The sequence below is a fragment of the Mauremys reevesii genome, linkage group 10 (assembly GCF_016161935.1).
Source record: "Mauremys reevesii isolate NIE-2019 linkage group 10, ASM1616193v1, whole genome shotgun sequence".
Taxonomy (NCBI): domain Eukaryota; kingdom Metazoa; phylum Chordata; order Testudines; family Geoemydidae; genus Mauremys; species Mauremys reevesii.
In genome coordinates, this window is record NC_052632.1 from 14,635,324 (window position 1) to 14,753,191 (window position 117,868).

Here is a 117,868-nt window from a genome sequence, read left to right on the forward strand (position 1 = left end):
TTTTAAGGGAGAGGCAGTGAAGAACTGGGGGTGGGGGGCAAATGGAGGCAGGAGGACCCAGGTCCTCAAAGATATTCCAAGCTTGCATTGGTCTCGGTGGAAGGTAGGCGCCTAAATACCTGTGTGGATCTGGGCCAAGGTAACTACCCAACAGGGCTGTAGCAAGACACCAGGCTACTGGTGGGGATAACCCTGTGAGAGCCTGACCCTTGGTATGGGACCAGGGCCAGGAAAATTCAGTCTCCAGACAGTGCCCCTGTGTGTCACACCCATGTTATAAACAGCCTGCCTCTTGGGGAGCAGCTTCCTCAAATGTGCAACGGAACCTTTAACAGCCCAAAGCAGCCAGGCTTTTAATATCTGCGCTGGAAAATGACACCTCCCAAAGCACCCCTGGGCACTATGCTGAGTGTCAGCACTGATTTAGAGGGGGGAGCAACCCCAGCTGAGGCATCCCACCATCTCCTGCAGATTGGCATCCACTAGCAATGTACTGGGAGTACCAGGGTCAGCACTGACTCAGAAGGGAGAGTGTCGGTCCCTATGGAATCTCCCAGCCATGTGGCCCAGCCCGTGCTGTGTAGGTCCTGAGATGGGGTGGCTACAGTATCTTCAGGGAGGGAAAAAATGCTTTGGGGCTGGCGGGAAGCTGCCTTGGGTCAGTGAGTGACCCTGTCCAGGCTGCCAAAGCTCTGCCAGCCCTGGAATTAGTTACAAAGATAGAGAAACCCATTTCCCATCCCGCAGCACCCTAGAAATCTGGTCATGTGTAGGGAGGGAGGGGCAGATGGGCTTGGATAGATGAGACACTGGCCTGAACCTTTATCCATTATCGAATCCCCTTTCCTGAACCATCGCTGAGGTGGCTCGGGAGGCTAGGTTCTCCCCACACCCCAAGTCATGGGAGCCATGCTCTTGTGGGCAGAGTCAGCAGCCCTAGAGCCTGAGCCAGGGAGCAGAAGGGGAAACGTTTCAAGTGCATCCCTGAGCAGGACTGGTCAGAATTCTCCCATCACTGGATTTGGGGCAGGGCATGATTCCACCCCCACCAAGAAATGGCCCCTTCTCATCCCCCTCCAGACGATTTGCAGCACACTGTGACTGGAAAGCTTGGGGGGGGGGGCTCTTAGCCCAGGTTTTACTTAGGCTCCTGCTGCTCCATCAGCTCTTGCCATGTTACTCCCCTCACCCACCCCGTGCTGCCCTATCCCAGTCCAGCCAGGTCCTGTTACCCTCCTGCCAGCTCCCAGCTCTGCAGGCAGAACCAGACCCTCCTGGGCCTCTGAGTTTATGGCTTTTCCTGGCTCCTGATGCCGCCCCAGAGCAGAGGAATTTTCCTCTTAAGCGGCTGCTTTGCGGCAGACCTTTCGTCCCAGGAGCAGCCGTCACCGCGGCTCCTCTCTGGGCAAGGAGGCTGCAGCTGGAGTGAATCCGACTCTAATCCCAGGCCCCAGAGCATTCACGGAGATAAAAGGGAGCTGGGCAAGCAGAGGGAGTTCCCAGGCTGCAGCGAGACAGCGGATGCTCTCGGAGCACAAGGGCTGAGCTGAGTGAATTGGGTGATTATGGTGATAGATTGAAGGGGGCACTCAGGGAACTGACAAGAGTTCCAGGCCAGGACCCAGCTCCAGACAGCGGCCCGGCCTCCAGCTCAGTGCTGCTGCTGGCTGCGTAAGCAGAGCCCAGGAGATGCGCCATGGAGGGAAGCGGCGGAGGCCGTGCTACACTGGCAGGCTGTGTGGGGGCAGTGGGTTTGAAGCGGTGGGGACATGAATCCCAGGGCTCAGATGCATGGGGCATCCCCTATCCTCCATGGACTTCCCTGGGCTCTTTCCAAGGAGACACAGGCTTGGGAAGTGCCAAAGGGAGTGATGTCGGGTGCAGCCGCAGGCAGAGGAGCAGCAGGGCAGAATCCTGTTCCATGTTCAGCACGGCACCAGGTGAGACCCGAGTCACAGACCCAAATAAGCAGGTGGACACTCATGAGTTTCAGCTGGTTTTAATACTGTCAGACACTCCTACAGGGTGCGCTGCCTTCCCATCCAAGACTCACTTACACCAAAGGACCCATCTCCCTCCCAAACACACGTGAAGACGGTCCAGCTCTGTATTGCGCTTCAAGTCCCTGCCAACGGGGACTTATCCCAAATCTAGAGCCTCTGCTCAGCCAGGTGCCAAGCCGTTGCCATGCTGTGAGGTCAGTGAGGGGCCCGCCCTCTGGGGAAGTTGCTGTGCCCATCTGTCCCCACTCTCTCTTGTGGGTAGCGTGCATGGATGGACCCACGTTGCCATCCCGAAGCACTCAAGTATCATGAGACAGGCCCCCTAAAATACAAGATTAGCTTAAAAATCCTGAGATTTAAAAAAGACTCAAAATTTGGCTTAAAATTTTTGAGATTTAAAAAAGAATCAATGTTGGGTTCTTCTGGGTTTGGAGCATTTAATGGTCATGTTTTCAAGCTTTTCTCTGCAGCCAATAGGACCAGAATCTACTTTTTGTTTTTCTTTAAATGAGAGCTGAGATTCTCCTGTAAATCACCTGACCCCAGGAGCTGGGGCTTTGAGAAAATACCAAATAGCATGAGACTCACAATAAAATCAGGAGAACTGGTAACTGAACCAGAAGGTCAGGGGCAGGCACCCAGGACTGCGTGTTGACAGGCTGCGATGGGCACTAACCCCGTTGAAGGCAACCTCTGCCCAATGATGGGGGAAGAGTTATAAAGACCCCGCTGAGCTTGGGCCCCTCTTTCCCAGAATTAACATCCTGGGACTGTCCCATGGGAAAGCAAGGGGAGTTACTATGCAAGCTGAGCAGCCTCAGTGGGAGGTGGCCAGGGGCCTTGGCAGATCAGCAGCGTAGAGTAAACTAAGTGTCCTCCCAGACACACACTCTGGACAGACCAGATGCTCTAAGGACCCTGGAGCGCTCCGGCAGAAGTTTGGTTCAGAACCAGCACAGAACACCCTGAATCCCCATCCCAGGCTCTTTCATGTGTCATGCAACTTGCCAGTTGCCTCTGTGCCAAGGATCGTACCATGGGGTTTGCTGTCTGCTAGGGAGTTCCCTGCACCTGAGCAAGGTTGGAGGAGGGTTTCAGAGCTCCATACCACAAGCCCAGTTTGCGCTGTGTGCCACTCCTGCCTTGCACTGCTCTGCCCTGTCCTTAGATGATGGAATTGAGGAAACATCAGAAAACATGGCAGGAGAATCTCTAGGTTCTCCTTTAGCTGGGCACCATGATGGGACTCAGTACTGCGAAACACCATGGACAAACTGTGTTTGCTGGGGCTGGCCTTTTGGCCTACAGGAGGGTTTGGGCTGTGGACTTCACCATAATGCACTACAATGGCTGGAGCCCAGGAACAATGGCTGCCTGGGCAGGGGCACGAGGCTTCACTTCTGGGTGGCAGTGGGGGATGAGAACCTCGTGGTGACTGGCAGGTTGGCTGGGCTCTCCCGTATGAATTCCTGGCCAGTTGGGTGATCAGAAGTGATGCTCATGGGACCACAAGTAAGTGGGAAGGCAGATAGCACTTGCCCTGTCCTCGTGCCCGCAGTGTTTGTGAGCGGCATGTGTACCGGTGTCCGCCCTGGAGCATTATTGGCAGGTGCTGGACATTGGGTCAGTCACTGTTGGCCACATTCCCAGCCCCACCAAGATTTTACAACAGAAATTACACACGTTCCCCCCCTTTGTGCCCATGCGCCCTGCAGGAGAAGGGCAGTTTCTGCAGTGCAAAGCCAGAGGCCCTGTGGGTACAGATTCCCAGCTGCCAGCTTCTCCCCGCCTGGAGCCCTGTGACTTCTGACTTGATCTTTGCCCCCGCCTCTTCTCATCACTCCCTTGGCACTATGCTGAACTGACAGGACCCACAGCAACATTGCTGCGAGCAGCGGCCTGCAAGGAGGCGGTGATCGGTGCACTCAGGGGCAACAGATTCTTTCCGAGGGCCCCTCTGAATTACTTTAGGAGCCAAAGAACTGGAAGCTCCCTCTCCCCTTGACACACACGTCATGGGGAAGCCAGCTACCTGCCTATGCTTGAGAGACAGAGGCCATGAGTGGAGGGGCCTGCCCCGTCTCCAGGGCATCTCACTCAAAGGCTCCCCTGAACGCTGAAAGTGATGGAGACAGAAGAGCTCTCGATTGCTAAGGGCCCTTCAGTGGAAGCGGAGCTAAAAGGGGGAGTAGTTTTCAGGATCTGATGGAGGTTGCTAGGGCCTCTGTTTGCAGGGAGCCCCGTAAGGGCCTGGATGGGAAACATCTGGACCAACATGAGGGGCTCAGAGGGAAGAGCCCCTCATCTGGGACAGCCCCCTAAAGTGCAGAGCTGTGGGCCCACAGAGCTCCAGGGGCCTCTGTGTGTTAGTGCAAGTATGGTAGCCCCACCAATGTGGGGCCATCACATGCTCTTCTAAAGCAAAGGCGAGGGGGACCCAGAGCCCTCCCATGAGATTTCTATCAGCTTCAGCTACAGTCATGCACACACTGCCCCTCTCCAACCCTCCCCACTGCCAGACCAGGAACCAGACACAGACATCGTAATGGGACAGCGTGGGTCAGACACAGAGAGGGGGATGTTACAGCAGCAGGCGTGCAGGGGAAAGGCCAGGAGTGGGAGGCTGGGGGGGAGGGGGCGGCAGCCCAGTCCTTGCCTTCCACGCCGCCGTCCCCAGCAGACTACTCATCACAGCCCAGCAGCTCCATGCGTAGCGTGATGCGGTTGTGCCACGCCACAGGCAGGATGCGCACAAAGCGGGCGTAGAAGGGCACGTCGAACACGTTCTTCTTGTGAGAGGTGTTGTCATAGTTTCCTTGGAAGATCTGCAGAGGGAGGGGAGGAGCCATTAGAACGAGGAACTGGCCCTGTCAGGGGAGAGGGAGCAATGCCGGGTTGCAGGCACTGTGGGAGAGGACACACTACAGGATCACAGGCCTATGGGGAGCTGCCCAAGTGCCCTGCTGAGCAGTTTCCCCCCCCCCACCTCGCCCCCATACGCAGCAAGGATGGTCAGTATGAGGGTCCTGCCACATCTACCTCATTAAACCCCAGGTACAGCTGCTCTTGTCTCCTGCCCTTCCTTGCTGATGACCTAAGTACTGTGGTATCACCAGCAGCTCCCTGGTTAGTGAAACCACTCCTCTGACCCTTTGTCATCACCGTCTAGGTGCCTTCTCACTCCAGCCCCTTGGGAATGCTGGGATTTGTAGTTTCCCCCCTGTGCTACCGAAGCCCCTATCCTGCACCCACCTTGCTGCTGTTTGTCCTGTTGTCCTTGTAAACGGTCCAGGACGTCCCATCATCACTGTAAGCCACTTTGTAGGCCGCCACATACTGAATGTGCCCAAAATCCCGAGCCCCTTGGGTGACGACGCCGGTCACCTTCTTCTGAGTAAGCAAGTCGATCTGCCAGAGATATGGGCTTTTTCAAAGGACGTCCGCTCGCTTTGCCCCAAAAAGCAAGGTGGGTCCCAAGCAAGCTGAGAGAGTCAGGAGCTATGCAAGCCTCGCCCATGCAGCTCTGCTGATGGCCCTCAAGCCTGACAGCAGCCCCTGTGCTATTCCAGTTCTGGGCTCTGCATGTACCCACTCCAGCTCTGTGCATCTTTGCTAAGTGAAGCTCCACCACTGCCGAGGACAGCCCACTGCAAGCATCACATAGCCGACCTGGCAGACTGGGAACATGGGCAGATTCTGCCCCCACTCCAGCCCAGTGCATTGAGGGGGTGGAAAAGTCACCTGAGGAATACCCCATGCAGGGATGGCATAGAGCCAACACAGGCCACCCTACACTCCTGCCTGGTATACAGGTGTGCTGGGGCGTGGCCAGAGGCAGGAGAGGGCAGCTCAGGGTTAGGAGAAGGAGTGGCTAGGGCTCTTTGTGCTCCAGCTATTCTGGGCTGCAGAGCAGTCACACAAGTCATGCAATGTGCACCAGGCCCCAAAGCAGCCCCCAATTCGGCATGCAAAGCTTCCTTTGCCTTCCCCCAGCCTGGGTGCCATGGCTGGTGCTGAGCCTCCTCACAGGTGGGCAGGGAACAAGGAGGGAGAGAACAAGGCTGGCCTGGAGCCAGGCAGGAGCCAAGGGAACAGCAGCCAGGTTACATAAGAGTCTGAGCCAAAAGATCTCATATAGGGCCAGGGACACCCCAGCAAAGGGAGGAGCTGGTAAAGGGACCTGTCTGGGATGCTACAGCATTACAAGGAAGATCAGATAAAGGCAAATGCTGGGGAAAGGTTTGTTCTGGAGGGCCCTGCCTGGGTCCCAAGGGCAGGACTGACTGCTCAGCTCCCTAGAGACTCTCTGGCTTGGAGGGATGGCACCTCGCTGTCCCTGCCCGAGCTGCACCCACAGAGGATTCTGAAATCACCTGAGGAAGGAGCTGGGGGCTGGGGTAATGACAGGAAACCTGACAGATTCCTGCACTGCAGGAGTCTCCGGCCCCTCCTGTAGCCCACCCCGGGCCAGCAACCAAACTATAGGCAGGCTTTGGAGTAACCACACTGGCTTCAGGAGGGGATGAGAGCGCCTCCCCTGTGGTTCACTCTGCTGGCTGGAAAACCAGCACAGAGCAGGAAACTGAGGCCAAGTGGCAGCCAATTCTGAGCTGGAGGGTCAGGCATGTGGCAGAGGAGCTAAGCCAAGCTTCCATAGGCTGATCCACGCAGAATGGGGATGCCGATCTTGAGGGAGGAAGGGTGCTGTGGGGGGATGCCACAGGAGATAGGTGGTGGGGCTGACAAGGGTTTCTGCTGCCCACTCCAAGCAGCTTCCAGCCACTCATACAAATGGTTAGATCTAGGGGTGCAGCAGGGACCCCTGGAAAATAGGGAGGGAAAGAAAGAGGGTGAGAATGGGAAGAGGGAAAGTTGGGGGGAGGGGAGTCCAAAGGGTCTATGAATCCCTGGCTGAGATTCCTTTGCCATCCCAGATGCACAGAAAGAACACAGCAAACACATGGCTTTTCTGAAACAATAAGGCTCCAGCCACTGCTTGTATTCTGCCCAGTATCCAAGCTCCCCTCCCTGGAACCTGGTAACCCCAAAAGCATCCAGCCCTTCACAATAGGAATATGTGACCGCTCAGGCAACTGTAATGGACTATTAGCCCCATTTTACAGATGGAGAAACTGAGGCTGAGAACTCAGGTGCCTTGCCCAAGGCCACTGAGTGAATCAGAATGAGTTTTGCTATTGGAGCTCATGTACTCCTGGCCCAAGGGCCTATGCTCACATCACCAGACTTCCCTACCTCCCTGCTGGGAGAGCCACTGTGGCGTGATGGAGACACACCTGCAGCCACTCAGACTGGTCGTTGCTGAGTGCAGTCCAGGCATTGGTCTTGCCTGTCTTATCCAGGCGGGCATAATGTGGGTACCAGGTGAAGCCATCGATGCCCCATGTCTTGTAAACGCTGGAGGCTGTGATCTGCTGGTCAGAGATCAAGCGGGATTTCATGCCCAGTGGCTCCGAACAACCTGCCATGTTGAAATACACTGTAACACAATGGTTTATAGAAACAGTGAAAGGGAGGAGTCCAGCAGCACAGTCATCCCAAACAAACAAAGAGCAGGACCCAGGATTCCCAGACAGACACTGAGCAGGGTCCCAGGAATCCCAGATAAACACAGAGCAGGGACACCAAAGACACAAAGAGCAGAGACCACAAAGGTAGAGGCATAAAAAGCACTGAGCCATGAGCACAGAGCAGGAACCCCAAATATACACAGAGCTGGGACCTCAAAACTCCCTGGCCCTCTCGAGAAGGCAATAGAGGTCATTGGATTGGGTGGGTTTACGTTTTTCCCAGTTCTGCATTTTATCCTCTGCCTAATTTCCCCTGAGAAGACCATTCACTGTGTGGCAGCGCCCTCTGCTGCAGGAGGGCTATAGGGACAACATTGTCAGTACTGCCTCTCCAGAAATGTGGTTGAAGCCTGAGCCCCCATGTCCAGTCCTTTCCGAGGGCCACTCCTCTCTAAGCACAGCACGCAGCTCCCAGGCTATATGTGCAGAGTCCACTCCAGGGGCAAGCCCCTTTTCCTTCTGGGCCCAGTAGAAATCCCCAGCTTAGAGAAGCCCACTGCCATAGGGAAGCAAGCCCCAGGCTGGAGTGTGGAGGCTACCTGAGGCAGGGGAGGGATAGCTCAGTGGTTTGAGCATTGGCCTGCTAAACCCAGGATTGTGAGTTCAATCCTTGAGGGGGCCATTTAGGGAACTGGGGTAAAAATCTGTCTGGGGATTGGTCCTGCTTTGAGCAGGGGGTTGGACTAGATGACCTCCTGAGGTCCCTTCCAACTCTAATCTTCTATGATTCTTGCGAGCCCCCCAAGTAGGGAAGGTGGAGCAGCACCTAGCTGGATTGTTCCACAGGCCAGTTCACACTGTAACCTTGCAGCCAGGAAGATGTGACCAGCCCTGCAATTCTCATCATTACCAGTGGGTGTCACTGTGGTCACTGATGCAGACGAAGAGAAGATTGGTGCGGAGGGGATGGAAAATCAAAGCACAGACACTACTGGAATTAGACTTGAGCTCCCAATGCCAAAGTAGCTGGGCCCAGACTTGCCAGCCAGCGTCTGGCCCCAGGGCCACGTCCAACCCCCACCACGAGCATTGGCCACTTTCCCTGAAAGGCTCCAGATGCACTCCAGATCCTGTGTCCATATAGGCTAATTCCAATTGCTTGCCCTTGGTGTTCCCAGGGATTGGACCCCTGTTCCGGTATTCCTGCGGGGGGCTCTCTCCCAGGTTCCTCACCCCTCCTTGTGAGGGACAGGGCCCTAGCAGAGTCCAGGGTCATGGCAGGGCTCCGAGAGCATGAAACATAAGGTGAATTTAGAAAATTCATAGCGCTAGAGACGGAGGCCTCTATCCCTGGGACCAGTTCCAGCATGGGCCATGGCAGGACAAACTTAACACCCCCTCCACCCTGCTCTTGGCCCTTCGCCCCTAAGAGGAGGCTGGTGTCCATGCCCCATTTGATCCTTGCCCTCTGCTGAAGTCCCCAGCTGTGACACGGACACAGCAATACACTGGGGCTACCAAACAGCCAGGCAACAGAGGCTCATTCCCAGCCTCCCCAACAGCACTGACCAGACAAACACACAACGTACAACATTTCACCCAGAATAGCAATCCTGGAGCAATGCAGAGACTCGGAACTGGGCCCATTATGCCAAGCACATGTGTCTTGTTAGGAATGCTGAGCTAGCGAGAGAAATCTGATTGGCTGAGCCTACTGCTAAGTTACATTTTCTAGGAGACTTTGATCCTAAAGAATTTTGAAAACTCTACAGAAGCCGTTTCAGCCAGCAGGGAAATGATCTCAGCAGCTGTTCAACAGCCGCACAGCAGCGCTACTCAGGGATTTGGGACTGAGTGCAGAAAGATCCTAATTGAGACTGCCTGGGAAGGATTTAGGGAGTAGAAGGTCGTTATCTAGGATGTGATTTGGCTGAGACCCTGGAGTTAACACCCTCGTTCTCACAAAAAGAGCCAACGGATCTTTCACAACTCGGGGTCGTCAGGTGTCGTCAGAAAGGCAACACCTCCAGTAGCACAAAATCCCATAGCACTGCACTGGGATCAGTAATGACTCCGAGGTGACAGCACGTCTCCTACCAAGTCCCCTGCACCACTCCCTGCAGCACAGCGCCTTCTAGTGCCACATTGGGACACTAAGGTTAGCACTGACAGAGAGAAGAACACCCCCTACTGAGTCTCCATAGCCAATTCCTACATCAGGGATATCTTTAGAGGTCACCCATCCAAGCACTGACCCAGCCCAGCATGTGTGATCTGATGAGATCCCAGCCCGTGCTGTGGACATGCACATCCACCCGCCTCAAGAGATCCAACAGACAGGCGTGAGTGCCCCAGAGCAGAAGGCTATATCCTTGGCCCAGTAGACATTTACCATTCAATTCGCAGCCAACCAGCTCAAAGCGCAGCGTGCAGGCCCTGTGACACATCACAGGGTAGATGCGGATGTACTGGGCTGTGATCGGAGGATTGAACATGTTGGACTTCATGCCGTCATTATTCATGTTCCCTGGGAAAACCTGCAAAGGCACAGGCCAAGATGAGTGTGTTTAGTGGCCAGGAATGGGGGCCAGTATCAAATCCTCTACCCCATATTATTGTCCATAGTAATCCCTGACCCACCGGTCCATTTTTTACCTTGTAGACTCAATAACAAAAGCCATGCGACAGAACAACTCACCACCAACACTGAAGAATGCTTTGGACTCAGTGTTGCCAAACCAAAATGTTACAAGATCATGAGTCAAGGCCCAAAAAACATGAGATTGGCTTAAAAATCATGAGATTGTTTTAAAATAAGAAATGTTGGATTTTTTTTATCCACTTGTCTCGTGTTTGTTTTGTTGTTGTTTTTTGTTTTGTTTTTACCCTTAGAGTACACTGGGGTCACATTTACATGCTTTTCTCTGCAACCATGAGGGTTATAATTTTTTTTTTTTTTGATGAAGGCTGAGATTCTCATATAGTCACAGGATCACAGCAGCTGGGGTTTTAAGAAGTACTCCAATTATCACAAGATGTGTGATAAAATCCTGAGAGTTAGTAACTGCTGTCAATTAGTAGGTCAGCTTATACATCAGGTGACTTATAGAGCAGTAGATACAGTATAGATGTGCTATTGGTTCTGTAAATATACACATATTCAGTATTGTACACTGTAGTATATAGTAGAGACGCTTGATTTATTTGTTACCCGTTCAGCCTCTCTAGCAAATTGTTTGAAGACCAGTCCTGTTTCCCACAAATGTATCTGCTGTCAAGACTAGGTCTGTTGGGGCTGAACAAATCATCGACGGCTTTAGGGAGTTGATGTACTCTTCACTTTGCCTGGTCACTGTCTGCTCTTCTTCTTGTGTGGCTGGTCACCCAAGAAACGGGGCATGAGCCTGCTCCCTGATAGGTTGACAAACATTTTGAAAGGAGACGTACTACCCGGAGGCTGCCCAGAAGCTTGTGAATCAGAGCAAAGCAAACTTGGGGGGTTAGTCACAAATCAGGGATTCTCTGAATGTTGTTGACTAGTTGCTGTGCTCTGTGTAGGCAGGTGTAGTGTGTGTCATTTATATTATTATGAAACCGCTGGTATTTATTGCTCTCAATACCTTTCTGAGAACCCCCCGATCCTGTTTGCAGCCTCTGCAATGACACAGCATCTCCTCTGAGCAGACGCCACCCCCACGAAGTGACACAAGGCCCCGCCAGGGCCATAATTTCACAGTGGTAACATGCCCATGTGCCAACACCCCCAGTGCATCGATCTCCTTTCCCCACACTGACCCCCCCCCACACACACCTGTTTCCCTCCCGCGTTTGGAGGCAGCAGGTCCATTAGTGCAGTACCCACCTTGTCTCGATCCTGGTTCTCGTCCCTGTAGAACACAAACACACGTCCATCCAGGCTGTGCGCTACTTTGAAGGTGTGAACATACTCGGCCCAGCCCGCACGGCTGGCACCCTGCGTGATGATCCCTATCAGCCGCATCTTCCTCAGCAGGTTTACCTGTCGCATGACATAGGGTTACTTGGATGGGACGGGGAACATGCTACCGAGCCTAACACAGAGTATGGTCTGCGCTATGCCCCTGGCCTCCCAGGTCTCCCATAGAGTATTAGTCCAGCTCACAGGGACTCCTGGGAATCAACTCAGCCTCAGCACCCTTGAAAGGGGCTGTCCTGTGGTGGGTGCTCTGTCCATCTGCAGGTTGCCCCATTGTTCCTGTGCTAGAACTCCCCATCCCCACAGCCTCACACCATGATCCCAGCCCTCTGATCAAGAAGGAAAGGATGCCCATCTGTACCACCAGAGAGAGCATTGCTCCAGAGCAACGCAAGGTGTTTCCTGACTGCCTCCTCCCAGGAGATTGAGCATCCTGCATCAAGAAGTGCCAGCTGCCCCCAAAGGGATGGTGCCCCGGGACACCCCCTTCTTATAGTCATGTTAACATTAGGAGGCTTCCCATCTGAAACCGCTACTTCTCCAAGGTGGAGATTTCAGCAAGGAATAGGACAATGGGTTCACATTCCCATTGGCCAACAGAATTCAGAGCAGTCCTCCAGTCCCAGCCCTGGAGCATGGGGAAGTGCTGGTAGGAATTGCCACATGAGAACAAACCAGTGTTCTAACAAGCCCAGCATACTGTGTCCAACATTGGCCAGTGCTTGGTGCTTCAGAGGAAGCCTGTTCTGCAATGAGCTCATGACCCACCCAAGGGAAAGTTTGTGTGTTCCAGCCAGCTGGTACCTGAATCCAGGGGTTCTTGTCATAGTTGCTGGAGGTCCAGGCATTGACAATTCCTTTGTTGTTGAGTCGGGCCAGCTCAGGACCCCAGCGCTGCAGGCCTAGGAACCCATAGTACACAGATGAAGCCGAGAGTTGGGCATCTGCAATGGCCCTTCCCTCCATGCCCAGCAAAACAGCACAGCCTGGAGGGGAGAAGGGGAAACGGGGAAAGAAAAGGGAGGGAGATTGGGAATGAAAAGGAAGAGGGGCAGGTCACCGGTAAAGGAAGAAGGAGAACAGAGAGGAAGAGGAGAACAAGAGAGAAAGAGAAGGTGACACTCTGACCATCACATTCCTGGTTCTCTGGAGAGACCTCTTGTCTCATGGGCATGAAATGGAAACTAGACCAGAGCAGGGACCTTCACTGACCACTTGGGGCACTGGTTTGGTGTCTCATTAAAATGAGAAGGTGGCTGGTATTTCCTGCTCCCCAGCCACATCTGGCTTTACCCTAACCCCTCAACACAGCCATGCCCTCAGCACTTCCCGGACCAAGATTGTTCAGGCCCAGTTGGTCAGCAACTGTCTTGAACACTCTCAGAGAAGATGTCCAAGTGTGTGCAGAGCTCTCCATGCAGGTTTTCACCACCATCACAGGCTTGGACAGCCTGAAGAGGGAACGCTCCTTGTATGAACCTCCCTTCTCCACAATCCAGGCACCACAGCTGTCCCATCACAGCAACAAGATGTAAAGAGATCTGAAAAGGGAAAGCCCCCTCTGTGATGGGTTATGATCCAGTCTCTGGGACTATCCCAGAGTCATGAGATGTGAGAAGAGCAGGAGATCCTCCATAAGGGATTCAATGCTCTCTCCGGGTTGCCTCCTCCAGCACTAATTTCATTAGCACTGGGCTCTCCAGTGTCATAGGGCTCATGGACAACAACGGAGCTGACTTCAAAAGCCATCAACCTCCGTTTTTCCTAATGCCAACCAACAAGGCCTCCTTTGTGCTTGCGGGTACTGCTGAGAGCAGAGCGGGGCAACGGGAAGTTTTCGGGGGGGCGGGGGCAGGATCTGTAGCTGCTTGTCACGGTCAGGGACTTACGGACATGGCAGGTCTTCCCCAAGAATGGAGAGGGGCATTTGCAGGCATAGTCACCATTCAGGTCTAGGCAGGTGCCTCCATTTTTGCATGGCTGTGAGGAGCACTCATTCACGTCTAGGGGAGACAGGAGTGAAGATGATGAGAGAGAGACTCTGCCCCCCAGTCTCAAACCCAGCACCACATGGTGGGACAGGGAGTCCCGTCACCCATGCAGAGAATTATCAGCAGGCAGCTGCTCTGCCAAGCTAAGTGAGCATTTTAATCCAAACTGCATTCATACCAGCCCTCAGGTGCATGCCGGGCGGCTTGTAGAAGTGGGGTTCTACCTGAGATGCCCAGCTATGCCACTGTGGGAGGGAGCCTCTCCTACCGGAGTGGACTGGGCTTAGGGGCACTGGTTCTTCTATGAATCTGTGTGAAGCTCTGGGGAGGGTCCCACTCTACACTGCAGATGATGCACAAATTCCCCTCTGGAGCAGGCAGAGCCCCAGGTGTCCTAAAAGCAGAACTGCCATTGACCAGGCTATGGTTAAGATGCAGAGGCCAGACACACCCATTGCACAGCCTTCTCCCTCAGTATCTTTCTCATTTCTATAGTTCTCTCAGTGCACTCAGTGCTGAACCCTGCATCCCACCTGGTGCCAGCCCCTGCATGCCACCTGGTTCTGGTCCGACATTGTACTCATCACCTGGCCCCACATCCTACCAAGAGTTGGCAATCGCATCCTACCTAGTACCTCCATCTCTTCTGGCACCTCCCCACATCCCACCCAAGACCAGACCCTGCATCTCACTTGGTGCTGGCCTGCTTATCCCAAGTGGCACCAGCTCCCACACCCCACCTCATGCTGGTCCCTAGGTCTCCCCTTCCACTCCAGCTCCTAGATTTCCAGGGGCGGCTTCAGGACCAGCGATCCAGAGCAGATCTTGACAGCTGGGCTGCTGCAGAACGGATGGAATCACATAACCCCTGCCAGCAGGCACCAGAGCCAGAAAGTCATTTCAGAGGCACGTGAGGGGAGAGTCATCATGCGAGGCTGCCCAGTGCATTCCCAGCAGCTCAGGGTGAGAAACATCTGATGAGTTGGTGGAAACAACCCCAGTGGGGTATTTTGCTGGATTAGTCACTTACACACAGTCCAACAATATGTGGAAGGTAACTGGGTTACATACACAACACAATCCACCCCATGGACACCTGGTCTCCATGCTCCCCTCCCACCTTGGCAGCTCCTCCTGCAGGGAGGTCTTTTGTCGTGTCCCCATCTCCCCCAGAGCCAGTGCTTGGTGCCACCCTCGCAGAAGCAGCCCTTACTCACTCTTTTGGCAGTGGGTGCCTGCATACCCCGCAGGGCACTTGCAGACATATTCCAAAAAGACATCGCCCCGGTTGGGCACTAGCTGGCACTCGCCATTGTTATGGCAGGGATTAGGGTGGCAGGGGCCTGGGGAAAGAAACAGAGGAAGCAAACAGTTGTCAAATGGGACCAGGGAAAGGAAGAATCCACACGGTTCCAGGGCTGCAGGGCTCTGGCACAAGCATGTCTGTTACTGTGACTTGGTGACCCTGTAGGCTAAAAGCCTAATGGGAAGAAATTGTCTGAAGTAAAATTGCACTCCTCTCAAGTAAAACTGTACTCCATTTTGCTTATTTTGCCTTATACTCCATTTTGCTGGTTTTGAATTAGTAAGAAGAAATTGTAGCCTTGAATTCGTAAATTGTTCTGAGTTTATTCTTTGTTGATTGTGTTAACATTCGCTCTTAGAAGGATAGAAGTTTTATGGCTGTAATTGCCTTATTTACGGTTTGGTGTGAATGAAGAATGTATGGTGATTGACTGAGACAGGACAGCTGGGCCGGATGGTCAAGAAAGGGAGTGGAGGAGTCGAGAGGCACCAACTTTATTACGGGATAGCAGATTGACAACCCTAAAGCAAAGGCATACACCCCAAGGACGAGATAAGGAGCTGAGCCAAAGGGACAGATAAGAAACAGCTGCGGATCCTCCCGGGAACAAATCAAAATAATGCTGAACAGCAACCTTGAATACCTCATGATTGACAGCTCCAGTGTGACACAGGAAGGTCCACAGACTTGTATGGGAACTTATCACCATGAAAGAAGGGTGTATTGCCATGGGACTTTGGGTTCGTTCTGAATCAGCATCGGAGCTTCGAACGTGTTCGACAGAGCCCAGCTCCCCCCTCCCTCGTGTGCAGTTTCAGCTGGCCACTGGAACTGACCGAGCAACACTAAGGACTGGTAACTATAAGATCCAGCTGCAGAACTTTTTTGGAGGGTGGGTGTGAGAGTAAGTGAATGAATAGAAGCACATGCTGATTTCAATGCTCAAACTGTACTCTCAATAAAGGCAGCGTATTGCCTTATCCCCTTTTAAAAGATTCCGTTTGCATCTTATAAGCCTAACAACCCCAAGTCCTGCATGGATCTGACATAACTGCATTTGGCTCTGGGTTAGTGCTCCTGTGGTGTGTGTGAATCTGGTACAAGCCTGCACTGGTTTGTCATCAGTGTTTGAAACTGGGACCTTCAGCTCCATAACAGAGATCTCTACCACTCCATTGCCAGGTAGCAGTAGTACGATGTTATCCTGCAGTAGACCAATCACTAGAGAAATGCATGACACGTACTTTGACAGTCTGTTAGTTATTTCCCCATGAGAAGAAGCTCATCCTAAGAGTCTAAGATCTACCTGCATTCATGTCCTTGTTATAGGCACCAGTTTTATAACACCACCCTGCACAGACCATCAGCAGGGTTGGAACTTGGAAGCAGCCAGTGGACAGGGTCATGACATGGGAACTTTGCTATGTGCTAGTGCCCCCAAGGCACACGTGGATCCAACAGATCCATGCACTTTGCTGTGTCATTGCTGATGCATCACAATCACATTCAGATGAGATTCCAGTTTTGGAGCATCTGGACCCGCCTCCCGCATGGGCTGTACCTTTCTCTGTGTCATTGCAGTCAATCCCAGTGAAACCTTCAGGGCAGATACAGAAGAACGGAGTCTCATTGCTACCAGTCAGGCAGGTACCCCCATTCTCACAGTGGTTCACATCACAGACGTCACCTGTAACCAAGACCACAAGTCATTACAAACACTAACTGCCAGGGAAACCACACATGAGCCAGCTACAGACCCAGGTTTTTGACTGAAATCTGATCTTGCAGGAAAATTCAAACGCAGACACCCTGCCTTTACGGAGCTCATCCATGTTACTTTGGGTGCAGCACAGTCTGAAGTGCAGTGGCACAGCGGAATGGGGGGCCCCAGGCTGGGTTCACACACGATGCTGCAGGGCAGGATCGAGACGCTCAGGCAGAGCAATGTATGGGGTTCCAGGAGTGGAAGAGCAGTCAGGACAGAGGGCACCGGCAGAGCTGGGAGGAGAGAACTTGCCCAGCTCCCACCCTCACAGTGCCCATGGCCCGACCTACATTCCCAGTGCAGTTCCACAGCGTCTGCCCAGGAGACCAAAGTCCCTCGTAAGTTCCCCAAGGAGTTTCCAGCTCTCCTCTTGTGCCTGAATGTCTCACCCTCCTCCAGCACTGCAGGGTAATGCCCAAGGTGAGGCGTGCTAGGCGCAGGAGGATGTGGGAGGCTCAGGGAGAGGGGAACCATCAGTGCCCACTGTTCTGCAACTGGGCCTTTGCTTTGACTCCAGTTGCGCTAGTCAGCCACCAATCTTCCCAGCACGTCACCCCACATCTTGCCGTTTGACAGCGTCAGTCCCCCATCTCCCATGTCCTGCCCCCTCCGCACCACAACCCCTCCACACCTTGACCATCCTGCACTGGGGGCCAGGGCAGCTGGTTCCTCAGTCTGTGCCCCACGGCTTTGTCCCTAGGCAATCTGTTTTCCATCACGCAGATCTCACTCTTTGGGACCATCCCTATTATTCAGCCTAAATGTGCTTTGCTCCAACCCATTCCTCCTAGTTCACTGGGCCAGGGGCAGCTGTGAAATGACCACAAACTTCCTAGGAGGAAGGGGTGGACTCATAGCCAACATTGCCCTCCTTGGGGAGTAAGTGGAGGAGCGAACATTCCTCCTTCCACCCCCTAGACCTGTATCCAAGCAGTGCAGGGAGCAGAGCGGAGTGGGGCAAGCTGAATTGGGCGCCATGCACTCACCCCAGGAATCAGATGGGCCAAGCATCTGATATTTCAGTTAAGACGGTTTATATTTGTGAAAGACTGAAAAACCGGCATCTCCTAATGAACAAACACTCTGGAAGCCCAGGAGAGGCTGAGTGGAGCAGAAGGGGTTCAGGCCAGTGGCCTATCACTGCCTGGAGACAGGGCCAGCTGCTGCTCCTCCACACAGCAAGCGAGCACAAGAGGGGTCAGCCCCCCCAGGCGGCTCAGACCTGCCCCAAGAAAATGCATCTTACCCAGAGGGCACTTCCTGTCTGTGTCCATTTCCTGGGTGCAGGGAGAGGCCCCCAGGGTCCATCAGGGCATCTGCCCCAAGTAGTGCCCAGCAGAAGTCTTCCCACCTGCTTCCACATGCTACCCACCTGCAGATGGCTCTGTGCAGCAGACCAGCATTTGCCCAGGACCCCCCGCTCTGTGAGAGACTCCCTTGGAGATGGAAAATCTCCATTCCTAAGACAGGTGTAGTTCACACAGTACAGGCCAGTGAGGCCTCCACACCCTCATGAGGGAAACTCCTCTATGGCCATTCGGCCCCTGGTTTTGCTACGACACTGCCAGCCAAGAAGCCAATTGTGAAAGTGATTTTGGCTGTGCCCGGGATCTGGGGCTGAAACCCACCAATTCATTTCACACAGTGGGGGAGGGGGCTGACAAACAGCTGGCAGCTGAGTATAACTTCTAGGGCCCTCCATGCCGACCTGGGCGGAATCAAATGGGTGACCCCTGGGTGAAAGGTTGCGTCTCTCATTAGCAAACACTGGGGCAGCTTGTCTCCTGACACCAAGCTTCTCTCTGCCACATCGGCTCATACCGCAGGCGTTAGAGCAGGGGGTTAGCTCAGGTGGAGACCCCAGGGACAACCTCCCCCCACCACACACACACACACACACACTACCTGTGTGGGTAGTTAATGAGCCGAGAGCTCACTGCCCAGAGCTGCACTGAACAGCACGGCTCTCATTAGCCTAAGCCACTGCTCAGGGAGTTATTACTAATTAGTCTTTTAATAGCAAGGGTCCTCAGAACTAATCCCACATCCCAACCCTCCACATCCGCAGGGTGTGCTCGTGGCAGATGGAGCAGGCCAGCCTGGGTTAACTGGAGGCTGCAGAAAAGCTGCTGCTGCTCCTTCAGCCCAGCCTGAGAAAGCGGAAGAGCTTGGGCACCAGGTCAAATTGCTGCCTGTGCCGCCCAGCCTGGCTCTGCATGACCTCATCTTCCATCAATGCACTGCCATGAGCTACAACAGAGGAGGAGGAGGGAGATGCTGAAGGGCCAATGGGGCATGGGGATGTCTTTGCCCATTTCATTCATCAAGGAGTGGGGCTATTTACTTGCCCCATGCTCCTCAAGTCTCCTGGGCACCCGGAAACTCAGTATTAAGGACCCTTATAGCCAGCTGGCCAAGGCTCTACACACAGCGCTGGGTCTGTTCACAGAGAGGCACTGGCTACTTAGAGAGACACATGGGTGACAAGTGTGTGTCCACCAAGCATCTGCTGTGCCAGCTGCCTCCACTACAGGAGCATCTGGTTCACACTGCGGCCAGGACAGGGCAAGGCAGAGGAGACTAGGCAGAGGAGACTGGGCTGGAAAGACCACTCTACCGCATTCCTCCCCAGGGCAGGGGCAGAATGGGCCCCAATAAGTTATGCACATTTTAAATATAGCAAGTAACTGAGCTTCCCCCTCCCTCTGGGGATGACTCCTCCTCCTATTTCCAGCAGATCTCCTTGGCCACACCCCATTGTTAGCAGGCACTGGGAAGGGCCACATTTTCAAAAGCCCCCAGTGATTTGGAGTGTCTCAGTGTCTGGGACAGCTAGGGACAGATTTTCAGAGCCATGCAGCACCTCCTACTCCCACTGCCTTTGACTGGAGCTGTGAGTGCCCTGAGAATCAGACCCCAACTGTCCCACATTGGGCTCCCAACTGAGACACCCAAAATCACCAGCCACCTTTGGAAATGTTTGCTTATGTGGCCCCAAGAACTGGCAGGGAGGCAAAAATAATGTCCTGTGAGGCTCTGGGCTCCGTATCCCAGCCCTAGCCCGGGTCAGTCCAAGACACTGTCTTGGGAGAGGAAAATGGGTGCCCCTCCCACCAAAACTGACAACACAACCTGCAGGCCCCCCACTGCCCCTGTGCCAGCCTCAGTCCCTTACTGCCCCAGGGTCCCTCACTGCTCCAGCGAGCGCCCCTGTCTTTTCCCTCTACTCCCCGTGTTTCATCCCAAACAAGGCAGGGTGTTTTGTTATATAGGAGGGAAGTGTGGTCTAATAGTTAGAGCAGGGGTCTATCAGCCGGAACTCCTGAGATCTCTTCCCAGCTCTGGGAGAGACGATTGGGGCCTGGGATGCCAGTCAGGGCTATTGGCTTGTGTAGCGAGTGGCTAGAAGCTGGGAGCCAAACTTCCTAGGTTCTATTTACAGCCGCTGGAAGTGAGTCCAGAGCTGTACCCGCAGCCTCTCCCTGCCCTGTGCCTCACCTCCCCCTCTGTAAAATGGGGACAGCGATCCTGACTCCAGGACCTGTGCACTCACGCCAGTGCAGCACTCCTGAGGAACGGTGCTGAGAGCTAGGTGTTAGTGGGGGTCTTAGTGCAGAAATGCTGAGCGTCCGCCCTGCAGCGCCGTACCCCTCCTGCTGTCACCCCCGGGGCCCATTCTCCCAGCTCTCAACAACATCAGCCAGAAGTAGAAGGGGATTTAGCAACTGCTACTTGGCCCTCTCCACCCCCACACCCGGGGACGAGGCGAATCCCACAGCCAGAGGATCCCAGACTTTGAGTTGCAGCGGCAGGCGGGCCAGGCTGGGTATGCCCCCCCCCCCCCCATTCCAGCGCGGATTTTCAGCCTGAGTGTGAGACACCCGGGAGATCCTGAAGCAGGACAGACGGTGGGAGGAGGGAGAGGCCAATGATCCAAACCACAGGCGTAGTGAGGGGGCAGGAGGGGGTGCTGCCCCACAAACGACAAGTCTCAGACAGGTACAGAATTGGCCCCCACGCACAGCCCCACGGGCCAGACTGGAGCTGCCCCCGACCCCCAAATACAGAAGTTAAACTGAGCCTATGAGCCCAACTCACCCGTCACAGCGAAAACCACCGAGACAGCGAGGATGGCACCGAACAGCGTCCGCAAAGGGCTCGATTCCTTCATCTCCCTCCCTTCGGGCTCGGGCTCGCCACTCCGGCTCTACGCCGCTCCCTGGCCCGTCCGGCTGGACTCGCTCCTCAAGTCCGTTTGTGTCCCGACTTCTCCTCCAGAGGGATTAGAGCCAGCGAGTGAGTGAGTCAGACGGGCGCCCTCCCCTCCGAGGCTGAGCCTGCAGATTGCACCCAGCCCCACGTGCTCCAGCCGGCTGGCCAATGACACGCGGCACCCACCCCAAACAGCAGCGGGGAGCTGCTCCTGGAGCTGGGTGGATGGGTGTGCAGGGGACGGGCCCACGCCTGGGGCAATGCACTCGGAGGCAACGCGAAGGACATGGAAACTCCCTTCAGAAGGAAGTGGAGTGAAAGTCCCTCGCTGTTTGGAGGCAGCGCAAGGAGCAAAATGCAAGCCCAGTGCCAAGGAGTTGTGCAAGAGACATGACTGCATGTGCCCTCACCAGTGCTTACCCCTGGCACCTGTCGGTTTGGCAGTCCATAGCCCCAGCACCTCTGAGCTTGCTGCATCAGTTATGAATGTAAAAAAAAATGTTTGAGTCAGGCCACTTCTTTCATTACAAATTAAGCATTGGTGTTCACCCCATGCACCTCACTCCTGCTCCGCAATATTGCCTGCTATTCCAGTCCTCGGCTCTACGCACAGCCCTGCCAATGCCCCTCAAGGCCTGACCTGCAGCACCCTACTGTTCAAATCCGGGCCCTCCATACAGCTCTGTCCATGCAGTTCATTCCTGACACGCAGCCCTCAAGCATTTGTGGAAACTGCACTCAGCTTGAAGCGTTGTCAGCTGAATGCTGTGGGGCTGGTGCATCTCTTTGTTCTGTGTTTGTACCGCACCTAGCACAGCAGGCTGGGCCCTCTAGGCACTGTTGCAACACAATAATAAGCAAACCGGCCTTGGATTAAGTTGGACACTTGCCAATGTTTCTTTTAGTTCCTAACTAACTGCTGCTTGTTATAGAGCAAGGGGGAAAGTACATTGGCTTGCACAGACCTATGTTTGACAAAGCCCTGGCTGGGATGATTTAGTTGAGGATTGGTGCTGCTTTGAGTAGGGGGTTGGACTAGATGACCTCCTGAAGTCCCTTCCAACCCTGATATTCTATGATTCTGTGTTTAATTAGCCAACATTCATCATCATCATCATCATCATCATCTACACATAGACTGCTAAGGACCCTTGTGCCCGTCAGAGTGACCAAGGTTGAAGGCTTTGCACCAGGCATTGTGTAGTGAAGTTCCCTGATCTGGCACAGTTCTGTGGATCCACACATCTCTGGGGCAGTCCCAGGTAGGACAGAGCATGTACCCCTTCGCACGTCAATGGAGAGTTTGAAAGCACGGTGCACTGAGATGGTTTTGTCCATTGTAATGATGTGGCCAAAGAGCATGCAACACTGCTTTCGAATATAATGAGTGAGTGAAGAAAGGCCAGATCTTTGGGAGACTGTGACATTCGCACAAAGCCAAACCACTTGATGCTCAGGATTTGGTGCTGACAATGCATAGGGAATGCCACTAGCCATTCCAAGTCTGCCTGTAAGAACATCCAGATTTCTGACCCGTATAGCAATATGGGTAGTCAACGTTCAGTCACCGAGAATGTTTTCAATATAGCTTCCATTTTTGTAGGACCTACAAAAACTATGCTTTCTACTCTTCCTGTGCAGCAGCAAACCAATTTACCCTCTTCCTGGAGTTGTGCTGGCATCATCTGGGAAGTGGAGGCACAGGGGAAGGTTTGTCTTTGCCTTGAGAGGGTGCTAGATAGAAAGTCTGTGTTTATAAATCTATGACTGACAAATAAATAACGGGCCAAATGGATAGGAGACAATATTTCCCAGTGAATGGGAATAGCATCTCACTTCATCCAATTATCTCCTTGGCACTGCACTGCATGCCTGGGCACACTGCATGCCCACATGCAGAGGGAATCACTGCCACAGCAGATCCCTCTCCCTCAGCCCTTCCTAACGTCTGCTTCAATCACATTGTCTCTTGGTGGCACCCCAGTTCACAAAGCTCTTAGACCCCAGGATGGGTCTAGACAAGAAGGGAGAATCGGGGTAGGTGCCAGGGTTGCCAGGTGAGATGCTAACGATCAACCCAAAGCAGATAACAACAAGCCACATCTCTACCCCTTCCAGCCCATCATATGTCTCTTTTCATTAGCTCTTGCAGTCAATGGGAGTCCGTGGACCAAGACAGCAAGATCTGTTATTGGTTGTGGGGAGCTACAAAAGGGTTGCTGATTGGTTATATAAAATCTGGGGATGGGCTATGCTCCTGGGATTCAGTCCCAGCCTCTGTAGCCCGCAACTACTGGCCAGATTTGAGGTCTCCCACGTTTAGGCTGCTGCAGCTCCAAAAGCTTGGGTCTCCTGCAGCACAGTACTAAGGCCCAGGCAGAGCAGTGACCAGGACCCCAGCCCCAGCCTCAGGGAGCAACAGACCAAGACTTGACTGGATGCTCTGCAGGGCAGTGCAAGGCCCTAGCCAGGAGGGCCCTGCTGCTGGTTTGGGAAATGAGAGAGCAGGCCAGAAATAGCACATGGGTCTCACCTGGAGCAGCGCCCAGCCACTGGGCCTGCTCCACAGTCAGAGCCGTTAGTAACGAAGGTGAGAAATAAAGGGTTACGAGTCTGGCATTGTAGACAAAGTTGCTTAATTAGCAGCCTTGAGGAGTACTGAGCTGGCCTAGCATGTGCTGTTTGCAAGGCTCCAGCCTGCATGGCCCCTTTCAGCCCCTGTGTTGGGGCACAGTTTTTCCACTGAGAGCCCCTGTTCCTTGGCATGGTGGTGGAAGCTCATCAGATATGAGAGCCAGCAGGGCACTTCCTGACCGTGGCAGCTGTCTGCAGCACGTGTCCCCCTCCTGGCAGGAATATGGGGACAGGGGGCTGGGTAGGGCAGTGCCAGCTGGATGGGTCTAGCTTCACTGCTGCCAAGGCTCAGCAGGAGGAGTGGCCTTTGTGCAGCACAATCCCCCCTTTCTTGTCCCGTGTCAGGCAGGAGAGAGCAGAGGGGAAGGACATCATGGCTTCTGCCACTTCTGGGGAATGGTGGAAATGAACTTCTCAGTGCAGCAAACACGCTGGGTGGGCAGCCTCTGTCTGTGCAGTCTGCGTGGGCCGCCACATCTTCCCAGCCCCCTCTACCCCCCATTAGTTGTGCTCCTCCACCTTTCCCCTGCTCTTCCTGCATCTCCAGGGGCTCTTCACCCCCCTTTCCCAGGGCTGGGGGGGCTGCAGCAGGGTCCCTGCTCCCTCCTCCAGGCTAGGGGTGCAGCTCCAAAGATTCTCCCCCCATGCCTGGAGGGGAGAGGAGGAGCTGAGGATCTGCCCTGCACTGCTAGCCTCTTTCTGCTCCCTCCTCTCCACCTATGAAGAAGGTGTCAGGCTGCTGAGGGGAGGAGGAGAGAGCTCTGCCTACCTTCTGCAGCAGCCCTGATTGGCTGCTCCTCCCCAGGAGGCAGGCAAGTGGGGCAGGCAGCCAATCAGAGGGGCTTTCCTGCAGGCAGGGTCTGGAGCTTTGGGAGATTGGCTGTCTGGTGCCTCAGCATTACCATTAATTTTACTGCTGTTTATAGTGCTGCTGTTGTCATTGTGGTTTCTCAGTCAATCATCTGATCATCAGCCATGCAAACTTTATTTAGTATTATAAGCAACAATCCTTCCTGAATGGCCCGTTTCCTTATGTGCCGGCCTTCTCCCCCATCATATATGCAGAGCAGTTCAGAGTAACAGAAATTGCCCAAGGCACTATGACAGGAGGTACCAGGCATTTGCTGCTCATTACTGGAGGCCCCGCCACCTTGGCTCAGCCCTTTGAAGCTGAAGAGAAGAGCAGTGAGTTTGGATTTCTGGAGTTGCCTAGATAGGGTGACCAGACGTCCCGATTTTATCGGGACTGTCCCGATATTTGCTTATTTGTCCCGTGTCCCGACCTACCTTCGGTCGGGACACAAATTGTCCCAATATTTTGCCTCCACTCACAGGCGGAGCGGAGCCTGGAGGGGGCTCATGCCCCCCTGCCCCGACTCCATCTCTTCCTTCCCCCATTGGATCCCTCCCCAAATCCCCACCCTGGCCCTGCCTCTTCCCCAAGCACCCTGCATTCCTCCTCCTCCCCCCTCCCTCCCAGGCTTGCGCTGATCAGCTGTATGGCGGCGCAAGCACTGGAGGGAGGGGGGAGGTGGAGACGGAGTGAAGGCAAGCTGGTGGGGGGGTGGGGCGTGGAGCTCCGGCGGCCGTTTTTGTTTTTTTTTCTCTCCCCCCTCCAGGGGCGGCTCTAGGAATTTGGCCGCCCCAAGCACGCCGGTCCCGCGGCTCCGGGGGACCTCGTGCAGACGTGCCTGCGGAGGGTCCGCTGGTCCCGCAGCTCCAGTGGAGCATCCGCAGGCACACCTGTAGGAGGTCCACCGGAGCCGCGGGACCGGCGGACCCTCTGCAGTCATGCCTGCGGGAGGTCCGCTGGTCCCGCAGCTCCGGTGGACCTCCCGCAGGCATGACTGCGGAAGGTCCGCCGGAGCCGCCTGCCGCCCTCCCGGCAAAATGCCACCCCTAGCGCGCGCTTGGCGTGCTGGGGTCTGGAGCCGGCCCTGCCCCCACTCCCACCCCCCCGCACGTCCCGATATTTCACCTGTGTGATCTGGTCACCCTATGCCTAGATATGTCTCCAAGGATCATGTGCTGGAAGAACCAGTGAGACTTGTCCCCCAGTAGTCAGAAGGGCTAGGAGCAGTCAGAGGCCAATCAAGGCCCAGCAGGCCAACTAAAAAGGGCTGGCTGTTTATCAAAGGCCAGTTCAGGGTGAAGCTGTGGCAGGGACCTAAGAAACCTACCCTGGTCAGGGGCCTACTGCTCACAGTACATTTGATTGGATCGGCGAAGGACTGTTGGTTTACATTATGGCCTTTCATGGCCAGGTGGCCATTTGGAGTTAAGGGATAGGCCCACACCAGTTAAATAAATCCCAGGAGCACAGCCCTATGTCACCCATGCCCAGGAAACATAGGGACCTATTAGCCACCTATTCCCCTCCTAGCATCTCCATCTTCTGCTGGTGACATCACAATCAATGACTGCTGTCATGAAGATGACTCCACAAAGAGAGGAGGTCACTTCAGTTGGAGGAGAAGCTGTAGGAGGAAGTGGAGCAAAGAACCTGCTTTTTGTAGAAGCACCCAGTACTGGGGTAATTGTTGTTGTGTTCAGAGCACGCTAGGCAGCTGGGAGCCTGAGAGAAAAGAGGCCAGAAAGGAGAACCCAGAAGTGGGTGGGGTGAGGCTCCCGGAATCGTGAGTCACTGTACAAAGGTGTTTACCCTGTAACTCAGCCACAGAGGCAGCTCTAGGGAGATGGATGGTCTCTTAAAAGAATAAAAAGCAGCATCTTTTCCTTCAGTCCCTAAGGACATAAATGCCACTCTGTTCCTGGCAATAAACAGGGGAATGAGTATTTTTTAAAATGCCATGGGGAAGCCAGATTGTCCCTAACTAAGATAGAGTTCAAAATGTTCCAGGAAGCAACAGTGGCTTGTTAACAGAAGACCTGTGAAAGGGAGTGACAGACTCCAAGGAATCATAGAAGTTAGGTTTGCCCATCACCTTCCAGCTTTATCTCCCTGAGCCCAGTGAATGAATACACATCCCATGCACCAGGAATTAAATAGGAGAGTAACTGACCTGTCACATAAAAGATTAAATCAGCTATGGATGGAGGCAGCTTCTATGTACTCTAAACCAAAACCAGGTTTCCCAGAGCAGCCAAGCCACCTGCAGGGGATGGGTTATTTAAAAGATTTTTGAGGGGAAAGGTCAATTGCACTGCATCCTACTGCAACAATCCAAGCTCCATCATGGAAGGCTTTATTGCTAGGTTTAGTTTCTTTTGCATCTGCTTCCACCAGGTCAAAGTATACTCTTACCCCTTTCGACCCAAGCGGTTATCCAAAATCCAGGGCTTGAGGATTGTTTCAGTTAGGAGGAGAAATTGATGATGGAGCCATGTAGTTCTTTGATGCAATCCTATTTAATTACCAAGAATATACAAAGTCAGGTTTCTGTTTCTCTGAACTCAGGAGGACTGGAACAACAGTTTGCTCACAGTTTTTTTTTTTTTTTTCCAGTCCTGGAGGCACTGCAATACCAGGTCAATGCATGGGGTGGACAGAGCAGGCTCCTATTCCAGCCCCCTGTTTCAAAAATCAATTTAATATACAGTCCTCAAATAAAGGACATATCAAATATTAAACTGATAAGAACAGATCCAAGACCCCTTCAGCCAGCACTCAGGCCCAAAAGCTCTCTAGGCTTTTACTCAGGGCCACAGCCTCCATTCTTTTTCTGCTCTCTTCTTGGCTTTCTTCTCCTTCTCTCTCTCTCTGTTTCTCTGCTGTTTCCCTGCTTCTTCCATCTCATACATACAGACACACTGCTCCAATCCAATCAGTCCCCTTCCCCTTTGTTTATCAGATCATAGTTGACCTCTCCTTGGGCCACATGGCTAACGTCTACTCCAACCTTGCACGAGGCTTTCAGCTTTGTTTTGCGTGGAGGTCCTTGTAGTTTCAGCCATTTATTCCATCAAGGAGCTCCAGTGCTTGTACACTTATCCTGAGTGAAAAGCGGCTGTTACACCCACCAGTTTCAATGAAGTTTAATCCAACTCATAACAATACCATAAACTTCCCCCACTTAAGGTTCTGAAACACCAGCCCCCATACCCTGATGCTTTTGCCTGGAAGGGCTTTCCTCTCCCACTCCCAGAACTGAGTGGGGTCTCTTCTTGATAAAAACAAAGTTCCTCTAGAAAGGAACGGAGCCAAGGCATCCAGACATGATCTGGAATATTTCAATGGCCTCTTTCAGTATGTAGTAAAGCCCAGTGCATTGTGGATTCTTCTCTTCCCAGAGGTGGCCCAGTACCAGCTTTCTAGGCATTTTGGTTCTAGGCACTCCTACTCTACTCAGTGCTGGTTACTCCTCAGCTGGAGTAGTGTGTCCAGTTTTGGTCACCAGTGTATAGCAAGGATGGAGAGAAACTGGAAAGGATCCAGAGGTGAGCAACAAAGATGATCAAAGGGATAGAATTCAAGCCATATAAGCAAAGGCTGAAGGGATTGAGAATGTTTAGTTTGGAAAAGAGCAGATTAAGGAGGGATGTGATCGCAGTCTTCAGATACCTGAAATGCTGCCATAAAAAGATGGAGAAAAGTTGTTCTCTTTTGCCACAGAGAGCAGGACAAGAGGCAATGGGTACAATCTACAGCACAGCAGATTTAGAATAAATCTCAGGAAAAACTTCCTAACTGTAAGAACAGTAGGACAATGGAACAGACTGCCTAGGGAGTTTGTGGAAGCCCCTTTGCTGGAGGTTTTCGAAAGGAGGCTGGAGCCATCTGTCTTGGATGGCTTAGACACAACAAATCCTGCATCTTGGCAGGGGGTTAGACTAGATGACCCTTGCAGTCCCTTCTAATGCAATGGTTCTATGTTTCTGTGGTTGTCATTTAGGCCAGCACCAGGTACTGAAATCCCTCCTGACACTACACGGTTGGTGTTTGAATTCACACCATGGCACTTGGCATTAGGATCAGCTTGCTTGGCATTTGCATCCACTTTTTCCCTTAAAGTAGACCAATGTTAAACTTGATAGATTTGCTTCCAGCCTAGAGGCCAACCCCACTCCCATATCTTCTGCGTCTTAGGAAACCTTTTTATACATCGCCCCCAAGTCACTTCAGCATTCAGGCCCCAAGGCCGCCTCTCTGCTCACTATGTGTCAGCAGCAGGTTCCCTCCCTTCGGCTCCACACACAGAAGAGTAGGTCACAGCAGCACAATACGGGCTGTATTTTATATCTCAATATCTGGGTCCTGGAGAGATTTCCTAGTGCTATGAAATTAAGCTTTCTATAACAACACACGTGCTTGTTACTTTGAGGGGGAGGAAGGTGCAATCTATAATGCAGTCTCAAGAGGATTAATCCCTAGCCTGTTCCTAATCCTTCTGACAGGGCAACCAGGCACTCGCTGCTGGGATCTGCACCCAGAATCACCTGCTTCAACTGCTTCATCTGCCCTGACCTAGCCACTGGCCAATCTGCATCCCAAATCCTGGCGACTGATGGCCAGAAAAGACATCTGGGATTTTTCACAGTCTCTGCATGAGACTTGACCTTCTTTCCTTATTCTCCCCACATAAAAGAGCTTCCTAGATTTTTACCTCCCTTACTGATAAAGGGCCATTATTTGTAGGAACCCAGAGTATTTGGCTGTGCTAAAATTTAGGTAACTAATAACTCAGGAACATCTAAATAAACCCACATACTGCAGGATAATAATGTATAGCTCATATCGCTTTACAGCCATTTCTTGTCCAGTTCCCCTGGGAGGGAGGGAGAGCATTATTGTTCCCGGGTTATAATGAGGAAAGTGCAGTGCAGTGACATGATTTTACCCAGTTTACCGTGCAAATCTGTTTCAGAGCTGAGACAAGAACCCAGGCGGCTTGACTTCATGGCCTCTGCTCCAGGCTCAATAAAACAAGATTATATTCAGATGAATATTAGTGTCTCCAAAGTACTTTTATATAACCCCGCATTACCATTGTATCTGAGTGCCTCCCAGTCTTTAATAGGCTTATCCTCACAATGCCCTGGGGATTGTGGGGATTTCCCCATTTCCATCTGGGGAAATGAGGCTCCAACTGGTGAAGTATCCTTCTTCTAATAGCACATATCAACATTCCTTTCAGACTGGCCTAGATGAGCTACAGAACAATGGAACCATTGTCATGATTAGCAAGGATGAGTGGACTGAATCTGCTCAAATACAAAGCAGATACTTGCAGGCAGATAAGCACTAAATAGTCCTTTTTTGGAAACCTATTGCCACACACTCCTACATCCTAAATTGTGCTCTCTCCTAACTTTACTCTTGCTATTTCATTTGATAACTGATTCCGAGCCAAGGGATAAATGCTGGTCTTGATTTGACAATGGCCTATTCAGATGAGTAATGTTTACTCAGGCAATTTGTCCCATTGATGGGATTAGTGTGTGGGTAAAACCTTGCAGGACTGGGCCATGAGTTATATGCTGTTGCACTCCCATTTAGTTAGGAACCACACCCTCCCCTGGCAGATGTGGATGCTTTGTTGCAGAGCTTCCCAACGTCAGCTGCACTTATTGCTCTAATCACCCTTCTGGGTGATCTTCACTCACTCAACATGCAGAATTGCCACAGCTCTGGCACAAGAAAAAAAAAAGGACAGAGTGACACCAGGAAGCAGCCCCCTTTAACCTGTGAGGAGAGTCCCCATGTCAGGCAGCTGGATCAGCACCTTCTGCCACCACATCTTGGGTCCATGTAGTGACGCCCTCTCATCCTGATAGAACATCCGGGTTCTTTTCATGTCCTGCAGGAAATGAGACCTGCTCCCCACATGGGGACTTTCCCATAATTAAATTATGCTGGGGAAGACCTTCCCAGGAGGGGGGGGATATTCTCCTAGATCAGTGGTTCCCAAACTGGGGTTTGTGAACCCCTGGGGGTTCGCGAAATGTTACAGGAGGTTCTTGGGGAAAAATTCCCTAATGGCAGACAGAGCTGTCCCTAGTGACCCCCAGGCAGCATGGGGCCAGCAGCCTGGAGCCCCTGGACTTCCAAGAGCTAAGCAGACAGGGCCGACCCACAACATTTTGGCACCTGAGGTGGGGAGCTCAAATGACGCCCCCATGCCCCCTCGCTTGGGCCAAAACTTTGAAAAGTCTCAATTCTGCCTTCTTCCTGTTCTACTCCTCTCATGGTACTGCTCTGCTACCAACCCCAATAAAGGAGAACTAACAACTTAAAATGCCTTGTTCAAAAATGTTAAGTAACACTTAACTTTCAAATGCCTGAACAGCAAATGTAACTTTTCTTGTCTGCATAGTAAACACTGGCATTTTTATCTGTTTGAATAATCAAAGTGGTGCTTTCCGTGCCTTCTTGGTTGCAAAGATTTGAACTTGTTCTGTGCCAGCTATAGTGGCTGTCAACACTCAGTTGAAGGGGACAAATAAGCAGGCTGGTAGCAGGGCCTGAGTCAGGGAAGGTATCAGCATCTTAAGGGCCTAACTGGCTCCTACTACTTCAGTTAACTGCCTGTTCTCCTCAAGTGGGTTCAAGGGAGCAGCAGGAAACAGGAAGCTCTCCGAGAAGCTGGTGTTAATCAGTCCAGGCTCCGGGGGGTGCCAGAGAGGTACATAGAGGCTCCTCCTCCTCTCTCTCCCTGCAGCTCCTGCTGCTTTCTGTTATTCCCTCTCCCCTTTTCTCCTGCTCACCTGTTATGTCTCTTGTGCCCTCCTTCCTCCAGCACAGCACTCCACCATCTCCGTGCATCTAGAGCAGTGCTTCTCAAAGCCGGTCCGCCACTTGTTCAGGGAAAGCCCCTGGTGGTCCAGGCCGGTTTGTTTACCTGCCGCGTCCGCAGGTTTGGCTGATCGCAGCTTCCACTGGCTGCGGTTTGCTGCACCAGGCCAATGGGGGCTGTGGGAAGGGTGGCCAGCACGTCCCTCAGCCTGTGCCACTTCCTCAGGGCCGCCCAGAGGGGGGGGCAAGAGGGGCAATTTGCCCCAGGCCCCGAGCCCCACGGGGGCCCCCACCAGAGTTTTTCGGGGCCCCTGGAGCGGGGTCCCTCACTCGCTCCGGGGGGCCCAGCAAACTCTTGTGCGGCCGGGCGCAGGAGCTTCTGCCGCTCCCGGTCTTCGCCGGCGGGGGGTCCTTCCGCTCCGGGGCGGAAGGACCCCCCGCTGGCGAATTACCGCCGAAGACGGAGCGGGACCCGCCGCCGAAGTTCAGCTCGGTCTTCGGCGGTAATTCGGCGGCGGGGGGCCCTTCCGTTCCGGGACCCGCTGCCGAAGTGCCCCGAAGACCCGCGGCGGAGCCCCCCTCCGCCGAATTATCGCCGAAGACCTGGCTGCACTTCGGCGGCGGGTCCCGCTTCGGCGGCAATTCGGCGGCGGGGGGGGGGGCCCGCCGTGGGTCTTTGGGGCACTTCGGCGGCGGGTCCAGGAACGGAAGGGCCCCCCGCCGCCGAAGACCCCGGGCCCCCGGAATCCTCTCGGCGGCCCTGCACTTCCTGCAGCCCCCACTGGTCTGGAGCGATGGACTGCGGCCAGTGGGAGCCACAATCGGCCAAACCTGTGGACGTGGCAGGTAAACAAACTGGCCTGGACCGCCAGGGGTTTTCCCTGAACAAACGGCAGCCCTAGTTTGAGAAGCACTGATCTAGAGCAGAGAGAATATATATGCACCAGCAGCAGACACAATGTTCTACACTCTGGGTCTAGTGGCACCCCCGTCCCCCCCAGTCTGGCACCTGAGGCAGCCGCCTTAGTTCGCCTCATGGTAAGGCCAAGCCTGTGCAGATCAAAGCAAGCATCTGTATCACACTGAGGAGATTTAAACTTTTAAGAAATGGAAAGGAGGTGGATATTTTTTGCTGTTTTTAAAATTTAAATAGGCAGCTCATATAGTTTTTAAAATTACTATGAAGAACAAGTTTAAGCTTTGTTGTAATGTGCATTGTTTGCCTGGACTGCTCAAGACCTGACCGCTTGTGTAGGAGGAACTCTTTGAGGTGGTTTCTTAAATACTTTCATGCTGTTTCACATCTGATACTCCAAGGAGCCTTGTCTTATAACAGGCTTATTCAAAGTGATACAAGCTACAAAAGTGAGATCTTGGAAGAGTATTGCCATTTTCATAATGTAATAAAAATACTGTACTGATAAATAATAATAGATAATAAATTGTGTGTAATAAGCATAAAAACAAATTCTATATTTCCAAGAGCACTGCTTTTATAATTTATACTCAGGTAAAGGAGAAAATTCCTGGAAATATTCACTTTTAGGAGGGGGTTTGCGAGACTTGACATTTTAGTGAAAGGGGTTCACAGGTTGTTAAAGTTTGTCCTAGAGAGACCCTTCCGAGTCAGATTTAACTGGGAGTTTCAACCTGCTCCTGGAAATGGTTGATACCAAACTCTTAGGAGCCCAGATTGTCTCTTGCTCTGTATTTGTCCAGAGGGGCCATGTTCTCCGTTGCGGCCTCGTAGTGCTACCATATAGAAATAAATAATAACAACAATGAACAGAGACGACATAGTCTTCCAAGGAATTTACAGAAACCTGTTCTGTCAGCTAGTTAAGAGAGGCAATTTCTTAAAGCATATTCCCCTTTTGCTTTTCCCTCCCCAACCCTCCTCTTTTCTCCTCCCCCTTCCTGAGCTTCATATCTATGTAAACAAAGGAGAGAGATTCCTTCCCATGCCTGGCCCTGATTATTTCACTATGTTTCCCTTTGATCTCTTGATTTCTGAGTTTAATTAGAATGTCTAAATTCATGCCCCAGCCGTTCTGCCTACATGCCTCCCCCACCCCGCTCAGATCCCCCCCCAGGGCCTGGTAAGCAGAGTAGGATTTGCCATAGCTCAGGGACTCGTTTATTCAAACAGTAGTACTTAAAAGATACATTGGGTGCCCTTTTAAGAAGCCTTTCAGTTGCCATTTCTGAGACTGTCTGAGGCCAGATAGCTTTCTACTGGAGAACACAAGCCTGTCCGGATCCCATCCTCTCTCACCCACCCACCCACAACTTGGTGCAGGATTTTCCAGGCTGACTATGCTTGACTTGGTTGCAAGTCTTACCCATTCCTTCCTTTCCCCCTGCAGTCCCTAGGGCTAAAGGCACCTTTGGCTACTTGGGGCCCATTGTGTTCCCATGGCTTTGACTCAGGTCGGTGCAGATCTTTGATGCAGGCCCAGAAGGGGACAGTGCTTTACAGGTGAGGCAATCACTATAAATCTGTTCCTGTCTCAGCCAGGTTGTCTCAGATGCCAGGAGACTCCTATAAACCATAGGGCTGACTCTCAGGGTGCCTCAATTGAAGCTCAGTGGGAGCTCAACACAGGACTGGTGGTGTCTCTGGGTACGTCTACACAGCAAAAAAGGATCCATGGCAGTGAGTCTCAGAGCCAGGTCAACTGACTGGATTTATGGGGCTTGCTCTACAGAGCTAAAAATAGCAGTGTAGATGTTCGGATTTGGGTTGGAGCCCAGGCTCTGAAACCCAGCGAGGAGGGACAGTCTTGGAGCCCAGGCTCCCTCCTCAGCCTGAATGACTACACTGCTAATTTTAGCCCTGTACAGCAAGCCTGAGTCAATTCACCTGGGTTCGGAGACCTGTGTAGATGTGCCCTCTGAAGCCTACAGGGGCAGGGAGATATGTAAGAATGGATGAGGCCCTCTGTTCTGAATACAGATTGCATTTAGGTAGATTACAGATAGGTTCTTCTCTCTGGCTCATGAATTCAGCCTCCTACTCTGCAGCTTCCTGCCTCCTTGGCTGCAGCTTCCCAAAACCACATGTTTGCAGGGAATGGAAACAACAGCAGGAGATGGTCTGGCATCCCCACCACAATGTCAAGGTCCCACATCCAGAAGAGTGGCTCCAATCACTCATTTTCTGTTCCCATATGACTACTTCTTTCCTCAAAAGGAAAACAAAAACCCAAACTCTAAGCCAGGCATGTGTCCCAACAGCAATCCGTGTGGGAGCGTCAGCGGCAGAAGTCACCCGCCAGGGCTCAGCTCAGGGTCATCAGCCGCTTACTATGCAGGGACAGAACTTGTGGCACACTGTGGAGGCGAACAGGAAGGGAAATGTGCATGGTGGATCCCACATGTTTGTAAAGTATATCAAAATGTATAACGTGCTCTGTAAGCACTGAGGGGTTTTATTACATCCAGAGCGCTCAGTTTATAAATCAGAAGAGAATTTTTGTAGCTGCTGCCACTGCAGATTCCACCTGGCTTCCACTACCTCTTCTATCACCTCCAAGGATAGAGACTCCCCAGTGGGAATTCAGTTGGCAGCTCGGTTGGGATGTGGGCAGCCAGCTCACAATCCTGAGGATGTCTCAGCTCCGCAGAGCTAGTTTTGTAGAAGTGAAAAAGCCCTTTTAGTCCCAACTGGCTCATCTCTGGGGGACTGCTGCAGAATTTTCCCTATGGGACATTTTCTAGACTTCGCTTTTGCCCTATCTAGTTTTAAGTGTCCCAAGTGATGGGGCTTCCATCCAGGGGCGGCTCTAGGAATTGCGCTGCCCCAAGCAGGGTGGCACACCGCGGGGGGCACTCTGGCGGTTGCCGGTCCCGCGGCTCCAGTGGACCTCCTGCAGACGTGCCTGCGGGAGGTCCACCGGAGCCACCTGCCGCCCTCCCGCGGCACGCCGCCCCAAGCACGCGCTTGGCGCGCTGGGGTCTGGAGCCGGCCCTGCTTCCATCTCTGGAGAGACTATGCCACCAGGAAATCTATGTCACTGCCAGGAAGTTTATCTTGACATTCAGACTAAATTTTGTTTTCTTAATTCCATTCCATTTCTCTTAGTCATACCCCATCAGCCCCCTGAAATCATTCCTCTTTCTTCTCAAGACAGTTCACTTGTCCCAACTCAGGCCTTCTCGACCTGAGGAAACCTAGGAACTCTAACTCCTCATTGGTGCAGCTCCACTAGTGGTAGCAAGGATGACAGTGACACAAGAGTGAAAATGCTCACGTCTCATCTATGCTACAGCTTCCCTCCCAAAGCAGGGGGAAAGAATTGGCACAGGGGGAATCATTCTGAAGAGCAGCCTGTTCTGGGAAGCTTCCATTTTCATTAGAAAGATTATTTCTCTCTTTCTTATTCTCCATACCATAGTTACAGGCTATATTGTAATATCCTGATTGAAACATTTCCCCATATTTCTGAAGGGAACTATTGACCAAGACATTAAGAGATTCCCATTTTCCCATCACAGCCGTCTAGAAGCCTTTGTATTATTGCACTGCCCTCACTTGTGTCTCCAACTCCCCCCAGTTCAATATCTGCTGCAAATTCCATGCATTCCTTGTCTTCCCAATTGCTGATTGAAGTGAAATGGACCCAGCTGTAGCACTGACTCCCTGGTGAACCCTCTTGACAATTCAGTAATGGCTATTTATCCAGACAGTCCTTCTCTAGTAAAGTCAGCATGACTGACCTGGAGCCATACAGGAAACAGATATTGGGAATGAGATGGTGTTGGTTTCACAGTTACTTTTCAGGCCTTCACAGCACTTGATATGAATAGCTTTGTTGATCATTTGCTCAGTGGCTTTTTTTTTTTTTTTTTTGGAAAATACCTGGACAGGATTTGTTTCTTCTTTTGCCCTTTAATGACATGGGGCCAATGTTAAAACACGGGAAGCAGCGTTCCCTCTAGGGGTACGTCCAGACTACCTGCCGGATCGATTTATCGGGGATCGATATATCGCGTCTCATCTAGACGCGATATATTGATCCCCGAACACGCTCCCGTCGACTCCGGAACTCAACCAGGGTGAGCGGCGGTAGCGGAGTCGACAGAGGGAGCCGCAGCCGTCGATCCCGCGCCATGAGGACGGGAGGTAAGTCGAAATAAGATACATCGACTTCAGCTATGCTATTCCTGTAGCTGAAGTTGCATATCTTACATCAAACACCACCACCCCCAGTGTAGACCAGGCCTTGGTGTCTTCTGGGAATGTGAGAGCCGCAAGGAAGTGTCTTAGGCACCGGTGGAACTCCCCCTGGACATTTACTTATTTAGCCCCACCACATTCCAAAACATTTCAGAGCACTTAGCAGGGGAAAGAACCTGATTCATTACAGGGGAGTCTAGTAAGCTAGGAACATACACATTTCGGTTGCTTGCGTCCAGGGTTTGGCATCCCACCTATTTTTTTAGTGGAAAAAATGCTGTCGGTCACCTCCATCTGGACCTATTATGATTCAAATCAATTCAATAAGACTTCATTGGCATGACAAGCTACATGAGTGCTCCTAAGTCTAAGGCGAGGACAGAGCTCTCAGATATCCATCAGCGGTGAACATGACCCACCCTGGACACGGTTACATATTGTAGTTATGGTTTGATCCCCTCTGTCCATACCTGATCTGCTGTCAGATTCCTACTTAGCATGATGCCATCTGAGCTGTCTCTCTGCTTCCTGACACAGTCTCCCCTCATCACTTTTAGCCAAGACATCTTTTATGATGCCTAATCACTGGAAGAACTATCTTTTTTGCACATTCCTTGTATTACAGACATTTCTGTTCTCTCTGTCTCTCATCCTGCACCCCGTGGCTTTGTCTGTGTCAGTCTCTCATCTATCCTTCTCTCTGCTAGGCCTGGCTGACTCCAAAACTAGCCACCTCTGATATTGGGTAAACGGGAATGGAGTCAATTAAGTGCATTGTGGAAATTGACTATTCAGACTCACCAAGGATAGGAGGGCAGCGTTCAGAAAGGAAGGGCAGACCAGCAAGAGGGCCTTGCCATTTGCAGCTGTGAATCGTTTAACATGGCTGCAGCCCTTAATTGCTGTACAACAGCTAATGCAACCTTCTTCATTCCTAGGGTGACCGGACAGCAAATGTAAAAAATCAGGACGGGGGGAGGGGAGTAATAGGAGCCTATATAAGAAAAAGACCCAAAAATCAGGACTGTCCCTATAAAATTGGGACATCTGGTCACCCTATTCATTTCTGTCTTTTCTTTTTTCTTTATTCTCTATTTTCTCTCCTCTCTTATCTTCTTCTCTCTGTTTTCCTTTCTACACTCTCTTTCCCCTTGTTTTGCTTCCTGCCTCCCCTTTTTATGTCTTTCCACGTCTTTTTTGCTAGTTTTTTTTTCTCTTTTGCTTCTCCCTCTGCTGTTTCCTGTCTCCCCTGCTAATCCCTGGTTGCTTCCTCTCACTTTTCCTGAAGTTCCTTCCCACTCCATGTGCAAGAGAGAGCAGGAAAGTGACAGTAACACACTCCAATCCCTGAACTGTGGGCATCACTTTGGACATCTTAATAATTTTGCTTTGCTGCTCTGCTTACACCTGGAGCAGAGCAGAGAAAATGTCTCTAGCATGCTGTGCTATTATCTGTATCACTGTACCTTTCATGCACCTCAACTAGGGTGACCAGATGTCCTGATTTTATCAGGACAGTTCTGATTTTGGGGTCTTTTTCTTCTATAGGCTCCTATAACCCCCACCCCCATCCCGATTTTTCACATTTGCTGTCTGATCACCCTAACCTCAACAGTACCTACCGCTCTCCTAGTAGAGGCTGCCCTGTGAGCAGTCCAGCATTGTAGGTGGTAACAAAAAAGCAGGATAAGATTGGTTGGGGCTCACAATATGTAAGGATTACAGAATTTGGCCTGGATACTGGGATTAACATCCCCACTCTTGTAAAAGGTGCCAGGAGATCTTTAATGACTACAGTTGGCTAAAACCTTGGTTTTCCATCTCATCTCAAAGACAGCATCTCCAGAAGCCCATTATTACTACCTTGGAGCCTTAGCTCATGTCTCAAGAGAGGAGTCACCATCACCATTTCCTGCAGCATAGCACCCCCTAGCACTTGCTCTTTGCTAACTCAGAAGAGCACCACCTATTTAGCCACTAATTCTGATATTTCCTGCAGTACTTTGCTTTTCCCTGCAGGGCTCTTTTCCAAGTACCAATGTGGTCAACCCTGCTTAGCTTATAAACTCTCTCATAATCAAAGTGAAACCTGGGGCATGAATTCCACATAGATCAAAAACGAGGAAAATGTTCCCATACTTCTTCTGAGGTGGTAATTTCACATGGACTTTTGTGCTTGAACTGCCAAGTTTTTCAGACTCCTCAGTTTCATACAGACCTTTGCATGAGAATTGCCAAATTTCACAAGGACCCCTGTATGTGAACTAAGTTTCACACAGACTCTTGCATGTGAACTATTGAGTTTTACATTACTGCAATAATTATTATTTTGATATTATTCTAATAGGAATGTCTACGGTGCCCATACTCATGATATCTGGGCATGTTACACGCATTAAGACGCATGTCAGTTCCATCCTGGAACAGGAACAAAGTCCTCCTTCCTCACAGAATGAAGTTGCTTAATAAGAGGAATTAGTAGGTGATTAATCTCCTTGTGCATCTCATCTTTTAGGAGAAGGATCCTCAAAGATGATGAGGCTGGCATCATGTCCTACATACAGTGAAAGTAGGGCTCAGGTTCATGTCTGCTAGGAATAAATTCCAAACCTGATGTCCCTCCACTAAGAAGATCCTGTTTGTAGGGTCAGGATCTTGAAAAGAGCTTGGTATTGTTCTGGGCAGCTTAGGGTGACCAGATGTCCTGATTTTATAGGGACAATCCCGATTTTTGGTCTTTTTCTTATATAGGATCCTATTACCCTGCACCCCCATCCCGATTTTTCACGCTTACTGTCCAGTCACCCTAGGGCAGCTGTATGTTAAATCAGCTGTAATTTCCAAATGGTTTTCAGGGTTAGCCTTGCAAAGGGGAGCATAACCCTGGCAGAGTCAGGTTCCCACTGAAATCAGTTTGCTACGGAGTCAACTCCATTACTTATTTCTCCTGATTGTTGTATTAATTTGGCCCAATGGCAACATAGGCATCTGACAGAGTTTGCAAAAGGGTAACTATTACTCATGCAAATACAGGTAGGGCTAGCTCCAGTCCTGCTGCATATTTCTACAGCTACTGCACGGTATAGAGTGTGGTGTGATTTCCTGGGATGATTGTTCTGCCCCCTGCTGTGATTTTGTGGAATTGCTTCAGTGAAAGAACAGGAAAGTTCCCTGATATATTTATTATGGAAGATTTGGTAACACCTCCATAGCTGAGGCTGCATTGAGCTTTTCACTTAAGCAGGATTGAAACCCCTGTTTCACTCTCCACATTTACCATTATTCATACAGCAACTTTTACAGAGACAATATTGACAAAATCAATCAATTCCAAAATTTGGGACTGACAGTCTCGCTCGTTTGGCTTCCTGTAGCTAGACAATCATAGTCATCCCAAACTCCCAACTTCACAGAAACTCAGAACAATGCCAGCTAGGCCACTCAGAACTAGGCAGAAGATAAATGGTGTGAGCAGTCTGGTTCCATTTTGGTTTAGGTGGAGCCTATCCCTCCTGTAAAGGCCAATCCTTTCCCGGTTCCTAATAAACCTAAATCCCTCCTTGCTACACTATTGACTCATCCATGCATTGAGACCTTGCAGTTCTGCCTGTCTTACTGGCCCTGCACATGGAACCAGAAGCATTGTAGAAAATGCCACCATGGCTCGACTACATACTTCTTTTTTCCACCCACAGTCCTATCTATGAACACAGACTGTCTCACATACAAATAGCACATTATATACTTTGCACCCATGCCTGTGTCTACGGGGCACACATCTTTCTCTCTCTGAGTAAGGATGTGCAGTGCTTGTGAAGAACTAGCCATGTGCGTTGCGGGTGGTTCTGTGTTGGAATGGAAAATGAGGCTGCCGAGGAATCTGGTGTGTGTGTCTGGGTGGGAGGGCCCACGAGCTGAGGTCGATGTGGAGAGAAGCGTTGGCTGAACGGATGTTTTCCTGGCTGTTGCAGTGGTTGCATTGCTAGGAAGTACACCTGAGCCGGATGCTTGCTAGGTCAATGCTGGTTTTGGTGTGGCTTATCTCAGGGAAGGGCTGGGACCAAACACTTCTTTTATTGGCAATGAAGGAGAGTCCTGGAAAATAAACCAAAGACTGTCACCCCAACGCATTTGACTTATTTGTTCCACAGAGGCACCAGGCAGTAGTAGTTATTATGATGGATTTGTTAGGCTGCCAGGAGCACCAGAAAGCAGAAGCCAAGTGCACCACAGAGACAGGAATTTGGGGGCTCCTGGCCCCATGCGTGCCCATCTCTCCCACCCAGAAACACTGCTGAAGGCCACAGCACATCCAGGGTAGGACTAGCCCTTTAAGAAGCTCATGCACGCCCACCCACATACCTTCCCTCCCACCTCCTCTACTTCCAGCAGAAAGGATTCAGCAGCAGTTGCTGCCAGGAGGACCTGGGAGTTGTGTCTTTACTGGCCTGGGAGTCAGGAATCTGTGTGGGGCTGGGAGAGTAGGGGAAAGAAACTGATTTGCTGGCTCAGTCAGCAAGGTCTGGCACTCAACTGGACGGCATTTCTGTCTGTCTGTAACAGTAACTTTTGAACATAGCAGCCAATTAATTCTTAAATGTCAAGGAACAGTCTGTGCCTCAGTGAGCAGAACCCTATTAATTCTGGGCTAAATCAGAAAAACTGAATGGGAGAAATGGGGAGCACAGGGAGCCGTTGGCATCTGGTTAGCAGAGGCAGCAGCTTCAAATGTCTCTGGCATGGTGAGGAGAAGGGAGATCCTGGTCTGTGGGGCAGGAGGGATTGGGGGGCAAACAGGGTCCCGGCACAGGTAAGGAAACTGAGGAATGTGGAGTGTCACACTGTCTGGAGTTGGTTCTCAACCGAGAGTGTCAACCTCAGGACAGACTGTCGAGAAGCTGCGCAGAGACCCCAAATTGGTTGTGTTTGTGTGTTCCATAATTAGATCTCACCCACCCCCAAACAAGTGTGATTTCCTAAAGCACTCTGACAGTCTTACCATGGAGCCACAGACAGTCCCCTTGGCCATTCCAGTCTGTCTTGCCACCCCGGGCATAATGGACTTAGTGTTAGTCGGTTATACACCCGGGGTAGGCAACCTATGGCACGCGTGCCGAAGGCAGCACGCAAGCTGATTTTCAGTGGCACTCACACTGCCCGGGTCCTGGCCACCGGTTAGGGAGGCTCTGCATTTTAATTTAATTTTAAATTAAGCTTCTTAAACATTTTAAAAACCTTATTTACTTTACATACAACAATAGTTTAGTTATATATTATAGACTTATAGAAAGAGACCTTCTAAAAATGTTAAAATGTATTACTGGCACGTGAAACCTTAAATTAGAGTGAATAAATGAAGACTCGGCACACCACTTCTGAAAGGTTGCCGACCCCTGCTATACACCAAAGATCACAAAATAATCAGGTTGCTTCCAGTCCCAGGAGACCAGTCACTTACCCTGGGTTAATTTGTACCTCAGATCGCACACCAAAGACAATGCTTGTAATCACTCCTGTAATAAACTAACTCAAGATTTATTAACTAAGAAAAAGAAATGAGCGAGTTATTACAAGGTTAACGCAGGCAGACCTATATACACAAATGAGTTACCGTCTCTGGTTTGAAAAGGTAATAGTAATCTGTCAGCGCTGAATGACTTTCAGGGCTAATCCAGGTTGACTCTGGGGATCTCTGCTTCTGTTTCCTAGCTCCAGCCCTATGAGAATCCACAGGTCTTCTTGATGGTTAGAAGATGAGCCCTCCTGACTGGCTTTACTGTTTCAGAGCAAACATTTTTACAGTCATAAAGCAAAAACTTAAATGTCACCTTCTAGCATGTGATAACGATATTATAAGTGAGATTAATGCATGCAGCAATTTACAACCATTTCATATAGACTAAACACATTGTTGTAAGTTCAATACCTGTCTTAACCATCCTAACACACAGGGGAAACAGACTGGTTTCCAGCAATGAATTTGTCAGTGCTGATATGAGGTCTAAAGCCTAGGCAAGAGCTGCCAGCATCCCAGGGAGATTGGGTGATCCCCCCCGCCCCGACATGAGGAAGTGGGATGGGGGGAGGTTATAGGGAGTTCCTGAAACGGGGGAATAGGAGGGTGCCACACAAGTTTCTTGTGGGGGGAATGATGGAATGGAAGGAACCCCTGGTATGTGCAATGAGCTCAGCCTACAGAAGCTACAAGGTGACTCCCTAGTGAGGGAGACATGGAAAAGAGGACAGTAACTGAGTAGAGAGTTAGCGAATGGGTAATATAGCTAACGGGGTTTCTTCTGTGTTAAATCAATGGGTTGGATTGAGGTGGAAGTGGGGTGACAGGGTTGGAACTTGGCAATGAGGAACTGGGTGAGGGATAGTGAGAAACTATGGAATGGAGTCAACAGTGAGTGGGGGTGGAAATGGAAGAGGGAAAAACACTAGATGAGAATTGGCCAAGAGCCACCTCATTGGCTGGTTTGCATGTTGCATCCCTTCTCCCATCCCTGGTCTGTGTCTGCAGACCGTAAGCTCTTTGGAACAGGGACCTGTCTATTTATAGATCTGCAAAGTGCCCAGCAGCCTTTTGGGCTCTGTTTTTTTTTTAAAAAATGTGTACGCAACACAAAGAGCCCTGTGCATCCGCAGTCACAGAGCTCACCGATCTCAGGGCTGTTTCACACTCAGCTCCCTAGCTGGGGAGCAGCTCTCCATTTCTCATGGCAAAACAGGCAGAGTGTTGCAAGAAGGAAGAATCATTTCCTTTGAATAGCTTACAATTTTCATAGCTTTCTTTTTGTTTTTTGCTTGTCACTGACCAACACTAAATTAAATTTGCTGCAATTTGGCAACCAGGTCCCTGTCACGAGATTTTTCTTTTTCTGTTCTACTCTTGCCACACTTGTAGAGTTCTACGTCTCAGCACTCCCTCTGAGGGTGTGATGGGCTCCGAAAGTGAGGTACTCAATCAGTGGGCAGGCCTGATGATTAGGAGAGAGACTGAAAAAAGCATGGGACCTTCGTGCAAACCAAGATCATGGCTGAGAAGGTATAAAAATCCCCCATGGTGGCAACAGCAGCCAAAGGAAAGAAGGAGGTGAAAAATTAAAGATAAAGGTCCCCGAGGCTTTACTTAGCTCTGTCCCCCTGGCTATACAGCTTTGGGCCGGATTCTCACTGCTTTGCACCATGTGTCATCATGTACACCAGTGCATTTTGGTCTAAGGTGCAGAATTCTGAACTGCAAGCCTCTTTTCAGCCACTTTGCACAGGGGTAAATGACCACACAAGGTGCAAGACAATGAGAATCAGGCTGTGTTTTTTCTCTGTCTGTACAGCTCCTAGCACATTTGGGTTCTTCTCAATATAAATAATTAACCAATAAGGCTCCCTCCATCCAAAGCATTTAAGCAAGGGGATTCTAGTAATAGCCACACATATCATACTGCCCCTCTGGAGGGAAGTCAGAAGCATGGAGCTGCTGGCATGGGGCAGCCAAACCCTTTCCAAGTAGGGAGGCTGCCTGGAAATCGGACACCTCGCTCTCACTCACTCTTCATTTATGAGATTTTTTTTGGGCTGCTGCTCAGATGGCATTTCCTGAGAGCTGCACAGACTCAGCCTAGGCTCCTGGCCAGGCAGCTCCACCCGCCTGTACCACACTGCTTGTCAAAACACAGACAGTCACAGGAGTAGCGCTGTGCTAATCCACACAAGGGTTTGACCTTAGCAACCCACGCATGGGGGCAGGGAGGGGGCAATTTCCCCAACACACATGAGCTCTGGGGCCATTTTAACATCCTGCAGGCTCATTTACGTTCACACACATGCAGGGCCGGCTCCTAAGCGGCGAAGCAAAAAAAAAAAAAGAAAGCCAATAGGCGGCACTTCGGCGGCAGCTCAATCGTGCCGCTCCATTCTTCGGCGGTAAATTTGGTGGTGGGTCCTTCTCTCCCTCTGTTCCTCTTCAGCAGCACTTCGGTGGCAGCTCAAAGAGGAAGAGAGGGACTGAGGGTAATAACTGGAGATATACCAATCTCCTAGAGCTGGAAGGGACCTTGAAAGGTCATCAAGTCCAGCCCCCTGCCTTCACTAGCAGGACCAATTTTTGCTCCAGATCCCTAAGTAGCTTCCTCAAGGATTGAGCTCACAACCCTGCGTTTAGCAGGCCAATGCTCAAACCACTGAGCTAACCCGCTGCTGAATTGCCACCAAAGACCAGGCTGTGCTGCCCCCTTTCCGTTGGCTGCCCCAAGCACCTGCTTCATTCGCTGGTGCCTGGAGCTGGCCCTGCACACATGTTGCCTCCCTCCCAGCATATCCTTGTTCCTGAACCACAGTGTAACACTGAGGACCTGTGCCTGTTCCCTCGGAAAGCCATAACAAACTCCCAGTGACTTCAATAGGAGCAGGCTAATTATGCCCCTTCTCTGGGAGCATCACTTCTCCTGCAGCAGAAGCACAGCTACTAGCTCCACTCCTCCTGTTCTATAGACTGGGTCCTGCCAACCTGCCATCCATCAATATAAGGGTTTGTAGTGCTGGCTATTCCCTTCTCTTCTCAATAGGTTCTTATACTGTGCTCATCACTGTAATATCGGGAGCGCCTGCCAGTAGCAGTGGCTCCCAAACTACCTGGACCACAGTTTGGAAACTTGCAGTACTGTGTTAAGCAGTGTGATTAACGGGTCTCACATATTTGTTCTCTTATCCTCTTCCCTGGGGAAGAAATGTGTGTGGTGGGGTGTTTTGCTATATGTTTATGTTAGAGAAGATATCACTGTAGTATCTGGGCACCTCTCATATTAACTAGGTCCGCAATAACAGATTCTTATAGTTAACGTTAAGAAGCCCTTTTTGTTTAAAGGCTGACTCTTCTTAGTCCCCTAAAATCTGCACATTTCTTAGGTTGCCTTGAAATATCGTATGCCTCATAGGGGCACAGGGTACATGTAGTGATCCAAATTTGAGGTCATATGACCTGTTGGTTCCTGAGTCACAGCCTGCCGAAGTAAACAGCTTTTCGAAAGATATATTCTGGCAAAGGGTGGTTGTTGTTGTTGTTTTTAGCCCAGATCTAGAGATCAAACCATGACTTTGATCCTGGCACAACAGTCTCACTTATTTTAGGAAGCATCAAGCACCAGATAGATTACTCTTAGCCTGTGCAGAGAGTGAAGCCAAGAGGATTTGCAGGGAAAAAGTTTTCACTACAGCTGGATAGCTTGGGCAGAGCAGCAATAAGCCTTTGATCCTGCTGTTACATAGTTTGAGTCCCACCTTGGGCAGAGATCTTGAAAAGTCTGTATGCCATATTGCTAAAATCTGTCCCTCTCTCATTATTTCCCCCCACTTAGGAGAATGTAATAATAAAAACACACAGTGTTTTAGGAGTGGGGGGAACAGGGGTAATAGGGATTTGGGGCTGCATTGAGGGAAAGAGAGACACCAGCCATAGGACTTTACGGACTCCTGGCTCTTTTCCCTTTTGGGGCTACAGAAAGCACTGCTTAACAACGCCACTACACTTTTCTAAAATGGTTTTCAAGCAGTTTGCACTGTGTCCAGTGACCAGCTAAACCATGCTTGAAATTGATTTGGCTGGAATCACATTTAACCAGGGTATAAACTGTTTTCAAACCTGTTTAAGGCTATGTCTACACTACGCAGCTTTTAGTGACACAGCTGTGCCGCTACAGCTGTGCTGCAAAAAGGCATGCAATGTAGCTGCTGTTTGTCATGGGCAGGAGATCTTCCACCCACAACGAGCAGCATTAGCATTATCAGCAGGAGCACTCTCCTGCTGACAAAGCACTGTTCATACCCGTGCTTGTCCTCGGCAAAACTTTTGTCTTTCTCTGTGTGTGTGTGTTTTAATGCCTAGGAATGACAAAAGTTTTGTCTTTCAATTGCCAATGTAGACATAGCCTAAAACACCAGTGCAGACACTATCGTAAGCCCATTTTTTAGGTTGGTTGTAAATATAATTTGACCACATCCATACAGACCAGGCCAATTCAAAACTAACTCTGTTATAATCCATTTTGGCCGCAACTGAGTTTAACCACCATTAGAGAGACAAGGTGGGTGAGGGTATATCTTTCATTGGACCAACTTCTATTGGTGAGAAAGACAAGCTTTTGAACCACACAGCAATTTTTCAGGTCTGGGAAAAGGAACTCTCAGCATCACAGCAAAATGCAAGATAGAACAGCCTGTTTAGCATACGTGGTTAGCACATACAATAAGGGACCATTCAAGATAGAGTGGCTCGTCAATACCTCAGCAGTTATAGGACAAAAAGAGGGGGTTAGTGGCTTACAGATATTATAGTGCGGCATTTTGCCGTGAGTTCCTTTCCCAGACCTGAAGCAGAGCTGTGTGTGGCTCAAAAGCTTGTCTCTGTCACCCACAGAGGTTGGCCCAATAAAAGATATTACCTCACCTACCTTGTCTCTCTAATATCCTGGGACTGACACAGCTACACTACATGGCATTTAACCACCATTTTTTCACAGTGTGTAGGTAGATGCTTAAAAGAAGATGATAGGGACCACAGATCAATGGCAGATTTCCCAGAGTAAGTAGTGCAGGATTGGACCTTTAGCAAGGAATCCAGAGCTCATCACTGCCAAAGAGAAACCTCAGAGCCATAGTTCGGATTGTGGTTGGTTTTATGCTGAATTTTTTCAATTGAGCAATTCCATTTTTGTCTGTATCCAGAGCTATCTTCTTCATGATGAGTCAGTTCTTATGAGTTAGTCATCCCTCCGGATACACAAATCTTTGGAAAATTTGACTAGTTTCTCGAGAGCTTACTCTATGTGGGGAGTTTAAACTGTAAGTAAACAAAGGAAGAAAAATGTCTGAAATCAGAGGATTTTTTCTAACTAATTTTGTAAAGTGACCATGATATGAACATAGCTGGGAGCAGATGTTGTTAGGAGTCTAACATTTGTCATGCAATGGGGCCCTTTTGTGAGGTTATCAGAAAAGTGGCTTTGTAAACTTCATATTGTGGGGCTCTTTATTTGTTTTCTCTCCTTGGCTTCCCAATCCGGTGGGCTCACTTTATCTATCAAAAGCAGGTTTTGCTAACAAGTTCCACCCGGCATCAGAAAACCAGATGGTCTCTTTCCGCCTCCTATGTCACTGCCAGTGATAAAGATCCTGCACTCAGAACTCAGCTGACAATTCTGTTGGTGATGCCTGAGACAGAATAGTTTCCAGGTTGTTCTCCCATAGCTAGACTCTCAGTGCTACCAAGAGTAGACATTTATGTGTCAGTACTAAACAGTGAGCAGGTCTGACTCACTTGTGAGGACTCAAAGCCAAACACAAGGACTGGTGCGTTGAATAAGCAGATGCCATTTTGACAGTCGCTATTCTGCCTACAGTACATTCAATCTCATTTCATGGTAGTAATATACATCATTCACAACTTGTCTAGGGAATGTGTATAGCTAGCTTACACACTGCAAACATTAATAAACCAATCCATTCTCACACACCCTCAAATTAGTAAAGTTTGTCTTTGCTTTAAAGATGGGGAAATTGAGACACAAGGGCTGTGCGGCTACATGGAGGATTTTCTGAAATTCACTCATCTCTGGGTGAGTTAGGCAAGCCACTTTGCCTGTTTGTGCCTCAGTTTCCCTCTCTGTGGCATGGGGACAACAATCGTGACCATCTCCTGTAGGTGTCATGAGGATTAATCAGTGTTTCCAGAGGCCTGCATCAAAAAAGGTATTTAGGCTCCCTATTTCCATTGAAATCAGTTGAAGTTAGGAGATTAAATACCTCTGAGGATCTGGGCCAGAGAGCTTTGTGATCTTCAGATGAAGATACCTTTGGAAATACAAAGCATTATTATAATATAGTTATAAAATTTAAAAAATAGTATCAGAGGGCAAGAGCAATGAGAGGCACAGGCCAAGGAGAAAAAAACAGCTGAACTGAGCTGGAGGGTCACTACGAAGAAGAAATGCCCAGGGAGGGAGGCTGTTCTGAACTTTGGGAGCTGCAGGAGAAATGATCCTCACCTCATTCCCAGCTCCTTTCTGAGCTGTTTGTTGTTATGGTTCTCATCTGGAATCATTTTGGTCTGTGATTCACAGGCAGGAATACAAGGATGCCTGTTTTGGGGAGCCTGTAGCTTGTCTCCGCTAAGCACAGAGAATAAAAGTGCCTCTTCCAAGTGCATCTGGATTCTGCTCACAGCAGCCACTTCTCTAGAGGCTCACGTGTCTCTTCACTGGGATGAATAATCAAGGTGCTTGTCACTCACTGCTCTTTGCCCCCACCTCACCATACAGCACGTGGACTCTCTGTGCACAGATGGGAGGAGACTGACTCCCATTGGACAGAAGCCTTTCCCGCAGCACATGAGCTGCCACCTGCAAGAACTGAGCAGCTGCACTTAAAGGGGACGAGCACAAACCGACAGGCTGACTGACACCCAATGCATGAAAACCTAGAACCACTGAACGGGGGCCCAAGGGGAAAGTCAGGGCCGATTCCTGAACCAAGCCTTTGTCTGGGACCCCTCAGGCTGAAGTCCAATGTCAAACACTGCAGACTAATGAGCTGACAGCAAACTGTTGCCCTCCACTGGGACCCCGCAGTCCAAAAGCTGATAGTAAACCAGGGCTCTTATCTGCAGGCTAAAGGCCTGATGCCAAAGCAGGACCACCACATGGGACTGTATGGGGTAAAGCACTGCCCCTCCATCATGGCAGAGGGTGACTGGGCCACAGCTGAACAGGTGGCAGTGTGACCTGTTGCATGGGATGGCAGCACCACTCAGATCTCACAGGGTGGCTGTGCCACCAGGAAGGGTGGCCAGACCAAACCCAAGCGCTGCTGTGATCCCTCGCGCCAAGTCTCCACGCCCAGAGCAGGAGGCTGGGCCCAGCTCTGCAGGATCAGCCGCTGCGGGGGTGAGCGTGGGGTGAGCTCGCTCTCCAGCCTCCACCCTGGGCCTCCCATCTGCAGCAGGCCCCCGACCCACCATCCAGGAAACACTGGATCTAGGGTGGGCCTGGCACTGAGCTGGAGCCCTCGGGTCGGAGGGGGGGGGGGCTGGGCAGGCTACAGAGCAGGGGGGAGCCAGGTACATGGGGCCTGGCAAGTGGCTGGCTGGGGGCAGCCCCGCCCGCAGAAAAGTCTGGCCGTGCCGGTGACTCAGAAACAGGCCCGCTCCCCCGGCCCTTCCCTTTCACCACCCACCCCGTCATAAAGCCAATGGCCGTCACCGCCCACCTCTGACTGACAGTAACTAGAGCCAATGGAATCCAAAGATCCGCCTCAACTGCGCCACTAGCAGCCAATAGCTGAGCAGCTACAGGGTGTGAGCGTTTGCCCGCCCCCACGCCGGCCTACTGTCCAACCTCAAGCCGTGTTGGGGGAGAGTGGCGTGGCCAGTCTCCAATCGAATTGCACGGGAGGTTGCTAAGGGGTAGTTGGTAGCAGGGCCGGCTCGGCTGCAGACCGATGGGAACTGGTGCCGGAAGCGTCGAGAACAGCGACCGGGCTGGGCCTACAGGTGAGGTGGGCAGGGGCCGAGACCACACCCCATAGCGTCCCGGGGGCAGGGCGGGGAGACGGGTAGTGATCGGTCGTTCTCCCTCCCCCCGCCATCTCGTGAGGGGAGGGGGCGCCGGGCGGGGATCGAGTGTCCCCCGCATCCGGCGGGGAGAAGAGCCGGGCAGGGATCCAGTGTCTCCCTCCCGCCCCACAGCCATGGGGGAGAGGAAGAGCCGGGCAGGGATCGACCCCCTCCCCCCCAGTGTCCATGATGGGTGGGGGGGAAGGAGAGGGGCAGGGATCGCGTGTCACCGGGGGCGAGAGCAGGGCAGGGATCGAGTGCTATTAACGCCCCCCCCCCCGACCATGATGGTGCGGGGGAAGAACTGGACAGGGATTGAGGTCCCCACTCCACATCCATCTAGTGGTGGGGAACCTGGTGGGGATATGGTGTCTTCCGCATCCCTCCGTGCATCCATCTGTGGGGTAGGGGACCTGGGCAGGAATCAAGGACCCTTCTCTTTCTCTCCCATCCCTTTGGCCCGCTCCTGCCCCTATGGATGACAAGCCCTTCCCACCCACACCAGAGTAAGGATAGTCCTTATTGCACACTTACTGGTGCTCTGTGCAGCCCAGTTCAAAATTACCCCAATGTCACAGGCTTTCACCTGTACTTTACAGAGTCCTGCCTCATGTGGGTGCTTATGACCTCCAGAATGTTCTCTGGCATTCATCTTTCTCCCTTTCTTAACATGCTCTTCCTCCACCATCCCCCCCCACACCCGACAAAAAATTCTCACCCTTCCTGAGGCTTTACTTGCTCTGGATATTTGCAACCTGTTCTCATGTCTTGTCATCTTCCCTTCCCCTGTTTCCATTTAGCTATGCTGCATGTGTTTAGTTATTTCTTTGTAATTCAATCCCTCCAACTCAGGAGCACTTTTATTACTTCTGTTCATCGGCATGTGTCTGTGCAGTCTACCAAGTGCAGTTTTTTCAGTTCTATATAAAGGGACAGTTGCCTCCCGGTTTGGTGATGTGATGCCTCTGTATGTGCAGTCCAAAATTTCATTAGCCTCTATTGCACCCATATCACATTGCAAACTCATGTCTTGTTTGCTGTCCACTATCACCCCTAAGTCTCCTTCAGCTGTTCCTGCCTTTCAAGTTTCACCTTCTCATTAGAAAAAAAGGATTGTTTGCCTTACTCTGTAGGTTGTAGCTATCTAAGTTCTCTCCATTTTCCAGTTTATACCTTTAATCTCTTGTTTTCCTTGTATTATTACTTTTTTCTCACTGGTGTCTGAAATACCCTTCTGATTTGGGATCAGCAAACTTAATAAGCCATAATCTGTCTTTCCATGTCATTTAATAAAGATCCTAAATAAAAATGTACATAATATGAAACCCTGCTGCACCCTTCCTTCCTCCCATCCCCAATAATATTTGGCATTGTTATAGCACTTCCTCATCCAAGGATCTCAAAGTGCTCTGCAAGAATGGAGTAGTATTGCTGTTCCCATTTTACAGCTTGGAAACTGAGGCATAGAGGTGAAATGACTCAGGTTGCAAGTTGATGGTGGTAGACCTAGGAACTAAAACTTGGGTCTCACTTCAGTCTGGTTTTCTATCTACTGGATACATGTCCTTCTGTTACCTCCTTCCCTTGCCAACTCCTAGCACCTGATATATTTCTGAGGCAAGATTGGTGAGGTAATGTCTTTGATTATGCACTGACTGAGGTACACCACGTGTTGTGGTAGGCATGGGTAAATTGTGGTGTGTGTGTGGGGGGATCTTCTTTAAGTTTTTTATTGTAGGTGGTGTCAGAGTTGTCGGTTGGCCTCATTCACATAGTCGCCACGGTTGAGGACTATGATGGCACCCCCTCTTTCTGCTGATTTGATCACTATCTGATGGTTAGATTTCAGGGACTGTGTATCAGTCTTCTTGGCAGTTTAGAGGTTATGATGAAAATGATGTTTTTAAGGACTTCACAGTCAAATTTTTTGGGGGGCGGGGGGGGGGGGTCCAATACAAGATATTACCTCACCCACCTTGTCTCTCTAATAGCCTTGGGCCAACACAGCTACAACACTGCCATATTTCCGGCATTCTGTAACCAACTCTAGATGTCATTTGACTACCACTTACGGTCTGTTCCGTTGTCAGTCTGAGAGACAGTGCTCTGTCCGAGTCAGTTTGGGTTTTCCAGGTAAGATTTCATGTTACACTGTATCAAATATTGTACTGCTGTTCATGTGTTACAGCTGTTATATTTCTTAAAACTGATGTTTTAAGATATTTTCTTAAAAACTCATCCTTGTCTGCAATGACTAGTTCTTTATTAAACCAACAGCTAGGCATACATACTGTAGTTCCCGGTTTCTTTAGCACCTAGATAACTACTTGTTTTGGTTTTGATTGAAGTTATAGTTGTCCTATTGTCATGGTAAGTACCAGGATTGCTAGTTCCTTTTTTTTTTTTTTTTTTTGGGTATAAGATGACCATCATGCTTCCTTTTTCTCACGACTGCTGGTCTAGAAATGCCTGTGGGCCGGGCTTGTTAATCGAATCAACTGACTGGTACAAAATGTTCAGTTTTTCATTTTATTACTTTTTATCAATAGCTGTGTTATTAAGCTAAATACCTGTTACTGCCTACTTGTCATCACTCAGTTTCAATGAGATGGGCTTTAAAAAGTAGCTCAGCCATTTTAGAATGTTCACTGTCCCCCCTTCCTCATTTTATTAGACCTACTTTCTCTCATGTTTGGTTGCCACTTCTGTACTTCTAACAGCTGGACTTGGGCTAGACGTTCGTTCTGCATTTTTTGTTTGTTTTTTTTTGTTCTCCTTCCCTCAATTTTTTTTCCCTTGCCAAACCTTAGCTCAGTTCTTATAAGCTGGTCTGGTTCCTACACAGCAAAGGGAAGCTTGGGCAGACTCTGCTGTTTTTCTCCTGGTCCAGTAGAGGTGCATAGAGCCCTGCAAAGCTGTGGATATCCATGGACCATGTTTGCGGATCAGCTGTGTATACAGATTTTGGATCTGCGCAGGGCTTTAGAGATGCATTCATTTTGCTCCATTGTTCGTCCTCCTATAGGCTTCATTAGTGAGGGTACAGGACAGAAAGATGCATCTTTAGGGAACTGGATACAACAGGCTCTAATCTGTGTTTTATTTAATAAGCCCTTGCCATACGTATCCTGTAGGATATATTTGCAGCTTTTTTGCACTGGGCGTAGCTGAGCATAACTTGCAGGCTTGTCTACACTTACAGCACTGCAGCTGCACCCTCTTAATGAAGACGCTGCCTACACCAATGGGAGAGCTTCTCCTGTCAGCGTAGGTACTCCACCTGCCTGAGTGGCGATAGCTAACAGGAGAAGCCCTCCTGTTAACATAGGAGCTACTGCCTTGGGGGTAGGTCGGTATAACAATGTTGCTTAGAGATGTGGATTTTCCACACCCCTGAGCGATGTAGTTATGCTGAAATAAGTTGGTAGTGTAGCCTGAGTCTCAGGGGAGATGGCAGTTGCCCCAGGCTTTACTGGTGCTGGAGAGGGCTAAGCTCTCCCTGTTTCTCCTGGGGATGAAGTAGCTTCTTACAGGAAGGGCTGTGGCTGTATATCCCTTCTGTCACTATCCCCCCCCTGTGAAAAACAGCTTCTTCTGGGTGGAGCTTTGGCTTTTGAGTGAACTTTTTCTAGCCCTCTTTTCTCTTCGGGTGAGCTCTGGGCTTCCTGTTTAGTGAGCAATCCAAGATTGCTATAAAGCATCATAGATGGGAGAAGCACTTGTGTGACATGTAGACGCACCCTCCAAGATGCTTCCCTGTCCTGAAGGGCACACCATCTAAAATAGCAACGCTGTCGTGGGTGGAGGTAATAGTTGAGGGGGATGAAGTGATGAAGGAATAACCAGAATAACACTGTGGATTTGCTTGGCAGGTACAAGTCAAGTTGGTTCCAAGTTGTAGAAAAAGATGGGGTTTGGGTGTCTGGTGCTCAGGTGCGGTGGAGGCAGCTGCGAACAAAGCAGTTAGAAATTAGTAAGTACAAAATCAGTTGCTCTCTGGACTGGGATTTGTAGCCTCTGTTGTCTACCTGGGCTGCTTTGTATTTAATAATTGTAAGTAAACAGTTTGCTAATTCCAGTAATTACTCCCTTGGCCTTTCTGTTCCTCTTTTGTGTTTACAAAAGATTGCAGATTAATTGTAGTGGTGGCGTTAGGATTTTATAATAAACGCTTTCAGTGGCCAGTAGTACTGCCTTTAATACTTACCCAGGATAAATCTTGACCTACAAAGTCTCAGCCTGGGCACAAACTAGCTCAGGGGTCGGTTACCTTTGGCACGCGGCTCACCAGGGTAAGCACCCTGGCAGGCCGGGCCGGTTTGTTTACCTGCTGCGTCCACAGGTTCAGCTGATCACGGCTCCCACTGGCCCCGGTTCGCTGCTTCAGGCCAATGGGGGTGGTAGGAAGCGGCGGGGGCTGAGGGATGTGCTGGCTGTCGCTTCCTGCCGCCTCCATTGGCCTGGAGCAGCAAACGGCTCCCAGTGGGAGCTGCGATCGGCCAAACGCGGCAGGTAAACAAACCGGCCTGGCCCACCAGGGTGCTTACCCTGGCGAGCCACATGCCAAAGGTTGCCGACCCCCAAACTAGCTTTTAACCAAATTTTGCTTTAGGTGGCAGGTCTAGTGGTTTCACCTGCTCTGGGGCCAATATTTTGTATGGAATATTATGGTTTTCTGAAGTTCTGTTAGTGTTTTAGAGTTATTTTCAGTTATGATTTTGGGTTTGTTCTAAAGATTATTCAACATACACTGTATTTGTAATGCAAAACATTACATAAATGTTAAAATAAACCTCACCTGCTGCTGTTAATCTAAAATGTGCATGAACTGTTTTAATATCTCCAAACATTTGAAATCTGATCATATGTACAAATAAACATTTCCCACTCTTTCTTTAAAAGCCAAATCTAGCGTTAAAGGTTCATCTGATGGATAAGGTAATCATGTATTTAAAAGGGTTGATTAACTTCAATACTAGACAACCAATTTCAGTGTCAACATACAAGGAGGAAAACAGCCGTTTAAACTAAGCTTTTTGCTTACAAAAATAAATAAAAGCCACTGTTGTTGCTCCAGAGGTAGCAATGGTGGGAATGCTAATGGAAAGAGGCGTGCAGGCAGTTGGCAGCATTTTAAGCACAATTTAACACTACCCAAAGGACTTTTGTACAACATGGTGCTTAGAATTCTGGTCCTTGCTCCAGGGTAGCGCTCCCATTGATAACATAAATTCAGTGCTGCTAGTGCTAGCAGCAGTGGTAGGAAACAAACACAAGATGTCCTGTGTTTTCAGTAGAATAGCTGCCTGGTACTGAAGTTGCATCACCCCATTAAGAAATTTCTGTTTCAGCATCCACATCACTTCAGTTAAATAGCATGAAAATAGGTAGTTGGAAGTGGAATCATGGGGAGATCGATCCAGGGCATTAGCATTCTTTGTCACTTTGGATCGAGTTCTCAGGAATGCTAGACCAGTCAATAACTCCTCTTTTAAAAAAGCTTTTGTTGTCACTTAAATAAGGTGTTTTTACACCTTTCAGATTTGTAAGAATGAGGAAAATTAAATCTAACCAATTTATCACAATTTCAGCTGTTTGCTTTTTACAGTTTCAGGTTGTTTGCTCAAAAAAACCCAGTAATCTTTAATAGCCGGAATCTAGTTGATTTCACTTTCTACTTCTAAAGCTTTAGCTCAGTACAGCAGATTCAGTTGCAATTTTTCCACGGGAATAAATTCCAAAAACATTTGTGTACAGTGGAACTAAAAATAAACATGGAAACTTTCTTAGAATTGTGACAAAACTCTGCCTTAAAAAAACTAATTTGGGGGTTGGGATTGCATCGTATAATGTGTATGGAAGGCATTACGTGTGTCAAAATAACTAAATGTAATGCACACCAATACACTGACAGTGCAAACTATTGAACTAATTTTAATGTATACTTAATCTACAATCATAAGCTATGTACTGGATGTGTGCTAAACCTCACACATTGTATAGTACCAGCTGATGTCTTTGGCCTAGCTGGAGTCTGGGGTCCTCTGGCAATATGGTATGAATGTGCCCTTCGGTAGGGAAATTGTGGCAAGATTGGTTGGGTCACGGGATGTGGCAGTGATTTTTATCTTTTGATTCATAGTAGGGGCAGGGTCTCAGGTTGTGTCTGGCAAGGAAAGCCATTTTAATGAACTAGAAGTGCAGAGTTTAGATTTATTAAATTTGTATTATGGTATGACCTGGTAATCCTAGTCAGAATCCCATTTTTCTAGTTGCTGTTCAGACATGCATTAAAATCTGAAGTGTGTATACTGTGAGAAATATGCAGGATTAGTTAGGCAGAACTAGGTTAAAAGTATTAAAGTGAACTGATTTGGGGGAGGAAAATAGGCACCTAAGAACCTTTCCAGATTACAGTACTCACTGAGTTTCACTGGGAGTTTGGCATTTCACTGCCTTTTGTGCCTTTGCAGAGATTTTTTGGGGGGAATGAGAGGGATGTGGAGGGTGACATTTTTTAGAAACCTAACTATCAATGGATGGAGCTCTCAGCTGACTTTAAGGCTCTACATATCTTGCATTCCTGGTCAGTCCTCACCAGAAGCTGAGAATTGCATGTGCCAGAAGCATTCTGGGTATTGTTCTTAACTAGATGACTATGTGTTGGGCTTCTTTAAAGTGGTCTTTGTTCTTCTGCTTATCTCAGTCTTGAAATGATGTTGCCTTGTTTTTAGGTTTTGAATTTATGAATATAAAACTTAAAATTAAAGAGTTCCCCTGGGCTCGTGCTACTAGTTTTCATTGGCTGCAAACACGCTTTGTGTGAGGGGCTCTGCAAGATTCCTTTTCTCATGCGTGGTCTCAGAAAATGGAATTCTCTGAGCACTATTCCTGCTAGTACATTTCCTGCAAGTGCTGGGAGACTGCACAGATAACCCTGTGCGGCTTCACTGGGCGATACTGTTCCCTCTAATGTTGACAGTGTAGGTATCTTTCTCCAATTATATTTTATAATATTTGAGGCTGGCCTATTTGCTTAGTGCTTTTGGACTTTGTCTCGTTTACTTTGCAGAGAAAGCTGTGCTGAGCGCTCAGCCCTGAGTGGGATGGAGTGTATCTTATCGCTCAGCAGCAACTCCTGCAGCTGACCAAAGAGCATCTGTGATGGGCCATGCTTCCTGTTGTCTTGGCTGAAAACAGTTCTGATGTGACAGTGTAAAGAAGGGAATCCTCAGGCTCCCTACCAGGAGACGGGCTCAATATATCTAAGGCTTGGACAGTATGACTGTGCTTTTTAAAAAATACTGTGAGGGAACCTAAGAGGCCTCCTAGGTAGTTACACAGGTCCTGTTCAATAGGCCTAAAAAATCAGATTATAACTTGCACGTTGGTTCATGTAGCTGTGACTTGATGCCAGCAGCATCCCGCCCAGGGCTTCGATGAAGTAGCATTGCACTGAAGAGACTGACTGTGCAGTAATGGAGTGCTCTGAGATTTGTGTATTTCCCTTGTGCTTAGTGTAACTCTGGCTCCAATGGGTAGCATGTTAGATAAATAACTTGCTACGCTGTATTGCACACCTGTTGGAGGAGGGGTTGGCCAGTATTTTTTTTCCACATAAATTACTGTGAGACCTATCAGGTTGCCTGTTTTTGTTTGTTTGTTTGTTTTCTGTTTAGGCAGGTTATCTAGTATAAGTATCCAGGTTGCAGTTACCCTACAAAATAAGGACAAATATGGGGAAGTTGGTTCTTTGGGGTTCCAGCATATAAGAGATTCTCTACTTACTTCAGTGTTGCCAATTAAATGGGGCAGGGGCCTTGGTTCTGCTTTAATCTGATGAATCAAAGAACCCGCTATTACCCTGAAGCAGAGTAACACTCGTATCTTCTGATCCATCCATAAAGTACTTCAGCCACATCTCCACTGTGACACATCGCTTGCACTCCATAGATCTTGTTTCCAAACCTAATCATAGTTTTAGATAAGATAGCTCTCCATATTCTGAGAGCTGGTCAGGCTGATGAACCCTAATGTGGCAAAATGCATTATGATGGTTCTATACCTTGATAAAGGTTACTCTTAAGTAATACTGAATGTATTTCTGAATGCAGTCTCCTTATATGCACTAGCTTGGTTTGCCTGGTTCCCTGCTATTTCATAAACATGTTTGTATTTTGAGTTGTGGGAGCAAACATAGGGAAGGCTGGGAATGTGCTTGAGTACATGTGAGTTTCTTTGCTTTGTAAGATAGAGTCATTTGGATGCACCTTATCAAGGCAATAGCAGAGCCCTAATGGTTTTGCATCTGTGTACATCTGACCTGTACACCCTGTAGTTAAATGTACTGAAATTGCCATATTTCTTTTTGACAAGCAGGAATCTGCGAGGCTCCTTTGTAGAAAGTTAATTGGAGCAGCAGTTAATATTATAGAGAATCTGTCAAATGGGTTGTGAAAACTCCAGATTTGGAACAAGGAGGACAAAATGCAAGAGCGGCCTGTGATGCGTTCTATCTAAAATGGTTCTGTTGAAACATGCTGCTAAGGAGAATCAAAGCAGTTTATTTTGGGAGAAGGGAAGAGAGATTCAAGAGGCTCTGGCTGCAAGCTAGACTTAAAGTGTCTCTGTTAGCAGGGCCAAAAGAGATTCCCCTACTTACAGAATTACCCAAGCAAAGTTTTCAAAAGTAAATTTGCTTAGAACGGTAAAGTGTATGTGCAAATCTCTTCAAAGTGCTCAGCTCCAAGGGTGGGTCTTTTGGATGCTAGCTGCTCTCCATAAAATCAGATAACTTACTGAACACTCCTGGCTGTCTGGCTCCAGCTGCATGGTGCCTTATGCAATGTAAACACGCTCCCATAACCTTACAGCACCTCTACGCTTGAAGTATCTGGCTTGTGTGCTATGTAATGAAGAATTCAAAATCCACCAAAGGCGCTAGCCGAGAAGTTTCTGTCAGACCATGATACGAGCCAGATCCTCTGTTCTGAAGGCTGACCGACTGACCAACCAAATCCCTCCCTTGAGCCCTGATTTTGGCACAGTGGTCTTTCAGCACTGAACTGTGAGCTGCAACTTTGATTTGTTCAGTTTCCCCTCATAGAGCTTGTCTGCACAAGCAGTTAGTTCTCTGCAAGCTGGGATTTGAATCTATCCCGCACTTGCCTGCCACTGTCTGTCTGTGGGGACCCTGCTGACACGCATTAACAACTGGTTAATGTGTTTTGGGTAGTTTCATTTCCAAGGGGATTAGATTATCTTCACAGGTGCTAAATAAGGAGACCCTAAGTGCAGGGTCTGTCTCAGAACATCCTTCTTAGGACTTCCTACCAAATGCTCAGAAGTTCCTTAGGGTATTCTTTCAGTTTTTGGCAGGTACCCTTTTTGTGGAATCGTCAATTGACTTGAATCTCTGAGGAAAAGGCAGAACAAAAAGTTCTTGTGTGTGCTGATTATGGATGCAAACGTTTCATGTAATTGCATAGAATTTGAAATAGCAGTTTGATATCTTGCCATCCACATGTTACTGAGCCTTCAAGAAACAGATGTACAATTTTATTCTTCTTGCATTTTATGCAATCCTTCGTACAGTTTGCTACTGAGACGTACGGTAACCTGTCGGTAAGGGCGGAGTTTGTCCCCTGTGGAAGTTCCAGTATTTGTATGCAGAAGACACCATTTAATGCATTACCAACCCCTACCCTCACCCCCCCCCACAAACCATATCTACTCCTGACACATTAATTCTGTATGCCTGAACACACACAAGCAGACGGACTTATAAAAACTAGTATTCCTGCTATAACCTCCAGGATTTAGTGCAGAGTGTGCGGTGACCTTCAACTTTATTTTACTCTCAGTGGCATGTTTTCAAAAACTGTTCTAGTTCAGCGGTGCCTCCTCTGGGGAGGCCTGTTGACTTCTGCCTGTTTCTTTCTCACTGACTTCTGCTACTTTTTGCCTGGCTTATCCTCATCTAAATTGTCTCAAAGACTTCTGTCCTATATTTGTTTTTTGTGGACTTATTTCTTAACAGAAACCCCTAGCGCTTACAGTGTCTCCCTCTGACCTATGTACAGCAGTATGTTACGCTCAGCTTGGTGTGACATACTGCTGTACATAGGTCAGAGGGAGGCACTTAGACAGTCTAACTGCTGCGCTAGCATCACATTTGTGAAAACAGGTCAGGATGACAAGTCTGTGCACATAATTCCTAGACTATTTTTAAGGCCAGATGAGACCTTATTGTTTGTTATGACCATATAGTCTGACCTCCTGCATAATACAGACCATAGAATTTCACTCAGTAACTACTGCATGAAGCCCACAACTGCTGGTTAAGCTACAGCACATCTTTTAGAAAGACATCTAGTTTATCTGAAGACCTCAAGTGATGGAGAAACCAGCACAATCACTTGATATGTGGATCCCTTCAACCTTGTTTTAATGGAAATGTGGGTTAAAGGATTAAAAAATGTCACCATCTTAAACTTCCCTTGACTTACTTTCATCCCTCTTGTTTCTTACAGTGTAGATATAGGTCTAGTGACATCTTATGGCTTCTAACATGCCAACTTGTCAACAGTTGGTCAAAAGTACACCGAAGTTCCTTTGAGAGGATAGGAGGCATACAAATTTAAGAGCTTTCCTGTAAAGATAATTAAGTATCATTGGTTAGACCCAGTGCAGGATAGCCTGGCTAATGGAACGGTCTCTAAAATAATACATGCAGAGCTGCTGAGTCATGGAGGGTGGAAGGCAGGGCTGTGATTATCTTCTCCAGAAGCTTGGATTCCAGATTAGCGTATTATGTCTATAGGAGATCAGAAGAACCAATAGTGAAGCATAAGTGACTCGCCTCTGAAGCTATACCCTTTTCACTTGCCTTAATGCGATGTCATGACATACCAGATTTTGCCATAAGTGTTGGCACACGTGTATACTAGTGTTAGTTAAATGGGCATGGCTGAACCTTCTGTTTGCTGTCACAATCTTACTGAAGAATGATACCAAAAGTGTGGAAGCCAAACCGAGTTTGTAAATGAGCTTCCATCTGTTAAAGGAAGAGTTCTCTTGGCTAAGCCTGTGTTAAAGCAATGGAAATGATTGTTTCAGTTTGGCAGGTTAGCACTTTCACAGTGCTGGTGCTGTACAGGCTACAGAAAGCTGAGAAGAGGCCTGGTAGACCCTTGCAGTGTGTATGATCCCTGCATAGTACCACTTCCCATATCTCCTGTCTTCTCAAGTGCAAGGCTGACTTGTATTTGAAAAGTGTTTCTCACTTCCAGCATGTGTGAATTTACAGGATGCTTCAATGAAAGTGGGATTTGTCTTTTGCAGTGAAAATACTTAGGTTGTGCAGTTCAAGAATTGCTACGCAGGGTAGATCAACTAAAGTAATCTGTGCTTGAAAGAAGGCTTCCATGAAGCAGATGTATCAAAGAGTACACTGTGTCACCATGACTTTCAGACACAAGTTAATTACCATCATCTTTTTACTTGCAGACATTCTTGTCTGCAGTGGGGCTTCTACACAGTCATTTGTGTTCTTTCTGTTAGGCTGCATATCTCTCTACTGGAAGTGGTGGTAATGTGATCTTTGTGGTTTTATTTTAGGGTAATTCTACTAGAACATCGATCTGAACGGTAAAACTCGGATCCTTTGAGGACTGCCTGAATACTTCTAGCTCTGAAGAACAAGCAACACTGGTAAATATTTCTCTCATTTCTTTGGATGAGTTAATAATTGGCATGGGGAGAGAAGGGCTAAGGAAAAATTGCCCACTTAGCTCTGGGTCTGCTTAAATGGATTGCTTTTCCAGAACAGTAGCTACCTGGAGACCTAGTATCAAGGGCCCTTCTAGTTCCGCATTTCTATGATTTCTACATAGAGGCTGACCGTTGCATGTCTGCTTCTGGGGCAGAGGCTAGGCCAAAGTTGGAGACTCTCATAGTTTCTGTCATATACAGAGGGATGAAGAGTGTGTGATCCTTGTGTTTCTTTGCATAATCTTGTTTCTAAGAAGTTTGTGTAGGGCTCTGGGTTTTTAACCCTAACCTCGTCTCTTGGTTGCAGAACTACGGTAAGCCGAAGTGGAAAAATAACACACTCAGCTGGCGTTTGATACCCAGATAGGATATTTGATAACCTGCCCCTCATAGTATCCCATATCTGCCTACTGCATGGTTTCTGGCACCTCCTCCAAAGCCTGTGGTGTTGGCGCTGTCAGGTTACTGGATTTGATGGACCTCTGGTCTGATCCAGTCTGGCAATCCTTGTGGTCCTGGGCAACGATAAGTAAGGCTGCGAGTTTGTCACGGAGGTCTTGGAAGTCACAGATTCCATGACTTTCTATGACCTCATGACTTCTGCAGCGGCCAGTCGCACCGGCCACGGCTGGGCAGTCTTGGGCCACCATGCCCCCCCAACTCCGCAGCAGCAGGATTTTGGGTGGGGTGGGGCTCAGGGCTAAGGAAAGGGAGTTGGGGCACAGGATGGGGTGAGGGCTCTGGGTGGTGCTTACCTCGGAGGGCTCCCCGGAGGCAACGACATGTCCCTCAGCTCGTAGGTGTAGGTGCAGCCAGGTGGCGCTGCATGCCGCCTCTGCCACAGGCACCGTCCCCACAGCTCCCATTGGCCACAGTTCCTGGACAATGAGAGCTGCTGAGCCAGCGCTTGGGGTGAAGGCAGCGCACGGAGCCGTCTGGCCATGCCTCTGCCTAGAAGCCGAGGGACATGTCGCCACTCCCAGGGAGATGCACAGAGCCAGGTAGGGAGCCCTCCAGCCCCTCCAAAACCCCCTCAGCACCAGGGGGGATCCTGGTCCCCTCCCTCCAAGCATCCAAGATTTAGTCAGGGATTTATAGTAAATGCCATGGACAGGTCATGGGATGTCAATTTATGTTTACTGCCCGTGACCTGTCCATGACTTTTACTAAAAATACCCATGACTAAAATATAGCCTTAACGATAAGGAGGGTTCAGATAACATGATAGATTAAAGTAAACAATCTTATAGTTCAGCGTGAGAAGGAGTTTACGTCGACGTATTTCATGGTAGTGTCATCATGTCAAACTTCTCTCTAACTCCACTGACCCAGACTGCTCCTCTGGGGTGTTTGGTATTTCTAAAGAATAGGTATCCCATTACCAAACACACATCCCAGTGTTCCTATCCTCAAGCAATCGGAAGGATTTAGACTGTCCCTGAGTCCACTCACTGCTAGGGTGCTTCCTTCTGGCCCTGTCTGGGGATTAGCTCCATGCTGGTCCAACACTCCTTTCTGCTCTTTGCTGCATGTCCTGCTGCTCTCTCGCACTCTGTCTGACCTGGGTGCTGTGTGTTTGTGGCTTGGCCCTCCGGCCAGGTCACTGTGCGTTTTTCCCTTCCAGGGAAACCTTTTCGCCTTTCCATACAAAGGGTCCCAGGCAGTCGTCTCATTCTCTGTCCAGTCTTCTCGTTCCCTAGTGGCTGGTAGGCAAACTCAGGCCTGCCTTCTACTCTCGGTTCCAGCTCAGGGGCCCTCTAATCAGCAGCCAAGGTCTGCACCATCCTAAACCTTGCTGACTTTTCCTGAGCCTTTCCTATGTCTTCTGGTTTCCCTCTGGGTTTGTCAGCCCAAATGCTCTCCTCCCCGGGGGTGACTGCAGATCAGGGGTGCCAGAACAAGGGGGGGCAGAGGACCATGCCCCCATCACTTTTAAAAGTGGGAGGGCTATGCCCTCATGCTTCTTACCGGCCGTAAGGCGGGGGCAGAAGAGGGGATGGGGTGGAGCGAGCAGGGAATGGGCCTTGGGGGAAAGGGTGGGGTGGAGCCAGAGCCATAGTGTGGGTGCCGATAGGGCCCCTGCCACACACACACATACTTTTAGGGAGCTTCTGCCGCTCCTGCTGCAGATTAAAACTCTAGGCCCAAATGCACCTCCCTTCCCCCGAGGAGTGACTGCAGACTGCTTCCCTGCAGCCCCTTTCTGTTGCCAGCTTCCTGGTTTCTATCTTAGCCCCTCCTATTCCTTTCCAGATGGGCTCTGTCCTCATTCAGGGGATTTTTTTAGTCCATCAAATTCCCCTCAGCTGTGGTCTGCCTGGTTAACTTCCCCCTTCTCAGCCTCATTAGCCCCTTCCAGGCTGGAGTGGAGTGATACAGTGGTATGACAGTTCTAGGGACTTTGTGTGGAACTATGGCTTGACCTACTATGAGGAGAAATTGGGCATGTCTTGGTTTCTCATCTCTTCCCAAAACGTGGCACCACTCCCACCTTTAGTTGTGCTAGGCATTCTTTGGTGACATTGCGGCCAGCTAGTGGTTTTGGGATCTTGGCAGTGTGTGATGCTTAAGATACCCACATTACTGAAATCATAATGCAACACTGAATAGGAATAAATCTCCCTCCCTAACTGATCCCCCTGTCTGTACCAGAGCTACACGAGATGACCCTTTAGAGTCATAGAATGCAAGGCAACTCCAGATGTGACTTGTTTTGAGTTGACCCTGTCATGGGAGTATTTATTTGTGCAGCGAAGCATTCCTATAGCACTATCAGTGGGATTCTGTATTTCATACTGCAGCTTGACTTGCTGTGTAAATGTACCAATACGTTGCAAAAAGGCTAAACTTCTTCTTTGTCTCTAGATTTAAAATGAATGCAATGCTGGAAACCCCCGAGCTGCCAGCAGTGTTCGATGGGGTGAAGCTGGCTGCAGTCGCCGCTGTTCTCTATGTCATCGTTCGCTGCCTGAATCTAAAGAGTCCAACTGCCCCTCCTGATCTCATTTACCAGGACACTGCTCTGTCGCGCTTCCTGCTCAAATCCTGCCCGCTTCTGACCAAAGAGTGAGTGATAAATACAGCCTTATAACTAATGAACTTTTATACAGTGAAAAGAAGCTGAGCTTAGGTATTCTCACCTCACTGCATACAGTTGTACAAGAACGCCGTAAACCTGGCTATAAATAGATGGCAGGGTATTCTTTGGAGATGCAGAACTAACGGCAGGGACCTATAAAAAAGCCCCTCCAAGTGATTGTTACAGTATTGCCCAGGATCCCCAGGATCCAGGCCTTATTGGGCATGTCTGGGAGCAAACCCCTCAGCTCGGGTAGTCACACTTGGGCTAGTAGGGCTTGAGCTAGCGCACTAAAAATAGCTGGGCCGAGGTAGCCAAACAGGCTCAAGCCCACCCCGTTGCCTGGTCTAAGCTCTGATAACTAGCCTGAGCGGCCGCCGGTGCCATAATGTCCACACAGTTCTTTTTAGCACGCTAGCGTGAGCTCCGCTAACACAAGTCTTTCTACCTGGCTGTGAGGCTCACTTGCAGCTGCAGTATAGACATAGACACGTTGTGTTGTGTGCTGTACAAATGCATGGAAAGGCAGTCCCTGACCCAGTCAGTGTCTTGGCTTACATCACTGGGACGTATTCCCCACTATGGAAGAGTAGGGCCCAGCACAACATGCTTCCTCCTGTGGGAGGTGTAGGGAATATCTGTTATAACGTCCTACACTCCAGTGAGTCACAGAGCATTTTGACACTTCTAGAACTTACAGTATAAGAGCTTTTCAATCCATTTGTCAGAGTGCCTGCAGTTCATTTCAAGATGGGTGAAACCATCAAAAATGTTGAGCACAGCAGATCTCTTTCATAGCCGTCTAATAAATAAGAAAGCAATGAAATGCTGGTTCTTGCCAGCTCTTCTTTGAGAGGGAGGCTTGTAAAACTAGCATCTGTTAGTTAACTGCAGGAGTGATCCTTTAAGGTATCAGGCCAAAACTTTTCCTACTCTGCTGTCTGCAAAGTCGATGTAACTTTTAACAAGAAAGAAGTAAAATCTAATGCTTAATATTGGCCTGTTACCTTAAATCCGACTGAATAAATGAAGACTCGGCACACCACTTCTGAAAGGTTGCCGACCTCTGCTCTAGAAAATAAACATCAAAAATACGGATAATGCAACACTTAAAGGTTGTGATTCTGTTGTGCAATAACTGGAGGAAATAAAGAAGTATATTTTCCACAGAGCCTTAACATGACAGTAACAGCCTGTGCAATATTGCACTGTTTACTGTCCACGTTCTCACGGAACCTATGGTGTCAAAACTCTGATCTGAGTGGGACTCTCTTCACTCTGTAACTCTTCTCTAAAAGGAGGTACTCTCCCTTTGGGAGGGGTAGTGTCGTTCTCTGACATCTTTAATTTTAAGAATGAAATACATATAGACAAGAATTTATTTTAACTTCGATTTCCAGAGACTTTCAGCAAACAAATATTTAAATCTCTGTAAATATGCATGCAAATCATTCACAAGAGTAATTAACCAACACTATGTGGAAATTACTTGTGCTCATACTCCATTGTAGTATCTTGTAAGGCTTGATTAAATACTAGCTGTTTTAGAGCATAAGGGAAGCTGATTATGTAGCTTACTTTGCATTCATGTTTGAGGAGAAATTGTGGCACTTTCTTTTTTTTCTTCCGTTGTGTCTGTAGTCCGCTTTCTGTTAAATCCCCCACTGGTACAGCTATTTCTCTGTAGTAGTGAAGTGAAGATCACCCTCTGGCTTCCAGACAGCCACAACTTCAAATTCAGTGTACATGTTGGAAAAGTAGTGGCCTGTTAACAGGTATTATTAAAGTGAGTGAGCGACTGGTGGTAGGGAGCTTTCAGGAAAGGGAACGCGTGTGGGTAGAAATGAGAGAATAACTTGGATGCTGTCTTGTAAAGCTCTGTAGGAAATGCCTGAAATGATTTCTAAGGGGTTGGTTTAGTCCCAGCTTCACAGCCTTCAGCTGCATTTGTACTTTCAAAATCTTTATTTACATTCATCAACAGGAAGGGGTCGGTACTCTTCATACATGAAGCTACTGAATCTGACTTTAGAAACTTGGCTGTGGCTAGTCCAACTCTGAGAGAAACCCGAGTCCGGAGTGTCTTCATCAGACATGCCACTCGTGTTCAGTGCCTTACTAAGTGTAATCCTGTAGCATGTTCCTCTTGGATTCTATTTTTTTTTTCTTGACAGTCTTATTCCATGAACCACAAACTGGATGTAAACCTAGTACCTTCCTTCAGTAGTCCAGCTGGTGTTAAGTGAATTAGTGAGCAGCTTCATAGTTGCCTGAGCCTGTTGCCAGCTAGATACCTGAGACTGGTAGATGCCAGTGGTGCTTGTAACAGGATCACCAAATAAGTTAGTTACAAGCTTTCCACTAATCTCTTGTGGACTCTCTTCAGACCCAGCCAATGGAAAGGAATTAGATGTGGTACATTGCTAAAATCCCCATCTGTCCTCCTATCCACCATTCCACTGTTTTCATTGTCTGGCTCTGTCTTGTTCATCAAATGGAAATACCTTCTAACTGGTATTATGGTAGCAGCAGGCTCTTAACAGTCATAATTTAAGCAGCAGGGTCTCTTGCTTTGAGGCTCTTGTATCCTGATCAGTGACTGTCAGTCTCTCAGTGCTCTGGGATGACCAAAATTTGCACCTGTCTTTTGTCACCAGCTGCCAGACAAGTTCAGTTAAGTTAGCAACCTGCTGTCCCTCTTGTTCCTTTAGAACTATAACTTGTTCTGTTGTCTGACTCTCACCTAAACAAGCACATCTTGTGTTCATTGTGCCTTTTCTGGGCTATGCTTTTTGGTACACCTCTACCCCGATATAACACGAATTTGGATATAACACGGTGAAGCAGCACTCGGGGGAGGGGGGGCGAGGCTGTGCACTCTGGCGGATCAAAGCAAGTTCGATATAACGCAGTTTCACCTATAACGTGGTAAGATTTTTTGGCTCTCAAGGACAGTGTTATATCGGGGTAGAGGTGTATGTGGTTTTCTTGCTGTGCCAGTGTGTATCCATTCTCTGGTTTCTTGGGGGTGAGATTGATAACCACAGGAGATCTATTCCCTTCCCAGAACTCTCCTCCCCCCAAGACTTCTCATCAAGGATTTAAAACTGCAAACATGTTTCATATGGCCAGGCTTAGGCAAATGACTCTGTAAAAAGCCTTTTAATACATGCTGAAAGCACACCCAGGAATACAGCCTGGGGTTTTTTATCCTTTGCCTGTGTAGTAATTTTCTATCCTAGTCATGCTGCCTGGCACCAGAATACTATTTCATACTGTCATGCTTTGTCCTTTGGCTGCTTCCTCCTCCCGAAAGGAGCAAATATCAAGTTGTCGTATGCTCGTCTCCTTCCTCCATTCTCCAATAGTGGTCAAGGAAAAGACAGCAAACGCTTAGTGTTTTACCTAACACAAACAGTTGACAAATTAATTGAAAGAGAAGTTATATTTTGGCAGCCTCAGGGACATGTGAACTAATCTGATGGTAAAGCAGGACGCAAATAAATAATCCACTGTGGATTTGTGAGAGATTGGAGCCCAGGCCTTTTCTCTCCACTCCCCTCTCCCTATGGTCATCTAGCACTGACTTTCCAATCTTCCATATGGTTGGTACCGTACTTTCATTCAGCAGCTCGTGTTCTCCAGAAGTCTACCATGATATTCCACTTCATCGGTTTCACTAGGAACACTTCTCCCTTGCCTCTAATGCTAAAGCTTTTGGGGATATAGCTTATGAAATTCACTGTGTTTATATAAAACTGTACTTAACACCCCCCCCCCCCCCAAAACCCAAAAACAAAAACTGCAGCATAGCTGAGGGATGCAGCATAGCTGAGGGAAACCCCTTTTGCAATGCAAGTGCTTCCTGTCTCTGTAGACAGCTTCCACAAACTTGATTTCTGGTGTCTGCAGTGACTTTTTTTCACAGGAAGGCTAATATAAATATGAAGCTCCGCAAATAGCTTTCATTTCATTGTTGTATCCGACAGCTAAGACTCCAAATATGGAACAGGCCAGCTGAGCTGATGCAGAATATCTGCTGCTAAATATTTAAGGGCTCTGAAGCCTTTTGGTTTAAGACAAGACTTTTTGAATCATTCCAGGGAGGTTGAATAATTTGCAAGCTTCTCCTCTATCTAGGTAGTGAATAGGAAGCAAGCTCATAGACTTTAAGGTCAGAAGGAACCATAACGATCCTCTAGTCTGACTTCCTGCACATTGCTGGCTACAGAACCTCACATACTCACTCCTGTAATAGACACCTAACCTCTGGCTGAGTTACTGAAGTCCTCAAATCATGATTTAAAGACTTCAAGTTACAGAGAATCCCCCATTTACACAAGTTTAAATCTGCAAGTGACCTGTGTGCCATGCTATAGAGCAGGGGTCTCAAACTCCCAGCCCACGGGCCATCTGTGGCTCGCAAGCCTCCCCAGTGTGCCCTGTGGGGCTCCAGCAGTTTTGGGGCCGGGTCTCTCCCTTGGCCCCACCTGCCGGGGGCAGCGCAGCAGAGCTGAGCGGCATCTGCCTGCTCGCTCCAGTAGCTGCTGGCCCCTCCCCGTGGCCCAGGGGCAGGACGGGGCTGTGCCTCCGTGCGCTGCCCCCACCCCGAGTACCCCTGCAGCCAATGGGGCACTGCGGGGGCAGTGCCTGGGGGCAGAAGTGCACCCCACCTTGGAGCCCCAAGTTAAGTGCTGCACCCCCTTCCCACACCCCCTCCCACCTCCAAACTCCCTCCCAGAACCTGAATCCCCTTCCCACACACCCCCTCCCACCCCCAAACTCCCTCCCAGAGCCTGCACCCTAATCCCCTACCCCAGACCTTCTCCCCCACCCAAACTCCCTCCCAGAGCCTGCACCCTAATCCCCTACCCCAGACCTTCTCCCCCACCCAAACTCCCTCACAGAGCCTGCACCCTAAACCCCTACCCCAGACCTTCTCCCCCACCCAAACTCCCTCCCAGAGCTTTAAGCAGGTGGCGGGGGGCAGAATTAGGGGGGCAGGTTCTGGGCGGCATGAGTGACATTGGCCCACTAGGAGGATTTGAGGACTGGCACTGGCCCTAAGGTAATTGAGTTTGAGACCCCCTGCTATAGAGGAAGGCAAACTCTCCCCTGCCCGGGTCTCTGCCAATCTGACCCAAGGGAAAATTCCTTCCTCAAATATGGCAGTCAGTTAGTCCCTGATCATTTGGGCAAGACCCACCAGCCAGACACCTGGGAAAGAATTCTCAACGTGGTAATGACTATAAAGTTTCCAAGATCAGTCTTCTTGGGAGACAGTCCAAAAATCCTAAACTTGGACCGCTTCTCCCTCCAGCCCCACCCTGCAAGAATGGGGAGTGTAGCCTCTTAGTTACAGCTTGGGAGTTGGCAGACAGGACTCCTGGGTTCTAGTCTTGACCCTGTAGCAGACTTGCTGTAACCTGGAGCAGAGCACTTAACTCTGTTGCCTTCTTACCCATCTGTAAATGCATATACAGTAGTAACACCTCCCAGTGATGTAAGGGTTAATGTTTGTAAAGCACTAAGATCCTCAGCTGAAGTGTACAGCACATGGAGTACAAAGTATCTCTAGAGATACAAGCCTTTCTGTTGCTGAATGTCCATTTTCAAATGTGTGAGAATCTGAACACGGACACTTCCTAATAAAAATAGAATAGTTTTGTGTGCTTTGTTTGAGCTGCTTTAGAAAAGTAGATTGCAGAACACCCAAAAAGTAGCATACTCTGAAAACTGTAATATTCTGCCCACAAGCCACCAAACCTTAATCCGGAAACCGATCTGTTGGTATTGGTTCTATTAATACCAAATCATGTCCATTTCTAACAAAGATTTTCCTCTTGCTCTCCCAGCGGGACTGCTTACTGCCTCAGTCACTGATATATGGGGTTGGGTTTCCATTATACAAACACAAAGCATATGGTGCTGAAAATAGGCTCACAAATCCTAATGGTGTTTATATAACAGGATGTGCATGCACTCAGCCAGTTCAGGCTAGTTATCAGTTTAACACTGTGTACCTATCAGTGACAGGGCACGTAAGTCAGTTACTATAGTAGGTAACCATCAATCCCAGACTTGCTTTCTTGTCAGCTTTGATTTGTAGTGGTCAGTTATTGAAATACATTGGTGTCTGTGGGTGGTGTAGAGTTTCATAAAGGGTATTTATAGGGCATCTACTGGAAGAAGTTATAATGTGCTGCCTTGGATGTCTGTCATTGGTCAGGGTATTAGTAATCTGTAGCAGACTTGATCATAACAGGGAGGTCATTTTAGATGAGCCAGAACACGGTCCTGTGGTAAACCACCCTGAACTAATTAGTTCAGTACTTAGTACCTGTTGGGCTTGGATTCAAATTTGGCTGCTACGGTCTCGCTCCGGTAGTCATAAGTGAGAGTTTGAGTATTGGCTAGGAGGTTTCAGAAACTGTGCAGGTGCCAGCGTAGACTTCTTTAGTTCTAGTGTCTCTAGCCTTCCTTACAAAAGGAGAAATAAAGCTGTAAACGGCCTATGAAATGCTACAGCATTCTTGATCAGTACACAAGATTGCCGATGCTCCGTGATGCAATGTAGAGGCATGCTATCCTACACTGCAGTAGCTTGTTTAGGCTGGAGAATGAGAAGCTGCTTTCAGGGTATTTCTTTTCCTTTGGTTTATACTGCAGCTGCATTATGGAGAAGCTAAAAGGAGCCTTTGTCATCTCCTTGGACTCTGTAGTACAGTTTGGGAAATCTTAGTTCCTGTTCCCACTGGAAGACCACACATCATGTTAACTGTATTGGAGGGAGCTACAGTTTTAAAACTGGGTCTCCTACCAGGTAGGGCTTACCATGGTGGGCCCACTATGGACTCTTGAGTGAATTCTAATGGGTCATGTCCAACAAGCCTCTCTGCAGGTGCACCCATTTTGCCTGCTCTAGAGAGAAGGCAAGGAATCTAACAAAACTATGTAGGTCTGATCTCTAGCTCATGTTTCTCTGCATCATGCCATGCAGGACCTATTTCCTTCATGTGCTGCTCAGTTCTAATGGGCTTTAAAAGCATCTGCCTGGGCATGGGCCCTTCTGTTTTGGTTGCCTGTTGAGATTTTGTGGGAGCAGCTTTCTGTTGGAGCTCTTTGCCGTACAGCAGTGTTTCCCAAACTTGGGATGCCGTTTGTGTAGGGAAAGTCCTGGGCGGGTTTGTTTACCTGCCGCATCTGCAGGTCTGGCCGATCGCGGCTCCCACTGGCCGCGGTTCACTGCTCCAGGCCAATGGGGGCTGCTGGAAGCGGCGTGGGCCGAGGGACGTACTGGCCAACACTTCCAGCAGCTCCCATACTGCCCTTACACAACTACCTGATCCTCCATACTAAACAAAACTCGGGCTGTCTTTTTCCAGTACTTGATACTCATTCTGTACTACTAAGGTATTTCTGTCCAGCTGGGTTGAGTTTGAAAACATTTCCTGTGATGACTTACTATTTCTTACAGTGTTGTACAGAATAAAGTTGAAAATGGATAGTCTGTTTCTGTGTCTTGAAGAGGGTGGGGGTGCTGGCGCTTTCGGAACATAATGCTTGGCTAGCTGTCACTGCCAACATATCCTCCTGCAGCAGTGGTGATAAACCACAATGCATAGCATGGACACTCCTTTATCATTTGTCCTGTGTTACTAATAGTAAAAGCTGAAGGTCACACCAATTCTATAAATAAAGATGTGTACCCACAGGACTGTCCTTGCCAGTCCTACGTAGACTTTAACCACAGTACTGTGTTGTGGGTGGTTCCCAAGGATTTTTTTTTTTAAACTTGCCATTAAGAGAAGCAGACAGCATAATTCTTCACAATAAGCCTTCAGCTGTTTTAGTGAAGGCCTGTCTAAAAAATGGAGAGCCAAGTGATCTTTTGACTGGATTCTTATAGCTCTGATACGTACCATTTGTAAACATTTGTTCCACAGCGCAGAAGGTATTTGGTGGTTGTGGTTGCCATGTTTGTGTTGCAGTATCACTCAAGGCCTCAGTCGGACTGTGTTGTACTCTGCCCTGTACACACTCAGTAAAATGGCTCTCACTCCAGTGAGCTTGCCATTCAAATTAAGACCCTGTCTATTTGGTCTATAGTTTAAGTCCATGACTGGCTTCACTTGAAAACGTCAGTAGGTAAGAATTTGTGGTTATTGTAATAATTGATGTACTACTAAAAAGTTAGAAGGGATTTCTGAAAGGAAGAAATTCCTACCCTATTTATCAATGTAAAGATATTTCTTACCTTCATAACTGGTAGCTTAGAAGATTAAAAAAAACAACAACCAAGACCCCTGCATAAACATGCTCCAGCTTTGCTAGGGTTCATTTAAAGATTTGACTCCTAGTTGATCACACCAAGAAAGAGGAAAAACAAGTTGCTTTCCCTCAACACATTCCTGTCTTAACTAGCTACGTTCCACTCACTAGTCAGATTCATCTATAATGTATATAAATAATTTACCCCACAATTCCTCTGACTTGGACAAAGAAATAGTTTGTCTCTTGCACCGTGTTGTAACCTTACTGCATGGTGGTTGGAGTCTCTGGATTTATTTTCCAGTTATTCCAGCCTGTGACCCAAGGCAATATAATTTACCGTAATTCTTAGCTCTTTTACGTGCCTTTTTTTGTAAAGCACTTTGAGATTTGGGGATGAAGAATATGAAGTATCGCTGTCCCTGTTTTGATGCATACATTTATGATCTTTTTTTAAATTAAATCCAGTTTGTTTTGCCCTTGTTTCACTATAAGTGGATTTTTCTCCTTTTCCACTGAAGCATCCAACTTCTGGATTTTGAGAGATGTTACCTAATGTTAGATCTTTGTTTCTATACCCAGATTATAGAATTCTTCTTCCTCTTGATATGAAAGAAGCGAAACCTTTAGGATTTCTTCACTTTCTCCAAGATGGTATTAGCCTCCTTAGGCATTTCCTCTTTTCTTGGCCACCAGTTTCTGTGGCTTTGATTTTGTGTGGGGGACTTGGTGCACATAGTCCCCAGTCTCATTGTGACAAGGTTATCTGAACAAGTGGAAAAATCCATTGAGTAAAGTGCTGAAGCTTTGGTAAGAGATGATTAAAATGAAGGCTGGGTAAGATTGCATGTTACCTTGATATAGTGGCTGTTGGCCTGTAAAGGAGTCCAAAGCAGGTTATTTAAACTGCAGATAGCTCCTCATGTGTTCCTAGGCTAGCTCTCTTCATTTCCAGTAGAAGGAACCTAATCTTGGCATCAAAGTGCTATTCTGGGTAGCCTGGTCATTCAAGGCTAGTGAGTGTTTCTAACTTCTAACTACAGAAGTGTAAACACATGACTAATGCTAAGATGTCCTTGCCCTAAGCAAAGCAGTGTGAGATTGCTAAATTCAACTCTGCTCAGCCATTTAATGGGTCTTCTGAAAAGCTGAGCATTTTGCATGCTACATTAAGGTAACGTGCCTAAAAAGGCTCTTTGCTTGCTCGCCTCCAAAAGCTTGAGTGAAATAGAATAAATCACTGTGCAGAGAGCAAGTTCTGCTTCCTGGACGCCTTTGGTGCAAGAAATAGGATTTTGCAGATCCTCAAATCTTGTTCTGAATGAAGTGGGCATGAATTTCAAATGGAGATGTGGGGAGCACATAGGCAGCCTATGAACATACCTGCACAATCTCTGGGATCCCTGTGCTGCATCCTTTTTACTTAATCCTTTCTGTTGAGGCATAAGATTGCTAAACATGCACATTCAGTGTGTACTGGTGTAAACTACCTTAGGGTTTGTGGCTGTGCCAGCTGAAGTGTAAAACTCAACTGGAGCTGTGAAACAAACTGCCATTCTGGAATCACCCCTGTTACGATCAGTGCTTACATAATAATTTCTAACCGGAAGGTAGAAGTATCAATCCTCAGAGAAATACCTCCAAATTGACAGCGATGATCTAGGGTGACGGGATCAGAGGCTGGAAGCATAGCATAGGTGGGGAGAAGGAATGGACTATGAACCTAAAATAAAGTAAAATTGAAATCTTGAGCTCTGTACACACTGATGGGCACCTAGAATGGTGTCCTGGCTCACCCCCTCTGGGCAGGATCTTGTGGCTGTGGCACTTACAGGGTCACCAAAGCTGTTACATCCGAATGACTGGATATGTGATAGCAACTGTAAACTGGGCTGCATGTAAATAAGGGGAGAAGTGAAAATGGAGCTTGCTGCTGTCTTAGATTTCTAATTAAGAAGGCAGCACTGAACAGTTTGTCAGCAACTGGATGCTGCAACCATAGTTGCCAAGGGAACATTTTTTTTCTTCTTCCAAACAACAACAAAAAATACCTACTCCAGAGGCCTTAGCTGGTTGATTTCCCTCCCTTCCCCCCGCCCCCTTCCCCCCATTGTAGAGTGGCTTGCTGCTTAATGCTGACTGTATTCGTTCCAAGTTTTGATGGGGAGACAGGTAGAAGTAAAGTGGAAGGATTCCCTCTTGCAAATAAGAATGCAGGATGACTTGGAATCGTTCTATTGGGGAACTGTTCCTCGTGCCATAAAAAAAGCCGGGGGTCAGATGTTCATGAAGTAGGATGTGCATTAGTCTCTTCAGGAGCTCAGTATCTTTGTTTAGTTCCACAAGCGCAGTCGTGTTGACATGCCAGTTCTCACAGGTAACATATGACCCATATTAAAGTTAGACAGACCAGTTACTTCTTAACTCTGAGGCTATGTTCTTGGTACCTAAACTCTTGAAAATACCCTTTAATGTTAGTAGTGTTAGGCCCAGCAAGCATATGGCTATATTTTTGCTCTTCCTATTAAAACTTATTTGAATAAAATATTGTCCAAGAAAATCTTGGGCCTCTACAATCAGTTGTTACAAACAAGTAAACATTGAGGTGGGTCTGTAGGAAAACGGGAGTATGTAGGTCTTTGAACACATGTCTCTGCTAGACCGATGAGCCTGGTTTCCAACAGTATTGGGTGTGGGAGTGTGGAAATCAAAGATTTGTAATGGAACAAAATGCTGATGAAGATGTGGGAAGTAGTTCCATTGAGAACCTACTTTCTTTTCCTGGCAGCAGCAGCTTTCTGTCCCTGCTTGGAATAGAAGTGTAGCAACTTCTCTCCCAAATGTACTTGTCCCTTTTGATAATATATGCCTTATCCTGTGAAATCCCAGTGGCTTGGGCTATAACTGCTAATTGGTGCCAGTCCAAGGTTTTGGACCCTTTCATCCACGCCCCTCTTCTTCAGTGTTTAAATATCTAACTCAAAATAAGTACTACAACCTCAGAAAATGAGTAAAAATACCAAATAAAGTACCTCCTAATGTGGAATATAGATACCAGAATTTGAGATCTCTTTGCAAAAGCAGAATATCATGATTTTGAGAAAATAGTCAGCTTTTTCAGTGCTGGAAGAGCTGGTCCTCGTGTCTCATCAGCGATATCTCAAGCAATGGGTTGTGCCTTGCCTAATATAGCTTTGGGGTTTTCAGCTCTCTCTCTGCATATACCTTGCCCATGGAATTGCATACAGCTTGTTTACTACCATCTCAGTAATGCAATTTCACATTCTTGTTTTAGCAAGTAATCTGTGGCATTATAAAATGGGATTATACAATAAAACTCAGCCACATTTTTGTTTAGTTCCATCTTTCCTGCCCAGCATGTTACCATCAACCCAGATTCTGCCCCCACCTATGGTCCTAGACTTAAGTCTCAATCTCCTCTTACATGCGTAGTTGCTGAAGAATCTTGGGGTAGCTGGCATACTGTACACGGCTGCTGGCAATCACCCAGACCCAGTGCACCTCTCCTAGTATAGAGATGTCTGACTGATAGCAAATATATGCAGTTAGTTGTCTTGTAGCTTCTCTTAAAAGCTTCCTAATTGGATGATAGACTCTCGAAAATACCCTAAGGGATAATTTGCATGGTACATGGTAACAGTTCTTTTGTAAACAAAGCAGTTGAGGCTTCTGTCCTCTGTTTTACTTCTTGTAGAAGTACCTGTTTTTTCAGTTGGAATCTGTTTTTATGCCTTCTTGGAATGTACACTTGCAGGAAGGATGTGCCTCAGTATAACGCCTTCCTTTTTTGTTTTGGGGTTCTTCAAATGTATCTTCTAACACTGTGCTGCGGGGATGGAGTGAGGACAGTAAGCATAGGAGAATGGCAAAACACGTCAAACTGGAACTGAGCTCTTGAGAGATACAGACTGTAACGTCCCATTGTCACTGAGCAGCTGTGCAAGGTCCTTGTTTATATCTAGGAATGCCCTGGAGGAGAGTTCAATGTTTCCTGCTTTAGGTTAGAGTTTTGCATGTCTGACTCGGACATCAGTCACAAGCAGAGTTCCAGTATTGGCCCCTCTGTGTCTTGGCACAAAGTCAGCAGCATAAATGACCACACCCTGATGTTAAAGCAGCATGAAGCAAAGTGGCCATATATTGATTGTTCTGTCCTCCTGCATGACTAAAAAGGGGTTAACTTCTGGACTTTCAAATATATATTTGGAAACAGACTCCAGTTCCCCCTCAATCTGTCCTCTACCTTCAGAGTCTCTGCTATTGCCTATGTAGCTCTCCTAAGTATTTGGGGGTAGATGTATATGTGCAATACTAAAATAGCTGTATTTAATTTCCAGTGCTGCTTTTATACATAGTTTGGAAAAATGTTTAGATCACTGTTTCCCAAACTTGGGATGCCACTTGTGTAGGGAAAACCCCTGGTGGGCCGGGCCGGTTTGTTTACCTGCCCCATCCGCAGGTCTGGCCGATTGCGGCTCCAGGCCAATGGGAGCTGCGGGAAGCGGCGTGGGCTGAGGGACGTACTGACTGCCGCTTCCAGCAGCTCCCATTGGCCTGGAGCAGCGAACCGCAGCCAGTGGGAGCCATGATTGGCCAGACCTGCGGACGCGGCAGGTAAACAAACGAGTCTGTCCCACCAGGGGTTTTACCTACACAAGCCGCGTCCCAAGTTTGGGAAACACTGGTTTTAGATCAGTAAGGAGTAGGAGGAATATTATGTGCCTTCAGATCATCTCAGTAGGCTGGTTTCAAAGAGTTAATGGTTGAGAGAGTTGGAGCAGCAGCTCTCTTTCTTGGGTACTTCTGAGGTGCTCCTCAAGCAGATTTCTTGCCACATTTGTAAAGGAGGTGGCATTTCCCAAGGAAGATGAGGCTTTTTATTGTGTTGGTTTGGGGACTCTCTACAACATCTTAGATTGGAAGAGATTCTCACAATTTATAGGGCTTCAGAATTACTGTGGCCTGTAGAAACTTTCAGAGTAGCTGTAATCTCATTTTTTTTCTTAATGAATAAATTCAGCTCTGATGGTCTACTCTCCAGTGGCGAGGGATATGGGTTCCACTTGATCAGCCCTTTCTTCTGATACTCTTTTTCCCTGTTCATACTCCCGTCCCGTGGGCAATGTGAATAGGTTGCGATAGTAGTGGATACATACTGCAGTTACTGGGAGTTAAGCTGTGTTATCAGTCGCACTGGTGTATGCTGCTCTCCCTCCCAACAAATGGGAGCGATCTCTTTTGTGAGAAATTAAAACGTCATGTATGTTTCTGGCACTGTATCATGGAAGAACTATAGGCCCTATGAGCTAAGGTTCTGCTGAGATCAGCATTTAAAGCAGGGAGTAAATCTGTATGTATGAGTAATATATTTTCTTCCCCAAATTTAAAGCAGTAGCTTTTAGAGTAAATCTACTAGTTTTGCATTTGAATATGACCCTGGTCTCAACTAAAAATAATTTGAGATAAGGCTTTTCAGAGAGCCCTCTAGCGAGTTCCTCAAGCTTGAGGCTTTTAAACTGACTCACTTGCAGACTATTCTGCAATCCAGTACTATTAATAGAAAGATACGTGAACACTAGTTGTACGTTTCTGTTAACAATAGTTGTTTATTCCTACAAGTATTGATTAGAAATATAAGTTACTTGTGCATGTCCTGATGCTTGCTGCTCATAAAGAGTGAATTAGAGTGAATAGGGGAGAGTGCAACTGCTCCAGTCTGTTTAAGCCAGAGGTGGGCAAACTTTTTGGCCCAAGGGCCACATTGGGGTTGCAAAACTGTATGGAGGGCTGGGTAAGGGCTGTGCCTCCCCAAACAGCCTGGCCCCTGCCCCCATCCGACCCCTCCCACTTCCCGCCCCCTGACTGCCCCCCTCAGAACCCCCAACTCATCTAACCCTCCCTCCCCCACTCCTTGTCCCCTAACCGCCGCCTCCTGGGATGGCCCCCTCCTGGGACTGCCCCTGGAACCCCACCCCCTATCCAACCTCACTGCTCCCAGTCCCCTGACTGCTCTGACCTCTATCCACACCTCTGCCCCCTGACAGGCCCCTCAGGACTCCAACACTTACCCAACATGTCCCCTGACCGCCCCCCAGAACCTCTGCCCCATCCAACCGTTCCCTGTCCCCTGACTGCCCCCTCCCTCCCCCCCGGGACCCTCTGCCCCTTATCCAACCCCCTGGCTCCAGCCCCCTTACCATACCGCTCAGAACAGCATGGCTGGCAGCCGCGCCGCACAGACGGAGCCGAACACTCTACCGCTCTGTTCAGCAGGAGCATGCAACCCCACTGCAGAGAGCGCTGCCCACGTAGCTGTGGGAGAGAGGCCAGGGGCTAGCCTCCCTGGCCAGGAGCTCAAGGGCCGGACAGGACGGTCCCACGGGCCAGATGTGGCCGTTGTTTGCCCACCTCTGGTTTAAGCAAAGGTATCAGGTTGACTGGTTTTGGGGGGTTGGGGGAAGATGTGGGGGCAGAGAGAACCAGGGCTATTCCTTACTAGTTTCCTCTCCTCCCCACAGCATATGATGGAGGAGAAGCTTCTTTTCCACACACGCTCACACTCACTCACTCTTGCAGTTTCCGGCTGATTTGACTTCCCCAGAGCAGCTCCTCTTGATTTTTTGGGAAAGCCCTGCATGTGGCCGCAGCATCGGCTTGGAAGCTGCGCTCCCACATGCATGCTTTCAAGCTGTTCACAAGGGTCTTCAGAAAGCCAGCCTGATACGGTTATCTGCCAAAAATCATACTTCGGAACAGAACCCGATATGATTTTTGGCAGTTAATCATACGTCAGAACAGAATGAAAATACAGCCAGCCTGCTGAAGGAAACCACTTGTACTTTCAGTGCTGTCTCTTTGTTAATAAGCTAGTAACTAAATAGGAGATAAAGTTGACTCCCTTTAATAGGCTGTGTGAAACTGAATGTGAAGATCAGTGTTGGAATTGTCTGCTCTTAGCTTGTGAGTTCAACCCCCTTCCATGTTTGGAGTTGAAAGAATTATATTTTTGATAGTACATCTGCTGCATTGCACTTGGCAGTCTTAGCAGAACGTAACTAATTCTTTTTTGTTTGTTTTTAATATTGAAGCATTAGCAGTAATTCTCTAGTTAAGATTGTATTAAGATTTTTTGGTGCGTATATAAAATCCCTGTCTCTGCAATAATTTAAGACTTGGTACCGAAGAATCTTGTTTGTGGAGAGTCTAATCTACATGTTCAGTGAGTCCACAAAATGTTTTTATAGTAATAACTTTATTGCAGTAGCACCCCTAGTGAGTTATAGGCTGTACAGACATAGGAAGACTAGATCTGGCAATCTAAAGATGCTACAAGCAAGGCAGTCAGGGTTATAGGAACGTGTCCGTCTTCCTTACCTATCCAGCTTCTATTTTATCAATTACAAAAAACTTTGTTTCTGGGTGGACACTTAGTGTTGAAGTGCAGAAGGGACTGTGGTGTGACAGGGGAGGGGAAAGGATGGGGCAGAGTTGTGGAGTGCATTGGTGTAAAAGGCTTTAATTCAGGTCTCATTTTATTGAGTTATTGCTACTGCTTAAGCAGCAAAGTCGAATGGAGGATTCTACGCTCTCCTCCTGCTTTTGGCAAAGCCTCCACCCTCTGCTCAAGAAAACAGGAACTTTGCTTCATATGGTCTGGAGCAATAAAAGAGGAAGCAAATGTCAAAAGTTCCTGAAAACATCACAGAGCTGTTACTCCACAGTCACTCTCTGATTCCCAGGAGGCTGTCAGCTGTTCTTTAAACTTGCTTTGTGTAACATGCCCTGCATAGTAGGAATGTGGCTCCTAACTGGGGTGTGTGCTGACCTATGTCCCCTGGGACCAGTTTTCTCTTTCTAGTTAATGAATCATATTCATGCTTTTCGTGTTAAGAGATGATTTGTGTTTGTATCCCTTTGAGACATGCGCTGAGCCTCTGTCCCCCTTGCATGGTGATGTGGTGTCTGACCTTTCATGCCTGTGCAGCTTTATGCCTCTCATTAACTGTGAATTCTTGCCAGCTGTGCTAGCGTGTTAGCAAAAGGGATAAAACCATCCCCTTCCTGCCCCTCCCCCAAACCTCCACATTTTTCTCTTGGGTTCACGAGGAACAGTAAATCAGAGATAAAAAGCCATCTGCCCTGGCATCCAGCCCTAGCATGCTCCTGATAAGCTTAATACAGATGTGCTTCCCTCCTTTGGCAGGAAATGCTTTATTTAGCTCCCTGCAATGAAGGGTTGTCCTGTGTTGTTGTTCCCCCTCCCCCTTTAGTCCTGTCTAGCGACAGGAGAGGCAGAGGGGCCCAATAACATTCCTGCCACTAATCTAGCACTATGCTCTTCAGAGTTCTGTACAAGCACTGGGCCATCGCCTCCTGTCAGGAAGGCATGTGGCATACTAATGGACCTGGCATAGATGGGACTGAGAGCCATACCCCAGAGTCCTAAAACTGGCTTGGCACTGACTTGCTATGTGGCCTTGTGCTCATGCTCAATGAGTGTCTGTATGGGTCCAAATTTCTAACTGACTTCATGCCTGCTGACTAATTTAAAGTCAGTTTAAGCAACTTGTACCACTTAAAACCTGATCTACACTTAAAAGATGGCTTGCCCCATTTTTATGGCACCAGTAGACCACAAGGGTCTGATTGGTTTCTGAAAGAGCATTTGTACGCTACTTCTGTCACTAAAACCTTAATGTGCTGGAGCTTCTGGATCCCGGCCTTTCTGCTGTCTGTGTTAACTAGACTTCAGTAGGGAGACATTTCCTTTTCTTTCGTCTCTGAGCTGGCAAAGCTGCTCATTACAGCACTGCCAATCATTGTAGCAAATATATTCAAACCTTGTTCTACTAACTGCAGGAAGTGATGGAGGTAGAGGATTGCAAATTGACTCTTAAAGGCTCAAGACTACAAAACTGAAATCCCTCTCTCTCCTTGCAGGTATATTCCACCCATGATCTGGGGGAAGAGTGGACATATTCAGACGGCTCTCTATGGGAAAATGGGGAGAGTGAGATCACCACATCCGTATGGACTTCGCAAGTACCTCACAATGTCAGATGGAGCGACGGCAACTTTTGATCTCTTTGAGCCCCTGGCTGAACACTGCATTAGAGGTTAGTCAATCAACCACGTTGGAATGCATAGCTTTAGTCTGTTTGATTAGTGACTTGTCTAAATATTTGTTGAAGTACATTTGGAAAAATTACACTGCTGTCCTGGAGAAACCCAGAAAGATTGGGGTCTAACTTTGATCCAGTGGATGGAGGAGATGAGGACTCATAGCCCCCCAAATTGGCTATTGCTTACAAAATCCGCACTGCTCTGTACCTATATATTGAACTTCAGAGCAGGGGCCCTAAAAGGTCAGTTACAGATATTTGGGAAAATCATGCTTCGTGGCCTGTGGTTTAAATTTAGGAGGTGGCCATGGATAAACTACTGTCAGACCTGCACTTAGAGCAGTAAAGGATGTGTGGTTCTATATTCCCAAGATTGAATGACTCTAAAACTGACTGCTTTGTAGAGCCCTACATCCTGGTGTGGATAGGAGGGAATTAAATTTGGGGGTCTCTCTCTTTTTTTTTTTTTTTTTTTAATTTTCAGAAAATAAAACAGGATAGGTTAGCAATAACTCCATATTATGACGTATGCTCGGAGTTGCCCGAGGGTCAACGGTGTTGGCTTTCCTGGCTGTGGGTCAACCTTTACTAAAAGCTCCCAAACAGTTAAAGTGCATGGATCAAGCCAAAACATTTAGCTGCTGCTATGGGAACTGTTGAGTCACAATGAAGTGGAAACGCTTATTTAGATGGCAAGCCTGAAGAACCATCATTAGTGACTGCACAAGCCAGATAACCGTTGTTCAGATAAAAAGTCAGTGCAGATCCCAGCTATCTCTATATCAGGGGTCAGCAACCTTTCAGAAGTGGTGTGCCGAGTCGTCACTTATTCACTCTAATTTAAGGTTTCGCATGCCAGTAATACATTTTAACGTTTTTAGAAGGTCTCTTTCTAGAAGTCTATAATATATAACTAAAACTATTGTTGTATGTAAAGTAAATAAGGTTTTAAAAATGTTTAAGAAGCTTCATTTAAAATTAAATTAATATGCAGAGCCCCCCCAGGCCGGTGGCTAGGACCTGGGCAGTGTGAGTGCCACTGAAAATCAGCTCGCGTGCCACCTTCAGCAGGTGTGCCATAGGTTGCCTACCCCTGCTCTAGAGTGGGGAAAGGGGAATCTCTGTGTTTACGGCACTCTAGAAGGGGGAGGATCTTATCATAAAGCAGTTTTAAATTAAACTTTTTTCCAAAGTCATCCTGGACCCAAGATTGAATCTCCAAAAGAGGAGAACTTAAACAAGTATAGGGTACAAAACAAGGTGATTCCAGACATCGGTGGGTAACTATGTCTGTAGGTTAGGAAACTACTACCCTAGTAAATCGGAAATCAAGAGCATCTTCATTTGACTAAACATTATGCTGTCAGGGGAACTCGACCTTTTGGCTCACCGGTACCAGCATGATTCTGTTGAACTTGGATTTCACTGAAACAGTGTGAACTGTACTTCTCAGTAGCTGGCTTCACTTGCAGCTTGTGGCTCTAATTGGGCCCTCAGAAAAGGATGTTTATTCTATCTAATCAATTCAAAGGGGTTCTCGTCAGAAATAAACAGGATCTTCACTTTGTGGCGGGATGCTGCACAGTGACAATCGCTGTCATTCTGGTCCAGGTCATTTGTAGAGCTGGAGAGAAACTAATGGGAGGCAAAACTTTGCAGTAACTAGAGGCTGCCAGTGAGCATGATGTAGAACTAAAGCTCTCTTGTTTGATAACTAGCGCTGCATGTCAGTGTCTTGGGACCTCAGTTACTGTGTGTGCTCGCACACAAAGCACAAAAATGCATTAGCTGACTTTCCGGAGATGTAACAATGTGCTTGTCCACGTCAGAGCACGTCAAGCCCTTAGCCTAATCTTTCAGAGGACCAGCTATGGAACAAAGACGCTGAATGGTGACAGTAGTTGGTCATGAGTTCTATTGCAGACTGGCCAAGTTCACTTAGGGGAATATTTTGACTGTAGGGTTTTTAGCTAGTAAGTATGTGTAGGTTCCTTCGAAGTAAGCAGGGACCTTTAGTCCAGCAGTTTGACGTTGCTTTTGTCACTCAATCTTGGGGTTGAAGAGAAGGTTTTGTTCAGTTGTTACTGTAGAATAAATACTTCTGCTGTAGAAACCAGCCTAGTCTAGACTACTCTAATCAAAGGATGTCTCACCATGTTGACATATGCAGGAAATAGTACTTCAGAACAAGATGTTTGTTCACAGGATATGGGGTGATACAGAAGTGTAGCTGCTATCTCCTACCTCCACCTTATTTAACTTCTGTGAAAGCAAAACTAAAGGGAATAAAGCTCTCGTGTGTCTACTTATAGCAGAGCTTCCAGTTTTTGGCCTAAATTGATTCCTCCAGTGAGCCGGGAGGGGACGTAGACTTAGTATCAACAACGCACCCTGGGAAAAACATCTTTCATTTCCCTCGAGGGGCATGCTGTCTGGTCTGTAGAATGGGAAAGCAGCAGACTTCAGAATTCTCGGAGGATTAGCAATCACAATAGATATGGGGCGGGGGAGGGGGGATATTTAATTTGTGTATTGTTGAAGAAGCACTTGTTCCTAGCTGGGACAGAATTCTTGCCTCTAGGACAGGAGTTCTCAAACTTCATTGCACCACGACAATGGTGACAACAAAAATTACGACATGACCCCGGGGGGGGGAACCAAAGCCTAAGCCCACCCAAGCCCCACCACCCATATAGGGGGGCCAAAGCTGAAGCCCAAGGGCTTCAGCCCCAGGCAGGGGGCCTGTAACCTGAGCCCTGCTGCCCAGGATGAAAGCCCTCGGGCTTTGGCTTCAGTCCTGGGCGATGGGGCTTGAGCTTTGGCTTCGGCCCAGGGCCCCAACAAGTCTAAGGCAGCACTGGCGACCCTATTAAAATGGGGTCGCGACCCATTTTGGGGTCCCGACACACAATTTGAGAACCACTTCTCTAGGAATTGTCTGTAGAACTGCTGATGCAAACTTTCATGAAGTCGCTCAAGAAATTCTATGCAGCTCCCTTTTCAATAACAGTTGCATGTTGGTATTTTCTTTGCACTTAACAGTTTTGCTACCCCACCTCATACTAGGCTAACTTCAATTTTATTTGCTTGGTAGCAAAGTCATGTTCTAGCTGTCCTTATGTCAAAGCTTTCCCATTGACTTGAAATAGAATGCTCCTAAAAACTGCTTGATTAAATGTCACTTCAACCTGCACCTGAGCCTTGTCTTATTTCTCCCATTTTTTAAATGTGCAGAGGATGTCACGATGGTCATCTGCCCTGGAATTGCTAATCACAGCGAGAAGCAGTACATACGTACCTTTGTTGATTATGCCCAGAAAAATGGTTATAGGTGTGCTGTCTTGAATCATCTGGGAGCTCTGCCAAATATTGAGCTCACTTCTCCACGCATGTTCACATATGGTAAGTACTCCTCAGCTTTTCTAACTCATTTTCTAGAAGTTAATTGGTTTCTGAGGGTCCCCAAAGTTAGGAAAACTAGTCCTGGCTTCTCTTAGTTGAGGGAGGGAGAGAGAGTACATACCGAGGAGCAGTTGTGGCTGCCATGATTGCTTGACCCTGGAAAGATACTGAAAGGCAGGGGGGTGAAGGGAGAAGAAGAGTGTAGAATCCCATGTTCGAGGTATGGTAGGTTATCCTAGGAAGGTTTTCTCCTTGAGAGGTCTTGGCATATGTCATGTAACATAGGGAGCTGCCTAGGAAGGTCAGGTGCCTTTGGGTAGCCTGGTATATCCCCATCCTGGGAAGAAAGATGGAAGAAATGGGGTACTGGCTCCTGAATGAGAAGTGAATGCCAGGGAAAGCTCAGGTAATTCCGTGTCTTGCTGAATAAGTGACAGTACCATGCTGGCTTGAATTCCATGGGCCTACTTTTTGGGTGTGGGGAAGTTTCAGCTTTCTCAGACTAAGGGAACAAGGGCCTTATCAGCATCTCTCCAGTGATGAAGTGCCTGCTATTCTTGGCTGCAATAGCTGATTTGTAGTTGGAACCCATGCTTAGACAGGTAAAGCTATTTTAATTCTTGCTCATCTGTAACATGATCTCTCACGAATGGAAGCATCTCCTAAGGTTGGTTACCCAGGAATGCTGTGCAGGCAGTTCAGTAACAGCATTCACTGCCTCGGCCTAGCTTGTATGGCATGGGCTCCTTGTCTTACCTGTTTTCTTTTGTACCCTTTTTATTGCAAACATTTGGCATGGTGGGAATGAATGGAGATGCTCCATACATAGTACTAGAGTGGAGGGTTATCAGTTTGTCTAAAACCCCTGTATCAGATTTCATTTTAGGTTGGTATTTAGCATGCAGACGTCTAGTCCATGAGTGGTTTTTGTTTTGTTTAAACTAGAAATAAACTGCAATATTCTTGAGCTTCCTGGCTGCTGCTTTCCTGCTGAGCTAGCAGTACCACATTACCAGTATTAACCTTTAGAGATCTTCAAGGCCATAAAGTATGGAAAGTGCTATAGAAAAACTAGACAAACTTTGGGGAGTAACGGGTACTTGGAAGCTGCTGTTTAAGAGAATTCCGTTCCCTCACCTTTTAGGGGAACCAGTCAAATCCGTGCTGTATGGCTTGAGGTTGAGGTTTTCCTAGAGTATTGCAGTGTCTAAACACCCCAGCAGTACTCTGCATGTGGGCCAAGGTTTTCAAAACTGTCTAGTGACTTTGAGTGTCTTGAATTTTGGCAGCCCAACTTGAGTCCTTCAGAAAGCCTAAGGGTATGGCTACACTTACGGTTTGCAGCGCTGGTAGTTTGCAGCGCTGGTCATCCAGCTGTGTAGGAGCAGCGCTGGTGTGTGGCCACACTCACAGCTACCAGCGCTGGTGTGTGGCCACATTAGCAGCGCTGTTGGGAGTGCTGCATTATGGGCAGCTATCCCAGCATTCAAGTGGCAACAACGTGCTTTTCAAAAGAGGGGGGTGGAGGGTGGTGTACTGTGACAGGGAGCGGGGAAGATAGAGAGAGTGGATTTTTGGAGCCAACACTGTGTGTTAGCTTCCTGGATTGAAAAATCACAAAATGTTTGCGAGCCCTTAGTCTTAACTCTTAATTGCAAACAGCCTGCCTCCAACACGGACTCCCCGCTGTTTCACTCACTCCCTGTGGTGTACTGTGACAGGGAGCGGGGAAGAGAGAGAGAGAGTAGATTTTTGGAGCCAACACTGTGTGTTAGCTTCCTGGATTGAAAAAATCACAAAATGTTCGCGAACCCTTAGTCTTAATTGCAAACAGCCTGCATCCAACGCTGTTTCTCTGTCAAGCAAACATTCACTCCCTGCCTCTCATTTGATCGTTCACAGCCAGGTACAGATAGCTCCTGTTTGCTGTGATCAGTGTTTGTTTTTTTTAGATAAGCAGTTCAATGGAGCTCCGATCGGAGTTCACAACAAAACAAAGACAGGCTGCATAACAAAACAAAGGGAGTAATTTAGTTAAAAGCATTCTGGGATACACCCTTATTTCCTGGAGGCCAATAACAGCGCTGGTGTGTGGCCACACTTGATGACCAGCGCTGCAGCACCTGCGCTGCAATCCTTATTCCCCATGCTGAGTGAGGTGTACGGCCAGTGCTGCAGCCAGGGAGTTGCAGCGCTGGAAGTGCCCTGCAGGTGTGGCCACTTACTAATTGCAGCGCTGGAAAGCCTCCACCAGCGCTGCAACTCGCAAGTGTAGCCATACCCTAAGTCTTTCTTTCAATAAATGCTGAGCACCTGCTCTCTGCAAATAAAGCCCCTTTAAGGTGGCAAGTCTTGTCTTCTTCCTCCTCCCAGCCACTAATCACTCTTGAAAATCTTGACTGTGATCAGGCCAGTTCTAATTTCAGACCTAATAATAACTCCTGAACCTGAATTGGTCAGAATGGTGGCTAATAGCAGGAACATGTAGTGAAATGAAAATAGTAATCTCATAACATTTAAGTGTGTGTGTGTGTGTGTGTGTGTGTGTGTGTGTGTGTGTGTGTGTGTGTGAAATATAGGCTCATTACAAGTCTGCCTAGTGGGGCTTACAAATCAAGGCCATATTCTTTAAACATGCTGTCCTGGCTTCAGCTAGTGTCAAATCTGAGAATCCTCACAGAGAGTCTAGTGCAGGAGTTATACAAAGTTTACTGAAGATAATGGCATTTTTTCCCTTGACTCCACTGGGTTTGAGCTCGGACCCCAAGGTGATATTCTCTAGTGCAGCACTAGAGATGAGGCTCTTTATTTCTTCTTATAGTCTTGCAAAGGGCAAGGAATGCCCAGCATTTCCTCAAGATGGATCAGAAAAATAACTTCATTTGAAGAGTGCCCTGCCAAACAGCGAGCCAGGCAGGTCTAATAAACTCAGGAATGTAGACTTTCTTCTGACTCCAAGCCAAATAGGCCAGCATCCCTGTAGGAATTCAGTGACAGCTAAAATATCCTTTGGGAAGAGGATAATCTAATTCAGGGACCTTTTGAATTATTCATCCCATAGACCAAGCATTACTTGTTGCTACTTCGGTTTCAGGTTTGTGAAGCTGTTGCTCGCAGCCCTCAAGTCAAATGGTCAGAAATTATTTTGAGGGCTGGCTTCTTCTAAAGCAATGTTGTCCAAACTTGGGACGCCGCTTGTGTAGGAAAAGCCCCTGGTGGGCCGAGCCAGTTTGTTTACCTGCAATGTCTGCAGGTCCAGCCGATCGCTGCTCCCACTGGCTACGGTTCGCTGCTCAGGAGAGTACGTTATTAGACGAGGCCTTAGAGTTGGCATAAATGGATTTTAAGCAAAAATTATTTGGACTTGCATTGAAGGGCAGGCCTTGGGTTAGAACTGCAGTGCTGTGACCCCTGAAGCAATGAGGAGTTCTTCAGTTAAGCACAGCAGCTACTAAATTTACATTGGGTCAGTGTTGGACTTCAGTTCCTCTTATTGTTTGGGTTTCAGGTTTTAACTGAGTGCCTCACGGATGCAGTGTCCTGATATATTCTGGCTTTGGCAGTGGTCTTTTTTCTCTGGAGAAAAAGGAAGATGTTCTACTAGTTTTAAGAGGTACAGGGAGGAGCTGCTGAGATTTGTGAAATATTACTGGCTGATTAAAAAACAGCCCTAACAAATGGTGTTTCAGAAGGGTACAAGGAGGTGCTGCCAGAAACTCAGTCAATCTGAGTGCCAGAAACCCCCCTGGAGGCAGGTGAAAGGTTCTTAAATCCTGAGCAGGCCATAATGATCTGTTCCTAATGCACTTTAAGTGAGGCAGACCTGTTGGTTCTTGCCAGCTTCTGTCTCATTCGTAATAAGGATCCTGGGCCTTTGCATGCCCACCCTTTAGCTAGCAGAATGCCTGTTGCCTCCCTTAAGCAGTGATTCAGGAGAGGAGCTGGCTCACCCCTGAATTCTGCCGTAGGCCCTGGACTGCTATTTCTTCCTGTTACAGGTTCTCTCTTCTCTAGCTCAGTTGTGCTACCATGAGAGCAAGGATTGGGAACTTGTGGTAAATACTAGCCTGAGAGCTGAGCCTGTTAGCCAAAGAGATCCATGCAGCTATGTCCCTTCCCTGAAACTGCAAAGAATTAAAAGGTTTAACAGGCTGTGGCTCTGCCTCAGAGTGAATCCATTCAAAATGGGGCATGTAGGACTGGTCTGAAGAGTATGTCACGGGGTGGGAAAACAGAGGAAAGGGTGAAGGTGGACGAGACAGAAAATGGGGCGAGGAGTTCTTCTGCCGGTTGGTCTCCATCAGCTCAGTCTGTCACTAGCTACACCCCAGTAGGGGGTGATGGGAATATCCATAGAGCAACACAAGTTTATCTAAACACCCCATTCTAGGTTCTCTCCAAAGGTTCCAGTCTCAAAGCAAAGTGCCCAAGTGCTGGCTTCCCACTACCATTCTAGCTACAGATCTAGGCATCTCTTGTGCTTCCTGCCTTTGGTAGAGCAAACACAGATAAGAGTGCCCAGCTCAATTCTATCTGAATATGCCCAGAAGTGACCTGAAGAAGAGTTCCGTGTAACCTCGAAAGCTTGTCTCTCTCACCAACAGCAGTTGGTCCAGTGAAAGATATTACCTCACCCACCTTGTCTCTTTAATACCCTGGGACCAACACAGCTACAACAACACTGCGGGTACCCAAAAGTGACTGTTGTAACTGCGTCAGGAAGGCAGGCTGTAACAGATTCTGCATTCAATAGGTACTTGTCATGAGATCACCCCATGTACAGGGCACCCATAACAATACTTAACACTCTTCAGCCACACCTTTCAAAATGCTTGCGAAAGGAAAGGCAGTATTTCCCAAATAGGGCAACTGCGGTAGAGATGCAGTGACTCGCTTAATGCTGATAAATAGTATAGTCAATTGTTTGATGACACTTGGGTTTGTTATGAAATATACGCAAGAGGCCAAATAACCAATGTCAGTCAAGTTCGTTGCTAGAAGCCAATAATAATACAGGCAAGTCGCATCTTAGACGCATTTAACATGCGCAAATTCAGCTTTGCACGGTCGGCAAAAACGGGGGAAAAAAAAGAAAAATAACAATATAAATACTGCATCTGTTGTGCGGGCGATTCCACCCGCCATTCAACTCAATGAGTGTTTCACTATACGCGGTTTTTGCTTTATGTGCTAACTGCGGAACAGTAAGATGAGACTTGCCTGTATAGTACAGAAAATGGTCTCTAGGAAGCTGTCTCATGCCGCATTCACCTTATGCAGAAGGTGTGCTCCCAAAGTTATGCATTTCAGCTGATAGTATTTATAGGATGATTTTACAAGTTACATAGTTCCTTACAAGTCACTAAAATTCAGCCCATCAGTTTGTCCCAGTTCCTTGGCTTGTTGTTTTGTTCCTTTATGTATCTTTGTTTTAGATACTAGAATTTCAGGTGCTGGTCCATGAAGGTACCTTCTAGGTTTGTACCAGGGTAGAACAATCATAAACAGTAGAACCTCAGAGTTACGAACTGACCAGTCAACCACACACCTCATCTAGAACTCGAAGTTCACAATCAGGCAACAGTAGAGACCATAAAAATAAAAAGCAAATACAGTACAGTTCTCTGTTTTAAATGTAAACTACTAAAAAAAATAAAGGGAAAGCAGCATTTTTCTTAATCACAGTAAAGTTTCAAAGCTGTATTAAGTCAGTGTTCAGTTGTAAACTTTTGATAGAACAACCATAAGGTTTTGTTCAGAGTTACGACCTTTTCAGAGTTACAACCAACCTCCACTTTGTCTTCTTCTTTTGGGGTATTCCAGTACTGACCTATGAGAATAACTCCCTACCTGTTACTATGGTAAAATACTCCTATGTCCTGATCCTGACATCTTTCCTATCTACTTTAGCCAAAGCTTACTTTGGCTAATGCAAGGTGTTATGGGATACTTAGCATAAGTGAATAGGATTATAGTAAAGGTATAGGCCAGTTTAGGCTGTATAACTGCTATGTTATTGTGCTTAATGCATACTAATATATTTGGTGCAGATAACATATTAATAATTATTTTTATACACATATATGCTATCCAGCATATATTTGTCAACAGTTGAGGTCACAGCAGGTGAGTAGCAGAGCCCAGAATAAAATCACAGGTCTCCTTACTCCCAATCCTGTGCACTAATCATGAGATCCGCCTTCCCCTTAAATAAAGGACTGTGTCTCAGATGCAGAATATATACACCAGGACTAGAACACAAGTTGTCTGAGATTTGTTGAAGTCAGCCTCTCCCTCCCCATCTGGAAATAATTAAATTAGGTTTGAATTTGGGCATGACTGTGGGGGATGGGGAGGGAAGAGGAGGGCAGATGGTTAGTGATCAAAATGTGGCATTTAAAAGACTTTTTAATCCAGTATTGAAGATTCCTCCAGCTGCTGAGGATGATGTCACAGTCAGTCCAGACTGCAGCAAATAGGTCATTCTTCCTGAAGAGCAGCATATGTGAACTTGAGCATGAATGCTACTCTCTGCATGCATTCTCCTATCTGAATCAAAGGGGAATGTATGCACTGGTGGCAGTGCAAATCATTAAAGGATACTGTTCCTGAAAACTGAAAGCTCTTCCGTTCAACTAGCAAATGGGGAAGTGATATTCCTGGATCTGTAGGATAGGACAAGACATATGGCCCATCCACAAATACCATTAGCAAATCTCTCCAACGGCCAGAGATGGGACACTAGAGGGGAAGGACTCCTCAGTTACTACAGAGAATTCTTTCAGAGGTGTGTATCTGGTGGGTCTTGCCCATGAGCTCAGGATCTAACTGGTCACCATATTTGAGTTAGGAAGGAATTTGCCTCCAGGGTCAGATTGGCAGAGACCCTGAGGTGTTTTTTTTTCTTTCTTTTTTTCCTTTCCTCTGCAGTGTGAGGCATGGGTCAGTTGCTGGCTTGAATTAGAATAGAATAGAACCTCAGAGTTACGAATACCAGAGTTATGAACCGACCAGTCAACCACACACCTCATTTGGAACTGGCAGTATGCAATCAGGCAATGGCAGAGACCAAAAAAAAATAAGTATAGTACTTTGTTATACGTAAACTACTAAAAAAAAAAGGGAAAGCCGCATTTTTCTTCTGCATAGTAAAGTTTCAAAGCTGTATTAAGTCAATGTTAAGTTGTAAACTTTTGAAAGAACAACCCTAACGTTTTGTTCAGAGTTACGAACAACCTCCATTTCCAAGGTGTTCGTAACTCTGAGATTCTACTGTAAATGGTGGATCTCTGTAACTCGAAATCTCTAAATCAAGATTTGAAGACTTCAGTAACTCAGCCAGATGTTATGAGCTTATTACAGGAGTGGATGGGTCAGGCTCTGTGGCCTGCAATGTGCAGGTCAGCCTAGATCAGGAGTCAGCAAACTTTGGCACGCAGCTCGCCAGGGTAAGCACCCTGGTGGGCTGAGCCAGTTTGTTTACCTGCCACGTTCACAGGTTCAGCCGATCGTGGCTCCCATTGGCCGCGGTTCGCTGTCCCAGGTCAATGGGGGTGGCGGGAAGCGGTGGCCAGCAAATCTCTCGGCTCCCACCGCCCCCATTGGCCTAGTGGGATCTGCGATCAGCCAAACTTGCAGACGCGGCAGGTAAACAAACTGGCCCAGCCTGCCAGGGTGCTTACCTTGGAGAGCCATGTGCCAAAGGTTGCCGTCCCCTGGCCTAGATGATCAAGATGGTCCCTTCTGACTGTAAAGCCTATGAGTGTGAGAACTTTCTGTAGTAAGTGCTCGTGTGTATGTTGTAAACCTTAAGGCTTGAGTCAGAAGAGAGCTCCATCTTCTTTGCTGCTTAAACAAATACACTTACCCTTCTGCTTAGACATCAGGTGAGAGCAAAATCTCTATAGTGAACACTTGAGTTCAGGAAAACTAATATATTTTGGGGGGGATAGACGCAAGACACATCTTATCAAAGCACTGTTTTGTGTGTCCCATCTTACTGGGAGATTGAACAAGCAAGTCAATCTATTTGCTCCATTAGGTATAACTCCAGAGTTACTGGTCATAGTCCCATAAGACTTTTTGTTATGTGACCCAGCTTGTAACATCCATCTTTTAAGTGATGTCTCTATCTTCAGTGGAAGGAAAGAAGATGACCCTATTCCCGTTCCTTCATTCAGATCTTGTCAAACACAAAATGAATTCAGTCTTGCTATTTCTGAAATGCTGGGTGGGTATAGCAAGATACCCTACTCCAAAGACAGTGACCTTGGGATCCTTTGTGCTGAAAGGTTTGCTAGTGGGGTTAGTCTATTTCCCTGCATCATGGGTAGCATCTAGGGCTGTTTCTCTCTATGGGAAAACTCCTACAGTGACATGTTGGCCTCCATGCCCTGCACTTTGTGCATGAGTCTAGGTGGACAGTTGCACCCTCATACGGTAGTGTTCCTGACATGCTGAAGTATTGTATGTTCCCCAGCATGTGTGTTGCAAGCATGCTACATCCAGCTGCTCTCTAGTATACTCATGCATGTTACTTCTTTAGAAGTAGTGAAGTCTCTGACCAGCAGCATAACTGAGCTTGAGGTAACCAGGATTCCTCTACCCTCTGGAGACCTTCTCTTCTGAAGCCAGTGCTGAAAGGCACACAAACTTCCAGTATAGTTGCTATAGCTGCTTAAAAGCTGGAGAGGGGTCTAACACTCAGATTAAAACATTACGTTGAACTTGGCCTTTCTCACAGGTTGCACCTGGGAATTTGGAGCCATGGTTAACTACATCAAGAAGACTTTCCCTCAGACCCAGCTGGTTGTGGTGGGCTTCAGCCTGGGTGGAAACATTGTGTGCAAATACCTAGGAGAGACCCAGGCCAACCAAGAGAGAGTGCTGTGCTGCGTCAGTGTTTGCCAAGGGTACAGCGCGCTAAGGTAAGTCCACACAGGTTCCTGTGGAAGTATAGTGCTGGCAGCTGGGATACAAGCTGCTCCCTGCCCTGCCAGCATGCATCCCCCTGACCTCTACGGGTGATACACTCTGGACTCACTAAATGCTGCCTTTACCTTCTGTAAAGAGAGACTTGATCTCCCCTCCTTCCAGTCTCTCCTGGAGTGACCCATTAGCCGGACGGCTTGGGCTGTATGGTTGTTTATTAAGGAGACTCCAGGTTCACAAGCAAGAACATTTCTGACTAGCCTAATCAGTACGAGCAGCAAGTATCTTGGGATTCATAATGGTCCCTTCTGGCTTTAATCTGTGATTTAGTCAGACTGGCAAAACAAGATGTGGTCTTCCAGATGGAAGCTGTAAGAGCTCCACCTGGTGTTAATAGTAATGTACTACAAGCCCAAGTTTAGACTGAGAGTGGGTGCTGGTGAATGGCAGCACAAAGTTATGGGCTAAAATGGCATCTCCGTGGCCATTCAGTGTTTGTCTCATAATTGGGAAGGAAGCACTGGGGAAGAGTCAGTTCTGCTAGTCAGAGGCACTCCACTGGAGAGAACACTAAAATCACGTTTGCTTAGTGAGTCCTGGCCCCACAAACACTGCCAGAACCTACCTCTCTGTGCCAGTTACCACGGCCTTCTAGTACAGAACTCCGCTAGTAATGCAGTGTTCTCCGGAAGCTGATAAGATTTCTATTGCCACACAGTAAGATGAATAATTACTGACTCTGTCTCTATCTCAGAGGGAGGAAGATAAGCAACAGTGGTCTTGCTGCTGCAAAAATGACTGTTCCCTACACTAAAGGATCAGCATAACAAAGATAACTTCAGCCTGGCCAAGGAACCTAGATACTTTGAGTTCACTACAAATACCTGAAACTAAGGGATTTGATGGCTGAATTCTAAACACTATAGAGCACTTTTAGATGCTCTGACTGCATGCATAGTAATGCTGGTTTTGGTTAGAAAATACTCACCTTAATATTCAACCAAGTCTAGGGAAGAATGCACATGCAGTTAAACCCTGTTTTTAACCTTGGGCTGCAGAAGCTTTTTAACAGTATTAAAACATTGCCCAAAGCTGGAATACAGCAATTTAAACAAATGACCAATTTGTATCCTCCTGAGACTTCAGGTCATACCTGGTTTGAGTCCTAAGACAGTGAAAGTTTACCCCCTTCCCTACTCAGAAAGGATTTCAGTGTGCTAGGGAGATGTCTGGAGTGTTGTGTGGGTTCGAGACTGGAAGATCAGTGCTCTCTTGGTCTACTGTGGCTGCAGCAGCATAGCTGTGGAGGCTGGCTGTATACAGGGCTTGCAAGTGCTATATTGGGCTCTAGTCCTTCCTTTTTTTTGTCTGTTAAAATGTATGCTAAATTTCCATGCTTGTAGCCAGAACTCCTGCTCAGAGTAGCTCTTTTCCCTGTGCGCTGGTGTTAGTAATATCCCCTGAAGCTCTGGCAGATTGGCAGTCTAGGATAGGACCTGTTAGCATGATATTAGACTCAGACTTGTCTCAGTGTGAAGTAACATCTGTTTCCTTGAGTGCCCCCTGCGGTGCAGAAAACTAGCTGCTTGTTGAGCTTGTGACTCCTTCTGCTGGCCGAGCTTGTTATAGCAAATCTCCATTTACAGAACTTCTGCTGTGCATTACTGTTCTTTTGGCAAGAGGGCTTTTCAAATAAGTCTCCCTACCTAACCTCCCTTGCTGTTTTTAAATGCTCGTTAGCCAAATAGCTGGTTGAAAGAGGGCTGTTAAGAAAGCTCCCTTAGAAGGGAGATAGGGTGTGTGTTTGTATTAGGACACACCTCCATGTAGACCATTTCAGTGTGTGGAATGGGAGGGTGCAAAGCTCCTCCAGACTTAACTCCTAAGCATTACTCTCCCCCAGACCTGACCTAGTTGGCTTCTTACATCAAGTCTGTATGTAAGCCCTGAATACACATGGTATGGATGGCTGGTCAGTCTAGATCGGAGTGGGCAAACTACCGGCCGGGGGCTGCATCCGGCCCTTCAGACGTTTTAATCCATCTCTAGAGCTTCTGCCAGGGAGCAGGGTCCAGGGCTTGCCCCGCTCTGGTGCTCCAGCCAGGGAGTGAGGTTGGGGGCTTGCTCTGCTCTGTGCATGACGTAGCTCCGCGCAGCTCCTGGAAGCAGCGGCATGACCCCTCTCTGGCTCCTACACGTAGGGGCAGCCAGGGGACTTTGCTTGCTACCCCCACCCCAGGCGCCATCCCCACAGCTCCCATTGGCTGGGAACCACAGCCAATGGGAGCTACAGGGGTGGCACCTGCAGATGGGGCAGTGCGCAGAGCCACCTGGCTGTGCCTCCACGTAGGAGACGGAGCGGGGACATGCCGCTGCTTCCAGGAGCTGCTTGAGGTAATCGCTGCCCAGAGCCTGCACCTCTGACTGCCTCCCCTGCCCCAGCCCTGATCCCCATTCTGCCCTCCAAACCTCTCAGTCCCAGCCTGGAGCACCCTCCTGCACCCCCAACCCCTTATTCCCACCCCAGAGCCTGCACCCCCAGCCGGAGGCCCCCCACACACACACACCTGCACCCCGGCCCCAGCCCACCCAACCCTCTCCTGCACCCCAACCCCCAGTTTTGTGAGCATTCATGGCCCCCCATATAATTTCCATACCCAGATGTGGCCCTCGAGCCAAAAAGTTTGCCCATCCCTGCTCTAGATGGAGATCCCTTTCCTTTGTTGTACCGTCTCTAAGACAAATTCTAAGGCAGTTGGCGGTTGATAGGAGAGAGACTGAGGAAAGACAAGGTAAAAGAGATTTTGGATCCGTTGGGAAAGCTGTTCAGTTGTTGGGTGCTGCAGGGCAGGCTCTCCAGGGTACTGACAGTGAGAAGAGGCTGCAGAGAGGAAAATAGATAAAGGCCTTATTTTCTTCAGTTAATTTACATGGGGGAATTCAACCCCGAAGGCTAAAAGGTGACATGCTTTTCTATTATGAAATCTCTGGTATCTGTGTAGGTGTGGTTCTGCTGTTGAGTTTGCTCTCGACAACGTGGCCTTGCTTCTCAGCCATGTGACATTCAGTGTGAGCTGTAGGCTGTGGCATAGGTTCCCATGCCCACGAAACCTGCACAGATCATTAAATACAGGAAATGGTTTCATTTTGCACTCTGCTCAGGCTCTTTATAGCATAAGGCCTGCTGTCCAAAGCAGCAGCTATGGAAAAGTGTGATAGCTCTAACAATTAACCTGGATTTCAATGACATTAAAGATTCAGTTGCCTGCAAAGAGCTTTCCAATGAAATGGAGTCTTTTTTTCCACAAGTATATGGCAGATATATCCTGGCTAGACATGGAGATAAGGAAGTCTTGAGGCTAAATCCCATTCTTGCATTAAGCCCTGGTGCGTATTGTGCCATGAACAAATGTAGCTTATTCATTAACTCACGCTCTGCTAGGGATCTGATAGCTTTTGGCTTGAACCTGGGAAGTCCTGATAAATCCCTCTGATCTATTAGTTCCCATGGTATTAATGATTAAACTCCTGAAGTAGTCTCTCACCCCAAGGTTCTTGGATTGCTCAGTAAATAAGAGGGACTGTATATTTCTTCATTACCCTGTAACAGGGTTCACAGTTATAGAAATAACCTGTGTAGCAAAGGGAAACATTTGGTTCTGGAAGAGCTCACATAATTTGGCTGATGTTAATAATTCTGAGACTGGCAATGTGTTAATTTAGTAAGCTGTGAAGTGGAGTTCTGACCAGTCAGTACAATTACAGGGACACCAGTTCAGAATGTAGCCGTTTCAGGTACTTCATTTATCCCTTTGTCCTCCAACCGTTTTTTTGTGGGGTTTGGAGGTGGACTTCCTGTTTTAAACACTTCACAACCTTGTTGCAGCGCAGAAGAGCTGCACAAACAAGGAAAACTGACCTACAGAGGAAACAGCCAAACTTGACGGTGCATAAAGTACTGTGAAATTCAGTACCTAACAAAATAGTGAAACATATTCAGTCTCTTCCCTGCATACTCTTCATATGTCATGGTTGTTACAAGGTAGGCAGATAGGCTAAATGCCAAGTATGACGTAAGTTGGGTGTCCCTTTAACCCTCTTCCCATTGGTGTCTAAAGCTGCCCTGAGATGCAGGACACTTCAGTGATGGCATAGTGGTGACTAGCTGATGCCTAACGAGACTGTAGACATCTTTTCTGACGTTTACCAAATTCTTCCCTCGGAGATTAAGCCATTGGTGGGAAAGCCTGCAGCCTGTTTACATAACACCTAGTTATAGTGGCCTGGAGACTGTGGTTTATTGCTCTGTTCCAACTAGACGTAAACAGTTGTTACCTGCTTTGATTTGTTGACCTGTGCTTGTGTTTAGGGCACAGGAAACCTTCATGCAGTGGGATCAGTGTCGGAGGTTTTATAACTTCCTCATGGCAGACAACATGAAGAAAATCATCCTCTCTCACAGGTACGGTAGTAGGGCGTCTGCTCTGAATATTTACGTGGGTCAGCCAGCTTCAGCTGTAATAGCAGCACTGAATTAATGTGCAGTTCCATAGGGGATCATCCAAAGGGTAAAATTTAAATTAGAGAGAATCCATACCTAGAAATCTGTGAATAAGTTTCAGCTTCCGAGAATGGGAGGATTTTAGTGAACAAAAGGGGAAGGGAAGCTTGCCCCAGCATATCATTCATTCTTTGTCCTGCCTGTCATAGGCTCCCGTATAGTGTGCGTTGGGGTCCTTTTCATACAGCCTGAGCCTAGCTGCTTATTTCTGCCTTCCAAGAAAGCTCATTGACTGAGTAAATACAAGATGAGAAGTGCAATGTTGGTCTGTATTTGCCAGCAGCCTTGCTTCCCTGCTATATACCTTGGCAGCCAGGCAGCAGCAGTATATTTTGCATGTGTTTCCCTTTCAGCCAGAGACCTTCTTATGCTCAAGGAGGTGAGGGAGCAGCTCTCTGTTGTGCTCTGCCACATATTTGAGCAGAGGGGTAGGATTGTTCTTGGTATGAGCTGAGGATTCATGGCATAGGGGTGTTTCTCTATCAAACACAATAGCCTGAGTTACAGAACCTAAAAATGCACAGCTAGAAGGAATACTCCCATGTATTGCTGATACCTGTCCTCTCCTTACTCCCATGCCTTTACTGTGGGTGAGCAATAGGTCAGATTGAATGACTAACTCTTATTGGTCGTCCACTCAAATTCATGTTCATTTCCCCTCTTGCCCACTACCACAGCCAAAATGGCTTTGGATACTGATTGGGGCATGTTGCCTTTATATGTAGGTATCTCCTTGGCTTATTTAAGATGCCCAGAGATACTTGGGAGGTGGGAGAAAATTAAAATAGTTAACTTATTCGTGCCCATTCCAGTTGGCAGAGTTGAAATCTTGTAAATGAAATTGTTGTGTTTCTTGCAGTGTGGAGAATCTTTCTGGAGGGAAGGAAACTCTTATCTGTGTGTACAGTGTGTAGGGATCCACATAATTCACTCCAGATGGCCAAATATTTTGACAACTTGACAAAACTCAAAATATATGAAGGGCTGTAATTTCCCCATTAAACGGGTACTCAGCATCGTAACCAGGAGAAACCTGTTGCAGGCTTAAAGAAGGTTTTGTTGAGTTATCAAAATATTTTGCTTCCATAATGGATCTCTTATGCTCTAGGGCAGGTCCCCAGAACAAACTCCATCTCCACCCTACAGCTGCCTCTTAAAGGGGAGAGAAATCTTGCAAGCCTCCTGCTATCCACAGCTTGCAGTCTTTTTGTTCTGCGACCTGTATGTTTCCTACTTGTCAGGGTAGAGTTTTGCTCTTGTGAAATAACACGTCCTGTCTTGGGTGTAATCTCTGACTAGGACAATGTCCTCAGTGAATAGCTTTCTGTTAAGGTAATGTCCCAAATCACTTTCTCTGTATGAACTAACATTGTGTCCGCACTGGTGAGGCAATAGCACCAGATGGGGAAGGAGATGCTACACCCATGATCTCTAGCACTGTTACCAGAGCCACCCATGTCTTTGGTCAGAAGCCAAAGGACTCTGCCTTTAACTGAAAAAGCCTTTGCTCCAAACACCCCTAGTCCCTGGATATGCTTTGAAAAGTCCTCTTGTTACACGTCTCTCAAATGCAGTTCTTCAGTGTAGCAGAAAAGCATCTTTGTCCCAGAGAAGTCTGTTAAGTTCTCAACTTACCTCCATGTGCAGTCAGGCCAAAACTAACAAGCCAGGCTCATTCATAAGTAAATCCTCATGGATGGGGGATATAGTCCTCATTTGTTTGTATCAGCAATGGCAGATGCAAGCTTCTCTGGGTTGTCTGAGCAGGACAGGGCCAAGCTGCTTTTGTGTGATTTCAGTATTTTCTGCTGTTGTGTGTTTCAGGCAAGTCCTGTTCGGAGATAGCATTAAGCAGCCCCAAGCCCTGGTTGACTCAGACCTGAGCAGACTCTACACAGCAACATCCCTCATGCAGATCGATGACACCATCATGAGGTATGACAGGCATCCTCTGTAGCCCATCTTTCAAATTCTCACTGATGTTGTCCTATTACTTACTTGCTGCTAGGTGGGTAGAAAGCTCCTGAAATTTGCGACAGCAGCAACGTTGTCAAAATGTTGCCTAACCCCCACAATCTTTGCCAACTTCTGATTCAGCTTTTGACAAGATCTCTACTACTTTCTTTTGTAAGAATCAAGCATCCAAAGCTGCAGTCAGGGTCAGAGTCCCATTTTTCTGGGTGCATTACAACCCCCCGGGAAGACAGTCCCTGCCTAAAAGTCTAGAAGGATGAAAACCGGGTGGGGCTTGGGCCTGGGACATAAACTGGTTGGGGAAGTGGTAGGCCCATGCTGGCTCCTACCAATTTATATTTAACCCTTGCCTTACCTTTGATTGTGTATTTAAAACACACATACACCTCCTACCTTTAGCACCTGCTTGTTCTCATTTTAGCAAACCTTATGGTTTGCTTATTTTAAATCTTGCTGCATTAATAGAGGTGACTTCAGCTCTTGGGTTTTATTGTTTAATATTAAACACCAGCCTTTTCTTGCCTCTTAAGTTTAACCCTTGCTTTTTAAGTATTCTAGCACTAATTCAGTCTATTTTCCAATGGCCTCATGTTTTCCTTCTCCGGAGTCTCCCCTAAGACCAGGCAATGGCATCCACCCCAAACACTATAGTCACAAAATAACCACCCAAAGCTGGCAGGTGGTAAAGCCAGCAGAGCTGCTAAGGGACTGAAAGTGTTTTCCTCTGCTGCTCCTGGGGAGACGTGGGCTTTGTAAGCTGCTCCCCAGGGAAGGGGATTCCTGCCCTACGTGCCCAGCAGGAAGTGAGATCACGGAGGTCCTGCTATCGTGTAGTCTTTCTGGAATGTGTCAGGGAAGGAGCAGGTCTGCCTGGTTGGGGCCCGCAGCTTAGCTGTGGCTTTTATGAAGTGGGAAGGAGGTAGTGGGACTGGATTGGATTCCAGCAAAAAAATTAGTATTTACTTTCTTCAGAAGGCTTATAACTCCCGTGAGTTTCAGCTCCTAGGATGGGCCCTTCAGCAGGTGTATTTTAAGGGTTCATAAGCAGCTGAAGATGAGATCCAGCAAGGCATTTTGAGTATGCCTACCAAAAGGGGGTTGTTAATGTAACCAACCTTAATTACACCTCCAGTCCTCTCTCTGTCAAGATTGCTGATAACCAGGAAGGATGTTTTTAAAGACCCCAGGTGTGGCTAGGCTTCCTCATCCATGTCCTGCTCAAAAGACACAAGTTAATAGTGTTTAATTTGCCATCTGTCCTGCCTCCGGCTTGCTACTGTGCTGCACTTGCTCTGCTCTCTCGATGCTTTGGGGAACTGCACACTAAGTTGGCAGGTTCTGTGCTGCCTCCCCCCGATGGTCATGCTCTTGTGAAGAACTCGTTGGCAGAAGAGAATGCAGCATTTCATCTGTTGTGCTGTGTTGACGTTGGGATTTTACACTGAGATGGGCCTGAACAGATGGTTTCTATTAAACCACTGGAAGGAGGTCACATTGGGCAGCTTGTGGCTTCTGCTGGTGAAGTGGACTAGATTAAAAAATGGCAGTTGGTCAGTACCGAGAGTAAGTGTTCTTGCCTTACTGTTCTTTGTATTGTTTTTTTCTCAGGAAGTTCCATGGCTACAGTTCCCTGAAAGAATATTATGAAAAGGAGAGTTGTCTGCATTACTTGCCAAGGGTAAGCTACCACGGTGGAGGGGGTGGTTATGCTTTCATTTTGCTCTTGGCAATGAAGAGGAATGTTCATTGGTTTCTGCATCACTGGTACCTAGATGTCATATCTCATTACTCCACCAGGTGTACAGTGTGTCAGGGCTGGCAGTTCTGAGGAACCTAATGAGAGTTCAGCACCAAAATCCCATTGACATTCAGTGAATTAAGTGCCCAACTCCTTTAAGCTTCTTTGAGAATCCTAGCCCTGATCTTCATCTGGGACTTGAGTGACGCTCCCTTCAAACCAAAGGCTGGCTCGGAAACCAAGAGGCATCTGTTTTACCCCAAATTCAGTTCTCCTGGGTTATGTTACATGAAGCCAAATTGTGAGCCCCTCAGCATAGAATTCTGTATTGGTGGTAGCAACATGGTATTCTGAGCACAAAGCCAAACCTAGAGTTAAGCCCTTTTAAAGATGTCAGACTAGTATGCAATTCCAGAAACATTTAAAATGAATCATTCCACTTTGGAAAGAGGCTCAGACACTGCCTCTCCAATCAGATGATCAGACATTGCAGAGACCCAGGGCTGCGGAAGCCAAGCTGGGAAATGTACTAGTTATTCCCCTTAAGACCCGCTGGATCAAAAGATAAAGGTGAATAGGCTACCAAAGCTCAGTAAAGCATTAGGGCTTTAAATATCCAAAAGTAAGTCTCTCCTGCTGCACTGAATGTGTGGAGTAAGAGGCTGAATCCTCTCAGCCAGCCCTTGGCAACTACTCAGTTACTCCAGCTTTAGGCATTGGGTGAGGTTCTTTCAGTAGCCTTATACAAAGAGCACGTTGTAGTCCCAAAGGCAGGGTGATAGTTACCAGGAAAGGGTGTCAGGAAAACGCTCAGTTTGGCAATATTTTTTTATGATGGCAGAATCCTATCATGATCATGGCTGACATCTGATCCTCTGACGTCAGCCTCTAATCAAAGACCATGCTTGGGCTGCATGCCACTCTGGCCTGCTTAAGCATCTCTCATCAACGACTGCAGGGAGCCTAGGGAAATGACATTCTTCATATCTTGTGCCCAAACCAACATGCACAACTGAAGTTTTACTATTATTCCGTCTCTGCCAGTTTGTGATTGTCCCGTCTCGGGTTTCAGCAGTGCATTCCCCTTGGGTGCTGCATGTCCCCTTCGGAAGCCAGAGACAAACATACATTTGATGACCATCTGCCTAGCAGTGATAGCTTAGATTCTCCCTTCCAAAAGCAGAATGCAAATGCTCTCAAATATTGGCCACACCAGATGTGTGGGGAATACCGTGTGCATCCCGAGTACCAGTCATAAAGAAACGATCCAGTGTTGCTGTCTGGAACTGCCCTGTTGGTAAGGTGTTACTGGCGATTGCCCTGTCATACCCAGCTTGCCCTTCAGGCAGTTCAGCTGAACCATACCAAATGCTGCAGAGCAGCCCAGCAGTGACAGTCCACCCAGCATGGTTTCAATTGTGTGTGTTGTTACGTTCCTGATTGTTGCTGCAGGTGTAGGTCCATCACAAGATGTGGCAGTCAGTTGTGGATTCATAGGCGGGTTGTGAGTAGATGCCTTTTGTTGGTAAGAGAATTGAGTTCAAACCAGGAATCTATAACACTGGTTCTCCATTTCTTTCCTTTTCCTTCTTTCATGGTGCAGATCTATGTTCCCCTCATGCTGGTTAATGCTGCTGATGACCCTCTGGTACATGACAGTCTGTTATCGATCCCAAGAGCTCTGTCAGGTGAGTCGAATGCATTGCCAAAACTGACTATTGCTTTTGGATTCCCCCTTCATCACATTGTGAATGACCATGTATAGCAAGGTCTGGCTGCAGACTACCATAATCCGGTGGACGTGTACTGTGCAATCTAAACTGCTTTTTAAACCACCATTCACTGAGGAGGTTCCAAATTTTATTTTGGTAGAATCCAACTAAACACTGTTCAGCTGGCTGTGTAGCCCAAGGGAACGATCAGATTGTTTTCCCAAGAAATGCACGTTCTTGCTGCCTCACTGGTGTTAATGTCGGGAAGCAACATTGGAAATGGTTTAGCTTGAGATTAAATAGTCTCTGCTCTGCAGTGAACTGCGTCCTCACGTCTTGGCTCCCCACACAGAATCAGTAAAGCAACAGGGCAAACCCCCAAAGGCTTTGCTAATAGTTACTATGGTGGGGTCTAACTGTTCAGGGCTAAAATTAACGGTCACCTGCGGCAGCAAGTGTAGTATAGCGAAAGTGAGTTATTGTCATGCTTTGTGGCTGTAGAAGCAGCAAAGAGTCCTGTGGCACCTTATAGACTAACAGACTAACACGGCTACCCCTCTGATACTTTGTGGCTGTGCGATCTTCCTCCACCTGTTGCTGGGGTCCCAATGAGACTGGGAGTGAGAGATCCCAAGAGATCTATTTGCTGTTCCTTGGCCATGAAGAAGGCAAATGACCCTTCAGAGCCTTGGAATGAAAAAGAAAGAGCTGGTTCATGTCTCACAGCTGAACAGAGCACATGCCCCATAGGAGAACAGCAGGGCTGCTTCTTCCAGCACCAAAAGCTATAAGGAGAAAACCTAGTCATAAGTGATGCCCTGAATGAATTATGCCATAAAGCAGCGGCCGGCTAAAGTGCAGCCAGAGTTCTGCAGTGTGGCCTGTAGCCTTTTTCATATGGAATTGTGCAGCCCGTGGAGCCTTTAGGTACCAGCCTGCAACATGCCTGAGTCAAAATGGAGCACTGCAGGCTGGGACTGCTGGGCTTTATGGGCTGCACATCAGTCCCAGCCTGTAGTGCTTTATCTCAGCTGAAGCGGTTTGCTGGTATTGAGAGCACTGCAGGCTGGTACTTGTCTCCATGAGCTTCCCAGCTATATGAAATGGGAGGGCTTCTGTAATACGTTCAGTTAATTCAAATCCGTGGTGGCCCTTGTCAACAAAAAGCTTGCATTCCTCTGCTGTGAAGCATGAGTGTGTGCTTGCAAAGCCTTCGCTACCCAGCTGGAGCACAGAGACACCCTAGCACATCACAGTGGGTACCATTGGTTGGGATGATGCAGAGCTCTGCTGTTTAGCTTCTGCAGTTGGCTTCTGAAATCTCATGCTCTCTTTCTCTTTTAACATTGCAGAAAAACGGGAGAACGTCATGTTTGTGCTACCACTCCATGGAGGCCACCTGGGCTTTTTTGAGGGGGCTGTACTCTTTCCTGAACCCCTCACTTGGATGGATAAGCTTGTGGTGCAGTACACCAATGCCATCTGCCAGTGGGAGAGGAATAAGTCTCAGTGCTCAGATACAGAGCAAGCAGCGTCCGGCCAGGAGTAACTGCCCCAAAGACACTCTCCGATTTGCTTCACTATATTTCCCTCTTCTGGAACTCTGAATTCCCTCACCTGCTGTTTCAGGTTTCCATCCTCTTTGTGACATCCTGGGACTGGGGGTTGGCCACAATGTTTCCTTCTGAAATGGAGCTACAACAGAGGGCAATAACTGGTTTTGAGCATATTTGTGTCTCCTTATGGGGTTTGCAGTGCACTGCTGCATTTGAAGAACTGGCTTGCTGCTTTGAGTTGCTGGTTAGGGCTTGCTGCAGGATTCTCATACTAATGTGATGGCCTACTTAGAAAGTAGAAGTCCCAGTGCTGCTGACCATCAGGTTATTCTTCCACTGGTCAAGACTCTTCATGGAGTTGCAGAACTTGTTTAGCTATGGATGAGTTGTGCTGGGAGTTCAGTTCCCCCTGTCTGGTCATATCTCTCCTAACACTGGGAGAACCCTGTATCAATCCATAGAAACCAGCAGTTCAGTCTGTAAGCCACTGGGATGTGGCTTGCAGAAAGAGTGAAACCCTGAAGTGACAAGTAGAGTTTCAGCCTTGCGCCATCTGACAAGGGCCTCTTGCTTTCTCTGGCAGTGCCCATACCAGGATTCAGCTGGGTTAGAAAACACTGAGCAACTTGTCAGAGCTTCAGCTATCTCAAGTGTGGTGGTGCATTCTGCTGCTCCTGCATTTCTTCTCTGCTGGGCCTCTCTGTATAGATGAGTTTCACGTTGGTCATTCTGTTGGATTTCCTACTATGTAAACACTCTCACACCAAGACAAAACAGATAGCCTTCTTATGATACTTGCCTTTTTTTTTAAATGTAAAGAGTTTTATTTTATCACTGTATTTTTGTGTTTTAACCCAGGCCTTTTTGAAATGGGTTCTGGTAAATGCATTGGAACCGCTGATTATCAGTCTATGGGGTATATCCAATTTGTGTGAGAGTATTTCACAGAGAATGAATACACCCTTCTTAAGGAGTGTCTGGGGGGACAGGGACGGACGGACATGTCAATATCAATTCTTGCTTCTTCTCTTTCCTTGTATGTGCCAGGGTAGAATGTTCCAAAATCTCTCCCCTGAACTTTGGAAGCAATGAATGGTTTTGTTTTTCAGCCACATGACTTGCCTAGGAGTTTACGGGAACTGGATGTCTCTAACCCTGTGTAGCTTAAATGTTTATCTCTGTATGACTAACTGCCTCCACAGTTATTAGGATCTGGTAAGGCTGTCTATGTCCAGCTGGGCATTAGAGCCCTTCTGGCTCATTAAGTCTTTTCCCCACCCAGGATATCAACTTCCACCAAGATCAACTTCAGTTAATGCACAAGGTGAAGTGTGGCAATTTGAAAGTCACTTGCATTCCTCCCTCATCTAGGGGCTGATACTGTATTGTTGCCCAGAGGGCTCTCTTAAGATAAACACCCTAGAAGAAAAGCTCCCCCATGACAATCAAGGACCTTAATATAAAAATAGAAACAGTCTGTCGAGACAGTGGAACTTTGTGGTCAAACTTTGCTTTACTTTCAGTTCCTTCAATATCATCATCTCATTACTCTGTCTTTGTAACTCCTTTCATCATCCATTTACTTCATCTCTGTTCCTGTCACACTTCCCACACCAATTAGCACTTTATTGCTCTAGCCCTGGTTTTGCATTCTAGGCACTTTAGTTGAAGCTTAAGGGTAAAACACCCTGCTGAATTTCAGTCCTGTAACACTAGTGGAAGAAGCTTCCTGGGCCACACGATCTCTGGAGTTCAGTAGATTGGAGAGATTTTTGTTTAATAAAGCAATAATTAACTACTGTAGCAAAGGTGCATGATCATATCAGGAAACAAACTCCTTCAGTTTGCCTTAGGCCAGTTGCCTTGGCCTGTTTTAACAAACTGTGGTAATCGGTGCATTGTCTCGTTTAGAGAGAGAATTCAGGTTCTGCTGTTGTAGAAGTAGAAGACATGACCAAAGCAAAGCCATGGCAAGATTTGGCCATGCTTGTGGCTGGCTTAAAGGACGTTGGTTGGTGTTTGTGTCTGTCTTTGTGCTCATCCTCTTGTCCATAACTCATCCACAAATCACCAGAACAATCATACAGGGCATTCCGACTTTGGCTCTGTTCTCGCTGAAGTAGCTGTTGGTATAAATAATTCATAGGACATAACTTAGAGTATCTCCCACTCTTTTAGAAGTTGAATGTAAGCCGCTCTTATTTATACACGTTGGCATAGATACATGATATAAATGTGTGGGGGGGTGGCTCTTTATCTACGATGGGTTTGAACTTCAGAAGTGCTTAAAGTCTATAGCCAGCTCTGCAATTGCTGTTCGTAAGCCACCAGCCATCCAAGAGACCAGACTGCCCTTCCCGCAGTAAGGAGTTCCCTCTACAGGTCGCTATGTGCATTCATTCCTCCAAACCCAGCTTAGCTGCAAGTAGGAGTCGTCCTCACTCCCAGGGGAACAGACGCTGTCCTTAGCACCCATCAAACTGTTGAGGCTTCAAAGAGGAGGCAAAACCCAGGTGACGTGTTGATGTATTTGAAGCAAGAAATGTTTTTGCTGTTTCCCAAATAGTTGCTTTTTAAACAAAAAAGAGCCTCAATTGTTTTCTCTAATAAAATAATGATGAACTCGACCCCTTTCCAGTGTAGCTGAGCCCTGGGTTTGCAGCTGTGCTAAACTAAGCCCAGTTTTGTAACTCTTCCAACTTTTCTGTAAATGAGTTGTGTGGCCCTTGTTTGCAGAATGTCAGTTCTCTAAAAGTAAGTGCTGAAGGCTTCCTTCTCCGGTGGTGACTTGCAACCATTTTCTAACTGAAAGCAAAAGGGATCGTTGCTTTGGAGAGGCTTGTTTTGGGTGTTCAATGTCTTTGGTGGCTCTTTAGCTGCTGAGCTCAGGGATTCCATTACCATACACCTAAGTGTTGTAGAACCTGTCTGAAGGGGAGCTCCGTCTCCTTGGATTCAGTGAGGGAGGCTTTGACTTGGAAAGGCTTTTAGTAAGATGATGGCATTTTGGTCTCCTGTTTCCTAGGGCATGAGGAAGAATGGTGGTGTCTTCATTTCTTCAAACACAGGGATATAGTCTAGTGTAATTAACTGATCTTATTGTGGCAGGTGATCAGCCAGTGACTTCTGTTCTTGCTGAGTTACTAAACATAACTCCTCCCCCAATGAGAAGAGCACCTGGGGGAATTTCCAACCTGGTGGGAGTTGCTGCTTGTCCAGTCAAACTGGGCAGACAGGAAGGGATTCTGCTGTTGGAGAAACCCAAAGGAAGCAGATTTCACTGGGAAAATTCCAGTTCTTTTTTTTCACCATTGTTGGCAGCTGAAGTCTGTCGCCCCTTCTTCCTTTGTGAGCTCATCCTACCTGCAGTGATTCCAAAAGAGGGTCACCACATTTCTGTAGAAAGTAAAGCCCCTCCCAGGGTTAGACTGGATGGTACTGTGAAAGATCTCTAAGACTTAAGGAAACTGTTCATGATCAGCATCCGTTCCTCTTCAGAGGTAGCACCAGGCAAGAACTTTTCCCTGTAATGCTGCCTATAGAGATTTCCATAGCACTTACTTTCCCACTGCCTCTCTCTCTGCCCATACGCAGTCTGAGGCGTCAGGAGCACTTAGCACCCCAGACATTCTGGAGCAGTCACTTGGGGGGTTGGGGAGGAGGTGGACCTAAGGCTTGGCACTCTTGCCACAAGAGTTCTTGCACCTTCAGATGAGCTGTCTGTATTCTCTAAAGCACTTGAAGTAGTTGTGCTTGTGTTTGGAGTCTGATAAATGCTAGGAGGTGTGGAAGTTAGCTAGTCTAGTTTCGGGAGAAAGGGAAGGAGTTGCTTAAGGCTTTTACCGTGGGCTTTAAGGGTCTCATTTGAGTTTTGAGACTTAAGTTCACCCCAACAAGATTTTTGTAGCTAGAAATGTTAAATAAAAACTCCCTCACCAGTGTGACTTGCTGTGGCTTTGAATGCATGGGCCAGGGACCAGTGGTGTAAAATTTTAAGAGCTTCCCAGTCTGACTGGAAGCCATATCTTGCAGATCATTTCTTCTGCCTTCCTTCTAGCTAAAAATCTGCTGCACTACATAATTCTGTATTCAGGCTTCTAGAGAAGGGGCTTCTGTATTAAACCCTATAGCTAGAGGAGACAGTGCACACTGCCGTAAGAGGGTCTGTCATTGTACATCGATCCTAATTTGCTGTGCCCCACGCAATATGCTAGCAGTGGTATGTGATATGGGCATATGCATGCCAGGGACCATGTTGACATCATCCTCCTAATAGCATATGACCTAGGTCAGGTTTGAGCTCTTACCTTTAGAGGTGAAAGTCATGAGTGTTCATTCCAGGCCTATAGAGACTTTTTCTCTTCCACAACAAGCACCTTCCAAAACAACCTCACTAGTCATAGCAAGCATCCAAAGTGTAAGCCTCTGAATACTTCCTGAAATAGCCTGATAATGCAAATGGAACAGTGCAGCTCTTCTCTTTAGATCTGCTGTGTGAGATGGGAGCTAACAAGTGGATTTTCCATATTGATGGCTTCAGATTGAGGAGGGGAGGTAGAATGGAATAAAATTCACTAGGGCTCAGTTAACTAGCACTTAGTACCATAAATTTATGCACCCCGTCATTGGATATCATTGGCACTTAGAAACAAACCACCAGAAAGGGTCTCTCTTAGTCAGGTTGCAACCAATTCTCCCTGAATGCTTAGACTGGTCCAATCTGCCTTCCACTGCTACCAGGGTGTCTGCAGAGATTTGAACTTTGCAGGTGAGCAGCTGGGACCTGCTCTGAGACTAGAGCATGATGAACTTGTTTTCTTTACATCAGACCTCCCAGAATCTTCAATAGTCAGCTTCTAACGTTCTCCTTTTGAAGCGTTTGACAGGGTTTCCAGATGAGTCTGAACCTGTTGCAGTTGCACTGTGAAGGCACCTGAAACTCTCCGCAGTCTCCTCCTCAGCACTTCTTGACACTGATTCTTGTTTATTGAGAATTTGTTTTGGACTGTGAGCGTTAAGGTAAAACATAGAGTACTGATGTGTCTCAGAACTTGACTTTAGTCAGCTACTTTTTCTTCATCCATCCTAGTTCTGTCAAGCTCCGTAGAGGACAACCCTTGAGACACCTAGTGCCTTGCCCTTCATTCCTCCCACTTCCTTCTCAACATAGCTGCAGTTCTGCTGCTTGTCACTCTCTGTTCTCATGCAGAAAGCAAACACCCGACTTTCCTTCTTTGGAGTCAAAGCTAAAAGCAGCCTGGCTATGGGTGAAATGTCACTGAACGACAGGTGTGTACTGGGCTAGGAAAGGACCTTGGGTTTGGGCAGCCTAAAACTAGCTATAGTGTATGTTTTAAGGCTTAAAATTATAACTAAATAAGCAGTAGATTATTTTACAACTGACTTCTCCTGCCTATAGAAGTAGGGGCTGACTCACAGCTATTGACTAAAACATAAACATGTTTCCTTTCTAAAATCCAAAAGATCCCACGTTCTAATGAGCTAGCTCCCTCAGTCCACTAGCTTGTTGGCCCTGTAGTGTACAGCAGGAGATGGGCTGTCTCCTTAGCCGATACATCGGGAATGGCATTTGTGTGGTTTATTGCCGAATGTAGTGACACTGATCACTGGGGAGCAATGCAAGGAACCTCCTGGAAATGTTATGCCTATCTGGGGTTTATTGGTGGTAGTAAAACTCCTTTAAAAGAAGCTTAGAAAGGGACCCAGCCTTGTGTTAGTGGGTGGTGTATGGACAACTATGACACTAGCCAATCAGAAGGCTGTATGTGTGCATTGCTTCTATCTTGAGTCAGACACCATGTGTCCTTCCATTGGCATTGGCAGTTCTGTGTGTTTGGGTGGCGTGCAGTAGCCATAGTGACTCAGAATAGCAATGTTTACTGCAGGGGTCCAAATTCTAGGCAGAAAGCAAATTGCTCTTGGTATGAGTACTCTGTTTTTTAAAAGGCTAATTAGAACAGAGGTTAGGGTACACCAAAGAGCCTGCGAAGGGGTGCCTTGTAGTGATGCTGGGATCCATGCCCCCTCTTCTGCAAGACATGCTCCTGCTGCTTTGTCCACTCTGTCTCCATCTGGACTTGTTTTCTTCTAACTCTGCTGCTTTTGGCTCAGGGGGCTGAGGCGTGGTGGCACCAGAGCTGAGTTCTAATTATCTGTTGTTAATCATCTGGGCTGGGTTGGGATGGTTGTGGTATCAAGAACTGTACTGTAGTTCATTTGAACACTTGTATCCTTTTTAAAATTTGTTTGCTGGTTAAATCCAAGGGCACAATCACTGCATTAAAGGGCAGCATTTACCGCACTGGGGCTGTAAGAGGAGACAACCTTTTCCAAACAGATCTAATGGCTCCTTCAAGAAGAGTCCCGCTCTGCTTCCTCTGAGCGTAGGCTTGTTTTCCCGTCTCACTGCTAACTTCAGGCAGCCTGGTTAGTTCTAACCTTCTTGGGGAGCATCCAGGTCTCTGAGTCCCATAGTTGGCTGTAGAAGTAGGGGCAGATACAGCTTTTGCTTTTATGTGACTGGCAAGCTTTTGCAGTGGTTGTCTTGTCATGCAGAGAACATAGCTACGACCAGAGGAGGCAGCACATCATATCAAAGTGACCAGTAGAAGCATGTTTTACCAGAGTGCTAAAACTGGTGGCAGCTGCCAACTGGGAGTCCTAAGAAATATGGCTGATGGGCCAGATTTAGTTCAAAAATGACTATTCAGTCCAAGTGACGTTCTCCCAAAACAGCCGTTCAGCGATTTGTCTCTAGCCCCAGATGTTGGTTCACTACAAACCTGTGTTCTCTTCATTAAGAAAGCACAATTTTTCAAGAAAAGCCCTATCCCTTTCTCCCAGGTCTCCCCAAGCAGAAGGGGGTATTCCCTTCAGGAAGCCAGATCTGTACCTGTGCACTCTGATTTCTGCCAATGCAGCTGCCTTAGTGGAGTGGGTTGAGTGTAACTTTCTTGATGTCTTTGAACTCTTGCTGTTCAACCGAAATTAAAAAAAAATTATGGGAAATTCTGCTTCTGATTGGATTCTCCGGAATTATCACTTCCACATTCCTGATCCTTTTAACTTTAAATGCTGCCCAGAAAAGGTTGCGTTTGTATACTGAGACCTGCCCCCAGCTGCCAGGTTCTGAGTCAGATTCTCGGGAGCTGCCAGCTCCTGGGGAGAAGATTTGCAACTAGCAATGCAATTTTTCTATATCTGCTGAGGTTTACCTTTTAAAAAGTTATACGATGTGTCCTTGATTATTTTTTCTTGTGTGTTAATTTTTTTTGTTCTTTATTCTGTGTGATGTTAATTGAGGTCATTGCAAAACAATGTAATTTTGTTATCTTTGATTCAATTGAATTTCTTTACTTAAAAAAAAAAATAAAGGACTCTCTGAGTTCAGCTTTGTGTGGTAGCTGTGTATGTAAAAGTTGCTCTTTATTAATGGGTTCATCTCCCCTGAATTGGTTTTCCTTTGTGTTGGGAGACCCAGCAGCAATAACGTCACCCATGAAATGCTGTAAAGCTAAGGGCTTTTCTGAAAGGGGTTGCATCTTGCTCAAGATGATATCCATAGCCTGATAAGGGCTCTTTGGAAATCCACCATTAAATAATGAGATGTGGAGAGTGAAGCCAAGTGCTTTGGAGTAGGGCAGAATCCTGTGTTTCCTTAATGTGAATGTTAAAATCTGTGAGCTGGAACACTTCAGACAGTCTTCAAGATAAGTATCAGATCCACAGATACCTCGATTCTGTTCTAAAATATACTTTCCTTCCTCTCCCCACACCTCTTAGAAGGTGTCTGGTGTTCATGGAAATTCTAAATTTCCATACAAAACTCTGAATTCCAGACTGATCTGTGCTTTAGGGCACCACCCTTCTTACCTTGCCATAGGGAAATGACTATATTGGAGCACACCAGCAGTCTGCCTAATCAGATATCCGGTTTCTAACAGCAGCCAGTGGTAGGATTCCAACAGTGACTGGTTTCATTAAGTAGCTGGGGGGAAGGGCAGTTTGTTCTTACACATTCCTGTTGGTTTGTTGGCTTATGCCCTGATTCAAGCCTCTAATCATTTTTGCTGCCCATCTCTGTACCTTCTTTTCCTGCTGAATTTTGAAATGAGGTGACCAGAACAAAATACAGAATTGCAGAGGGATAAGGATTTCATGCGTTGCCACTGCTTTGGGGGGAGTAGCTAGTAGTTGTCATGTGGGGTTTCATTAGCAACTGATGCATGAAGTGAGTGGTGCATTTGGGAACTCTGGCAGTGGGGAAGGTGGTACCTTTCAAACCATGTTCCTCTCAAACTGCAAAGCTAGTCCAGAGCAAAGGGCTTGGCTCAGGTCTGAAGAAGCTGCAGTGCAGAGAAGGCTCCTTCTGCGAGGTGGCAGTGCTCTGACAACCTGCCACATGAAAGGGATTGCAGGCAGACAAAATCAGGTAGGTCAATAGTCCTGCCTACTGAAAGGCCCTGGTCTGCCGTTTCTCTACAGCCAAGCAGCCCTGCTGAGAGTTAGAACCTCTAATTCTAAAGCTGCTACTTGCACCCTCATCCTTATCAGTCTGTTGGAGCGCACCCTAATTCTGCTCCTTATGCTGTGTAGTCTCCTCCTTCCCCCTGTGTGTCAGATGCTCCTCAGAAGAGCACTGCTACCCAGCTTAGATCTGCCTCCAGCGAGGCAGCTGACGTACAGATGTGGCACCAGCCCACCTGCACTCTCATTCTGCTTGAAATTATTCCAGGCAGTAGATAAGGCCATGGGTACCTCGCCCACCCACAGCAGCACTAGCAATGCCACAGAGAAGCTATCTGCCTCTGTTTAATATGAAAAATTCCAATTTCTCACACATGACTGATTCCTGGATTAGGCTGGGCCCACCTTGGAGTCAGGGCAAGTGCCCTCCACATTGTCTGGCAACTGAACACTGGCCCAGGCACCCTCGTCCCAATCCGTCTTCTGGAGATTGGCGTTGGCAGTACTTTAGCACACTCTTCTGGCTATATGGTCCTGCTTCTCTTTTTCCAGTCGGCAAACTCAGCCACTGGGCATTCCCAGTGGTCCCTGCCTCTGATACAGTACAATGCCCCTCTCTCTCACTGCACAGTCTCCTCCCACTGGCCACTGCCATGACTTGCATAACCTGGCCTAAGCTGCCTTCAGCCACTTGATATCCTCCCTCCTGCCCTAGGGCATGTTGCCTTGTCCCACCTACCAGGGACATACATGCACTACTCATCTGTCCTGTGCAACCTGACCAGCCACACCTAAATCTATCCAGGTCATAGCACTGGAGTGGGGGCTTGGAGGGCGGTATAGACTAGTGTCTCCTTGGAAAGCTTAGAATTCATAGGGCCTGGCTTTCCAGACGTACTCTCAGCTCCCTCTGCACCATGAAAAGCTATGCCTAAAACATTAAATAATCCTGTGTTAATCCCCCCATGCTCCATAAGGGGAAATTCTGTGCGCTCTCTTCGGCCAGAGCTGGCCTGTCTGGAAGGAACAACACATCTTAAGCTGTGGCTGGGAGTGTTCTGCTGCTGCATGCTGCAGTCTTGCCCTGGTAGTACACCATGTATCTGTTCCCCTTGGTGTGTCAAACTCTGGTTAATGTATGTACCTTGCTGGGTCATCTTTTGCCCAGTTTATTCTGTATCCCCTTTCCGTGTTCTCCTGCCTGCTCCTTCCCGCCCCCCAGAGGATGGCTGGGAGTTTCTTTGCGGAGAGAAGATGGTTTTGGTGCAGGTTTAGAAAGAGTAGGCAGGAGTGGTGAATGAGTCCCTACATGGCTGCTGCCTTCTACGCCATCCAAAAATGTGAATGCTGGCACATCAACCTCTTTCCTTCAGCCTGGAACCAGGCTGGCTCCTCTCAGACCAGACGGCGGGGCTGCTGGCTCTTAAATCAGCCTGTCTGAAAGTGGCAGAGAGAGAGAGGGAAGGCAGAGGTGTCTTAACTTGTTAGGAGCTGGAAATAAATCCAGTCTCTTAATCGCTACTGTAGCCTGAATGTTTGGGAAACGACACCTCTGAAGAGTTAACCACCTGTTGGCTGAGCCTAGTGCATAGCAAAGCACTGCCAAAACCAGCCAGAGCCCCCTTCATTTGTTGGCACAAAATGCCGCCTTGTGTTTCCTTCACTCAGACCAAGGTGGCTAGTTGATCCTGTTTCATTTCCCCTGCAATAGGCTCCTGGCTGTGCAGCGGGTCTCCAAAGTGTCTTGTGTGGCGTGTAAGTGACAGGTGGGGTGGGGAAGTGCCCTCATTGCCTGCCTCTGGACTAGGATTTAGATGCCCCCTGGTAAAATGAATTGTATTGGGCCGGAAGAGGGGTGTTGTGGCCTCTATCCAGTGAGAACCTCTCAACTCTCCAACAATTGCTCTCGCGGACAGTGTCTGCTACAGCTCAAATTCTTTCCTGCTTTGGGCAGAGCTCCTCTGAAAGCAATGCACCGACCGGTCTGATGCCAGTGCCAGTTCTTTCTCTGCCGAGGCACTGGCTTAATCCCAGCCCACATCGGATTGTTTCCCTTTGCTGTGCTGAGGCTTACGAGGTAATCTAGTCATTCAGCTGAAAAGAGATGTGAACAGCCTTAGTCAACTTCCCAAATGCCTGCATGTCGAGAGGCCTTGAAATGGGGGCAGCATCCTAGCTAAGTGCCAAAGCACCTGCTACCTTCAGGCTCTTGAATCCTGTGCCGATGGGAACGTTATGAGCTCTGTACCTGCTTTGTGGGGAAGCACCTCCCCATCCCCTGCAAGGGGCCCATGTTGCAGTATCACTGCCTTGGACTAGCTTGTGTTCTGCCACAGGCTGCTGACTGTATGACCATGTGGCACAATATCCTTGAGATTGCTGCAGATACCAATCCCCACAATGAACTGGTTGATGCAAATTGAAAGGGGAGTAGTGGCTTCTCACCTGCCTGCTCCTGGCCGCCCCAGCAGAGTTTTGGGCTGTACTAAACCCTAGCAGGAGTGATCCTGTATTGCAGACTGGGTAGCGGTAAAGTAACACAGAACCAAGTCATTGCCCCATCACCCCCTGATCCTGGGGCAGGTCTGGAGCTTGCATGCACTGATGTGCAGGGAGAACGGGTGCTGTTGCTGGGGAGGGCTGATGTAGCCCCAGCCCTCGCTATTCAGACAGGCCCCATCCTCCCTGCAGCTTCAGAGCAGACATCCTGTTTGGTTTGAGTCTGAGCCAGTGCCCTGATGAATGCACCCCTTGTCAGCATCCTCCATCTCCAACCATTTCAGATGGGCCCCTGCTATTTTGCTTTGCAAATTATAAGGGTACTGGTGTGTAGCTGGAGAGCTGAGAATGGGAGTGGGGGAAGGAGAGAGGGATTGGGCTACAGCCACAGCTTAACTAGTAGAGGGTGACTATGAAGTCTTGGGACAGAGGGAAATTAGCTTTTCTCCAAGCCATGAGTCTCTTTGGGCTCCTCTTGTGCCTGTTGCATGGAGGCCAATGAAGTCAAAGGGCCCATGATTAAGACTCTTAGCAGTCCGCTGTCCTCCCGGAGTGAGCTCATTTAATGTGATCCAGTCTGGGCTGCTTTGCTTTATAAAACAAGCCTAACAGCATCACTTCCCTTGGCTCGAACTACCCTGGGCTGAGGGCAGAAGAGACAGCACCACCCCCTTTGCACCCCCTCCAAATAGTTGCTTCCCTCCTTCGATCAGGGAATAAGCCAGCGCCTGCGGGAAGGGGGTCACCCCTCAGCTGCTCTGTACCCAGCCTCAGCCACTTCCTGATTTGCACAGATCATTGCTCTGCTGCAATGCTGGGAGGAGAGAGGTATCCTCAGTGTGAAGCTCATTGCTTTCCATCCTGACATATT

The 117,868-nt window shown here is 47.9% G+C and overlaps 2 protein-coding genes and 1 non-coding gene across 8 annotated transcripts; 1 reads left to right on the forward strand and 2 right to left on the reverse strand.

Moving 5' to 3' along the window:
• Positions 1 to 1,983: 1,983 nt before the first annotated feature.
• Positions 1,984 to 20,856, reverse strand: MFGE8 (milk fat globule EGF and factor V/VIII domain containing). 3 transcript variants are annotated; one of them, XM_039492272.1, is made up of 10 exons: positions 20,647 to 20,855; positions 16,345 to 16,470; positions 14,695 to 14,820; positions 13,376 to 13,489; positions 12,291 to 12,472; positions 11,394 to 11,549; positions 9,924 to 10,068; positions 7,298 to 7,500; positions 5,256 to 5,411; positions 1,984 to 4,828 (listed from the first exon to the last, which is right to left on the reverse strand). In XM_039492272.1, the coding sequence occupies exons 1-10, from the start codon at positions 20,717 to 20,719 to the stop codon at positions 4,685 to 4,687; spliced, it is 1,425 nt and encodes a 474-aa protein (XP_039348206.1). In that variant the 5' UTR covers positions 20,720 to 20,855; the 3' UTR covers positions 1,984 to 4,684. The 3 variants fall into 3 exon arrangements, with proteins under 3 accessions (XP_039348206.1, XP_039348207.1, XP_039348208.1); XM_039492273.1 differs by having other exon boundaries at positions 7,298 to 7,482; positions 20,647 to 20,854; XM_039492274.1 differs by lacking the exon at positions 13,376 to 13,489 and having other exon boundaries at positions 20,647 to 20,856.
• A 5,990-nt stretch (positions 20,857 to 26,846) lies between these two features.
• On the reverse strand, positions 26,847 to 27,039 carry LOC120374169. Its single transcript, XR_005585909.1, has one exon. It is a non-coding gene; the product is annotated as a U2 spliceosomal RNA (small nuclear RNA).
• A 22,351-nt stretch (positions 27,040 to 49,390) lies between these two features.
• On the forward strand, positions 49,391 to 110,534 carry ABHD2 (abhydrolase domain containing 2, acylglycerol lipase). Of its 4 annotated transcripts, XM_039491649.1 has the most exons (13): positions 49,391 to 49,809; positions 51,864 to 52,005; positions 53,745 to 53,845; positions 61,492 to 61,584; positions 64,510 to 64,710; positions 81,956 to 82,131; positions 85,372 to 85,539; positions 94,283 to 94,466; positions 98,840 to 98,932; positions 100,856 to 100,966; positions 102,614 to 102,683; positions 104,347 to 104,431; positions 105,808 to 110,534. In XM_039491649.1, exons 5-13 carry the CDS (start codon positions 64,517 to 64,519, stop codon positions 106,002 to 106,004), a joined length of 1,278 nt encoding a protein of 425 aa, XP_039347583.1. In that variant the 5' UTR covers positions 49,391 to 49,809; positions 51,864 to 52,005; positions 53,745 to 53,845; positions 61,492 to 61,584; positions 64,510 to 64,516; the 3' UTR covers positions 106,005 to 110,534. The 4 variants fall into 4 exon arrangements, with proteins under 4 accessions (XP_039347583.1, XP_039347582.1, XP_039347584.1 ...); XM_039491648.1 differs by lacking the exon at positions 53,745 to 53,845; XM_039491650.1 differs by lacking the exon at positions 51,864 to 52,005.
• Positions 110,535 to 117,868: the final 7,334 nt, after the last annotated feature.

Coding starts and splice junctions, on each gene's coding strand:
- MFGE8 (XM_039492272.1), bottom strand. CDS start 20,719: ATGAAGGAATCGAGCCCTTTGCGGACGCTGTTCGGTGCCATCCTCGCT. Junction 13,490..14,694: donor AGGCACCCACTGCCAAAAGA/GTGAGTAAGGGC, acceptor TGTCTCCCCTAG/ACGTGAATGAGTGCTCCTCA. Junction 4,829..5,255: donor ACAGGACAAACAGCAGCAAG/GTGGGTGCAGGA, acceptor CTCCCTCTGCAG/ATCTTCCAAGGAAACTATGA.
- ABHD2 (XM_039491649.1), top strand. CDS start 64,517: ATGAATGCAATGCTGGAAACCCCCGAGCTGCCAGCAGTGTTCGATGGG. Junction 98,933..100,855: donor AAAATCATCCTCTCTCACAG/GTACGGTAGTAG, acceptor TGTGTGTTTCAG/GCAAGTCCTGTTCGGAGATA. Junction 104,432..105,807: donor GATCCCAAGAGCTCTGTCAG/GTGAGTCGAATG, acceptor TTAACATTGCAG/AAAAACGGGAGAACGTCATG.